The following is a 127,494-nucleotide window of genomic DNA, read 5'->3' as shown; positions in this document are numbered from 1 at the left end:
TCTCTCTGGGAGGGCCTCCCGGATCTTTCCGACATCGTAAGATGTTTCTTTGGCTGTTGTGAAGAATATCGGGTGGTCTGCAGCATGATGAATCAGCATAATCATGACATCGGTGTCCTCAGCCCTCACCTCAACAGGGGACTCTCTTGCCTCATCTAGAGCTGCCCGGACGATAGAGGTGTCCGCATCATCGGGGCATTGCTGCACACTGATCCCATTTCTACCGAATGTCTCAGCAAGTAGCAGAATGAGCTGGGCCTTGTTGCTCTTGTTGTCGAGGAACTTTTCTCTTGGAACGATGCTTTTGATGTCTGGGTGAATCAGAATGTCACAGCATGCGTTCTTTGTTCGTCTCAGGTGATCATGGTCCTTGGTGGAGCTGCCGTATCCGTCAAAGACCACAGTGATCAGGAGGCACTGGCTCCCCATGGACTTCACAAACCGGAGGTAGCTCTCGGCGATGTCCTTCCAGGTGTGGTTAGCCTACCACCTGACATTGTGCAGGAGCCACCCACCATCAATCACAAAGCTTGTGCAGGGGGGGGGGTTGTTCAACGGGTTCCACAAATGCCTTCAGGACCCTTGCTAGGGCAGCCTTGTCTGGCTTTCGCAACTTCTGGTTTTTGTCAAATAGAGATATTGCTGTTGGCGTCAACTCAAATCGCAGGGCTTGTTTGGTCTTGACTTCGCGCTCACTGATGATGATAAGGTGGTTGAAGAGCTTGAGCGAGTCAATAACCAGCTTGACTTTGGGTCCACTTCTGAAGGCCCGGTCACACCTTGACGTTTTAGCCAACGTATGCCGATTTTTGAATTTTTTTTTCTAAAACGCTGGCACACGTTGAATACGTTATGGGTAAGTTTTGATAATATTGAGAGCATGCTGTAAAACACTGCCATACGTCGTTGTACGTTGGCTTTAAACGTTGTACTTTTTGGTTGTCCTCAAATTTTTTCATGTTTGAAATTTCACGACGAATGCCGGCGTATGACTCACACGTTCTGTTACGCTGGCCACAAGTTGTATGCACGGTCTGCGATTGTTGACAGACGTCAACACATGCTACGTGTAAGTTAATCATAAGTTGAGACACGCCGAGGTAATGTTTAGCGTACCCGAAACTTATTTCTAACCTATGATTAACGTGTTGTTGGCACATTACGCGATCGTTGCCCACACGTCGACAGACGTTACTTTTAAGTTACTCATAGGCTGAAAGACGTCGGTATAATGGATCGTCCTTGCGTCAGCGTCCACGGCCACGGCCAGGACACTTATTTGCAGCATTCTTCAAACTTTTCTTCGGCATGACGAGGATGTTCACACTTCGATGTCTAGCTTGGCTATGATTCAAATTGTCCATCGGCAGCGTCTATTTAAAATAGTCGAGTTTGAGCGTTTTAACACGTTCAGAAGAAACGCTTCAAATTTCCAAACCCCAGCGTCAAAAAACAAAGGCGAGTGACAGCAATTTAAATCGTTCATTGTAAACAATGAAAATCGCTGAGTGGTACCGTTTAAAAGTCGTTGAGTGTAAAAAAAATCCAATTGTTGAGCGCAAGCGTCGACTTTCAATGGTGGAGATGCAGCCATTTAAATCGTTGAGTTTATCATTTAAATCGTTAAATCGTTAAATGCAAGGACGATCCATCATAACCCACACCCTCCCCCTCACACTCACCTACTACTGCCAACATGAACAAACTACTACTAATACTAATAACAAACTACTACTAATACTAATAAAAACTACTACTAATACTAATACTAATACTGATACTGATACTGTTACTGCTGACATGGACATCGACTCAAAAAGGACTCGAAAACACTGTTGGGTTTCCCTTTTATGAGCAGCATTTTTATATACCAATTCCCAAAACCGCTGGGAACACGTCTTTATATGGCAGTTGTAAGTTAGAAACACGTTCATTTATTTTTTTTGTCGACCGGAAGACGTCATTGGAATACGTCTACATACGTCGATGTGTGTTGGGACTACGTAAAGAATTGGTTCAAAGCACATCAAACATAAGTTAGAAATAAGTTTCGCGTAAAAAAGACATTACCGCGACGTGTTTCGACTTATGAGTAGCTTATAAGTAGCCTTTGTGGACGTGTGTAAGCGTCCGCATATCGTGTGTAAAACTTATCCCCATCGCATGCAGAACGTGTGTCATACGCCGAGTACGTCGTAAAATTTTGAACATGTTTAAAATTTCTTGACGTACTCTACTTACTACGACGTATGATAGCGTACTTTAGCGTTGTACTCACGTATACCAAACTTACTCATACCGTATTTGACGTGCCCCAACGTTTTAGACACATTTTTCTTAGGTCGGCATACGCTGGCAAGAACGCCAAGGTGTGACCGCGATGTTGACACTTCCATTTCTACGGCAGTTATGATTCGAATCGTTGTGCGTCAGCCTTTTAATAGGCTACGTCACGACATCGTCAGCGATGTGTGCAACGAGCTATGCCTAAGTTAGACTATCGTTGGGCATCGGTTGTGTAGGCCGACAACAGGTTCAGCATTCGTTGGTATAAGTTATCTATAACACAACGAAACGTTCTGTATCCGTTACCAATGCGTTATACATAAGACCAACTCGTTATGAATACGTCCGAATCTTTAAAAAAACATCAAAAGTTCAACGTAAGCCAGCGTTTTACATACATTTTAATACGTTGCCATCGCTGGCTAAAACGTCAAGGTGTGACCGGGCCTTGAGGCTCACTAACGATTTGACCTTGTGCTTAGTTTCCATTGCATCCAGAACAGTTTGTCCATCCATCTTGGCCTGTATGGCTCTGCCAACCTCTTCTGCCTGATCAGCGTTGACTGGCTCCCCTGAAGTGCTGCTGAACCCCATTGAGAAGGATACCAGGGTCTTCCTGTCCCGTGTTGCATCGAAGGGGTTGACCTCCTCCAACCATCCAACGATGGCGTTGACAGCATCATCGTCTTTCTTCATCTGGGCTCTTTTGACGTCTGTGTGGACAGGTACCCCACGTTTATTCATGCCTCCTTCCAGCTCCTGGTGAATGAACGAGAAGTGGTTTAGAGTCTGAAGCCAAGACTTATGAGCAGATTCGTTCCAGAAGCGTTCTCTGTTTAGACCGCCTGAGGATTTGGCCTCGCACATGAGTTTGGTTTCTAGTGTGATGTCGGTCAATGTGCCTGACCACTCATGGTCTGAGAACCTGACTGCATGGTTGCCGTACACGGTGAATTTGGTTAGAGTTTCCTGGAACACCGGACTGTCCTGTCGCTGTTGCATCAGCTGTACGTACAGCATTGCTCCCTTCGCGTACTGATGGTGGCCCGCTACTGCAAAGGTGTTGAGCATTGCAATGATGCAGCTGAGCTGACCTGTGTAATCCGGGATATGCTCACACCAAATGAACACCTTGATGAGGTCGATTCTGCCATGGTATTAGACCCAGAGTGCAGGTGTCCTCCTTCCCTCAGCCAAGATCTTCAACCTCTCCGCCATCCTCTCCTTGAACACAGTGACTATCCTCGGTGCGTACGTTGCACCTGTTAAAGATTAAAAGTTTGAAATTGATATTAATTATATAATATGAAAAAATATAAGTCCTCATCATATTAAAAGTCCTCATTTAGTCTCCTGATCAGCGCCGCATCTTCCACGCGCTCAGAATATGATAACATCCGTGGGTGGCCTATTCGGGTGACTTTTGACAGCTTCTGCATCTCAGTTCCGGGACCATCACAGATGAAACACCTCAAGCCATGGCCAGATGCAGTCATTGCATCCTCTTCCATACTGTCCTAAAAGACAAGAGAATTTGGCAAAATACTTCTCTCTTTGAAGACACAAACGTGTCATGTATTTTGGCACACAACAGACAGAATGAGTCCATACAGTGATGTCCATTATGGCCCTGTCACACCTTGACGTTTTAGCCAGCGTATCAAAATGTATGTAAAACGCTGGCGTACGCTGAACTATTGATGTTTTTTTCAGTTTTGGGCATATTCATAACAAGTTGGACGTATGCATAATGTATTAGTAACGTACACAGAACGTTTCGATAACTTATAGATAACTTATACCAACAAATGCTTAGCGTGTTGTCGGCATTCACAACCTATGCCCAACGATAGTCTAACTTCAGCGTGCTCTTAACGTATACAAAACTTACCCATAATGTATTCGAGGTGTGCCAGCGTTTTAGACAAATTTTTCATACGTCTGCATACGCTGGCTAAATCGTCAAGCTGTGACAGGGCCTTTAAATCGTTGAGCGGCAGCCTATTAATTATATTATATTATAACCGCACTAGAAATCGAAGTGTCAACATCACCGTCATAGAGAAGAAAAAAACCAAAAAAAAAACCATGGAGTCTGGAACACTAACGGGTTCCTCCTGTGAAGCCCATTTTTATATATCAATTCCCCTAAACGTTGCCAATACGCCATTATATGGTAGCTGTAAGTTAGAAACACGTTCAGTAAGTTCTGTGGTCGTCCAGAAGACAACAAATACGTCAATATGCGTTGGAGATGCGTTACTCATAGGTTCAAAGCATGTTACTCATAGGTTAGAAATAAGTTTCTGGTACGCTAAACATTACCTAGACGTGTTTCGACTTATGAATAACTAACAAGTAACGTGTGTCGACGTGTGTCAACGATTGCATAACGTGCCTACAAATTATGGCTAGCGTATGCAGAACGTGTGAGTCATACGCTGGCATACATCGAAAAATTTTGAGCATGCTTAAAATTTGTCGACGAGCTCGGCATACTACGACGTATGCCAGCGTGCTTCAGCGTGCTTCAGCGTGCTCTTAACGTATACAAAACTTACCCAAAACGTATTTGACATGTGCCAGCGTTTTAGACAAATTTTTCATACGTCAGCATAGCTGGCTAAATCGTCAAGGTGTGACAGGGCCTTTAACAACCACACTAATAGATCTGTGTAACAACAATAATGAGTCAATCTTACGTTAACTTATGTGTACTTTATAGAGTGAGTCCACTACAAGATGATCTTAAAACTAAATTTTAGTAGATCAACACAGACAAAGTGCTTACATTGGGCCATGTACTCGATCTTGCAGCCATGATAAAATCTCTTATGCTAGCTAGCAACACCTATTAGCATAGGTTGTTCAGATGTTCATTTTTAAGCAATAACCTAGAGATAAAACTGATGTAAGTTTAAATTCGCAGTCATCTAAACTTTAGACAGCAGAAAAAAATACTTAACATCCCAAAAAGTAACTTTCATACTGTACCTCAAAAAAACGATTTTGTTGAAACTTCTGCCAAGGTGAAATGCTCCCGCTCCATTTCCACAGGCAGAGAGAGAATCCTACTGAGCATGTGCAGAGTAAGTGTCATCACTCTAATGTTGCCGTGTTTTGTACAATGCTTTTTGAAGTGGGTTTCGCTCAAATTGAATGATTGCAATAACTTCAACACCCAAAAAACCCCACCGTAGACACCCTTTGAGATACATACAAATAAAAAATACCAATATTTTATGGCCATGGAGTGGTTTCAACTGAAAACTAATGGTTGGAATCGATTCAGCACCCCCAAAAACCCCCAGTTAGACATCCCACAAGGTAATACTGTATTGGCAAATTTTTATTTTTCAACTTTTTCACCCAGGCCCTCCGGGTACCCCAACTTTGATTGGCTCCCCAGAATTTTCCCCCTGTGGAATTGGGTTGGAATAAATTGAGAGGCGTTAGTAGACACCTATATGAACACATTGGTGAAGAAAGCTATTGGTAAGCAATTTTTTCACACATGGTTATAAAATTTTCTAAAATTCCCCAACTATGTATCTATACTATAGGAGAGATGTTTATCTGTCTGTTTGTGTGTCTTGTCTGTCTGTCTGTCTTTGTGTCACCATTATTCTCAGAAATGGCCAAACGGATCTTCGTCAAACTTTCAGATGTTCATCAGTGAGTGCCAGGAAGTGTTTTAGGCAAAATTAATTTTCCGAATATTTTGGAAGACAATGTTGGAATTTTTTGGATTTCTTGTTTTTTTTAATCTCTCTATACTGCATCAGCCTCTAGCTATGTGAAAGTTAATATTAAATGATCCCTGACCACATTCTTTAGAGAGTGGAGGGAAGTGTTTTAGACCTCCACCAAAAAAAAAATTGAAATCTTCAAAATGCCAACAGTATTAGAACAGAAACAGGGTTACACCCTGCGAGTTCACTATATTTGACCTTCCTACCTACCAAGATGGTTTTTTTTTTATAATAAAAATTTCAAATTGGGTAAATTTTTGTGATTCACCCTGTATAACCAACGGTGAATAACTAAATAAATTTGAATGTGCAAATCTTTTTCATGTTTATTTATTTATTTATTTTGCTCTGCCCCTGAAGGAAGGTGGATGGTGGTGAAGCCACATAGCGTCATGGAACCAAACGGCCAGGGGAAGTGGCCAAGGCTAAAAAGCATTAAAGGGTGAGACAAAGTTCGGAGTGAAATACAATGCAACTCATCCACAGAATAATACAGCAGTGAGACAGAATTGTTGTTTAATTTTTTTTATTTTTTTTAAAGACTGAGAGTGTTTAAAGAGAATAAGTGATGGGGTACATGGTCTCTCTGTGGCTCCTCTGCCTTCTGGTTACCTGTAGTAAAGGTGAGGTGCTTTGGTAAAAGCAATTGCTGGGATCACAAAGAGGGTCATCGGGCAATTGAGATGGGGGTATTGGTGGAAGGAAGATGTACGATGTGAAGACAGACTCACGAAAGCGTGTTTTATCATGTTCTGGAAAAAAAACAAAAAACCTGAAACATTTAAATTAATGGGAAACGGGAAATTCGTTCGGTCGTTTATTAAACAATGAAATGGTCAAAAAGTAATTATTTCATTTTGAAATGCTTATTATACACGATGATTGATCGCAGTTTATTTGTTTCTTGTAAAACATAACAATTGCTATGTTATTGTATAACAATTGCTGTTATTGTATAACAATTGCTATGTTATTGTGTAACAATTGCTATGTTATAGTGTAACAATTGCTATGTTATAGTATAACAATTGCTATGTTCTTGTATAACAATTGCTATGTTATAGTATAACAATTGCTATGTTCTTGTATAACAATTGCTATGTTATAGTATAACAATTGCTATGTTCTTGTATAACAATTGCTATGTTATAGTATAACAATTGTTATGTTATAGTATAACAATTGCGATGTTATTGTACAATTGCTATGTTATTGTACAACAATTGCTTTGTTATTGTAAAACAATTGCTATGTTATAGTATAACAATTGCTATGTTATTGTATAACAATTGTTATGTTATAGTATACCAATTGCTATGTTGCTGGATTATGAAGATTAAATTTAAAGTGCATCATTTGGGGGGGGGGGGGACAGGTTAAAGTCTATTATTTTTAAGAGTATAAACTTCATGGATGCCCCCAAAGGGTGTAATCTTGGATTTTTGTCAAGTGGAAAGGGTCTAATATCTGACTATACAAGATGTTCAGGGATAATGAATGGGAGATTAGTATTCTTCAATTCCTTCATACGTCCCGTTGAGCCATGTTAATGATATGCTGTCATTATTACTGCTAAGAGCAGCTTCACTGTATTAAAGGAAATCTTACAGGGATACTAAATTGGTGTCATTTAATCCTCTGACTTGTGGTTCAAAACCAAACTGAAATTCAAAACCTGTTGTTGGCTTAGTGGTTAGGTTGGTGGCTTGGGATCCCAGTGTCCTGAGTTCAAGCCCAGTTGGCTGCTGAATTAGCACCATGGGAGTTGACTCAGCCAATCATCCTTCTGAGGTTGGTGAAATGAGTACCAGTGTAGCGGCCAAAAAGGCTGCACACGAAGGCACAGGGTATTAACTGATTGATTAAATCTGGTATTGGTGTGGCATAGACATGATGGGCCGAATGGCGTCTTCCTGTGCCTTAATTCCTTGTAAATATAATGGAGCATATATATATATATATATATATATATATATATATATATATATATATATATATATATATATATATATATATATATATATATATATATATATATATATATATATATATATATATATATATATATATATATATATATATATATATATATATATATATACATATGCCTGGTGTTGGCGCAGTGGTTAGGGCAGCGGCTTGGGATCCAAAAGGTCCTGAGTTCAAGCCCCGTTGGGCCACTGAATTAATACACCAGGGGGTTGACTTAGCCTGCCATCCTTCCGAGGTCGGCGAAATGAGTACCAGTATACTGGGCCGGTGTATACCCCGGTGAGAATAGGTGTACCATATCCCTGTGTCGTAAGAGATGACCAGAGTTGCGTCAGGAAGGGCATCCGGCGTAAAACATGTGCCAAATCACTATGCGGATCATACGGATGATCCGCTGTGGCGACCCCTAACAGGAGCAGCCGAAAGAAGAAGAAGAAGAAGAAGAAGATATACATATATATATATATATATATATATATATATATATATATATATACATATACATATACATATACAGTATATGCATTAAATTTAACATATTTTGCATTTTATAGCAAAAAGATTTTTTACAGTAATGTCCAGCAAGGCCAAACATGATTTCAGTACATCCCAAAAATCATTTTCAGGTAGGTGTACAGTGTGTCCCAGAGAACATCACTTTGTGGAAAATTCTATTTTGTTGCTTTTTATAGCAGAAAAACGTCACAGTATGGTCAAACAAGGCCAAATGTGGTTACAGTGTATCCCAAATTTTTCCAAGTGTACAATGTGTTCCAGAGCAAAGTATCGCTTTGTGGAAATATCACCACTTTAAAATGCTCACCCAAGATGGGCTGAGGTGAGCACTCCTGCCCAGCCTGATGCTGGTGCAGTATTTTAAAATATTATATACATGCCTAAATACTTGGTGCTGCCCCCACCCCCCCCCCCAAAAAACCGAGTTGTTAGGGTGAGGGATATTCAATGAAATACTCCAATAATTAAATAACTGTTGTTGACAACAAATCACAATAACCTCAACAAACTATCTTCACAATACATATTGTTACGAATCTGGAAGCCTTGTGCACACAGACAGATAGCTGTCCCTGTAGCTTAGTTATTTCTTTGTGTTTCTAGTTAGGGCCCCCTACCTGTGTCTAATGCGAATTACATACATGCGCTGCAAAGTTATTTTGATACTTCGGATATGAATTACATCCATAAATCTTCTTCGACAACAACAGCATCACCTTCATCTCGCTCTGGCCCAGATCAACTACAACTACAACAACACCAGCATCATCCTCACCTTCACCTCGCTCTGGCCGACGCCATAGCACCCGTAGTGGGCAGAGTTCAAGCGGAGCCTCGCGGTGGCCCTTGACCAATCAGCATGCTGCGAGTGAGGTGGCCACCGCTCAGCCAATCAGACCCCGCCACGGTGAGAAAGGCGGTCCGCGTGACGTCACCACGTTCCCGGGCCAATCAACGGACTTGCCGCTCGTTTTGGCCATTGGGGAAGGCGAAGAACGATTCTGCGTGCCAAAACTAGCCAATGAGGAAAGACATGCACCACAACACCGAGGTTCGGCTGATGGAGGGGGGAGGATAAAAGGTCAGGCTCCGTTTTTCGCATGTGGTGGTTTTTCTTTTGAAAGGTGGTTTTTCTTTGGAAGGGGAGTTTCTTAGAGAGGAGTTTTCCTTTGCGAGAAGAGTTTCGTTTTTCAAACCTCGTCATCTTCTTTGGTTCGCCTGCAGCCAGTCTTCCTCATGCCAGTCGTCGCCCTGCCGGCCTCCGTTCGCCGGGAGCCCGGTCGTGTGGACGCCTGGCCTGCTCAACGTACCCGCTCGAGGCGGACAGGTCCGAGTGCAGGCTCTGGTCTTCAGCTCACCTTTCCCTCTGAGCTGGAGGCCTCAAAAAAGGCCGTGGCCACCGTTCCTTTTGGGTGTGTGTGTGTGTGTGTATTTGTGGGCCCGTCTGTAAGTAGAAATTGTTAAGTGCTTGCTCTTTGTACATTGCATGACTATATCCGGGTTAATTCTGCTCTGTCTCCCCTTTCCCTATTGTAAATAAATCCCCTGTTAAATGTATCAGCTTGTTTCTGTGTTTTCTTCATTGGTTTAACACTGTGTGTGTTGGGGAATTAAGAAGGCTGTTGCTGCCGTAGTTGTGTGCATTTGAACCGACGAGACCTCAGCAACCACCCGCTCGGGTTACGCACTGGTAGAGCACGGAAACGACTCGTCCTGTTCGAGTTCCGTTGAGGGTGTGAATACTTGGTAGTTCGCCAGGTGGGCCTCTAGGTATTTTTAAACTTGGCAAATAACCCTGTACCACGTGGTTGATTTATTGACTATTCACGGTCCTGTTAGGGACCCGTACCCTCGGAGTTGTCCGAGGGTGACGATCTCGACTCCCAGTGTTCGGTGGTGCCAACCCTACTGCTCCACCTAGCGGTCGTGCTCGCAGCCAATACCCGGCCCGCAACAATATTACTTGATCGCTGTGGGGGTAAAAAAAAAAAAAGAAGGCAAAGTATAAGGAAAAGTCTCGATCGAGGCCTCAAGGGCAATTATCTGGTTTTAATTTAAATGGGGTCATTTTTTTATTTTACTTTTTCCGTTTTTATCCCCCGCCGCGTGGCGAAAAGGGGATATTGTTATCCGTCCGTCTGCCTGGCTGGGCGTCAACATTTATAGCTGTGAGTGCGATAACTCATAAACTGTTCGCCATATCGATTTGAAATTTGGGTCACACATGTACCACCTGAAAAGGAAGAACCCTATTGATTTTGGGCGTGGCCGGATCCAAGATGGTCGACTGGGGCAGCCATCTTGAAAAAAATGTTTTTTGTAATAAATTGAAAACCGCTTATCTGATTTCAATTATTTTTCAATGGCGGGGGATTCCCCATCTCTGATGGAATATTTAACGAACTTGTGCGGACCCGTACGTGCGTGCCCGTAGGTGCATGCCCGTACGTGCAAAAAAACAAACAAACAAAACTTTCAAACCACGTGCCAGAAACAACAACCACACAGACCGTCCCTTCGCTCTCACGTGCCCGTACGTGCGGGCCCGTGCGTGCCCGTACGTGCGTGGCCGTACGTGCAAAAAAAAACTGGATTGGGGCATTGTTTCAATTATATTGGACCAACAGTATCATAAATGGCCATAACTTGGGAAACACTTGGGAAGCAGCTGAAACGGATGAAGAAGAACGATATCAAACTTTGAAAAGGCACATACTCACGTCCCCAGCGTCAATTGTGACATCATACAAAGAAAAAAAAAGAATTGTGATTGTGACGACACTCGTGACGTCATAGCGCCGTGTCCTGTCATTCCTTGATAAATAAATGGCCATAACTTGGGAAACACTTGAGAAACAGCTGAAACGGATGAAGAAGAATGATATCAAACTTTGAAAAGGCACACACTCAGGTCCCAGCGTCAATTGTGACATCATATCAAAAAAAAAAAATAGGAAGGATTGTGACGTCATTTGTGATGTCATAGAACCGTGTCCTGTCATTGGTTGACATAAATGGCCGTAACTTGGGAACCGCTTGTCCGATTCATATCAAACCTTGAAAAGGCACATCCTCAGGTCCCCAGCAATATTCCTGGCAAGTTTCAATTAGATCGGACCTGTGGTTGTCGAGAAACAGCGGTCGCAGACACACGTACAGACACACAGAGATTGCTGGAATTATAGATAGATAAACACACAAACAAACTTCTCACCTTCTGATAAGTTTATTATTATTTTTTGCCTTTAATGTGTCTTTCACTGGCTGGCTCGGTCTGACGTTTGACTGAAGGTGGAAGGAATTTGTAAGGCACATGCATTATGGGGGAACCCCACTTTCTGTCACTTCCAGTTAGTGATGGCCGCCGCCATTTTAGTGTGGTGAAATCAACACTTTAGCAAGGATGTGAGTGCCACTGCCAGCTGTGATACTCTTCGTAATTTTTGTTGAGTGTGATCTGCCCAAATGTCGTTCAATTATCTGGCTGGAATATCTTCCCAACGTTTACTTCGTTGCTAAAGTGTTGATTTCACCATGCTAAAATAGCAGTGGCCATCACTAACCGGAAGTGACAGGATGTTCTATGTCCCCAAAGATGGCCAATACTGTATGCAAACCCAGGAGCCTAGACATCTCATAGGGAAGTGTACATACCTCTTTGGTGTGTGTGTGTGTGTGTGTGTGTGTGTGTGTGTGTGTGTGTGTGTGTGTGTGTGTGTGTGTGTGTGTGTGTGTGTGTGTGTTTGTGTGTGTTTGTTTGATTGACTTGTTTGGCCTCTAAGCACTGGACATAGTGATTTGAAATTTTGTGGTTGTACTTGGGATGTGCCAGGGCAGGTTTTTGGTGTTTAATAAATGAAGTCATGGGAGTTTTGGAAGGGGTGGGGGTGGGGGGAGATGAGGCTAATTCTCCATTTAAATGTCTATTATGTAGCACCACTCTTGGCAGGAGTGTATTGCAAGTCCCAGCAATTGACAGTATTATAAAAATCATAGTACAGGATGCATCTGTATGAAAATGTTATCGATATATCTACTATAAATTACTAAAACTCTCATCTTGTATGTATGTATGTATATATTGTTGCGGGCCAGGGGTCGGGTGAGAAGACCACTAGGTGGGGGGATAATTCCGTGACGCAGCGGGTCGCTTAACCGACCGTGGACGCCAATAACTCAACCGCATGACCTCGGGTCCTCCCGTCTATGGGTTAATCGGGTTACCTAATTAATATGACCGTTTTTACAGCCATTTTTCCCTGCTGTGCAGGGGTTGGGCTTTTTCTTGAGGCAATGTTTTTTTATGGCCGGATGCCCTTCCTGACGCCAACCCTGGTCGCCTCTTACGACACACAGGGATATGGTACACCTATTCTAACCGGGGCATACACCGGGACCAGTACACTGGTACTCATTTCGACGACCTCGGAAGGATGACAGGCTGAGTCAACCCCCTGGTGTTAATTCAGCAGCTAACGGGGCTTGAACTCAGGACCTTTTGGATCCCAAGCCGCTGCCCGAACCACTGCGCCAACACCAGGCTTATATATATATATATATAGCAGACAGGCGCCAACACACACACACACACACACACACACACACACACACACACACACACACACACACACACACACACACACACACACACACACACACACACACACACACACACACACACACACACCCCGATGAAGAGAAAGTTTTGCAACCAGGAAGGGAGGGAGTTGAGGCTACGTTCTCTGTACCTTTGTGCTTGATAGTACGATGCACCACCAATACGTTTCGGGGGCGGGGGGGATGCTCCGTAGTGCGGTACCCGACAGTGGGCATGTCGTCTCTGACTTCAGCGCGTGTGTGGAGACCGTGTTTGGAAAGGAGGAGCTTGAGTGGAGAAAGGGCGGAGTCCAGGGTGCGAGGACGGAGTGGTAGGCGGGTGGGGTCGACGTCGTGTGGGCGGAGTCCAGACAGCAGGAGGCGGGTCGTGGCAGTGTCGATGAGGCGAGAGTGGGGAAAGAGAAAGGCGGAGGGACCGCAACAACTTTTATAGGGCCTGCCGCGTGGGGGGAGGGGCCATGCCAAATCGAAACGTCTCACCTGAATCGGGCACTCCGATTAGCCCCGACCCCTCACGTGGCCCGCCAACTTTGGCCAGAAACCGCCTTACTTCGTTTCTGGCAGGGCCATCCCAGACAGCGGGAACATTCCGCTCTGACCCCATGAGATTACATGAATCGCCCACACCGAAATTGGCACGTGAATCATCCTGCAAAAACCCCTGGGCCATGCCCTGGCGATCGGTCGAGGGTCCCAACTGCCCGCTCAGGCGTTCGACCAGCATCGATCAACGCGCTCGCTCCGCACGTGCCAAGGTGGCCCGCACTGTACATTCCCCGGCTCGATCACAGCTCCGCTGGCCATAGAGATGAGAAGACGTTCACCATCCGTGGAGAATCCGCTGCTGCCAGCGAGGGCCGAAGGTACATCGCCATGGATAAATCCATGCAGGTTTCACGAGCGGCGTACATGTCTGCCTTCGAGCACATTCCATACAGTACGCGCGGTTCAGCCATTACGCACATGGCCAGCGCTCGCGTTCACACGACTCCGCTCGCGTGTGCGCAGGGCGAACACCAATATGTGTCGGATATTGAGGTTGAAAAGGAACCAGCCGCTTCTACCCCGCACACTCGTATCCCGCCCAACATGGCGTGGAGTCGTCCTTATCGGTCTCCGTACGTGTTTTGTGCAGCGTGGGCGTCGTGCTGGCTGTGTTTCCTGTGTTGTGAAAAACACCATTCGTGCAGCCTCTGAAGAGGTATTCATTCGTATGCCTTTTTAATGCAACCGGCAATCTTCCCCAGACTATCGAAAGCCCGAGTCGATAATCCCGCACCGCCAAGCGCACCACATGACTTTCCGCACACGCCGGGTTTAGTGCTTGCCCGGGAACGAGGATCTCTGTGTAGCAGTTCCCTCACAGCGGCGCCGCATGTGCTGGCCTTCATGAGGCCCCACCTGACAACGAAGGCGCACGTGGCTGATTTACCTCAGGAATAATCAGACGAAAAGAAGAGTAGGGACGAAATGAAGAAGAAAAAGATTTCAGCAAACCCGAGCTCTTAGATCATCGCAACGCACTCCCTTGTTGTCCCGCTAAACAAAAGGAAAGGGACTATCTACACGTATAATAATGGAATAACTGTCTTGGGACCACTATGATGTTGGATGCATGCGGTTCCGAGAACCGCAACAATATGTTCCCGAAATACAGCCAAAACGGTACACGATAGCGCAAAAATTTTCAGGCCACCTTACTCACCATTCTCCTGCGGTGTGCAGTATCAAGTTTCATTAAAATCGGGCAACGAAAAAAATTATTAAAAAAATCAATTCCCGATTCAGTCAAGTGCTGTTGTTCGTCTTTCGGCTGCTCCTGTTAGGGGTCGCCACAGCGGATCATCTGTTATGATCCGCATACTGATTTGGCATAGGTTTTACACCAGATGCCCTTCCTCACACAATCCTGGATGCCTCTTACGACACAGGGATAAGGATTGGGTTTCGCCATGATTCCGGGCTGCCCTACACCCTCTCATAGCATGGCCCAGCGCAGAATCCCCGTCCTCAAGCGATCCTCCAACCAAGCCTCCGAGTAGCCGGATTACAGGCGCACGCCACTATGCCCGGTTCCGATTCAGTCAAGTATTCTTCGGAATTATTTGATCAATACAAACAACCTCAGCTGTATAGTTCGCTGGAGCTATCCTTTTTTTTCTTTCTTGAAATGATTTTTTCATCAACTGCTGTCACAACGAGAACCCAACGGGTTCACGGCTGGTCTAGTAGGATCTAAAAGTAGTTGGCCAATTTACATACATGCTCTGTATTTTTATGCACTTTTAAACCATTGGATGAAATAAGTGGAATAGTGTTGTTTGTTCTCTGGGTGCACATGGGAATGTTCAAGTAAGTTTGCATGGCCACCCTCAGGCAAAAATAGCATTCCTTTCCTTTCCTGCAGTAATTCTCTGCAGACTACTGTAGTAGGACCTGTTACCAACTGTAGTACATGAGATACTTACTACTCTCATATACTATAGTTCTCACCTGTAGCATTTTTGCCTGGGGTCCAACTTTAGATTTGTACTTTTATGTGAAAGTGTTTCTGCTCTGTTAATGTTTGTGGTGAATTATCACACCTGCTAATGCTCTGCTGCACCGCTGGACAGAATAACTTGAAAACTGGATATTATCGCTGTACTACTTCACTAAATAATAAATCAAACACCTGGAGGTTGTTTAACACAAAATAAAGTTTCTCCTCCCATTCCATAAATAAAGTTTTTTTTTCTGCTATGAGAAGCGGGTGTTTCTCGTTGGAAATAGTTATGGAAAGACATGCAGGATGGGTACTGTAATTGCAACTAAGAGACGTACATAACACATACACAATGCATTATTACAAGGAATATTTGTGTTCTGGTGTTCTACCTGAATGCAGGTCCAGGAGTGCTGCCATCTCGCAGCAGTTTCTTTGCAAGGGTTACACAGAACGGATGAGGATGCAACAGTAAAGATTGGGCGTAAACACCAACAGCAGGGTTGAAGAAAAAAATAGAGAGAGACTTAGACAAATGATAGGTGTGGAGAGGAATGAGAGGTTGTGGGGTGGGGGACTCATTGTATAGACTAGATGGATACAGAAGAAAATTCTCAGGAAAGAAAAACTGGAAATTTGGAAGGAGGTGGACTTGGTGGTGCTGTGGGGAAGGGGGTTGATGGGTTAGAAAAGATCATGGTTTGGGATGATCTGGGAAGGTGGTGAACAGCTGTCTTGAAGACGAGGATGGAAGAATGAAATTGAGAAGAATGTGGAAGTTGGTTCCACTGGTGTGGAAAAAGAGGAACGAATGAGTGGAGGTGAGCAGTGATCCTGGATGGTTTCACCAGTGATCCTGGATGGTGCTGCGGCATGGTTTCATCAGAAGAGGGTTGTTGATGGACCATGTGTGCCCTGCAGAAACTTGGGGTGGGGGGACAAAACGTGGCAACAACAAAGGGTGCAAGACCATAAAGGAGGTGGTAGAAGACAGAAACACCACCGACCTTTCTGCAATGGGAAAATGATACATCCAGGGACTCAGCTTCATAGTGGGACATTGCATTATTATTGAAGGCCTTGGTTTCCGTGCCATCAAGCTGAGCAACGTGTGAGGCAGGGGAGCCAGCTTGGAGGAGTGTGCAGTACCACACCATTTGTCGGCGGATAGGAGTTTAGGTGTGCCAAAGAGGACTTTGTATGATGCAGGATCCCCGGTTGCCCATTGGGCTTGATAGCCAATGTTGAAATGTGGTTTGCCCAAAAAATATAATGGCCAAGAGTGAGACCCAGGAGCTTGAGTGACTGAACTTCCTCAAGTGGATTGTTGCTAAGGAAGTCCATCGGAGGGTTTGCCATACTCCTTTTGGAGAGGGAGATTTGGAGTGTGAAATTTCTCAGGGTTGAAAGACGTATTCCAAGTGTGTGATCAGCTTGTGATTTTGTCAAGGTCTAAAGAGAGGGAAGAGGCTGCTGCCTGTCTAACGGCAGAGGGTGGTATCATGAGCAAATAGATAAAGGGAGTTTTCCATAGTCAGGGAGATCATTGGTAAAGATTAGGAAGAGAATTGGGCCCATAACACTGCCTCGTGGTACTTTAGCCTTGACAGGGAAAGGAGATTAAAAGATTCCGTTGAGAGCGACATGACACGACACGACACGCTGGCTATGAGAGTAGAGGAAGTCAGTAACCCACGAATGGAGTTGACCTTGGGATGCCATAGGCGGAGGGTTTAGAGAGCAAGGCGGGATGCCAGATTAAATTACTTTGGGGAGCACTGTGACTAAACTACAAATGATGAAAGAAACAAGTTCACCATTTTGTCAATATCACCATTAACCGAGTCTCAGCATTGTGACTCAATTTAATAAATCATTTGCTGACAATGCGCCAATTATCGGGTCGATCGGAATACCACCATGTTGGTTGTACATCATTTGTTGCTGTCTGTCAGGAAATTAAGATGCACTAAGTCTTGATTTACTCATCGGCCTGTCCTCACTCCACAGGTGGCTTCCCACAGCTTTGGATTTCACCTGAACAAATACTGGTTATCAAGGGAAATCCACTCACTGCTACCTGTGACATTTCCAATATTCAGGATAACACAGTGACGATTAACTGGCACTTTGATGGAAAGGTGGGTACTATTGATTGTTGTTTATATTGATTGTTGATTCCACCTATGCCTCAAATTTCCTGAAGGGTTTTAAACAATGAGGGCATTGATAGTGAACCTTATGGACGTGGTTCCAGGGAGTTATAAACGGCATGGCAGGTCATTCATTCTTCCTCCTAAGTCAAATTTTACACCTTTCTTACTTTCACAGTTACAATAGGATTTTAAATGAAATTTGCTGATTTCCATCAATGTTGTTCCTGTCCACCGTGACCAGCCGTCCCGTATTTTACAAGATCGGCTCGTTTTATAGTGAAGTGCCCTGTTATGTGTCCTGTTTCCTTCCTTCGTGGGTCACCATTTCTGTCGTACTCTCAGTATATTGCTTTATTTCAGCCTTGATTCCAATCACCATGATGAAGCTGACCTGTACATAGACATTGTGAGCTCAACTTTATCTAGAAGCCATTTAATGAGCCATATTTTAATCTTTAAGTACGTGCCCGTACATGCGTGGCCATACGTGCAAAAACAACTTTCAAACAACCACACAGGCCGTTCCTTCGCTCTCGCGTGGCCGTACGTGCAAACCAAAATTTTTTTTAAAAAACCTTTCGAACAACCACACACGCCGTTCCTTCACTCTCGTAAACGATGACTGGATTGGGGCATTGTATTTATCTATGAATGCGCATAAGAAATTGAGAAATTATTAGAATACAGGAAGTCATCACTATCCGGAAGTGGTGCGTGCTCATACGGAATGTTCACATGCATTCCACGAATTATCGCCTGCATTGAAGTAACAACTGCTGAGATACTTACACACACACACAGAGTTAATTAAAATCCAAATTAAAATCAAGTTTACCTCCCTGTCTTTGCTTGCCATGACATTCGCTGCCATTGACCATTGCCACTCCTACGCCACGGTAACTGAGGCGCCCTTTCCCCATCGGCCACGCCTACGCAGGAACGTGTTTTGTCATTGGTTTGGTAAATAACTGGCCGCAGTAACGTGTCTTGTCATTGGTTTGGTAAATAAATGGCCATAACCTGGGAAGCACTTGTCTGATTAATATCAAACCTTGAAAAGGCACATACGCAGGTCCCCAGCAATATAGCTGGCAAGTTTCATTTAGATCGGACCAGTGGTTGTCGAGAAACAGCGGTCACACACACACACACACACACACACACACACACACACACACACACACACACACACACACACACACACACACACACACACACACACACACACAACACACACAAACACACACCTGGAATTATAGATAGATACCTTCAGGGGCTTGGCCCCATGATCCCCAAAATGTGCCATTCCACTTAACCCCAGACAAAGGAGCTTGTGGTGGCCCCCTTGATCCCTGCCTGAATCTCCCTTTTTAACCCCCCCCCCCCCCCGCCGCGTGGCGGAAGGGGGGATATTGTTGTCACCCAGGTCGTCCGTCCGTCCGGCTAGCTAGGCGTGAGTGCGATAACTCATAAACTGTTTGCCATATCGATTTGAAATTTGGGTCACACATGTACCACCTGAAAAGGAAGAACTCCATTGATTTTGGGCGTGGCCGGATCCAAGATGGCCGACTGGGGTGGCCATCTTGAAAAAAATGTTTTTTGTAATAAATGGAAAAACACTTATCTGATTTCAATTATTTTTCAATGGCGGGGGATTACCCATCTCTGATGGTATATTTTAATGAGACCTAGTCACCCTGTTCATGTCACATCTCGACTCACATCTTAGGTGGGTCATTGTGCAGTCATAAAGCTGATAAAAACAGTCTTGGGACTTTTCGATTAAAGTTGACGATCAAATTATAAATTAGAAGGGCACTCGGTAGAGCGCATACCTCCTCCACGCAATGCCTGAGCCACGAGAACATATCAGGCCTAATACATTTTTGAGATATCACGTTATACAGTAACATATCGTTTTTGGCCCTATCTCTCAATGGGTGAAAATCACTTTAAAAATTAAATAACTCTCGTATCCAGATCCGGATTCTTCACCAAAATCGAATCGGTTCGTCCTTGTCTCACACCCAACCTGTTCGCAAAATTTAGTCAGAATCCGTTCACAACTTTTTGAGATATCCTGTTCACAGACAATCAAACAGACAGAGAGAGGTGAAAACATAACGATTACCTTCAGTGGTGGAGGGAACTAGAACGACACTCGGTAGAGCGCGTACCTCCTCCCGGCTAAACAGTTTATGTTTTGTATCCACTGATAGGCTGAATCTGCATCCGGATCTTAAACAAAATCTAATCGGCTTGTTCTTGTCACCTATTCAACTCATCTACCAAGTTTTGTCGTAACTCGTGCCGCATCCACATCTTTTTGAAATATTGTTCTATATATCCTTTTTGGCCCTATCTTTCAATGGTGAAGAATCACATAAAATAGCAAAATAAAAAAATTATTTTATCCGTATCCGAATCCGAATGTTCACCAAAATAAAATAAATTCGTCCTTGTCACACACCCAACCTTTCCCAAGTTTCGTCCGAATCCCTCAATAACGTTTTGAGATATCCTGCTCACAAATCGACAAACAGGGGCTGAAAACATAACGTCCGTCCAACTTCGGTGTCGGAGGTAACGAGTTGCCTTACAAAGAACTTCAATGCTGGAGAAGACTATTTAGTCGATCAGGCAAGGAATGGTTGCAAACCGATGATTGTTTGTCTGTGCTCTCTATCCTTTTAAAAATACTGAGCCTCAAGAAAGGAAGTAGCATGTGCCATTTTTAAACTCGTTTTTTTTTCACTCGGATGGGGTTTGAAGTTCCAAACAGACACAGACACCCCAAAACTCAGAACAGACACTCTAGGGTAGTGTTTCTCAGCCGGATTTACCAGGTGACCCACCTGTCCTCGTATTTAGTTGCCGTGACTCCCTGTTATCCCTAGAAAGGTTTAAAAAAAAAACACTTTACTGGGGAAAATACTGGGTTTATTCAAGTGGGGGGTTTTTGTTTTTTTTAACCCAGGTGGGGAAAACTTGGCTGGACCAATTAGTTCCAACCCTGTTTACAGGAGTAACAGAAAGACTGGAATCTGGACCATTGTTATTTCCTTCTTGCACACAACATGTCAATTCAGGGGCTCGTCTTACTCGGCGAACATCCATCGATCAGCCTGTTTCTGGCTTTAGTTTTGATCACTCATTAGTTTGAGAATCCAAGTTCACGTGGGTAAGTCGTTGGGAACTTCACTTGGACTTGTGCAACTTAGCGCAGACAGCTCACGACCCCCCCAGGAAACACGCTCGCGGCCCCCTTGGGGGGTCATGACCCACCATTTCAGAAACACTGCTCTGTTCTAAATTGACCTTTTTTGTTTTGTTTCGAATTTTCCTTTTTCTTTCTACAGCACAGTAGTCGGGTTTGAATGAGTCTTCGACACCGCATGCCACCATTGTCCCTGATCACGAGTATCACTATATCTGGAGTTTATTCAATTGTTTGTGCACGTAGTTATTTATGTTCCATGTAATACCTTTCTCGCGTCACCATTGTCTTTTCTGTATGTGACGTAACAGATCCTGAAAGAAAACGTGAAGACTTGGTCTGACTGGGAGGGAGATATCTTTGTGATGAAGAAAACACTGGACATACCTGAAACAAATGGATATCATTCTGGGATATATGTGTGCAAGACACAAGGGGCGGAACTTCCTCATGAACGCAAGGAAGAAAGACTGAATGTCACTGTGCTGGGTATGATGAAGAATCGTTCTTTCTTTAATTAGTTATTGAAACTATTCATTCTACCAATGTCTCTGACTTGCACATGAGGTTGTATATACAGTATATCACAAGCAGCACAAAAGTATTAAGAGCTGTTAGCGTGGCCTTCTGTGGATTAAAAGGACATTGCAATATGAGGGCAACTCACAGTATATGGGATTTGAACCCAGGATCTCAGCAGCTTGATGCAAGTCCTCAAATGGGAATGCCAAACTGTAATCCCAAAATGATGTTTTTACAGAATTTTCTGTGTGATCAGAGCAGAGAGTATGACCAATGTCAGTATGACCGAAACTAAACTCAGACTTACGATGAACCCAGGAATAAATATATATTCTGTAAGGTACTTGATTGAGTCTCTGAGAGTGGAGGCAAAATTTCTTATTTTCATGATTTAGTGACATAATTCAACAGCTTAGGAAGTCGAGCAATCGCAGTTTTTCTCTCTCCAGCACTTTACGGTTAGAAACCCACCACCATGTCTTCATCTCTACCCATGGTTGTTTTCCACTTACTTGCAAGCTTTCCTCTCTTTTATTTACTTTTTGTTAATCCCACTGCTTGTTTTTAGTCCACCTGGTCTCACGAACCCCATTCTCAAAATGATAACCTCATGCCCTCTGTCCTTTTGCTCTTTATGAGCCTCGACTTTGTATTCTAAAAATGCTGGAATAAATTATATTAAGGTGTCGCAGATGGAACCAAGTGCCATTGAGGAATGATTATCTTAGTTAAGTATGAGGAGCGCCTTGATAGGAAACTGTGGCAGAGCAGCCTTCACCAATTTAGGATCCTGATTTTCTCTGGAAGCCACCATTTAATTCTACTGAGGTCCAAGACTACTCGTGTTCTTAGGCCGAACTCAGATGACATTGATCCTCAGCTTCCCGTCCTCTTGACCAAGTATTGCCGTGTGTAGTTCCTCTGCCTCCAGGCCCGTATCCTTCTTCAACATGTTGACGGAGTTGAGAGCTGGTCTTCCGCTCCAAAGTGCGAGATTGGGAGCAGGTTTGGTTTTGCAGTGGCAGCAGTACCCAGCAATCCTGAGAGGTCTTCTTCTTCTAATCTTCTGAAGGGCTATAAATGGGATGAAAATCTTCAATGGAATCATCACATAATTTGACGAGCACTCATTGCAATGGGATTATGCTTATCAAGGAGAGTTGGAAGATAACCTTGTGTTGAACTTTAATTTGGAGAAATTCAAACTTTTGGAGATCATAGTCCACCAACCAAGAGATTTCCATTACTCAGCAAGTGTTTCCACTAACATTGGTCAAATTGTGATAGACCTTGAAGACTTCATTGATGAGGGTCCGCACTTCTCAGTCCCCGGAGAGCATCTACTTCAGGGAAGCTGCAAATTTTGCATTCATGAACCATCCAGTGTCTTTTCAGTTGCATACAGCTTTGGTTGAAGTTCACATCGAGTACTTTCATGCCCTTTGATGATCAAAATTACCAAAATACTGAACAAACAGGACTATGTAAGTGGTCCAGCAGAGATCTTGCCAGAATTCTATCGGGGATGAAAAGATTCGAGACTCAGAATTGCTCGAAGCAACACTAGAGGTTTCGTGGTGATTAAATTCAGACGTCTATGTCACTGACTGCTCGATATGATCCAGTAGACACTAACGTTTATGCTGGTCTTATCTGTCGATCCAGGCCAAGGTTGTGACAGAAAGGTGTGGAAGTTTGAAGGTGTTTAGCTACCGTGTATGGCCTTGTGTTGGCTTAACGGTTAAGGTAGCTGGGTTAAGATCTTTGGGTCTTGAGTTGGAGCCCCATATTTTACCAGTGAAATAACACCAAGTGGGTTGATTCAACCTGTCATCCTTCTGAGGTTGGAAAAATGAGTACCAGCTTATTTATAACAGGGGCAATGCATCAGCAGTGCTTCCAGAAATGATGTAACCAGCAACCACAGGCTGCGTACGAAACAACAAGTAGTGTATGAAACTTCTGTCTCATATACTGAGGAGGAAGTCCACATGGGATGGAGTTGGCAAAATGTACCAATGAACCAATGTTATAGCAAATACCTTTGGGGGGGGGCACCTCCACCCCCCCTTTCCGTGAGACCATGATTTTTTGAAATAGTGTGAACAAACTTTGGTACACACATGGTGATGCAGGTTGTGGTGAAGTTTCAATGAAATCGTTTGTGTAGTTTCAGAGAAGAAGTTGCAAGTGTTTAGGGACAGACGGACTGAGGACAGACGGACGGACGATGCGCCATCCCATAAAATCCCCTGAACTACGTTCCAGGTGAGTTAAAAATGAAACATTCTGCCTTCAATCACAGACAGATGAACTTCTAAATGGTAAACAAAACTATATTGTAACAAAGTCGGCTCCAAATTGCTCTCCTAGAAATTGCTTTGATGTATCTATCATCATCACAAGTAAGGTTGTACCTTGACATTAAAAAAAAATCACCATAACCCTTAGCTTTCCGTGGTAGATCTCAATGAATGTATATGTGTCTGCTTTACATCTGTCCCAATCCCCATCATGCGACATGCAGACCAAGGGTTCATCACATTAGCCTCGCCATTGAGTTCTACCATCAAGATGGTTCCATTTGGGAAAACTCTGCACCTCCTTGAAAGCTTCCGCGCCTTCCCACAACCTGAGAATGCCAAATGGTATCTTTGGAACAAGACCCTGTGCACAGTGTTACCAAAATGCTCAAAGCAAACAAATGGAGAGTTTAAGTAAGTTGGGTTATTATTTATCTATATAATTAGACAAAATATTTATTTGTGTTGAAACATTAATATTACAAGAGGCTGTTAAAGAGGTTGGGGGAACGTGTGAGCAGTGTTTCCATGTATTGATAGGAAGTTCCATTTTATTTTTTATCACAATCATCAGCTGTTATGTGTAGTCATTGATGAATTAACAACTTTATGCCTTCTATTGAACATCAAAAACATTGCTAATGTGATGTATTTTCTCCTTCGGCAAGTTCTGTACTAGTTTTCAGGCTGGAACTTCCACATAGTTACCCCGCCTGCGTCGCGCAAAGCGGGGGAAAGCGTTTGGTTGAATGTCAGTCAATGACCGAGGAATTATTTAATTTCAATGAAAAATTATTTATTTTAACCACAAATTGGCTTGTTGGCACTTACAAAAACCTTCAGTTTAGCAGTACTTCGTATGAAGTTGGCAAAATTGTGCGCCATCTTGCGGGGTTGTACGCACGCGCATAGTGGGTGAAAGCAATTGCTTCATCCTGTCTGTGTCTGTCAAAAAAAATTAAATAATCATTCCAAACGGGCAACTTCATGTTTTTAGTAACTTCATAAAGGACACAAACACAAGGCACGAATAACGAATTTAAAGTGTAAATAAGGAGGTGTAAAAGATGGCTTATCCTAAATGCTTCAACGGCCATAAACGTCTGATTCGATGTTTGTTTGTTTTTCAATATCCTTCAAAACCTTTCTTTCATTTCAATGGAATTATATACTTTGAATTTTATACCTGTGAGGTCTCACCGGCACCATGGCCAACTTAGAAATTCCTGCCCTAACTACTTAGTTGAACGTCAGACCTAGCCAAGCCGGTTCATGAAAGACTGGAGTCAAAATCTTCCTCCCGGCCAAATCCACAATAATGTGGGAATAATTGTGGCCATGAAAAAAAATCGAAGTACCCCACTGCTTCACGCTTTGGTGCTGAGACGAACAGAGAGCTACTTCCACCGGGTCAATGCTGTGCTCTCGTGCCGTGGGGAGGTCATGCGGCTGTGCCACTGATGCAGTGCTCCCTTCCCTGTAGTTAGAGCAGGAATTTGTGATTTGTTCAGGGTGCCGGCGATAGCTCGCCGACTCTTCACGAAGAACAGCGTTGGATCTTTAGCATCCACCAACCGATGCTGGCAGGTGGGACACCCAGTCTAATGCCCATCCAATGGACGCCACACACATTGATGCTGCACCGTGCCTGTGAAACACCGAGTTGATAGTTTATAGCTGCCTCGAGATTGAAACCCAGGCTAGAGGAGAGTTTACATCTGAGAGGAGCGTGCGCATACCTCTAATAGTCTAAGCTATCCTGACAGCCCGGGATGGCACATTTCTTCCCACGGTTTAAGCAATGCCATCCACGTCCCGTAAGCGATCGAATAGCGAAACCAAAAACCTTTATTGGAGGGTTATTTTTTTATTGTTTGTTTCCAAATAATAACAATCACTTTATACCAAAAGAACTTTCCCTCATTAGTCATGCAGTTCAAGTTCCACCAAACAGACTGAACGTGCAGCAATGTGACCATCACAGTTATTCATCAAATGTTCACCTGACCTACCAATACCTGTGAGTCATGGCTGGACATTGAGTTTAAGAACTTCCTGCATGGTCAACATTGGTTTCACGATTTGGGAGATCAAATAAACCAGTGATCCTGATTCTAATCTCTTTGGAAGTTTTTTTTTCTTTTTATTTCGTCTTAGCAGACTATGAGGTGTGACTGGATATTACGTGTTCATTTCTTCATGTGTTATAATCTCTCGATAATTGCAATTAGTCTTTTTTGTTGTTGTCATCTTGACAGCTGCACGTTGGCGCTGACGATCAAGCGAGCACAATCTGCGGATGCTGGAAAATACACTCTCGAAGCTTGGGGCCCAGATCAAGTGCCTGTCAAGAGTACATACTCTGTGTATATTATGGGTATGTTGTAGCATTGCCAGTGACATAAAATGAAAGTGTTCTTGTGAGAATAAAATACTGTTCAGCATACGAAAGAGATCAATTTAAAGACTATAAACAACAGAAGCATTATACCATCAAAAATATTGACCCAAATGATTGGAAAGTGTATGTATATATATATATATATATATATATATATATATATATATATATATATATATATATATATATATACTTGATCCTGTAAGTGACTAGGGTGTTTGAAGAAGCTGTAAATTAATTATCAAAGGAGTAAAAGAAGGGAATTAAACGGAAAATGGTAAGACTTATCTTGGAGGTTTCAGTTAGCTGATCAGTGTGGACTGTACACCATGATAGGTGAAGGCCTCAGGCTGTTGTTGCAGTTGTTGTACGTTGCAGATGGTGAAGGCCTCAGGCTGTTGGTGCACAGGCCTCATGGTCAGGCTGTTGAAGACTTCAGACCATTTGGCTCTCTCATCTTTGTTTAGGTTGTTGTGCATCGGGCCTTGATCAGGCTGTTGGTGATGCCCTGAAGCTACGTTGTAGATTTTTTGTTTGAATGTTTGCTTCTCAGTGTATAACAGACCGTAGTTATTCATGCTTTTTGTGATTGTTGCTTTTATGAAAACCCATGCGATCTTGAGCCGCCAGCTGTCGCTTGTCGTCACATTCTGACAAAATGTGTCCTTGTTCAAATTAGAATTTACTGTATTTCTACATTGGTACAACTTACATCACCTTGACATTATTTTGCACAGTGAGGCCAACAGTGAAAATCTTCAGGCAGAAGGGAAAGACCGTTTGTAGTGCCACAGGCTTTCCAGCTCCCAACATCACCTGGATATACTGCCAAGGATTAGTGCCAAAGTAAGGTTGACATTTAATTTAATTAGTGATATTGTTGAGGTTTTAAAATGGTTTTGCACATGATGTGCATACTTATTCTGATTCTGTGTGCAGATGCAATCAATCTACCGATGGCCAAGTGCTGGAGAGCGCGTCCTTCGAAGAAGACAATCGAAGACCCCCCAACAACCTGTAGGCTTATCCTTCCCTCTCCAATCCCCCCTTCGGATAAGCACCCATTGAGACAAATAAATGAAATGTGTACTGAGAAACTGTCTAGTTACAACCACTTTAAGCAACAACACAAATACATTATGACCATCTTCGGGGGTGTAATCGTTAAAGTGTCTGCTCTGAATCCAAGAGGTTGGTGGTTTGAACCCTGGCCAAGTCATACCAACTGAGTTGTATCAAAGACTCAATATGGTATGTGCATCTTCCTTTCTTGATATTCAGAAATTATTTTAAAAGGATAGAGAATGGACAAACAACCATCTGTTGGTAATATGGGCCAAATGGCCTCCTCCTGCATTAAAGTTCCTTTTAAGGGAATTCCTATTATTAATATGTTCATTCACTTCCTGAATCTTTCTCATTCACTCAAGTATTTTATTGTAATATTGAAGCTAAGCAATGAAAGTATAAAAAAAGATTTATGGTTCTGTACTACAATATTAATTATTTGTAGATTAGTGAGGTTCCTTTGAGTGACCAACCCCACTCCTCCCCCCATCCCATACTCCCAGTAGCAAGATGGGTATTGTAAAGCAAACCTTTTGCAGATTGCACTTTTAACCACCTGTCCGATCTGCAAACATTCTAGTAGGTTCCACATCCTCTGCCCCTATCTCGCATAACCCCCAACCACTCACCAACCACACCCATTTTCACAACTTGCTTCCAGATGTGTACTTGTAACATGTTCTTATCAACCAGCCAACAATAGGTAAACACAGGACAACTTTATATGCGCAAACAGTTTATATCCACAGAAGTACAAATTGCCTGAACAAGTAGCTTTGTTGGTACTTTACTCCCGGAAAGTATGTTTTATCAAAACGTTCAATGTCTTTTTCACACTGCACTTAGGTTTGCACCGGTTGAGGTGAAGACCAAGCTTTTGAACGAGTCCTTCGAAAATGTAACTTTGCAGTGTGCTGCGGAAAATCAGGAGGGAAGCAGTTATGACACATTTGAGCTGCTGCAAAGTGGTGAGGACAATTCGTTTAACCTGGAGACTCTCTGCCCACCTGAGGGTACACCAATTGTCTAATCGGAATTTGAATCCTGATGCAGCAGCAGCAGGGTGAACATAAACCGGATTCATTCGGTGCTGGACGAGTAAACCACTGACTCGGCAGGTCTGGCATATCAAAATTGGAGACCTTAAGATAAATGAGAGGGTAAAAGGAATTTTATTGGAAGTTCTTTAAACGAAATACACTTGGACCTCTTTCTGTGTTCCACCAGCAACCCACGTGGTGATGGCTCAAATTCAAGGAGAACGACAATATATAACAAGCACATGGAAATACCTGGCAATTGCAGCCATTGTTCTTGGCATCGTCTTGGTGATTGTCATCTTCTACAAGTGCAAGGTCAGGTGACAGCCAGATAATCATTCTCACCGATCACAAATTAGTCTTTCTCGTGAGGTCTGGAGGCAGAACCATTGGCCTTTTGTATGACCAAGCAATTTGGCCTAATGTGGCTGACGTGTGTTTAACTTTGTTGGGGTTTTATTTTCCGTTCGGCCTTTTTGTATCATTTCGACCTCAAAAGAGAAATACTTACTTGTCCAAGATTCAAGCTTAAAAAAACTCCTTTGAACACTGCCATCAAGTGGTTGTTATAATTTTTAGCGGCATCTCGCGTAGCGAACGTGGCTCTAAGAGAGCTCGGCGTTCTTCTTGTTCTTCTTCTTGTTCTTGCTCTTCTTGTTGTTCTTCTTCTGGTGAAGCCAAAACTTTTAGGACTCGGCTCTTTTATATACAGGATCTGGATCTCCTGAAATACTAAACACCTGTACACATCCTCACATTGAGGGTGCCTTTTGAGAGCGTCTATCATGAACTTATAAATATATTCGGACATTTGCTTTAAAGTTTCGAAAAGTTCACGTTACTATTAAAAGATTATTCCATTTAATGTATTGTAATTTCGTAAATACACTATTTCGTAAATACACTATGACGGGTCTCGTTATTGGCTTAATCAAGGCACGTGACGAAATATTGGAAGTTGTTGGTTTTTTTTTTTCTTCTTCTTCCTCTTCTTGTTCTTGTTCTTCTTCTGGTGAAGATAAAACCTTTAGGATTCGGCTCTTGGCTACATTTGTCCTTGTTATGGAGAGATTACCCCTGGCTGTAGGTAGACGTTGGAACTCAGCAACTCACTGCAAGACTTTAATCGCAATAGTAAAATGCACCTTCATAAAGGGGATGGCTTCCGTAAAAAGCTCGATATTGTACGAAACGCAGTGAGAAATATTCATGCGTAATGCCTCTGCCTCCACGCATGTTTGGAAAACCTTAAGCAAATCGATTTTCCTGCTAAAGATTGCATTATATCACACAGGTTAGGTCACCAGATCAAGATCGGGTTATTTTGACTAAAGTGAAGCATCAAGAGGTTGTCGTTTGCTAAGATTAATAAATACTAGTGCGTGGCCGTACTTGCAAAAAAGATAAAAATGAATGATTAAGACGGATGAAGAACTATATCAAATCTTGAAAAGGCACATACTCAGGTCCCCAGCATCAATTGTGACGTCATGTCAAACGAAGAAGAAGAACTGTGACGTCATAGCACCGTGTTCTGTCATTGGTTTGGTAAATAAATGGCCATAACTTGGGAAACAGCTGAAACAGACGAAGAAGAACAATATCAAACCTTGAAAAGGCACATACTCCGGTCCCCAGCGTCAATTGTGACGTCGTATCAAACGAAGAAGAATAATTGTGATGTCATAGCACCGTGTCCTGGCATTGGTTTGGTAAATAAATGGCCATAACTTGGGAAGCACTTGTCCAATTAATATCAAACATTGAAAAGGCACATACTCGGGTCCACAGCAATATACCTGGCAAGTTTCAATTAGATCGGACCGGTGGTTGTCGAGAAACAGCGGTCACACACACACACACACACACACACACACACACACACACACACACACACACACACACACACACACACACACACACACACACACACAAACACACACACACACTGCTTGTATTATAGACTAGTGCATGCCCGTAGATGCGTGGCCGTACGTGCAAACCCTCCCCCCCCCTGCAAAAAAACTCAGACCGCGTGCCAGAAACAACAATCACACAAGCTGTTCCTTCGCTTTCACGTGCCCGTACGTGCGTGGCTGTACGTGCAAAAAAAAAAAAATATATATATATATACTTTAAAACTGCTTGCCAGAAACAACCACACAGGCCGTTCCTTCACTCTCACGTGGCCGTACGTGCGTGGCCGTACATACAAAAAAAACCTAAAAAAAAAAACTTTCAAACCGCGTCCCAGAAACAACAACCACACAGGCCGTTCCTTCGCTCTCGCGTGCTCATATGTGCGTGGCCGTACATGCAAAAAAAAAAAACCTTTCAAATAACTACACAGGCCATTCCTTCGCTCTCATAAACGACGACTGTATTGGGGCATTGTGTTTATCCATAAATGCGGATAAGAAATCGAGAAATTATTAGAATACAGCAAGTCATCACTATCCAAAAGTAGTGCGTGCCCGTACAGAATGTTCACATCATTCCACGAATTATCGCTTGCATTGAAGTAACAACTGCTGTGATACTTACACACAGAGTTAATTAAAATCAAGTTTACCTCCCTGTCTTTGCTTGCCATGACATTCGCTGCCATTTACCATTGGCACTCCCACCCCACAGTAACTAAGGCACCGATCGATCCCCATCGTAACCAGCACGGCACGTGATGTCATTGTCGGCCGGCCGTGCACCGGCCTACGTAGCCACGCCCACGCAGCAACGTGTCCTGTGATTGGTAACTAAATGGCGCATCGGCCACGCCTATGCAGCACGTGTCCTGTCATTGGTTAGTAAATAAATGGCCATAACTTGGGAATCACTTGTCCGATTAATATCAAATCTTGAAAAGGCACATACTCAGGTCCCCAGCAATATATCTGGCAAGTTTCAATTAGATCGGACCAGTGGTTGTCGGGAAACAGTGGTCACAGACACACACACACACACAAACACAGACACACAGACACACACACAGAGACACACACACACACAGACACACACACAGAGACACAGACACACACACACACAGACACACACACACACACACACAAACACAGACACACACACACACACACACATTGCTGGAATTATAGATAGATGAAATGAGGTCAATGAGATGACAAATGAAGGGGTTGAATGTAGACTGCAGAGCAATGAGTAAGGAAACCCGTCGTTGTGAATCGTTTTTACCACCAAAATGAGATGTATTTCCTTGGCAAGCATGTTGAGTGGAGCTGAATTCCTTAACACTTCCAAAGGCCACAGCGTTTTGACAATTGGAAACATAAAAGAAGTTGTGCACTTTTTTTGCTAAATTATTTTTGGAACACTTTTTCTTCAATAAATAAATAATAATAAAAATCATCTCCATGTACATTGTACACACCTTTATCTCGTTAGCACCTCTTTATAAACAACATCGCTGAGGAAATGGCGCTTCTTTGTTTCCTCGTCCAGGGCAAGAATACGGAGGCTTTTAATGGCCAATTATTCAATTAGCGCCAACGTATTTTGCCTTTTCGCAAGGAAAAACACGAAGAGAAGAGAAGAGAAAAAACCCCGTAATGGCGAACTCGGCTGAGTTTCTCTTCCCCATCCACCACGGCTACGCAGCAACGCTTCCTGTCATTGGTTGATAAAAAATGGCCGCAGCAACGGTTCCTGTCATTGGTTGGTAAATAAATGGCCACAACCTGGGAAGCACTTGTCCGATTAATATAAAACCTTGAAAAGGCACATCCTCAGGTCCCCAGCAATATACCTGGCAAGTTTCAATTAGATCGCACCAGCGGTTGTCGAGAAACAGCGGTCACACACACACACACACACACACACATTGCTGGAATTATCGATAGATGCAAAAGCAAAGATATACTGGATGTAGTTGTGTGGGAAATGGGGGGGGGGGTGCATAGCTAGACTGGTAAGCATAGTATCGTCCGTGTGTTTTGAGTAGGTTAGATTGGCCTGTAATAGGGACCTGTCATAATAAATTGTTTGTTACATGTGATGCTGAGGAGGCAGCATATGTAATTTGTGGACATTCATTTTGTATGTGTAAACACCTCTGGTTTGTAGACGAGGCTAGGTGAGGAGTTCCAAATACAGGGGCACTCGTGTCACATATGTGAAGGGTGATTGTGATCTCTCTCACCATTGTGTGCCAGGCATGGTGGTGTAGTGGGCTACGGATCCCAAAAGAAAAGAATGTACATTGAATTTTATTGGGGCCGCCCCGTGGGCTGGACAGCCCAGAGGAGAACTCCGCCCAACAGGAGGTGAAGACAAAAGAGAACAGGGGGTCCTTGTGTGGAAGAGGACGTGAACATGTCTACGGAGAAGCTTGAGAAGCAGAGATTTATTGTGGTTCTCTCTACATGAGTTGGGGATTGACACAAGCGTCGACCTCCCTGTGTTGTATGAAAGGAGAGAAGGTTAACACCCCTTGATTTTGAGGAAGAAGACCAGGAGGCCTCATCAGGAAAAGGACAAAGAGGACCACGAGGTCTGTTTAAGGGCGTACTCATCGTGAACGCTCCTCGTGGATGGGTCACTTGATCATGCTCTGGTTTTGGTTTTCTTCATCTTTGCGGCTACCCGTCGCTGGCCCTGCTTGTTACTGGGTCTCGTCTTCCACCTTGTTTTCAAAACGGGCTGCATTGTGTTGAATTGTGTCTCTTCTGCGTATCGCAGGCAAAGGGAAGTCCCACCTGCATTATTAACATGTTGTAAAAAGTGTGTTCTGTCGCACCTCGAGTGGGTTAGGTTTTGTGCTTTTATTTCTCATCCATTGTATTTAAGTTTACATGTCCCCATTCTCCTCTGTGTGTCTTTTGACTCGCTTGATTTGTTCCGTTTATGATGGCGTATTGTCAACCCTCTTCCCTGTGCTGTTCAAGACAAAATAATTTCTTTAAAAGGTAAGAAAATGTGTTTAGAGCTATATTGTGTGTGTGTGTGTGTGTGTATGTGTGTGTGTGTGTGTGTGTGTGTGTGTGTGTGTGTGTGTGTGTGTGTGTGTGTGTGTGTGTGGCGTGCGCGCACACGCCATCAATTTCGGCTCGTTTGAATGACTTGGGGAATGGTAAAGTTGTACAATTATTGAATGCAGTGCCATAAAAGACCGTTTGAAGCATCTCCCGGGATGAAAGGTCTTGGCTCAGAGGAATCCTGTGCTAACAGGTACTCGGGCGTGATATCTGGTGATTTTACGGGTGAGAGATGTTCTTATGCTATGGTGGTAGTAGTACAGCAGTGTGTGCATGCCCACAGCACAAACAAAATCCCACCTCATGGGAAACCCTGGACTCCCCATCCTTGTCCCCCCATGCCAAATTAATCCCAGGACTCTCTTCCCAAACTGAGAGCCCATAAATCACAGTGGACCATCTGTGGAAGGTTATGCAAGCCTATCTGGGCCTTTCCCAATCACGCCATAACTTTTCACAGATGCTCCAGTGGGCTGTACTTGTACCCAGTCCATGCGGATTGACCCATGTCCATAGACCAGCCCGGCATGGCAGGTCTCTTTGTGCTGGCTGTCCCAGAGGTCTCAACCCCCTCCCTGGTCCGGCGACTCCACTGGCCTGAAACACTCACTCGACCGGCGCCCTGATGGACAAGAGATGCCACACTCCAACAGACTCCCCGTGGGGCCCACGTCGTACCACACCCGTGATCAGACCCCATGTCCAAATCCTGCCAGTGCATCTCCCCAACTGCCTGGTACAACCCAATTTCACAGGGGGGCAATCTTCCCGAGGCCCACTCCATTTAGGCCATGTGGAGGTGGGTCGGTTTGTTCAGTTTCGATGTGCAGATCACCAATCTAAACGAAATTCACCCTGTACATTCATGAGAACACACCATTGAAATTCCTACTTGTTTCCAAATGCACAAGTTGACACACCGACAGTTATTACCATTTGAAATTACCGCCGTGAAGTGGGCGTGGCGTGCTTGTAATCGCGGAGGAAATGACCAGGAAACAACAAATCAAGATGGCGGCGCCCATGGTTGTCTGGTGATTTCGAGTGATTTTTGGTCTTTCAACAACCAAATATGCGGTTTCACACTTGGGCGGGGAGGAAGATGAGAAAGTGACGCAATTCACGGATAAAAGCTGGCGTCAGGTATGCGAGTGTGCGAAGGCTTGGTGCGACGCCACAGATAGTGAAACTATCAACAAATGCCGTTTGCTGGCTGATCAAATTATGAAACTGCTGCCAATGACTGATCCTCCTGCAGATGCCGGCCGTCACCGGTTCTGCTATGCGTCGTTTTTTTAACGAGGATCATATAAAACGTGTTGAAGCCAGGAAAAGGAAATCAGAAGCCAGCACTACTGCAGTTTCTGCTCGAGCCAGTGAGGTGGTGGGCAGACTCGAAGAAAAGGGGCACTCATACCACAACATACGTAGAAAATCCCTCAGAACCTCTGCAGAAAGGGTGGCTGGCAAATTAGCTGGTGTACTGCCAAGAATTTGTGTGATATGCCAGAAAAAAGACAAATTCATCCGTGTCAAAGGAAAATCTCAACGTGATCAGTTGTCCCTGGCAGAAACACTGGATGGAGGAAAGCTGAGGGAAACTGCTGAGCAGAGGAGAGATGAACGTGATGTGAGAATAATGACAACTATAAAGGATAAAGACTGTGTGGCGCTGGCAGTTTGTTATCACCGTAAATGTTATTACGAGTATGTGAATGACACATACCACAGACAGAGTGAAAGTAAACTCCAAACTCAGAAAGTGAACTCAGAAAATGACTCAACATTTGACATTTTCTGTGATAAAGTAATCCAGGTAAGACTCATTGATGGAAAGCAATCTATACATATGAAGAAGTTGTGTGAGATGTTCAATGACCGACTCAGAGTATGCGAAGGTCAGGATAAGGCCAACTACCAGGCGACAAGACTGAAGAAAAGACTGCAGGAACGGTACGCAGACATGATTTTCTATCGTCCACCAAAAATGTCTGAGAGCGAAGTGGTGTACATGAAGGACATTGATATTGGTTCCATTGCTCAGGCTGCTGTTGTAGACAGTAGCTCTACAACAGAAACAGAGTCAACTACAGAAGATGAAGCCAGCCAGGGTCCACAGCAGGATGACTCAGACCTCAATTTACATGTTCTATACTCGGGAGCACTCATGGTGAGGGATGACCTGAACAAACACTAAAGTGTGGACATTACATGGCCCTACTTGGAAATGGTGGAGCTAGCACTAGAGCTTATACGGGCAACTCGTACTTCGAACTGACCTAAACTATGCAAGGTAACTTACCCGTTTACTGGCTGGAAATGGCCGGGCTAGAGCACTCCCACCCAGACACCTATCAAGCGTTCATGGATGGGAAATGGACTGCAAGCTCTTCTGCAGCCAGTCGCTGGGAGAACAGAAGTTGCCGCCTCCAAGCGACGCTCTGATGCTGCATTGCAAAAGAGTGAACTATCAGTCTGCGATCCACCACCGCGCGACTGAGAGGTTTATGGAAGCCCCTTCTCCTACATTTCACGGATGGGTGGAACGCAACGGAGCACTGATTGTTCACTGGCTGAACAAACCACCAGCGCCGAAAGAACTGTTAGAGGCGACGAAATGTAATTGCAAGAAGACGAAATGCGAGACCAACCAGTGTTCTTGCCGGTCAAAAGGACTGTCCTGCGCAGAGCTGTGGGTGTCAAAACTGCGCCAACGATGAACAGACCCATGCAGAAATGGAACTTATGGATGATGAAAGCAGAACTGACGATGATTCCGACGACGAACTGTGAATGCGGGTGTCACACTGCTTTTGCTGTGGTAATCTACTACACAGTAGTATTCAGATTGGTTAGCATGTAATAGTGGACTTGAGTTTTGTAATAACAGCAGTCAAGTGCCTAGTTGAGCAACCGCTTCAGAGCAAGAAATACTGGAGTTCTAAGACAGTAATCTTCTTGTGGCGGTTCTACTATTCATCAGGCTGAGTCACGCAGTCTCTTTGTCTGATTTAATCCGTAATAGCCAATGTAACTGTCTTTAATAGTCAATGTAACTACCTTTAATAGCCAGTGTGGCTGCCTTTTAAGCAAAAAGTTCCCTTGGTCAACTCGAAGGCCTGTCTGGTCGGTCCAGACGTTTTCGGCCGGTAAAAATATGTAACTGCTTCGGTTTATGACCTGTAATTATAAACATCTTTAATAACAGTGAATAGGGCTCTGTATAAACATATTGTATCATTTTAAGACCTCACAAGAGTTTTCTTTGACGTACATATCAGTCTAACCTTGATTCTTCATTTCTGTGTCAAAATCGTGCTTTAATGTTCGGTGTATCTTTAATTGCCAAAAATGACCAATTGTGTCACATCCTCGACGTGGAAACAAGTGGATTTGGACTCAGCGTCTAAAATTCTTTAAGTATGCCAAATTTCATCCAGATTGGTGATCTGCACAACGAAAATCATTTTCTGAAGGTAATAGCGAGTACCTCCACATGGTCTAATTAACTCCCCCTGGGCAGAATACTGCAGCCCAGGGACCAACTCCCCCCAACAATTTCCCATTTAAATTTAAAATTCTCAGCCCTGCATTTCCAAATATGGCTGCACGCGATGGCCTCATTGTTATTGTCGGGCCTTTCTGCCCCTCCCTGCAGCCACTGCTGGCCTTGAGCATCCCACTCTCCCAACCTTCATTGTCATGAGCCGCCAGTTGCTCATGACTCACAGCTCCTACTTCACATGAACAAGCGTGTTGAAAAACCAAATCGGGTTCCAACTGATGCTTTAATTGGCCTTTCTTTTCCTAAGTGCCTGACCGCTCAGCTTTTTCCTTCTCCCCCACCCTGTGGCTGCTAACACAAGCCCGTGCGCAGAGATTTGATAACTCCGGGCGCTGAGTCAACCTACACAGGGTCCATCTCGAACACCCCGGGAACCGGCACGACCTCTGCCGACACCAGCTTGCACACCTTGGTGGACATAGTCTCACTCACCAGCTCAGGTTCGGCTGCCTGCACGTACACCAGAGCCGGTGCCGCGTTGCACCCTGTCAGTATCCAGCGCATCAGAAATGTCCTTGCAGGGTCTAACTGCGCACCCATGAGTGCCATACCACAAACCAAGGAGGTTGCTTCATACACCACGGGGCTTATCCTACCCCCTCGAAAACCTCGATCTTTCTCGTCTCATGGACATTCTCTTCCTGAAGTAGAGTAACATTCACACCAGCACGATATTCTTCCAGGCCATCACACAAGAAACATGTCCCCGCAGAATTTTCCTTTCTCCCCCTCAACCAACCTGCCATTCAACTTTTAATCTGTGCTCCTAGCTGCACCACTAAAATGTTGTTACAGCCACGGGTTTCGGGTCTACTCCGAGGGGATATCCTCGGTTTGCTCAGACTTAGGGGGCCTGAGGCTGCTGGGCACGTATAACTTTGTTTTGATGTTTAAAGCCTCTACAGCTTTAAACATCAATGTTTTTGATGGTTCACTCAAGTCCCAATGACCCTATCCTGATTGGTTGACCCAGCTTGTCTATAATATAGCCGATGGAATATCACTGGCTGGTGAATGTGCTTCTTGCCAGACTTAAATGCTAATTGTTTCTTCATGTTCTTTGACACCCGTAGAAGCCTCGCTATGAGACCCAATGGAAGATAGTGGAGCGTGGAGGACCCGATGGAAATGACTACATATACATGGACGCAACACAACTCCCATACGATAAACACCGGTGGGAGCTGGACCGCTCTTTTATTCATCTCGGTGAGGCCTGGAGCATCGATATCCAAGAAGGATCTTCAACTTTGCAGGATCATTATCAGCATTAATAACAATAATAATCATGATGTTATTGGAATCATTATTTATATAATTTGGCCTAATGGGGCTAAGTCATTCATTGTATAGTTGCTTGCAGCAGGTTGTACAGTATGACGACGAATAATGACTTTTGTTCCCTGGGATATGTTTCAGGCAAGACACTGGGTTCTGGAGCGTTTGGCAAAGTACTCCAGGCCAAAGTGGAAGGATTGGATTCTCCCGGAGTCACCACACCCGTCGCAGTCAAGATGCTGAAACGTGAGAACCGAGCTTGTGACAATGTTCACAACATACTTTGGATCGCAATCTTAAAGGAAATGTGAAAATTTAAGAGCAGCCTATTTTTGTCACACTTATAGACTTCGGCCAAATGCTAGCGTATTACAGGTAACCATTGAGCAAGTTGAAAATTAAAGCTGTGCTGTATTTGTCTTAGAGCTTCCTCAAGAGTGAACCTGCTTTCAACACAAGGAAAGTAAAATTTCAAAGAATTGGATATAATAGCACAAGGTTATTTGAGAAATGCATGATCATTTGCATATAATAACAATCATGTGATAACTTTTTATGCCTCCGCTGACGAAGTCACCGGAGGCATTTTGTCTTTGCGTAGTCTATCCGTGTGTTTGTGATAGGTTTTTGTAACCGCAATAACTTAAGAACAGCTCAAGGGATCCAAGTCAAACTTGTATAATGATTTAAAGACAGACAGAGTAGATTATTGGGGTCAAAGGGCAAAGATTAGAGGTCCCTGTTAGGTAATAAATTCTGTTACTGCGCTAACTTGTGAACCAGTGATGGCATTTTGACAAAACTTGGCATGTATAAGTATATATTATGATACAAAGATGAACTGATTTGATTTTGGCATCAAAAGGTCAAAGGTTCAATGGCATGTCAGGAAGAATTGTGATACTTGAGAATAGCTGAAGGGATTTAAATCAAACTTGGTACAAGTATGTATAACGATGTAAAGATAAACTGATTCGATTTTTGAATCGAGAGATCAAAGGTAAAGTATCCTTATTTAAAATAAATTAATTCACTTTTGACGATACACCTCCCATAGCCGCACGCTTCTCCCGTAACCACGTGATCTGTTTACACCCCCTGCGTTTACCGATCCAAATTCACCATTCACCTCACAATTTTTTCTGCAACCCCTCCATTACCTAATCTGATGAAAACTCTCAAATAATAATAACAATAATAATAAAAACGATCTCTTATAATGCTTCATCTTCCTCTTTCACACGTGTGGTACTCTTTACTGTATCATAATGCACTACTCTTCTACTATTTTAACAGACTGCTCTCAATTCGACCTTTCCTTCATTCCTTGCCTAAAAAATCCAACTGTTACAGCGTTTCTTCTCTCCATTCTCTTAATTCGCCTTTATTGCATCTCTGACCTCAAAAAATTTAAGATCCTAGTTTGCTATGAATGTTCACTTTCCATCAACCATTCTTTTTTTTTTCCAACTTCAGTGCCAACTCACCCCCTCACCCCTCACTCTCAAAGCAACCATCACACTCTCTCCAAACTTCACTCTCACGTTTCTCAAAAACTCCCTCCTCACCTTTCTCCCTCAACTCTCCCCACTCACCCTTCTCAAAGTTGCCCCCCGCCTCACATCCACAAAGCTGCCTTCTGTCCGCTCTCTTGCCCCCCCTCTCCCCCAGCACCACAGAGCCTTTTATTCTCCTCTTACGGCCCACTCCCTTAGCTATTCTGCAATCCCCCACACTTTCAACAACTCTTCTTACCTCCCCCCCCTCCTCCCTTGTCATAGCCTCCCTCTCCACTCCCATCCCCTGCACCCCAAAGTCTCCTCCCCTCCCTCTTCATGAACAGTGTGGACCTCAAATATCTGGGCCATTCGCTCAAACCTTACAGATCTTTCCATACAGGTTGCCACTGACAAACCAGACGTAATCTGCTGAACAGAAACTTTCCTCCCTCAAGACGTCTCTGACTCCCAAGTATCTCTCCCCGGTTCCTCCCTCCTCCGGTTTGACAGACCTGAGTCTCATCCTGGTGGAGGAGTTGCTCTCTTCATCAAAGACTCTATTCCTCACTCTCCATGCACTGCCGTCACTCCCCAACACCCCCAGGAATACCTCTAGCTGCGGCTTCCCCTCCACTCCCACCTCATGTTTATATGTGTACTGTACCGTCCACCGAACAGTGATGACTCCATTTACACCTCATTATCTGAAAACATGGACCAACTTCCCTCTTCTCATCCAAACTCTCTCTTCCTCATATGTGGTGACTTAATTGTCATCATGCCAGTTGGCTCGGTGTGGGTACCTCTCTCACCTGTCATGGCACTTCAGCAAAAGACTTCTGTAACTCATTGGGACTGACTCAATCGGTCAACTTCCCGACCCGGATCTCAACCAATGGTACTCCATCTCTTGTGGATCTGATTTTGACAAATTCCCCTGAATATATCTGCTGCTCTTCCTACGCTCCAATCGGTTCTTCTGACCATGTGCTTGTCAAAGTGGACATCTCTGGCTGTTATCAGAGAACCACCTCAGCGCCGTCGAGTCTGGCATTTCACTCAAGCCGACTGGCAGGGTCTCCAAGCAGCCATCAAACTTCTAGACTGGTCTCACATCGCTACTTTCTCCAGCATCAACTCATCCTGGGAATTCTTTCAAAGAAACTTGCTCTCCCTCATGCACAGATTTATTCCCTCTCATCTTCAGTTGCCGTACCCTTCCTCCCGCCCATGGTTCGCTGAAGCTTGTGGCGAGGCAGTTGTCCTGAAACAACTTGCCTTTGCCTCATGGAAAGCAAACACAACTGAGGGTAATCTCAGTTCCTTCCATAAAGCTCGGAACAAGTGTGTATCTACCCTCAGGAGAGCCAGAAAACAACATCTTTCTAAGCTCAAGTCTGAACTCTCAAACCTCTCTCCCTCCTCCAAATCCTGGTGGCATCTACTCAAATCTGTTTCTGGTGTATGTTCCCCCTCCATCCCTCCCTTACATCAAATGGCCGCACTGCTGATACCGCACGTGAAAAAGCTGAATGCCTCAACTCGGTGTTTGCATCGAAATCTTGTGTCCAAAACCCATCACTTTCTCTACCCACCTTACCCAGTCGTACTCAACTGTCCCTGGACTCTGTGTCCTTTCTCCTGACACGGTGGAGAGCTTGCTGACAAACCTCGACTCGGATTCTGCAACCGGTCCAGACGGCATCAGCCCGCGTGTCCTAAAAACCTGCTCCTCTGCTCTTGCTCACCCTCTCTGTTCTATGCACCCTCTCATTTGCTCAAGGTCATCTGCCAATCTGCTTGGAAATCAGCAAATGTAACTGCCCTGCATAAAAAGGTGCAAAAACAGATCCCTGCAACTACAGACCAATCAGCCTTCTCCCAATCATCAGCAAGGTTATGGAATCCATCATCACTTCAGACATTAAATCCTTCCCCTTCTCCAATGGCCTGATTTCTGATCATCAATCTTTTTTTCAGACCAGGTCACTCTACGCTAGATATGCTGCTTCTGCTTTCCCAACAATGGATGGAGGTACTCAATGCCAGACATGAAATCAGAGCCATATCCCTGGACATATCACGTGCTTTTGACATGGTCTGGCACCCTGCCCTGCTCACCAAACTCTCTTCTCATGGTATCCAAGGCCATCTCCACTCATGGCTCGCACTTCCTCTCCTATCGCAGCCAACGTGTGGCCATAAATGGAGTTCTTTCATCCCCTCTTCCTGTCCAGGCTGGAGTTCCTCAAGGTAGCGTTCTGGGCCCTGTTCTTTTTCTGGTTTTCATCAACAATCTCTCCGACTCTCAGGAAAATCCTCTTTATCTCTTTGCTGATGACTCCACCCTCTGCTGTACCATCGGTCATCCCTCAGACCGGCAAGCAGCAGCTTCTTCGCTCACTGCATATCGGGATAAAATAAAAAACTGGTCCAACACGTGGAACATATCTTTCAAGTCGGACAAATCTCACACTTTCACTCTGTCTTTCCGAAAGGACCGTTTGGAAAAAACCCCCATCCACTTTCTCACCAGTCCTCTGGAAGAAGTCCTTTCATTCAAGCATCTGGGTCTCACTATCTGCAATGATCTTTCCTGGAAAAGCCACATTTCCAACCTCTACTCCAAAGCCAGTCGCCAACTGGAAATCCTCCGTCGTGCAAAGTCCTTCCTTGACCCATCTGAGCTCTTGACCACTTACAAAGCTTTTGTCCGCAGCCTGATGGAGTAATGCTCTCCCCTCTTGGCTGGTGCTCCTGCCTCCCACCTTTCTCAGCTTCATGCTGTGGAAACCAAGGCATTTCGGATCATTGGCATCTCCCGCAATGAGGCTGAGTCTTTGGGCCTCTAACCGCAGGCGTGTCGGTGGTCTTTCTGTCTTCTACCGTCTCCTCTCCGGTCTCGCTCCCCCTGCTGTGTCTGCGATTTGTCCCCACCATATTTATTCAGTGCGCTCAAGGTCCGCCGACAACCCCCTTCTGGTAAAACTATCAAAATCACGAATCACTGCTTACCTTCACTCTTCCATTCCTCTTTTTTCCCACCTTTGGAATAAACTCCCTCACTCTGTTCAATCCCATCCTTCCCTCCAGGCCTTCAAAACAGTTGTTCACCACCACCTCTTATCGTCCCCCATCCAAATCCTCGATCTTTTCTACCCCCGTTAATCCACCCCAAACCCACCTCCTTTAAATTCCCTGCTTTCCTTCCTGAAAGTCCCTGTAATGTCCATCTTGTACACCCCTTGTTCCCGTCCCATCCCTCTCCCTTCCACAGGTCTCCTCATGTGTCTATTCCCCACTGTTTTCTGATTCCCTCTACCATCCCTCCTGTCTCATGTTATACATTCTGTGTGTTAGCTCTCATACGAGCCTCGACAAGGTATACAAAAAAAAGTGAAAATGTTACCGAGGTATGGATTTGAACTGAACTAAGTAACATGTACCATGATACATATGTACAGATTAGATATTGAGGTCAAATGGTCTTGAGGTTTTAGTTCAAAATTAGTGTCAGCAAAGACTCAAATGTGGGCGGAAGCATAATTATCGGTCGACGTCATGCTATCAAATTATGCTGATATCAAATTATCAAACATGCTAATTATGTTTTAATGAATTTGTGGAGGGCTTGTTTTGATGGGCATGTGGAGTTGATTACACAGATAAGAGAAAGTACGACACACAAGGATACACGAGGAAGTTTGATGCAGGAGGCCATTTGGCCCATCAAGGCTGTGCTAAAAGGCCAAATGATGAAGTAGTGGAGATCAGAAAGGCTGTATCTGGTTAATTAACAGGAAGTGGATGAATCCATGCAATCTTTTATTGGCTATAATGTCATAGGGCAGGAAGTTTAAAAGCAGATGTGAGGCAATAAAGAACAAAGTGGTTGCCAACCTGTCTATGCTGGGGAGATGGCAGATATTGGATCCTCAGGTTCTTCATGGTAAGTCTCATCTATGTCGAGGGTAATACTAGTCGTACTTGTATGCATATAATTAAAGTTAATGTAGTGAGATATCTGACGTGTTTGTGTGTGTGTGTGTGTGTGTGTGTGTGTGTGTGTGTGTGTGTGTGTGTGTGTGTGTGTGTGTGTGTGTGTGTGTGTGTGTGTGTGTGTGTGTGTGTGTGTGTGTGTGTGTGTGTGTGTGTGTGTGTGTGTGTGTGTGTGTGTGTGTGTGTGTGTGTGTGTGTGTGTGTTTCTGCAGCTTCTGCAAAATCCGAGGAAAAGAATGCTCTGCTCTCTGAGCTAAAAATTCTGAGTCACCTGGGAAGCCACCTGAACATTGTTAACTTACTTGGAGCCTGCACTGAACATGGTTCGTAGCTCTCACACTAACTTCACTTCCTTTACAGCCCTTCTTTTTCAACCTTACTCTTTTTATCTCTCTCTCCTCCTCATCCTCCTCCTCCTTCCTTTTGATAAACGAAACTGCCTCGTGTTGCGAAGTTCCCTATTCAAAAAGAAAGCACCTGAGCCTCAGGTCCGACGTTTCCCACACCATGCAGTCAGTCTCAGTTGAAGGCCACTTGGTGGTCAAAACGTCAGAGCTCGCCGTAGCCTCTCGGCAGCATAGTTTGTGTTAGTTTAATTTATTAACGCTTTCTTTTTCTATTCTCCTGTAAGTAAATGCTCGTTTGTTTTTTTTGTTTTTAAATCTTCATTTAACAATTCCCCAAATGCTGTTCAAAGTCCTTTTACCAACTTGCATGTCTGTTGGAGGAAGAACATCGGTAGGAATGTCAAAACTTGTATGAACAAGTTTTTCTTGCCTTGTCCAAATTGCAAAACGATCACATCAAATCCTTCGGCAAGTCCTCATGGTTCAGATACAAGGCTGTAGTCAACAGACTTCAATTTTATCATTACATCACTGCATGACATTCATCAGCCAATTTCCCCGTGTATGCAAAGTGAATAGCGGGTTTAAGCGCGTGGTTTCACTTTTGTCTGTCCGTCCGTCTCTCCACAAATGGGAGTTTATGATCTCGGAGCAACTTGATTTAAATTAAATTATATTTTGAACTTGAATTGAAAAACTAACCTGCGGTTTAACCGTGCATCATCTCTGAATTCGTCCCAATTGCACGTGCTCACGGATGAGTGAGATAATTTTTTTGTCCGGCAGTCAAACAAAATATATAAATCATTCCAGAGAGGAAATGTACTGTTTTTTTAAGGACGTCATAAAGGACACAAACAACAGGCACGAAGAACTAATGTTAGATCAGGTGGTGTAATAACCACTGCATCAATGGTGCTAAACTTCCTGACTTTGTTTTTTATACAACCTTTAAAATCATTCTTTTATTTCTTTTGAATTATATATACCTGAACACTTAACTGCATGGTGTAAGATATTCTCTGAACTGTCTAGTTTATACAGTGCTATCTACACATTGCATCTCTGCTAGTGTGTGTGTGTGTGTGTGTGTGTGTGTGTGTGTGTGTGTGTGTGTGTGTGTGTGTGTGTGTGTGTGTGTGTGTGTGTGTGTGTGTGTGTGTGTCCGTCCTCCATAACTCCAAAACCATGGAAACTAGCAGCCTGAAATCTTTGCATGCATACTAAGGGAACTCCAAGCAAGTGCACGAGTGAAAATTTGGTGTTTGGGTTAATTAAAACACCCCTTTTGAAGATAATTAACGGCCTTATTTAATTATATCGTTCATCGGGTGTATCCTCGGCCACCTCGCTCTGTATATGGGGTCCTAAGGCATTTCCTGGGTAACTTCGCTGGGGTGTGAAGCCGCCATGTTTTTTGGCCTGCTCAACCATGCCTTGACTTGGAGCAGGCCGCAACGATTTCTTCTTGATAAAGTTATTTTTTTCACTCCCCTCACTCATATTATCGATGCATACGAAATGATGCATGCATCGCAATGCTTATAAACGCTTGGAGATGCTGGCTTTATTTAATTGACTTTATTTCATTTCCGCACATGTCAACCTCGAGAATCTCTTAAATGAAGCCAAATTACAAGATTTAAACTCCTGAATTTAACTTAGGAGCAGTTCCAACTGCTAAAATAAAATGTTCATTTGTCCAAATCAGACGTATTTGATCTCATATCTACGAATCGCTGAATACATTTAAATGCTTATAAACACTTGAAGATGCCAGCGTTCGTGGCTTTATTTAATTTCCGCACATGCCATAACCTCAAGCATCTCTTAAGCTAAGCCGAATTACAAAGTTTCAGCTCCAGAATTTAACTTAGCAGCAGTTCCGACTGCTAAAAAAGGTGTTCATTTGTCCAATTCGGACATTTTTAGGGCATCTCCGGGTGGTGTTTAATACGACGGATCATTGCTTACCAAGCCAGCTGTTCCTTATCAACTGTCTTGTTTGAGTGCTTCCTTCAGTCATTTGGCAGGCGCTCTACAATATTCGCAGTCACTGAATACTATATATCGATTGACTTGAACAGAGGTCAGGGGCCACTCGCCTACATTGGCCACATGTTGTTCTGCGGTGCAACAGGCAGTGGCTGGCTCGCTGAAAATGTGAAATTTTATTTTACATGAAGTTTACCCTTTTATATAAATATATATATATATATATATATATATATATATATATATATATATATATATGTATATATATACCAAGTCGAAAACACCAGGGGGTTGACTCAGCCTGCCATCCTTCCGAGGTCAGCGAAATGAGTACCAGTTGTACTGGGCCCGGTGTATGCCCCGGTTAGAATAGGTGTACCATATCCCTGTGTGTCGTAAGAGGCGACCAGGGTTGCGTCAGGAAGGGCATCCGGCCTAAAAACCTATGCCAAATCATTATGCGGACAACAAAACGAATTTCCATACCGGATCGGTCGAGGCCCGGGTTACCAACGACCACCACCGGTACCGGTGGTCAGCAGGGTACCAGTGGAAATTGTGCTACTGCTGGGCGAAGGAGGAGAAGGAGACGGGGAAGGCGAGTCCGGAGGCAGTGGGAGAGGGGGAAGGGTAGAAGTGTGGAGGTGAGAGTTGGAACTCTGAATGTTGGGACGATGACTGGCAAAGGGTGAGAGTTGGCTGATATGATGGAGAGAAGAAAGGTGGATATACTGTGTGTACAAGAGACCAAGTGGATGGGGAGTAAGGCTAGGAGCATTGGAGGTGGTTTCAAACTGTTCTACCATTGTGTGGATGGGAGGAGAAATGGTGTCGGGGTAATCCTGAAGGAAGATTATGTCAAGAGGGTATTGGAGGTGAGGAGAGTGTCTGACCGAGTGATGAGTGTGAAGTTGGAAATTGAAGGGGTGATGATGAATGTCATCAGTGCATATGCCCCACATATGGGGTGTGAGATGGAATATAAAGAAGATTTCTGGAGTGAGTTCGATGAAGTGGTGGAGAGTGTATCCAAGGATGAAAGAGTGGTGATTGGAGCAGATTTCAATGGACATGTTGGGGAAGGGAATAAAGAGGATGAGGAGGTGATGGGGAGGTACGGTCTCAACAAGAGAAATGTGGAAGGGCAAATGGTGGTAGAGTTTGCAAAAAGAATGGAAATGGCAGTGGTAAATACGTATTTCAAGAAGAAGGAGGAACACAGGGTGACATACAAGAGTGGAGGAAAGTGCACACAGGTGGATGACATCTTAAGCAGGAGATGTAACCTGAAAGAGATTAGTGACTGTAAGGTGGTGGCAGGGGAGAGTGTAGCTCGACAGCATCGATTGGTGGTCTGTAGGATGACTTTAGAGGTGAGGTTGAGGAAGAGAGTGAGGGCTGAACCAAGGTCCAGATGGTGGAAGCTGAAGGAGGAAGACTGTCGTGTGAAATTTAGGGAGGAGGTGAGACAGGCGTTGGATGGTGGTAAAGATGGGTGGGATGATTGGGCAACGACAGCAGAAGTTGTGGGGGAGATAGCTCGGAAGGTACTTGGTGTGACATCTGGACAGAGGAAGGAAGATAAGGAGACTTGGTGGTGGAATGAGGAAGTACAGGAAAGTATAAGGAAGAAGGGGTTGGCGAAAAAGAAGTGGGATAGTCAGAGAGATGAAGAAAGTAGGCAGGAGTACAAGGAGTGGCGGCGAAAGGCAAAAAGAGAGGTGGCAAAGGCCAAGGAAAAGGCATATGACGAGCTGTATGAGAAGTTGGATACAAAAGAAGGGGAAAAGGATTTATACCGATTGGCAAGACAGAGGGACCGAGCTGGGAAGGATGTGCTGCAGGTTAGAGTGATAAAGGACGCAAATGGGAATGTGCTGATGAGCGAGGAGAGTGTGTTGAGAAGGTGGATGGAGTACTTCGAGGAGCTGATGAATGAAGAAAATGAGAGAGAGAAGGTTGGAAGAGGTGGAGATAGTGAATCTGGAAGTGGGGTGGATCAGTAAGGATGAAGTGAGGATTGCTATGAAGAATATGAAAAGTAGAAAAGCGGTTGGCCCAGATGGTATACCAGTGGAGGCATGGAAGTGCTTCGGAGAGATGGCAGTGGGGTTGTTAACCAGATTGTTTAATAAAGTCTTGGAAAGTGAGAGGATGCCGGAGGAGTGGAGATTAAGTGTACTGGTTCCGATTTTCAAGAATAATGGTGATGTGCAGAGCTGTGGAAATTACAGAGGGATAAAGTTGTTAAGCCACACCATGAAGTTGTGGGAAAGAGTAGTGGAAGCTCGGTTGAGAGGAGAGGTGACGATCTGTGAGCAGCAATATGGGTTTATGCCAGGAAAGAGCACCACTGATGCAATGTTTGCTTTGAGAATGTTGATGGAGAAGTATAGGGAAGGCCAGAAGGAGTTACATTGTGTGTTTGTGGATTTAGAGAAAGCTTATGATAGGGTGCCAAGAGAGGAGTTGTGGCATTGTATGAGGAAGTCAGGAGTGGTGGAGAAGTATGTGAGGATCGTGCAGGATATGTATGAGGACAGTGTGACAGCGGTGAGGTGTGCGGTAGGAATGACGGACCGGTTTAAGGTAAAAGTGGGATTGCACCAAGGATCGACTCTGAGCCCTTTCCTGTTTGCAATGGTGATGGACAGGTTGACGGACGAGATCAGACTGGAGTCTCCATGGACTATGATGTTCGCGGATGACATCATGATCTGTAGGGAGAGTAGGGAGCAGGCTGAGGCGAGCCTCGAGCGGTGGAGGTACGCACTGGAGAGAAGGGGAATGATAGTCAGTCGGAGTAAGACGGAGTACATGTGCGTAAATGAGAGGGAGTGTGGTGGTATGGTGCGGTTGCAAGGAGTTGAGGTGGTGAAGGTGGTTGGGTTTAAATACTTGGGATCAACTGTCCAAAGTAACGGAGAGTGTGGGAGAGAAGTGAAAAAGAGGGTGCAGGCAGGATGGAGTGGGTGGAGAAGAGTTGCAGGAGTGATTTGAGACAGAAGGGTAGCTGCAAGAGTGAAGGGGAAAGTATATAAGACGGTAGTGAGACCAGCTATGTTGTATGGTTTGGAGGCGGTGGCGCTAACAAAAAGACAGGAAGCAGAGCTGGAGGTGGCAGAGTTAAAGATGCTGTGATTCTCGTTGGGAGTGACGAGGATGGACAGGATAAGAAATGAGTATATTAGAGGGACAGCGCAGGTAGGACGGTTTGGAGACAAAGTGAGAGAGGTGAGATTGAGATGGTTTGGACAATGTGCACAGGAGGGAAGCGGAGTATATCGGGAGAAGGATGTTGAAGATGGAGCCGCCAGGCAGGAGGAGAAGAGGAAGGCCAAAGAAGAGGTTCATGGATACGGTGAGGGCGGACATGCGGGTGGTTGGAGTGTCAATGGAAGATGTGGAGGATAGAGCGAAATGGAGACGGTTGATCCGCTGTGGCGACCCCTAACGGGAGCAAGCCCAAAGAGGAAGAAGAAGATGAAGTTTACCCTTTTTGTACGATCATCCATTATATGATCCATCACATTGGCATACATAGATACAAATAAAAATTAAACATTTCCTTTTTAAAGTTTTTTCAACCGTTTGGTGGAGTGCTTGGTGAAGCCACTTGGCACGTGTTCTTCAAGCTTCAATGGCAATATTGCAGTTCGATACTGGAAGTAAGTTGGAAGGCAAAATAAATTATGTGATCACAATGAGTAAAAAAATGTTTTCAGTTGTTATGAAGTAATGAGTCACCACGTCATGGCAGGAAAGCCGAGAGGTGTGCAAGCTGGCTCTAAGCCGTCCAGCCTGGGTTTGAATCCTGATCCAGCTATAAACAGTCATCCTGGTGTTTCACAGGCAGGGTGATTAATCAATGTGTGTGCCGTTAAACTGGACGTCACATTTGATGGAATCCCCCCTCTCCTCCCATCCCTTTCCCACACCCCCCCTTTCCCAACTCTCGACCCTCTCCCTCTGTCTCTCCCCCACCCCTAGCTCTTTCCCACCCCTCTCGCTCTCTATCCCTCCCCTCTCTCTGTCTCTGAACGTATCTGGATGGTGGTTTTGGCCAGATGGTGATTATCTCTGCACGTATCCAAACGGTTATCCCTGTATATATATATATATATATATATATATATATATATATATATATATATATATATATATATATATATATATATATATATATATATATATATATATATATATATATATATATATATATGGACAGTGGTTCTTTCTGGATGAACCCTCCCATCACGATGCCTTCATTTGCCCTCCCTTTATGCTGCCTTCCCTTCACTCACCCCTCCTCACTCCTCCAACCCTCCTTGCTCCCCCTCCTTCCTCACTCCCCCACCACTCCTTGCTCCCTCCTCTTTCCTCACTCTCACCACTCCTCGCTCCCTCACTCCTCCACCCCTCTTTTTTCCCCCCTTGGTATACCTGTCGTCCATATGGTGCTTTTCTCTGGATGTGTCCGGATAGTGATTATGTCCAGACAGACCCTCCCCTTACACTGCCTTCGCTTGCCCTCCTCTCATGCTGCCTTCCCTTGACGTATCTAGACTGTGGTTATGCACGGATGGTGGTTATCTCCACACGTACCCGGATGGTGATTATCTCCACATGAAACCCGGACAGTGGTTATCTCTGCACGTATCCTGATGGTGGTTATCTCCGCAAGTATCCGGATGGTGGTTATCTCCGCACGTATCCGGATGGTGGTTATCTCCGCACGTATCCGGACTGTGGTTATCTCCTCATATATCTGGATGGTAGTTATCTTTGCACTTACCTGGATGGTGGTTATCTCCGCACGTATCCAGATGGTGGTTATCTCCGCATGTATCCGGATGGTGGTTATCTCCGCATGTATCCGGACAGTGGTTATCTCCTCATATATAAAGACGGTAGTTATCTTTGCACTTACCTGGACGGTGGTTATCTCCGTACTGTCGAGTAAATTAAGCAATCTGCTTAATATTGTTGCGGATTTCGCGCCCGCCGGCGTGCCGACGGCCACGTAACTCGAATCGCAGCACGTCGCCCACCGGACGGACAATCCAGTCGTGACCCTCTCGGACTAACGCCGGGAACCAGTCACGGGTGGACCTTTCGGTCTCACCGCGATCGAGCCAATCAGCCCCCGCGTGGGATAGGGTTGCTCGCCAAATTCGACCTACCTAAGTACCCACGCGGAGGGTAGACCGGGCGATCGCACCTCGCCGCAGGTCGACTTCGGACACGGGCCACTTAAGCGACCCGTTCCGTACTATCAGAATAACCGAGCGGTGTTATCATCGACCTCGACGGTTCGATTAATTATCGGGCGTATTCAGCCCACTACCAACCCTTTACGTGAAGCAAGATGAGGATTCAATGAAGGAATGACGAAGCGAAGCGGGAAACAGTTCAACACAAAGCACATTTATTCGCGACGAACGGAAAGCACACATATTCAATTCCACCAAAAGCACACAAAAAAAAGAAAACACAATTCCATTTACACAAAAAGCAAATATAAAAGCGAAGACAATGCAGAGCTAATACCGACTACCGAGCACACGGCAACACTTATACAATTCTACTTCACAGACGGTGCCGACAACACATACCCAAAACCAAGGAAAAGAATATCCTCAAGGATGAGGCGGGCCTGAGGCCGAGACCGGGTCGCTCCTACCCGTCTGGTGATGAGACGCGGAGCGGCGATGGCGCCTCACTCCGCGGGCCTCGCGGACAGTGCCTGGCAGGGGGTGGGAAAGGGGGCCCCCTTGGTCGCACTATCTCAGCGCGGGGGGAAACAGGAGGGGGTTGCTGATGCTCGGGGTATAGAGGATCTTTATTATCCCTGGTGTGCGTCTCCACCTCGGCCAGGTCGCGCTGCCGGCCTCCCTCGGGCGTGCAGCTCCCGGCACCGACGCGAGCACCCCCTCGTCTGCCTTCGCCGCTGCCGCCTCTCCGCCTCTGGACTCTCCACCCTGGACTCTTCTTTGGGCTCTCCTCGTTCGACTCTCTTCAGCTTCTCCAGCTACTGCAGGCTTCGGGCTCCAGACTTCCACACTCGCCCCCTCCGTTCCGACTCCTTCTCCCTCTCGACTCTCCTGACTGACGAACACCGTCCTTTTATCCCCCCGTAGCTTTGCCTTTGACCCCCTCCCTTTGACCTTTCACCTCGCTCCCCATTGGCCCGAGAAAAAGTGGGCGTGAAGGCTTTTTGATCCACAAATTTGCATATATCGATCGTTCTGGAGGCGGGGCCAAATCGCCCCTCGCTCACCGATTGGACGGCAAAAAGTGGGCGTGTGTCGTTTTTGATCCGTTTTTGAAGCACAAAATCCGTGATTTTGTACACGCTGTTCGACGCGCGCTCTGCATGAGTCCAACACCGGTACCCACAGCGGGGCAAGAACGGTGGCGATGCTACGGTTGCGAGGTGTGACGGGAAGGTCGTGGCGGTTGTGGTGAAGCGGCGTTGTGGTTGGTGGTTGATGTTGTGGTTGTGGTGGTAATCATGGCGGTTGGTCCAAAATAAAGATAGTAAAAGAAAAACGGCTATCCTGAAGAGTCGCAGCTCGCATAAATGACATGTATTCCCACTAGACAACGGGTTTGGGCCTAACTACACATATACTTGCCGAGATACCTCACCTAAGGGACCTGAATGGTGGTTTGCGAATCTGGTAACCACAACACTACCCCCTTCCCTTTTTACAGACTCGTCCCGAGTCGTCAAATTTTCGTGTGCCATCATGTGTAGTTTTCCCCTAGTACATTTTACCTACGGATCCCTGAGTGCGACATTCATGGTATTCGTGTCCCCAAAATAAATAACCTGAGGGCTGCGTAACTACCTAAACAAACTCACTCACACGGACGACTTAAATAAAATTGCCGGCGCTAGGACAGACATGCCGGGGGCGCACTCATATTTACAATACATCTTAACCTTAACTTACAAATTTTACACTAAACCATGGCCCAGGATCAATGAACTCTGCAAAAGAAAAGCAGTTAGCAGGGAGCCAGGCTGCCCGCATGCAGTCTCTGGCTCAAAACAATGCAGGTGACAGGGAACGTGGCTGGCTGCTCACACGCAGTCCAAGGCCTTCCCTTTTGAACTGAACGCAGTGAACCACAACGGTGCATGGGCTGCACAAACGCAGTCTCCGTGCCAGCTCAAGTGGCACACGCAATGAGCACAACGAATGGATGGATGAACACAAACACGGTGCACGGGCCGCCACTGCAGGCCCGTGTTGTAGCTGCCAACAGGGCAGTTCTCGCAGCTTGCAAACTGTTGCCTTGCGGATCCTGGCGCACATGGAAATGAACAGGGGGGGGGGGGCAAAGCAAAAATTGAACGGGGCTGGTGAACGTGGGCAGTGGGCATGGCATGGCAAAGGTGGCAGGCAAACACAGCCCGCAGAAGAAGGCCGCTGCAGGCAAACACAGCCCGCAGATGAACTGGCCGGCACAGGCCTTGAAGTACCACAGCTGCAGATGAACTGGCCGGTACAGGCCTTGCAGCACAACAACAGCTGCCGATGAAGTTAGCCAGCCTCTGCCTTGCAGCAAAACACGGCCAGCCGATGAAGTTGGCCAGCCTTTGCCGTTCAGTGGAGGTTGGTGGAGGGAGTGCGGTGGTGCTGGCCACTTGGAAGGCGGGCTCGGACCTACCTACCTGTCTCCCTCCCAACCTATCGCCTTTGCCTGTTACTGTACATACCCACTCCCTTAATTTGTCAAACCCCAATTTAGCCCCCTTAGTTTTTTGTTGTTTTTATTTTTACTTCCCCTCTATAACTCGTCCCCTAACCCCCTTTATCGTCTTTGTTCGGCTAACCTATCCTGTCACCTAGCCTACTCCCAACCCCTACGTTCCCTTCCCGGAGGGGACTAAGGGAGAGCTAACGTCCTGTGCCGAGGCCCAACGAAGCCTCAGAATGGCCTCCCCAGAGTTCGGCGATCTAACCCAAAGTGGGTCCAGCGGCCCACAACGACAGCGAGGGGATGGATGGTGCGGAGGGGTACATCTCCTAATCTACCCTAACCATTTAACTGTTAAACTACCCCGGGGCTTTCAACAAGCGCCTCTCGCTTAAACTATTGGTTCTAACAACCCAGATTCCCGTCGCCTGTGTTGGTGTCCTCACAATTCCGGGCCTCGCCCCCCAATTTTCTCTCCGTGCCCTCACACGGTCTCCTGGCTGGGACACGTGGCTCCCTTTGGCAGGCACGACCCTCTGCCGATTCTCCCGCTATGGCACCCCCGGGCACTACACTGCCTCCGAGCCTACCAGCTCCCTAACACCGGGGAGTGCCCCCCATGGCACCTCCCCTGAAACGCACACGTGGCAGGCCGGCCTCCCGGGCCCCTTTCCGAGGGTCACCCGTGCCCACAACACTGCCCACGCGGCTAATGGCGCCCCGGGCCCCCGCACCAAGCAGGCGCACCCGTGCCCACTACTCTATCCCGGCCCCCCATGGGCCCATGGCCTACCGCGGCCGACTAGCCTGGTGCCCGGGGTACCCACTCAGCGATACTCACCTTTCGCAGCCACGCTCCCAAGCCCGTCAACAGGGCTCCTGCACCCCTCCAAATGGGTCTCGAGCCTACATTCCCACCAACGGCAAAACGACCTCCATTTTGTAAATTTGACTAACCCCCTAACTCACTTTACTCTGACCCCGGGGTCCCTTGGGCGGGAGTCACTCCTCCCCCCAATCACTCATCGCACCATGCATTCCCCATTCACTCCACACACACAGACCCGCTGGCCTCACTCACTCAACATGTACACGTACTCTCCTCACAACCCACAACTCTTCAACACACACACCGCTGAACTCTGCCATCCTTCTATCTGCATCCCCTAACTAACTCGTGCTCCCACGTCGTCCCTTAAACTACAGCACGTTCCTTTTAACACTACGTAGCTAAACTACGTCCCCTCTACACACTCACAAGTCTGTCACGGTCTCCAAATCAATCATTTTATTTCCCAACCTAAATCTGGCTACAATCCCTCGACCTAATCCATTCCACGGACTCCATGAGGACTTACCCCTGCCCCATGAAGTCGGTCGAGCTAAGCTAACCCTTCCCCCTAACTAGTTTCCATCCTGTGCCCAGGCCAAGGAGGTCTTCCACCCCTTGCCCAGGAATCCTGTGTACCCGAAAGTGAGGCTTGTTCCTTTTTTTTTTTTTCTTTACATGCGCAGCGCCAGCGCGGCAACTCAGAGCTCGCGCACTTTGCACCTGCCCGTGACGTCATGCAGCTGCACGTGTTCCTCGTCCCTCCTTGGACGCTACCATCCGGCAGAGATACCCCTCCTGCCGGATTCCAACCACACGTGCAGCCATGACGTCACCGTGCGCAAAAAAAAAACACAAGCCCCACGTCTCGAGGGGTTTCCCACGCGAACACATGTGCTTTGCCCGTTGGAGCTTAACACACACGATCGCGTGGAGAACCCGTCCGGTCCAAATCCATTTACCTGCCTAAACTTTGTCCGTCCGCGGGATCGGCAAATCCACCGCGTGCGTTTCCGGACCGGGACTTCACTCTCGCAAGCGAGCACGTGGTGGTCTCGTGCGTTGCACAGCACGGACCGCGTGCTCACTGCTGGGTGAACCCGGCACGGTCTCCGAAATAGCTACAGCCGCTACTCGGCTTTCTTTCTTTACATGTCGCCGTCGTCGCCATTCCACACACGCATACCTGCGTGTTACGACGCACACAGTCCACACCATTAAACTCACACCGGGAGACGCGGCTGCGTGCTCCCGCATGCCAACCGACATCTCCCTCATATACCGCTCTCTCACACACACGGTCTCCCTTGCACACAGCGACCTTGCGCACGGCCGTTCACTCACGCGTGCGGGGGCACTCACCCGCGGTGCCTCACTCGCACTCCGTGCCTCATCCACGCACGCGGGGGCACTCACCCGCGGTGCCTCATCCACACACCGTGCCTCACTCATACACGCGGGGGCACTCAACCGCTGTGCCTCATCCACACTCCGTGCCTCACTCACACACGCGGGGGCACTCACCCGCGGTACCTCACTCATACACACGGCGACACTCAAACACGCGGTCTCTTCCACACACGGTGCCTCACCCACACACGCGGGGGCACTAACCTGTGGTGCCTCATCCATACTCCGTGCCTCACTCACACACGGTGCCTCACCCACACACGCGGGGCTGGGAAGCACGTACTCCGGCACCATCGCCACCACACCACTCACACACGGGGTCGCTTCCACACACGGGGACGCACTCACACCTTGCACCACACACACAGGGACAACCACACTGGGGATTTGTGTCCCCACAAGGGTCTCCGGGGCCTCTACACCCCCCAAGCTCTCCGTGCACCCGTCCACAGCACTCGTCCCCTCAACCTCGCAAAACACGACCGAACTCACCTGGTCGTGACTCGCCTCAAGGGGGCATACTCCCTCCCCTTGTTCCTGGAGGAGGTCATCCAGCTGCTCGCACTGGGTCACCACACGCTCCGCGAGCTCACCCCCATTGTCCTCCACTACCTCCGTGTGTGTGTGGGCGTCACTTACCCCGTCTTCATCGTGTTTATTGGTCTCTGCTTCTTTCTGGCGTCTTTCCCTTATCTTTATGTAGGTCAACCTTGCTTTCTCTTTAAGTCGCTCCCGTCCTTCCCTGTTTTTCACTCCTTGCTCTTTCACGATCTCCGCGTACCTCATCCTTGCTCTCCGTATTAATTGTTCTTTTCTCTCCCTCGCAATTACTTTCACCTCGTCTCTTGTCTCCCGAATTACTTTTTCCTTACCCGCCTCCACCGCGGGCCTGTCAGCCGTTGCACCCCCTTCCAGCTCGTTTGTTCCGACACGTGGAGTCGCCATTTTAAGTTCCCTGCTCACGGCCTGTTATGACTCTTCACTCGGCCGAGTAATGACAGAGTCGAATGAGGGTTTTCGAATGATACGATTTATTTCAGAAGATGGCACTACGCATGCGGAATGCAGCCCAAAGGCCCTTCAGTCAGGTGCCCCCGGACCACATTGAGATTCTTACTTCAAAACAGTTGTATATATAATCACACAAAAGCAAAACTGGGTGTGGACTACAAGTGTGTGCTAAGGGATAAAGAAATAAAGAAATAAATGCGGCAGTGGGCTTCTTTCCCCCCTCCCTAGGGGCCCTCAGGGAAGTTGGATCAGTCAATCCTCAGATTCGCAACCCAACAGTTCATCTTGCAAACTAATAACTTTCTAAGACTCCTACACCCCTACACTGGCACCTGCTGATAGCAAAGGCGAAACTCTGGTGATGACTAAGAACAGGAATGTGTGGGATATCAGCATACACAGTTTTCCCAAGGACATGCTGTTGTGCAGCTGCAGAGCCATAAAGAGTTATCAAAGACATAGTGAAAACAGCATGATACATTTAAAGCAACATTTTAAAGCAAGGTTTGAATAATACACAATTACAAGCAAGGTTAGAATCCCGACAGCTGATTAACACACAGCTAATGGTCCAAAATATGACCACCTAGCATATCATCATAACAGTTTCCCTCCTTGGTCATATTTTGACCATACCCAGCCACACCTGATACTCACCAACCGAGTGGACCCCTATTTGGTTCCTGTAGCAGCTACCCCTAGGCCCCCGTGCCTGCCAAACGGGATTTGCAAATGCCGTGGATAGCCATCAACATTCCCCAAATGAGAAGTCCCCAACTGCCGGTGGTTCAGGTTAGCTTCTGTTGCCTTTTGTCTTGCCCACTGCCACAAGTCTCCCATTAAGTTGTCATATACAAATTTGATGTTAAGTCCACACAATATTAAAGGCACTACAAGTCTATACAATATTAACAGCAACATTATTATTTAGGCAATTATACTCAACACTAATTACAACAATAATATTTACAATATGCAAATGTAATAATGGGTGAGCAGCACTGTGAGCGCTCAAGGCATGGTGTAAGCTCCTTTCTCAACTTGCGCTAGAAGACAAAAGAGTCTCATGAGATGCATATTTACATATAAGGGTCATACAAGTATTTTCCATACATGCCTTCACTATCTGGTATTGTCCATTTTCCACGATTATGCATATGCTAGTCAAAACACTGCCACATCTATCATAAACCTCCATCAGCATTTTACTTGTAGATTTCCTTTCTTTCTTGTTACAACTTCCTGTATCTTCGTGTGTAGTGAGATGTATGAGTCCATGTTTGGCTTACCTTTTCACTTGAAAGTTCGTTGAGTAATCAGTAATACCTGGAAGAGTCTTCCCCAGGGCGCCCCTCCGCCAGAACACCTTGTTGGCTCCTCAGCTGGTGGGGGTCGGGTCTGGTTGTGGCCCCATACAGAGGTCATCGGGGTCTTCCTCCATGAGTTCGCTGTTAATTATTATGATGGCCTGGGTGAGGGGTGAGGCTTCACAGCATTTCTTTAGACAAATGGAAATGAGACGTTTGATCAGAAATACTCCAAAAATGATTCCCATGATGATTAGGATTGCTGCCCCTACCAGGCACAGTAACCAGTCTCCCCAGTCATGAAATATAGATCTCCACCCTGCGTAACCCTCCTTGCGTTCCACTCGATCGCTCGTGAGAGCTTCAAGCCTTATAGGTGAAATGTGTTCTTCTCTGGGAGGTTACTGTATTTTCACAAGATTTCACAACTATACTCCAAAAGGGTTCTTTAGGGGCCCATGGAACTTGGGTAATTAGAGATGCGTGTTGACCCCATATGAATCCTATTTGTGCAAAGTGCCCCCGCTGGGTTTTGTCTTGCGTTTTGTTCTGCCAAGCCACTTCTGTCTTTTCTGCATTTTCTGACGTCCCCCCCTCCCAACAGGTTTTATCATAGCATAAGACCATCGAATCGATTTTATTTCCTCGTTTCATTCTATCAAATCATAAGTTTCCTCGGCTTGGACGCAAGACAGTTCTATGAGCTGCTGTGGCTGGATGGTTGTCAGCCCTCTGGAAATGAGTGGTGCGGTCTTGCCAGGTTCCTTTGAAAATATCTTTACCTTATCTAGTTCTTGGTTGTATGTTTTCCCCAACCTTCCGTATTCACCTGCTTCCATTCTTTCTCCAGCCGCTCCCCTCCTATGTCGCTGTGGGGTTGGTACTGGTTCATTTCCGTGTCCCCCTTTGCCACGGAGGTGTATACGGTTTCTTTGGCTTGAGTGTGTTAGTGTGTTGCCTAGTGATAGGTCCCCCCCACAAAGGAGTAGTGTCAGTACCAGGAGTTGCATGTTGTGTCGTCAAAGGTTCTGTCACTGTCTCCATTACTACAAGGTTTACAGCATGCCACTGCACTGAACACTGCAGTCAACTGCAACATAATGACAAGTATTTGTGTAAAAGATTATTTTTAAATGATACCTCCGTACGAGGCTCCCACCATGACTAGAGCTTGCAGGACTGGAAGTTGCTCTGGGTGCGTGGTGAGTGGATGTGAAGGCCAGAGACCTTACTGTACACTACTGTGGATTTTGATCAGGCAAGCATACCTTCCATCCATCTCCTTGTCTGACGGCCAGTAAAGTGTTCTGGTGTTCGTTGCTCCATCTTGTGGTTCAGGGGCGCATCTCAATCTGTTCACCATTCTTCCTAACTCCCCTGCACTATGTCCGTTACTAACTGCCATTGAGATGTGCGGTGTTAGTCCTTCTCTGTGCTTCATTAGTTCACGCTCTCTGGCGGCTTGTTTCACCTCCACCGCCGCTCCTTCCTTCCCGATCCATCGGTTGGTTTTCATCAGAGAGCGTTTGACGGTGTAATCTCTATGTGCTTTGGCCACGTATTCATAATCCTGCCCTGTTTCATCGTAGTAGACAGTGAGTGCAGTGCAAAGCCAATTCCATTCCTTCCAGATCGATGTCGTTGCTCAGCAACCATTCCTCTACATCCCTTTAATTCCGCTTATGCTTCCCAAATCCAATGAATTTATCCTGACAGATAGAGGCTCATATAAAGACCACAGACATGCTTTTCTGTCCGCTTCCAGACAAACATCTCGACCCTGACAGGCAGAGAATCGAAACGCTCCCTCGTCAAGGCCCACGATGGCTGCGTGTTCAAACAGCACGAGCACCGCCCGTAATTTTTCCCCAAAAACACCGCTATCCTCATCAGTGCGTAGCCTACCAAACGTCTTTGTTCTTGGATGTCTGACATGTAAACAAGGACAAATGTGTCCAAGAGCCACGTCCTAAAGGTTTTGTCTTCACCAGAAGAAGAAGAAGAAGAAGAAGAAGAAGAAGAAGAAGAAGAAGAAGAAGAACAACAACAACGCGGAGCTCTCTTAGAGCCGGCGTTCACTACGCGAGACGCGGCGAAAAGATAAACCCACTTTAAATAAAATCCATTCCTTGTTCAAAGCATTTAAATCGCCCTTTCCATCTGTTGTAGTAATCAACAATAAACCTTTTCGATCGGCTTTATTCTCACAAAACCCATACGCATATCTACAACAACATAAATATACATAGGGTAAGAATAACAAAATACAATAACTTGTACACATAATACTGAAGGCAAACTCCATACTCTAATCCCAATTACATTCCTCAGAGTACACCATTCCTAATACAGTATACTACATACCATTACTGTTCCAGCACGACCCTCCACGGAGCACGCGGCATACGAGTCATCACCAGCCACCGACCCCCATACACAGTGCTGCCACATCCGCCCAATCTCCGTTGCCGCTAATCACAGTACGGCACTTCATTACCACAACACCATCCATCCTAAATCCCTCGGTCCTGCGCCTCTTCCGCGTCTCTTTTATTTTTTATTTTTTCTCTTTTCCTCTTCCGGTCACGAAGCCCAATCAACAACAACAACAACAACAACAACAACAACAACAACAACAACAACCGGAACAAACATATATATATATATATATATATATATATATATATATATATATATATATATATATATATATATATATATATATATATATATATATATATATATATTACAGCCTTGTTTCAAAGCATTGTCGCTTCCATGTTCCGATAGCGCGTGCACTCGCCTCGAAACACAAAATCGAGCGATCCTTTGAAACGTCAATGTCCTTATTAATTAATTTTACCACAAAGCTATCTCTTTAAAATCTAGTTTGTCCACCATATTCAAAATCAGCCGCCTCGAGAAATTCTTGTACATTGCTCCGACAAGCAGGCACATTCACAGCAGGGTGTTAATTGCACTTTCAAGTTTGACAAAGCGCGCTGGGCCCATGCGTGATTACGTCATCACGCACTCACATGAGCAATACGTCTTATCAGCGCGTTGGTTTTTACGATCAAACTCACGGAACAAATATTTGACGACATCTCAAATACGTTCGTTTTAAATCGGAATTTTTACAGAATCCTAAGAAGGGCGTCCCCATCTTGTAAAATGTGCTAATCCATTTCGTAAACCCTCACGATAAGCTGTCCTTCGACGGGACGATTTCGTGCTTTCGGCGCGCCTGTTAAATCCTATGGCACGTCACGTGACTCGCAAAACCCCATAAAATATCAGTTTTTTTTCCCAGATTTACGAAAATCAAGTATAAAACATGCTTAATGACCCCAACAATGAAACCATAATTTAAACTGACGTTAAAACGAACCCGTAACGTCGATCAGCCTTACGAAACATGCAAAGTGGAAACAGAACTGAATTTCAATTTGAAATCAAAATGATGCTCCGTGCAGACCATCCATTTATCACGTACAGTGTTCAAAGCCAAAACAGCATGCAGAGTTTATCGGACCATGAGAAAACCCGAACGTTGGTCCATTTGACATCCCATTTGACAAACTGTCTGCTGAAGTGGTTTTAATTATTCAATTCCCCATCCAGTTCACACACACACACACACACACACACACACACACACACACACACACACACACACACACACACACACACACACACACACACACTCTCTCAATGACATTTGCCCATCACTGAATTAACAACACGTGCAGAATCGGTCATCATCGTCCTTCCTCCGGATTTGGTGTGCGCAATTCACCTCGTCCAAAGTCTTCACATTGACGATGACGACCCATCATTATCTCCATACAAACATACAAGTTGTTCCACACATACAAGTTCCAGGTTGGAACACTCAACTTACGTCTAACACAAAACTCAACCTTCCCCACCACATTGTATTCACAAATACATCCAAACAGGTAACTCTACAAACAGCCCTTCTCCTGGCTCATTAACCTTGTGTTCTTTTCCCGTTGGTTCAAGATTCCCTCTGAATCGAATCGCTTACGTCCTGTCTCACTTTGTGACTCCGTTAGCCACGCTGCAAACGCTCTCCAGTGTTTTCCACTTTCACCGATAACTTTAAGTGTTGTTCCTTTGGGTAACTCTATGTTCTTTGCAGAGTTATTCCCCATCTTTTGTTCTTATCTTACCAACCGCCTAATAGCTGTAAATCGTTTCTCCTTTTACACCGGGACCGAGATCCCTTTCGACCCGCCGCCTAATAGCCTCACACCCAATGAAGGCCTCTAACCTTCCCTCTCTTGGTACAGGATTCCAACCTGTTTCCTCCTTATTTCACACGGATACCTTTATCCTCGACCCTTACCGGTTCTAACATACGGCCTGCCAGCCCTCTTTGTGCCCTTCAAACAAACCGCATTCGAATCACCTCATATGTTTTTACCGTTACAGTTCTTGATCCGAGCAGATCCTGGAGCTGCGTCCAGCGGGGCACTGCCCACCAAGTGTACAGTTTTCACCTAACTAGGGCTCCCTGTCTTAGGTGCCCTATACGTGCAATTTCCACGTACCTTTAGCTGAACCCTTGTGATCGCTGTACACCAAGTGGAGTCCCGCCGTCCACACCGCCAGCATCAGTCGCATCCCATCCTCGTCGCCAATTGTTATGACTCTTCACTCGGCCGAGTAATGACAGAGTCGAATGAGGGTTTTCGAATGATACGATTTATTTCAGAAGATGGCACTACGCATGCGGAATGCAGCCCAAAGGCCCTTCAGTCAGGTGCCCCCGGACCACATTGAGATTCTTACTTCAAAACAGTTGTATATATAATCACACAAAAGCAAAACTGGGTGTGGACTACAAGTGTGTGCTAAGGGATAAAGAAATAAAGAAATAAATGCGGCAGTGGGCTTCTTTCCCCCCTCCCTAGGGGCCCTCAGGGAAGTTGGATCAGTCAATCCTCAGATTCGCAACCCAACAGTTCATCTTGCAAACTAATAACTTTCTAAGACTCCTACACCCCTACACTGGCACCTGCTGATAGCAAAGGCGAAACTCTGGTGATGACTAAGAACAGGAATGTGTGGGATATCAGCATACACAGTTTTCCCAAGGACATGCTGTTGTGCAGCTGCAGAGCCATAAAGAGTTATCAAAGACATAGTGAAAACAGCATGATACATTTAAAGCAACATTTTAAAGCAAGGTTTGAATAATACACAATTACAAGCAAGGTTAGAATCCCGACAGCTGATTAACACACAGCTAATGGTCCAAAATATGACCACCTAGCATATCATCATAACACGGCCTTCATGCCCGCCTGCAGGCATCGGCCCATGTTCTGCGTCTCACCCCGTAGCTTTCTCGTTTCTTCCTTCATGTTTGTTTCCATTTTAGTTTTCATGCGTTTTATTTCGTTTGTGAATGTATCCATCTTTTCGTTTATTTGTTTGTTCATGTCTTTCATTTCGTTTTTCATTTCATTTGTCATTGCCGCATTCATTTGTGCCAGCATGGTGAATAGCTGGGCCATGTCGGATGCACTCAAGTGAGCCGTTTCGGCAGGGGTTGGGGAAGGGTCTTGGTGGAGAGGGGGGGGGAGGTGTCATACACCGCGGCAGCTGCCGCACCCACCTCGGGCCCTGGGTTCAGTTGGGCGAGTCCGTGTTCCTGCACAATCAACATTTCCTGCTCGGGGATTCCATCCTGGACCATGGATCCTACACATTCTACATCCATTTCTAATACCCCCGGCTCCCGCTCGCCTTGAGACGCCATCTTGCTTCTCGTGAAGGGTTAATTTGCTCGCTCGTAATTTGGAGGGAATCGGGGGTCGCTTCTCTCACCCCTGGACCGATTCCCGTGAATTTAGCCGGAGACAGGAGAGCCCGTTTTCCTGTTCTCCGATACCAGTGCCGAGAGGAGGGCGATGAATTTGTATCGCACGACCTGACACCAGTGTTGCGGATTTCGCGCCCGCCGGCGTGCCGACGGCCACGTAACTCGAATCGCAGCACGTCGCCCACCGGACGGACAATCCAGTCGTGACCCTCTCGGACTAACGCCGGGAACCAGTCACGGGTGGACCTTTCGGTCTCACCGCGATCGAGCCAATCAGCCCCCGCGTGGGATAGGGTTGCTCGCCAAATTCGACCTACCTAAGTACCCACGCGGAGGGTAGACCGGGCGATCGCACCTCGCCGCAGGTCGACTTCGGACACGGGCCACTTAAGCGACCCGTTCCGTACTATCAGAATAACCGAGCGGTGTTATCGTCGACCTCGACGGTTCGATTAATTATCGGGCGTATTCAGCCCACTACCAACCCTTTACGTGAAGCAAGATGAGGATTCAATGAAGGAATGACGAAGCGAAGCGGGAAACAGTTCAACACAAAGCACATTTATTCGCGACGAACGGAAAGCACACATATTCAATTCCACCAAAAGCACACAAAAAAAAGAAAACACAATTCCATTTACACAAAAAGCAAATATAAAAGCGAAGACAATGCAGAGCTAATACCGACTACCGAGCACACGGCAACACTTATACAATTCTACTTCACAGACGGCGCCGACAACACATACCCAAAACCAAGGAAAAGAATATCCTCAAGGATGAGGCGGGCCTGAGGCCGAGACCGGGTCGCGCCTACCCGTCTGGTGATGAGACGCGGAGCGGCGATGGCGCCTCACTCCGCGGGCCTCGCGGACAGTGCCTGGCAGGGGGGTGGGAAAGGGGGCCCCCTTGGTCGCACTATCTCAGCGCGGGGGGAAACAGGAGGGGGTTGCTGATGCTCGGGGTATAGAGGATCTTTATTATCCCTGGTGTGCGTCTCCACCTCGGCCAGGTCGCGCTGCCGGCCTCCCTCGGGCGTGCAGCTCCCGGCACCGACGCGAGCACCCCCTCGTCTGCCTTCGCCGCTGCCGCCTCTCCGCCTCTGGACTCTCCACCCTGGACTCTTCTTTGGGCTCTCCTCGTTCGACTCTCTTCAGCTTCTCCAGCTACTGCAGGCTTCGGGCTCCAGACTTCCACACTCGCCCCCTCCGTTCCGACTCCTTCTCCCTCTCGACTCTCCTGACTGACGAACACCGTCCTTTTATCCCCCCGTAGCTTTGCCTTTGACCCCCTCCCTTTGACCTTTCACCTCGCTCCCCATTGGCCCGAGAAAAAGTGGGCGTGAAGGCTTTTTGATCCACAAATTTGCATATATCGATCGTTCTGGAGGCGGGGCCAAATCGCCCCTCGCTCACCGATTGGACGGCAAAAAGTGGGCGTGTGTCGTTTTTGATCCGTTTTTGAAGCACAAAATCCGTGATTTTGTACACGCTGTTCGACGCGCGCTCTGCATGAGTCCAACACCGGTACCCACAGCGGGGCAAGAACGGTGGCGATGCTAAGGTTGCGAGGTGTGACGGGAAGGTCGTGGCGGTTGTGGTGAAGCGGCGTTGTGGTTGGTGGTTGATGTTGTGGTTGTGGTGGTAATCATGGCGGTTGGTCCAAAATAAAGATAGTAAAAGAAAAACGGCTATCCTGAAGAGTCGCAGCTCGCATAAATGACATGTATTCCCACTAGACAACGGGTTTGGGCCTAACTACACATATACTTGCCGAGATACCTCACCTAAGGGACCTGAATGGTGGTTTGCGAATCTGGTAACCACAACAATATACTTGAAGATAAAATAAATGAAGATTAATTATTCAACAGAATCGACAGTGATAGGACCAGGGGCCATATCCTGAGATTAAAGAAGAGGAGAGTTAAGACGGGAGTAAGGCAGGGGACTTTTATCTCAAAGAGTAGTTCATGCATGGAATGGCCTCCCTGGAAAGGTAGATAAGTGGCAACAGAAAAAAAAAAAACAGAAAAAGAACTGGCAACAGAAAAAGTAGATAAGTTTAAATTAGAATTAGATAGGTACCTGGAAGTTATGGAGATAGAGGAGTATGGAGATGTTGATAAGACTTTTCGGTAGCTTGAGCATTGATGGATGATTGTGTGCATGTGTACAGAGCGCTGTTGGTGTGAGTCTTGTCAATGGGTGTTGTGTGGTTGATGTGTGTTTTTTGCCCAAGACCGTCTATGCCCTTGCTCTCCCTCTCCTGGAAGGAAATAAACAAAAAAATCATTTTTTGTTTTTCTTGTTTTGATCAAGTGTTGATAAATTGGTGTGGTGTTGATGTGGCGCAGGCATGATGGGCCAAATGGCCTCCGCCTGCATATAATTTCCTTGTGTGTAATATTTATCCTCAAATGAAGTACGAGATCTGCCTAAAAGTGACTTGAAAGTTGGTTTTTCTCACTCAACTCCCCACCCCTCCGCACCTCCCAGATCCCATACTCATAGTAACCGAGTACTGTCGCTACGGAGATCTACATCACTATCTGCACAAGCACAGACAACACCTGACCAGTGTTTCTGATGCCACCTACAAGAACGTCAGTGGACAGAGAAATGGGTGAGAATTATTAGATTTAATTATTTTAATCACGATATGTGTGTGTATACAGTACTGTGCAAAGTCTTCGGCCACCTTGGAAATAAACATTTATATTGTCATATTGGCATATTTTCATAAATATAAGGTGTTCTAATGATCACATTTTTTTTAAAGAATTAATTGTATTTTACAATATTAAATCATGAAATTTCAATATTTGCTGTGACCTAATTTTTCTTGTAAAACAGCAGATATCTGTTGGAATAATGCTTTCGTGCAATTTCTGGAGAAATTCCAATTGGGGGTTTTATGCTTTCTGCAATGTTTCCCATAATTAGTCATTTGATTTAGATTAGTTTTTTTTCGCTTTTTCCCCTGTTCAATTGATGATGGACAGCTTCTATGATGTTATGGTGAGACCTTTGAGGGCAGACATTCTAATAGTTGTCACGTTCCTGACTGCTTTTCTTTGTAAATATGTTTTAATGATATTTGAAATGTGTTTGGGTCCGTCCTCGTGCTGGAAAACAAAGTTGTCACTAAATATTCTCCTTCCTGATGGGATGCAACATTGGTGGATTAGAATCTGATTGTACTTGTCTGCATTCATTGTTCTGACAATTCCCACCAAATCACCAACACCAACAGCAGAAATACATCCCCAAACCTGAACAGAGCCTCGAACATGTTTCACGGGAGGCGGCAATTTTTTGCGAAGCGATAGCTCACCTACTTTTTGCGAAGGACAACATGGGATCTTTCTCATCTACCAACTAATGCCGGCAGATGGGACACCCAGTTTAATGTCAATCCGAGGGACGGCACACACATTGATGAATCGTGCAACTGCCTGCGAGATGCCAGGATGACAGTTTTTAGCTGGGTGCTACATGACTTAGAGGTGAGTGTGCGTAACTCTAGGCCATCCTGCTTGACATATATATATATATATATATATATATATATATATATATATATATATATATATATATATATATATATATATATATATATATATATATATATATATATATACACTGTATTTCCAACCTGTCTTTCAAAGCCAGTCACCGACTGGGCATCCGTCGTGCAAGTTCCTTCCTCAGCCCACCTGAGCTCCTGACCACATACAAAGCTTTCGTCCACAAACTGATGGAGTACTGCTCTCCCCTCTGGACTGGTTCTCCTGCCTCTCACCTTTCTCAGCTTCACGCTGTGGAAACCAAGGCGTTTAAGATCATTGGTATCTCCCACGATGAGGCTGAGTCATTGGGCCTCTCACTCTCTCACCGCAGGCAGGTTGGTGGTCTTTCTCTCTTCGACCGTCTCCTCTCCAGCCTCACCCCCCCTCCCCACTTCTCTATGCGATATGTCCCCCCAATATTTCCGCAGGGCACTCAAGGTCCGCCAGCAACCTCCTTCTGGTAAAACTACCAAAATCAAGAATCACTGCTCACCTTCATTCTTTCATTCCTGTTTTTTCCCGCCTTTGGAACAAACTCCCACACACTCTTCAATCCCACTCTTCCCTCCAGACCTTCAAAACAGCTGTTCACCACCATCTCTTATCTTCCCCCATCCAAAACCATGATCTTTTCTACCCCCGTTAATCCACCCCAAGCCTTCTTCAAATTCCCTGCTTTCCCTCCTGAAATTCCCTGTAGTGTCCATATTTTTTACTCCGTGTACCCTGTCCCATCCCTCTCCCTTCCACAGGTCTCCTCATGTGTCTATTCCCCACTGTTTTCTGATTCCCTCTACCATCCCTCCTGTCTCCTGCTGCCCTTGTTATACATTCTGTGTTAGCTCTTATACGAGCCTTGACATTGTATATATGAAATAAAAATAATAAAAAAGTGTGTGGAAACTGATAAAACTTATCTTCTTTTCCACAAGGCAATTGATGAGGATGCATGTCGTGATGTTCTTTTTTTTTTAATGTTGACTACCGTACTGCCCACAGAGGGAACACCATCCTTGTGAATACGGACATGTACGTGCGTGGAACAGACTTGAAGAAGCAGTTGCTTTCAGGTAGTGTTTTTGCAGGTATAACATCAGTATTCCGATTTTAACCAAAAATATTCAGCTTCTTTGTGGGGGTTGTTTTTGCCTCGTGACTGTACCGTATACCGCGCCAGGCTGTGTCGAAGAGGATTACGAAGCTGAAGGGCCACTCAAAATGGACGATCTCTGGACCTTTGGTCAGCAAGTGGCTGATGGAATGGCTTTCTTGGCAGCAAAAAATGTAACTTCCTTTCACTCACTTTTTTTTAAACAAGACAAGCAATGAACCCATCACTTCGCTGACTGTAGTTGAACGACATAACTTGCATAAGTTACAGGACATTAAGGCAGTTTATTGACAATTGATATTTTTGATTATTTTCTTCCTTGAACATTTTGACGTAATGTCAATTTATTAATTTTTTCCAAGTTGCAAAATGCAATTCTCATCGAGTCATGAATAATACACCACCATACTGGCCTAGCCTAGCACTAGATGTAATGCCATCTATCTATAATTCCAGCAATCTCGTGTGTGTGTGTGTGTGTGTGTGTGTGTGTGTGTGTGTGTGTGTGTGTGTGTGTGTGTGTGTGTGTGTGTGTGTGTGTCTGTGACCACTGTTTCTCGGCAACCACTGGTCCGATCTAATTTAAATTTGCCAGGTATATTGCTGGGGACCTGAGTATGTGCCTTTTCAAGGTTTGATATTAATCGGACAAGTGGTTCCCAAGTTATGGCCATTTATTTACCAAACCAATGACAGGACACGTTGCTGCGTAGGCGTGGGCGATGGGGAAAGGGCGCCATTTAGTTACCAATGACAGGACACATTGCTTGGCGTTTTGCACCCACAGTATATATCTTCTATCTATCTATAATTCCGGCAATCTCTGTTTGTTTGCCTTTCAAAAGGTTTGAAATTAATCGGACAAGTGGTTCCCAAGTTATGGCCAAGTTAGACACGTTCCCCATTACGGGTTACAACGTATGGACTTCTGGATAGTGATGACTTACTGTATTCTAATAATTTCTCGATTTCTTATGCGCATTTATAGAAAAACACAATCCCCCAATCCAGTCGTCATTTACAAGAGCGAAGGAACGGGATGTGTGGTTGTTTGAAAGTTTTTATTTTTTTTTGCATGTACGGCCACGCACGTATGGGCGCGCGAGAGCGAAGGAACGGCCTGTGTGGTTGTTGTTTCTGGCACGCAGTTTGAAAGTTTATATATATATATATATATTTTTTTTTGCACGTACGGCCACGCACGTACGGCCATGCACGTACGTGCACACGAGAGCGAAGGAACGGCCTGTGTGGTTGTTTCTGGCACGCGGTTTGAAAGTTTTTTTTTTTTTTTTTTTGCACGTACGGCCACGCACGTACAGGCACACACTAGTCTTACTAAATCCATCATCCTGACGGCTAGCGTCTGTCATTTATCCCGTCACCTATGGATGTCAGATAGTCAGGTAGAGTTACATATATCGTTTATGAATGTTCAACTGTCATCAGCAAAGTGACGGGAATGATGTGCACGTCTGTACAGGCCTAACCTAGTGCTAGACGTAACGCCGTAATGACATAACTAGTGAGTGAAAACAGCATGATAGACAGAGTGACGGACCAACGTAGAAATGCGGCTACTTTTATATATAGTATAGTAGAGTGAAACACGAAGACCAAGAAAGAACCCGAAGAAGTAAAGAGCAAAGATGGAGTCATCAGGAGGAACCTGGATAGGATTCGGGTTTCAGCCACTACTCCACAATCCTGAAACCCATCCAGGCAAACGCATACAGAAAATTTTCTGCAAGATTTCACTTCTCTTGAGAGAGATAGATAATGAAAAAGAGGAATATGGAGATGAAAGAGAAGAAAAAGCAAGAATTAGAATGAATAAAGAGAATTATAAACAATAAAATATAATTTAGAAAGAAGTGTGAAAGGAACAAAGATTTTGGGAAGAACCAGGATAGATAGATTTCAGCAGTTACTCCCCAGGCTAGAGTATGCTTGCCAATGCTAATAACAATGTTACTGCTATATTATTTTGAATATAATAATATAAATGTTAATATGGTTTTTAGTTCGTTGGGAATTTGTCGCTTTGAATCCATAATTATATTACAAAAGCAGTTATTATTGATTTATTTTCGATGATGTCTGCCATTAGACCACGACACAAAGTATTTTGATCCACCAATCTCAAGCCCTCCTAATTTTCTCATACAGTGAATGTATTATTTGTCAAACTTCCCCATTAATCTTTGGGCCTATGTGATCAAAATGATGTAATACTCTGCACTTTGCAACTGCATGCTGACGCTCAACTCACTCGGCCTTAGTGCATAAAGCTTTCCTTCTTGCCCTACCACTGCAGTAAATGCTTTTCAACATTTTGCACAAGAGGCAACTGTCAGCACTTGTGCTCCAACTCTTGTCGACAGCCTTACATGCCTCCTCCCTCACATATATTATGTACTATAGATGTGTTCCACTGAGAAACGATCACAACTAAACTCTTGTTCACATGACCCAAGCATGAGCAAAAGCCGATGTGTTCAACTCAAATGTCCTCTTCATGAGACTTTCCATGTGATGTCTTACTCAGTGTATTCATCGAGATCTTGCTGCACGGAACGTCCTGGTGGCCAGTCGTAAGGCACTCAAAATTGGAGATTTTGGCCTTGCTCGGGATGTTGAAAAAGACACCAACTATGTGGTTACCGGCTCGGTAAGGTCTCACCTGACAGCCTCCATGCCACTTCAGGTCTTTCATTCCAACACTATGTTCTGTTTGAGCACCCAGCATGTCTGACTATGACTGTGACTAATTTTATGTGATCATGTGAAAACACGAAATTCATCTTCCCAATTATTTTATGCAATAAATGTGCAATAAACAAATAAACAATAAGAAAAAGAGCAATCAGAGGTTGCAGACCCTCGCCAGGACTTGTTTTGTGTGGTGTTTGTGTAGTGTATTTTGTGTGGTGTTTCTGTATTGGTGTATTTCGAAATTAATAATAGACATAACTGGAACTGCCACTTTATCACTGCTGGCAGTGATGACCGGGTACCAATATGTCCTGTTTTGATGCAACCCCGCTTTGATCGGACAACTGACCCTCACCCATGACGTTTCTTATTATTAAGAATGCGATTCAAATAAATTCAGTTCAAATCAAATGGAAGACCAAATGTAGGTAAAGTCCTGCATTGAAGTCATGAGAAAGAACCCGAACAAGCAAAAAGCAAAGATCAAGTCATCAGGAGGAACCTGGATAGGATTTGGGTTTCAAATGCTCCTCCTCCACTCTCAAACCCATCCAGGTGCTGCCAAGTTAGCCTGATTCAAAAATAATCCAGATTTTAAAAAAATTAAATAATTATGGCTGCCAAACTATGCATCTGATCAGGTTGAAATTTAAAACATATTCCCCATCACTATGAGGTCGTAACTGTGAAGTTTCATGGCAATCGATGAAGCGATTCAAGATAAATAATTTCAAAAAGATTTTTGTTCAAACCAACACGGCTGCCAGACCATGTGACCTACCAATTGTTCGTGAATACCCTAGCATCCCCAAAGAACGTGTGTGAAGTTTCCGCTCAATCTGTCCAGCCGTTCTGGAGAAGAAGATTTTTTTAATAGGTTCTAGGGTAAATCCAATATGGTTACCAAACCATGTGACCTGTGATGTAATAAGTGTGAACATTTTGTTCCTCATCAATAGGCAGTCAAACATGTAAAGTTTTTCCTCAATCTGTTCAGCCGTTTCAGAGAACAAGATTTTTGAAGGTTTTTTTGAGGTCATCTCTTCGAGCATGACCTAATAATATTGGTGTTGAGAGGAGAGGTCACGATCCGTCCGTCCGTTCACAATGAAGTTGAGGCGGGAGATCTGATCATTAGTGATCCTGATAGAGGTCGATGAGACGTACACGAGGGTATGACTTTCAAGGTCACGAGGCCTTTGAAGTTGCGAAAATGATGATTTTCAAATTCTATCTCCTCCGCCATTTCTCAAGCGATCTTGAATTTGATTGTGGCATATAAATCTATGGGACAATATCTAAATTTTGTCAGGCCAGATTTTCGATATTCGCTTTCGTTTTCGCGTCACGTGACTTCAAAGTTTGCAAAAACTGCCCTAACTTCAGGAGGCTATATATTTTCTCGCAGATATGACCGTCACTCCCGCACGGGGGTAATTTTTTAAAATATAAAAACAATATGGCTGCTGAACCATGTGACCGATAAAGTCTTAAGTTTTTTTTTTTTAATCTGTGGACCAATTTATCCCAAGATGACCCTCAAAAATTTTCATGCTGATCGGATGTGGTGTTCTATGTATGCAATTATGACATAACGAAGGCACCTGTGACATAAAAAAAAATCACACTTACTCCCCATGAGGAGTACTTGCCATCTACAAAGTTTAAATTTTTACATCACCTGGAACATAGTTACAGGGAGCTTATGGGATGGTGCGTCATCAGTCCTTCTGAGCATCTATCCGTCCATCCACAAATACTTGCAACTTGTCTGAAACTGCACATACAATTTCGCTGAAACTTTACCATAACGTTCATCACCGTGTATAAACCAAAGTTTGTTCATAACATTAAAAAAAAAATTTGGGTTTAAGGGGTTCTGCGTGGGGGTTTTCCCCCAATATATATATATATATACATATATATATATATATATATATATATATATCTTCTTTCGGCTGCTCCCTTTCGGGGTCGCCATAGCGGATCATCCGTATGATCCGCATAGTGATTTGGCACATGTTTTACGCCGGATGCCCTTCCTGACGCAACCCTGGTCGCCTCTTACGAAACAGGGATCTGGTACACCTATTTTAACCGGGGTATACACCAGCCCAGTACACTGGTACTCATTTCGCTGACCTCGAAAGGATGACAGGCTGAGTCAACCCCCTGGTGTATTAATTCAGTGGCCCAACGGGGCTTGAACTCAGGACCTTTTGGATCCCAAGCCGCTGCCCCAACCACTGCGCCAACACCAGGCTCATATATATATATATATATATATATATATATATATATATATATATATATATATATATATATATATATATATATATATATATATATATATATATATATATATATATATATATATATATATATATATATATATATATATATATATATTTGCTTTCTTTTCTGAAACGCACACAATTTCGATGAAACTTGACCACAACCTTTATCACCCGTGATGTACCAAAGTTTCTTCACCGGCATAAAAAAAAAATCCGTAGGCATTTACTTTCTCCTCCATTACATATTTTGTGGGTTATCCATGCCTCCCAGTGGTTCCCTAGTTATCTTTTCCAGGTGAGCACCCAGGGGCATTGCCCCTATTCTCAAATGGTGCAGTTTCAGAGATCGAGGTCCACAGTTTTTATCCCCCGCCGCGTGGCGGAAGGGGGATATTGTTGTCATCTGGGTCGTCCGTCCGGCTGTCCGGGCGTCAACATTTATAGCTGTGAGTGCGATAACTCATAAACTGTTCGCCATATCGATTTGAAATTTGAGTCACACATGTACCACCTGAAAAGGAAGAACCCTATTGATTTTGGGCGTGGCCGGATCCAAGATGGCCGACTGGGGCGGCCATCTTGAAAAAAATGTTTTTTGTAATAAATGGAAAAACGCTTATCTGATTTCAATTATTTTCAATGGTGGGGGATTCCCCATCTCTCATGGTATATTTCCTTTTTCCTAACGTGGCTACCACACCACATGACCTATGACGTCATAATTATCATTAAAACATTCTACATGACTAGTCGCTCCTTTGGTGAAAATTTTGTCTCGATCTGACGAGTGGTTCAGAGAAAAACACGAAAGTTCTGTGCGGACAAACAAACAGACAAGCATATGAAAAATCACTCGTAGAGTGACACTTGGAGAAAAGGAACGACACTCAGTAGAGAACATACTTCGACCAGACTGAATAGTTTACATTTTGTATCCCACTGATCGATCGGATCTGATTCCGGACCTTAACCAAAATCAAATCAATTAGTCCTTGTCACACACCCAAAATGTCCAATAAGCTTCATCCAAATCCATCCACACCTTTTTGAAATATCGTGCGATATTATTTTTTAGCCCCTTCTCTCAATGGTGAAGAATTAGTTAAAAATTTCACAATTCTCGCGTCTAGATCTGGATTCGGATCTTCACAAAAATTGAATCAATTCTTCCCGGTGGCATTCCCAACCTGTACACCGAATCCATCCACAACTTTTTTGAGATATCATGCTATATATATATATATATATATATATATATATATATATATATATATATATATATATATATATATATATATATATATATATATATATATATATATATATTCTGGTCGTATCCTGAACACAGACAAACAAACAGACAAGCCGGTAGGCGCACATGGGTAGTCGACTACCTAATATAACCTGACGCGATGGGCCCGTTCGATGGGGAATGGCCTGAGGATTAAGCACAAGAAAATTCATGATTCTCGCTTTAAGGGTTAATGCTGCAGATTGTTTTTTCGTTAAAATACCCCCACATTTAGAGGTTTTTCGGCCGTTGATAGGCAACGGAGGGGTCCATAGCAATGATTCTTTCTCACACATAAATAGGACATACCATGAACCTACCATACCAGTTTCATGTATATCTGACTCATAGTCTCTGAGATATAACGAACTTCGTTTTTGGGTGGTCGATCTCGTCGAAAAAAAAAAATTCCAAAAATGTTTTTTTTTTTTTTGAGATTTGTTCTACCCTTATGATCAGTATTTAAAATGACGATTTCAGTTAATACAATGGCGATTTCGATGAAACTTGGTTGGTCGGTTCATACCATGACCGAGTTGTGTGCAAATGAGAACCGTTGCTATGGACGCCACCGTTGCCTAGCAACGCAACTTTGAAATATTTGAAAAATCATAAAAAAATTATTTTTTCGAAAATCAAAAATCTGGCCACGTGCGACTGTGGGCAGTACATTCAGCCATATTGTCAAAAAATTCCAGCCGGATCCTATGAAAACTGTCGGAGAAGATAGACTTTCAATGAACCCTGGTCGAAAACAAAAAAAAACAAAGTTCGTTATATCTCAGAGACTATGAGTCAGATATGCATGAAACTGCTATGGTAGGTTCATGGTATGTCCTAGTTATGTGTGATAAAGAACCGTTGCTATGGACCCCTCCATTGCCTAGCAACGGCCGAAAAACCTCTAAATGTGGGGGTATTTTAACGAAAAAACAATCTGCAGCATTAACCCTTGAAGCTAGAATCATGAATTTTCTTGGGCATAATCCTCAGGTCATTCCCCATCGAACGGGCCCATTGCGTCAGGTTCTATTGGGTAGTCGACTACCCATGTCCGCCTACTGGCTTGTTTTATTGTTTTCGACCAGGGTTCATTCAAAGTCTATCTTCTCCGACAGTTTTCATAGGATTTGGCTGGAAATTTTTGACAATATGGCTGAATGTACTGCCCACAGTCGCTCGTGGCCCGATTTTTGATTTTGGAAAAAATAATTTTTTTATGATTTTTCAAAAATTTCAATGTCCTGTTGCTAGGCAACGGTGGTGTCCATAGCAACAGTTCTCATTTGCACACAACTAGGTCATGGTATGAACCTACCCACCAAGTTTCATCAAAATGGCCATTGTATTAAGGGAGCACTGGACCGAACAGAGAGACAGACAAACATATCGACGGAAAAACTGATAATAAGGGTAGAACGAATTTCAAAATTAAAAAATAAAAATAAAAAAACACATTTTTTCGACTGGATCGACTACCCAACAGAAACATATCGACGGAGAAACTGATAAGGGTAGAACAAATTTCAAAAAATTTAAAAAAAAAAATCTTTTTTCCCACTGGATCGACTACCCAACAGACAAACATATCGATGGAAAAACTAATAAGGGGAGAACAAATTTCAAAAAATTTAAAAATAATTTTTTTTTGTTTGACTGGATCGACTACCCAACAGACCGACACCACGACCAACAAATAAGGATAGATCAATAGCTCAAAAAAAAAATTTATCGAAAATTTTTTTTTCGACTGGATCGACTACCCAACAAACATGTCGACGGAAATACTGATAATAAGGGTAGATCAAAAAAATTTTTTTTTTTTCGACTGGATCGACTACCCAACAGAAAGGGGGTGAAAACAGAACCTCCTTCACCCTCAGTGGTGGAGGTAATAATAACTTGAAATTTCCTATCTATAGCATTCTTACATAAAACCAAAATATTTCATATCCTTGCCAATCACCTTACTAGCTGTCCTCATTATTATAACTAATTTCCTCCTTCTATCTAGAGATAATCCATTGTACCATAAAATATGACCAAATATTGACAGATTGTATTTCATCCGAACACAATAAAACCGCAATATTATGATCAACATCAAAACACTTCCAAACCCTGAAAAAATCCATGCGTTGATTACATTAAGAACTTACTTTCCCTGTAGGCCGATTACTCTTCTAGTTTAATTTATTATCGATAAAACTTCCTAAATATTTATATTCCAAACCATCCTCAACAATTTCATTCAAAATTGACCAGGTTTGATAATTCTCCCCAGTCTTCCTAAAATCAATAACAATTCCTTTTGTTTTCTGTACATTAAGGATAAGGTGATTTCCCAGGCACCAACTAACAAAGCAATGATCATTGTCTCTCTATCTTTTGTCATCATAACAAAAAAAAATCAGTCCAGAAACACAAATATCATCTGCCTAGTTCCCTTAATCATGTTAAAAAAAAACAAAAATCTAATTTAATTTCCCAATGAGCTTAACGAGCAACATTTTTCTGGGTATATGTGTGTGCGTCACCCACCAGGTACGGCTCCCTGTGAAATGGATGGCTCCAGAGAGCATCTTTGATGGAGTGTACACTCCCCAGAGTGATGTGTGGTCTTACGGAGTGCTTCTCTGGGAGATATTCTCACTGGGTGAGGCACACTTCCTTGAAGAAGCAAACATCATTTCTGTGGTTTGACAGCTTCCCAGCTGTGCCATACTATATTGCGAGGCTGTGCGGGTGAAAGTTTAACGAGTATATTTATACTACCTCCCCAATACTTCGCTCTATTTGCTGTGGTTCTCATTTCTTCAGGTGAAACCCCGTATCCAGACCGGCCAGTGGACACGGGGTTCTACAAGGAGATACGAAATGGATACCGCATGGCTCCTCCAGATTTGTGCCCACAAATCATGTAAGGGACAGAATCATTTCGTCTCTATATATTATTCTTGACTTCCTTAATAATCTTGCATATGTTGTTTTTCTTTCTATGATCTAAATAATCCTACAGTCTCTTTATCCTGGATGTCCTTGTATTTTTTGCGACAAATTTTCATTGATGTAATCACCTGCCAACTCTGTCAACATCACCTGCATAGAGCCATGCTTATAAAAACCTTGATATGTTTCCCATAGGCATGCGATGATGCTTGCCTGCTGGGAAGAGCCACAGAAGAGACCCTCCTTCGTAAATATCTCTGAGTTCTTAAGAACCAGCAAGGGACACATTCCTTAGATTTGGGTAACGTCTGTTGAAATTTTTTTTTTTTTTTCAGAATTCAAGGGACAATTATTATTTCATCATCAGAGATCACTTGCTATCAATCGATTGTGTTATCACGATATAATCCTTGATTCTGTGTATTATAAGGATAGTTGTAAACGGCAACAGTTTGCTTGAACTAAACTCTATATTTTTCTAATCCACTGTTCTTTGAAACACCAAATGGCAATGACAACAATGACTAGGATTCTTGAAAGTCCGACCCAGAAAGCCGCAAGCCACACAACTGTCCGCCATCCTTGCCGGTTCGGAGTAGGGCAACCCACTCCCTTTATGACATCTATCCATCCATTGGGCACAATCCTGGACGGGTCGCCACTCCGACACAGGATACCAGCATGCTGGCACTCATTTTGCCGACCTCGGAAGGATGACAGGCAGAGTCAACCCCACCACCCTGACCATTAAGCCAACACCAGGCATTTTATGACATCATCATGTAAATTTGAACACCTACGTAGTTGCCATGCTTCTAAAAACTCTCCACGTTTACACACAAGCATTAAAAAAAAACAATTTATACCTTTACTTCACCTTTTCATAATCTTCAAGCTTCGTTCTAATTTCATGTCAAGAAGCCTTTTTTGTTTTTTAGCACTGATCCAAAATGCCATGCTTTTGTTGCACAAGTAAGTTGGTGATATTGATGAAGTTTAACTTTTAATCACTTAATAAAGGCATTTTCTGACAATACGGTATATATTATGATCCGTGTAAACTGCATTCCGTGCTCGCTGAAGTTGCTATCTATTAAAGTAATAGACAACCGAGTCTGTTTATCACTGATTGATTTCTCTTTGGGATGTTCAACTAACCAGGCAGAATGTGGTTCTTGGAGCCATTTTGGTGTGGTACTTATGTTTGTGTATCCTTTAACCATACATCCAGCACAATATTACAATTATCATGAGCTGCAATACAACACCCTGCCATCCCCCCCCCCACCCCTCCCTTTGAGGATTACTTCGCCTGAAATTCAGATAGGCAATTCAACCTTCCCCACTACAGCAATGTTGCTTGAAATTCCAGAGGGTGGTGACACATTGCTGTTTTATGGATTTGATGCTCGCAAAGAGTTTCTCCAATGTACAATTCGCCGGCGAAGGTGATGTGCAGTCAAGCACCCGATGCTGGAGTGATCCTTGTTCTCGATCATGACCTGTTGATTTGAATTATAATATACTTTAGGTTGGGATGAAAAGCAAACTGGTGTTCTGAGTCGTAAGGGACTTTTAATACCTGCACTTCAAATCCCGCACCTGTACCACCTCACCTTGTCATCTCCTTATATTAAAGAGCTAACTCTTAGTCCAGGACCCATGACGAAAGAACAGCTATGGTATTGTAACCCACGTCAGTAAGGATGAAGAACTCTTTCTCTCTATCGAGTGCAGCCTGTGGCTGCTGGTTGCATCATTGGTTGGGATGCGGCTGTGCCGCTGATGCAGTGTCCCCCTTACCAGTACACTGGTACTCATTTTGCTGACCTTGGAAGGATGACAAGCTGAGTCAACCTCCTGGTGTATTTTATATCAGCAGCCAACAGGGCTTGAACTCAGGCCCCTAGGATCCCAAGCCACCACCCTAACCACTAAGCCAACACCAGGCTTGGATGAAGAACTAAACACTCGACTGAACAGCCATTCACATCCATTGAATTTATTTTCTTCATAAAAGTGTTTTATAATCTTCAAAGAAAGTAAAATGAATGGGATTCAAACTTTCAGCACTTTCAACTTTCTTGCAAGTCTTTAACCAATCGATGTAATTTTTAAAAGTTCTCCCCAAAGTGTTTCATAATCCTTAAATAGCATGCACAAGTCGGTTCAAAAGGAATACTTGCGATGGTCTTTCATCTCTTTTCACACTTCTTTTTTTAGCTCGCCTGTTCGAAGAACAGAGACCGATAGCGATACCCCCAGCGTGAGCGTGAAAATGTTAAAGTTTTTGGTGCAAGTTATTTTTTCCTTTCTAATGTCTTTATCTACCACACTATTTTTTATACGCCCGATATATATATATATATATATATATATATATATATATATATATATATATATATATATATATATATATATATATATATATATATATATATATATCAGGGCGAGCCTGGTGTTGGCGCAGTGGTTAGGGCAGCGGCTTGGGATCCAAAAAATTTTTTTATGTGCTATATATGTATATATATATATATATATATATATATATATATATATATATATATATATATATATATATATATATATATATATATATATATATGCCGGATGCCCTTCCTGACACAACCCTGATCGCCTCTTACGACACAGAGATAATGATTGGGTTTCGCCATGATTCCGGGCTGCCCTACACCCTCTCATATCGTGGCCCAGCGCAGAGCTCCCGTCCTCAAGCGATCCTCCAACCCAAGCCTCCGAGTAGCCAGATTACAGGTGCACACCACTACCCCCGGTTATATATATATATATATATATATATATATATATATATATATATATATATATATATATATATATATATATATATATATATATATATATATATATATATATATATATATATATATATATATATATATATATATATATATATATATATATATATATATATATATATATATATATATATATATATATATATATATATATATATATATATATATATATATACACGAATTCGCGCCCGCCGGCGTGCGAGCGGCCACGTAACTCGAATCGCGGCACGTCGCCCACCGGACGGACAATTCCGTCGTGACCCTCTCGGACTAACGCCGGGAACTAGTCACGGGTGGGCCATTCAGCCTCACCACGATCGTGCCAATCGGCCCCCCGCATGGGATAGGGTTGTTCGCCAAATTCGACCTACCTAAGTACCCACACGGAGGGTAGACCGAGCGATCGCACCTCGCCGCAGGTCGACTTCGGACACGGGCCACTTTAAGCGACCCGTTCCGTACTATCGGGATAACCGAGCGGTGTTATCGTCAACCTCGACGGTTCCGATTAATTATCGGGCGTATTTAGCCCACTACCAACCCTTTACGTGAAGTAAGATGGAGATTCAATTAAAGAAAAGATGAAGCGAAACGGGAAAAACAGTTCAACATAAGGCACATTTATTCCGTGGCAAACGGAAGCACACATATACAATTACAACAATTATGCACAAAAAGCAAATGTAAAAGAAACACAACAATTATGCACCAAAAGCAAATGCAACAAAAGAAACACAATGCAGATCTACTACCGACTACGCAGGCACACGGCAACACTTACACAGTTTTACTTTACAGACGGCGCCGACAACACATATACTCAAAAGCAAAAGAAAAAGGGGCCACCCTCTACGACAAGGGGGCAGAGGGGACTGGGGCCGAGACCGCGTGGAGCCTACCCGTCTTGTGATGAGCCGCAAAATGGCGGCGGTGCACCGACTCCGCGCCCCTCCGCGGGCCTCGCCGGCACTGCTTGGAATGGGGTGGGAACGGGCCCCCTTTTCGCACTATCTCAGCGCGGGGGGAAACAGGGGGGGTTGTTGATGCTCTGGGGAAAGAGGATAGCTGGCTTGCTTGGGTCCCGCGACGAGCGACTCCACTGCGCCTCGACCACGCTCCCGGCTTCCCCTCTCTGCAGCTCCCCGACAGACTCCGAACCCCGACAGACCGACTCTCCTCCAGACCCGTCTTGACTGCTGCCGCTGCCACGCTTCGCCGCCACCACACCTCTCCAACTCGCCCGAGCCCGAAACAGAAACTCACTGAATTCGCCCCGCGCTCGGCGCTTTATAGTGGTGTAGGAGATCCCATATGCAAATTTCCGGATCAGGATGGGCTCAGGGGCGGAGCCACGCTCGCCCATTGGACGGAGGAAAAGTGGGCATGAACCTCCCCTGATCCTCGAATTTGCATATATCGATTCTACTCTGACGCGCCTGGAGGCGGGGCCAAATCGCCCCGCGCCAAATGATTGGAGGGATCGGAAGTGGGCGTGTATCATTTCGGATCCGACTTTTCCTCGGAAAGGCCGCTTTTTGCACCCGCGGCTCAGCGCGCGTCCCGCACGAGGCCAGGACAGCCTGATGCTCGGCGTTCACAAGCGGCGCGGGAATGGCCGCAAAAGGAGAGGCGAAGGTGGTGGAGGATCTAAAGTGGTGGTCCCTGGCCACCGTGACGCTTGGAATGGTGGTGATGCGATGTTTGCGAGAGCGAGTTGTGAAGGTAAAGGTCGTGGCTGTTGGCGTTGTTGTTGTTGTGAAGCGGCGTTGCGGTTGGTGGTTGTTGTGTGATGGCGGTTGAGACGTGGTTGGTTCAAAATAAAGATAGAACAGAAAAACGGCTATCTTAAAGGGTCGCAGCCCGAATGAATGACATTTATTCCCTCTAAACAACGGGTTTGGGGCTAACTACACATGTACTTACAGAGATATCTAACCTACGGGACCTGAATGGTGGTTTGCGAATTTCCACAACCGTAACAATATATATATATATATATATATATATATATATATATATATATATATATATATATATATATATATATATATATATATATATATATATATATATATATATATATATCAGGGTGTATAATGTGATACCTGTCGTCTGTTCGTCCGTTCCTGTCTGCACTCAAACTCCCAGTTTTCAACTTTCACGTTTCATATTTGGTACATAGGTACAGACTGTGGAGATGGTGTGTCCTGAAATACGTTCATCATCTAAAGTGGATGCTGTTTTCCATCCGTTCCTGTCTGCACTCTAACTCCCAAAGTTTTCAACTGTCACGTTTCATATCTGGTACATAGGTACAGACTGTGGAGATGGTCTGTCGCGACATACGTTCATCATCTAAAGTGGTTGCCATGGCAACCATTATGCTGTTTTCCATGTCGTCGCACAATTCTGTATATACCTTCTTATTCGGGCGTATATTCTGCTCACTTGCTCTCTTATTACTGATTACAACATACAAATACATATATTGCTTTAAAATTATTTGGATTAGACTTCACTGTCATGCTTTATAAAAAAGATTAATTATTAGACGAGTCTTTTAAAAAGGATAAATGTATAAACAGGCAAGCCTTGAGTGGCTTTGACACCAACTCTGGTTCTTTTTTAGAGCTTAAAGTTCTGTAATGTGATGATCTCGCTGGAACATTTCAACGTTGGCCTCCAAAGCCATCCGCCGACTGAGCATCATTCGTCATTCAAAATCCTTCCTTAGCACACCTGAACTCTTATTCAGCTACAAGGCCTTCATCCGCAGCTTGATGGAGTACTGCTCTCGCCTTTGGAGTTGATGCTCCTGCCTCACATATTGCTCAGCTTGACGCTGTGGAAACCACGACCTTTGAGATCATTGGAATCTCCCGTACTGAAGCTGAGTCTATAGGCCTATCACTTCGTCATCACAGACAGGTCAGTAGTCTCTCTGTCTTCTACCACTTCTGATATTACACCGTCTACTCATTTTGTACTTTGTACCCCCCCGCCCCCCCCCCCCAGGTTTCTGTGGGGCTCACGTGGTCTACAATCAATCCTTTTCTGGTAAAATTACCTAAATCCTGAATCACTGCTCACTACCACTTATTTGTTCCTCTTTTTTTTCCCACCAGTGGAATCAACATCCACATCCTCTTCAACCTCCTTTCCTTGAGGTTTTCAACACTGTCGCCAATCCAAAACCGTGATCTTTTCTACCCTCATTAACCCCTCCTCATTTTCCAGTTTTTCCTCCTCGGAGTTTCCTTCTCTATGTATGCGTCTTGTTTTTGTCTGTGACGTCCTGATCCGTTCAGTGTGCTCGCTCTTCCAAGAGCCTCGGCTATGTGTGGGAAAAAAAGAAGAGGATGCTTTCGATCAATTGCACAATATAACATTCCCCACTAGAGGGCGACGATGCTTTCAATCTTTCTTGCAAGTCAACATTGGCTTCAGACCATGTGCGATGTTGCCATGAAAAATCATCGCAGTGCAATATTCCCCATCATCTAAAATATTTGAGTAATTGCACAACAGGATGAACTGAACGGTGTCATTAGGCTGCATGTGTCGTGCCATGTGGACCTCACGTGTCGTGCCATGTGGACCTCACGTGTCATGTGGACCTCACGTGTCGTCCAGGTTGAAATTTTGATCGGTTTTGGAAGTGTGATTCCCTTTTCAGTTTTACCATCTCGTAGCATTATTTCAGTGCACAAAACATGGTGGGATTTTGGGGGTTTTTTTTAAATCCTGCCTCTTGACCGGGTTTCCACTTGTCTCACAACTGATCACTTGACCTGTTCTTCATTGAATGGAATTCCCAAACAAGGTCGGAATGACACCCCGATGCAACACCACAATCGTTTTACGGATTGCCATCACGACATCTTTTGACATTTTTCAGTCTCAATCCCACAACTAATAGAATACACAATTACACTGTCGGATCTGCAGGATTAAGGGGTGAAAAGCAAGACCAGCAGGTCTATTCCCCCCCCCCCCCATATGCATGCACTGCTCATGGGTGCCCTGGTCACTTCACACACAACATGCCAACATTTGATCAATTACATTTGATCAATTTGATCGATTACGTAACCAAGTAAACCATTTAGGTCCACGACTAGGATTTAGCAGGAAAACAGGATCTAACACATGATGACACGTGGAACTGGGTTCCTGTCATGGTACTACTACTGTTTAAACCAGTGTTCAGTAACTCTGGATGAATCATGAGGATGGATCAGGGTTAAGTGTGTCTTTAGCATTCGACCGAACATCATTTCTGCGGTTGTACAGGCGTGTCCTATATGTAAACTAGAAGGGTACTTGGCAGAGCACATACCTCCACCCTGTAATGCCTGATCCACGAGAACATATCTGGCCCTATACATTTTTGAGATGTGGTGCTGTATATCATTTTTGGCCCTCTCTCTCTCTCTCAATGGTCAAGAATCGCTTAAAAAATTATCAGATCTGGATCCGGATTCGGAGCTTCACCAAAACTAAATCAATTCTTCCTTGTCACACACCCAACCTGTCCAACTAAGTTTCGTCTGAATCCTTCCACAACTTTATGAGATATCGTGCGATATATCATTTTTGGCTCCATCTCAATGGTGAAGAATCACTTTTTAAAATTCTAGTCATCGCATCCGGATCATCCAGATCTGTCCACAACTTTTTGAGATATCTTGTACACAAACAGACAAACAAACAAGAAGACATCGTGCAGAGCAGGATACTTACAAAATCCATAAAACGAATTTGACCTCAAAAATAATTGACCGGTTGAATTCAGTGACCTGAAATCTAAATCCTCTTCAAACTTCAGGTGAATCGGATGAAAATTGACAATTTTAGAAATTCGGCCTATGTTGACCTTTTGGTCAATGATGACCTCAAAAATAATTGGCTGGTTTAATTCAGTGACCTGAAATATAAATCCTCTTCAAATTTGAAGTGAATCGGATGAAAATTGAGGATTTTAGAAATCTCACTTAAGTTGTTGATCCTTGGCCTATGTTGACCTTTTGACCTAAAAAACAATAGACTTCTTACTCATGACAAATTCTACCATTATGTGGTGAAGTTTTGTGAATATCTGTTTCAAATATTGTGACCTGTAAGCAACAAACTCGACTGACCAACATACTTGGAAAAAATCTTCGATTTTCCAAGGAACAACCAGACAGAGAAGGTGTGAAAACAAACATAACCTCCTTCACCTTCGATGGTGGAGTTAATAACACGCGCGTGCCAACATGGTCTCCAGAGAAGAGCCGTCATTCAGCATTTTGAGAACACTCCTGACTGCGATGGTGCTTGATGCCATTCTTGTTTCAAGAAACCCTAAAACACAGCAACCGTTTCACCTCGACAAATGCCGTACTGCACTGGAGTGACCACTACCATTCTCAAGACCTTTACCTAATAGCTTGTGGAGAGGTTCAAGAGCAGTGCTCAGATTCGGAAGAAAGTTGCAGTAATTGTTCGACAATCTGAGGAACACTTTAAGCTCCGTAGCGTCCGCATGAGTAAGAGCGTCCTTGACTTGCTAGGCCTCAGTGCTAGACTTGCTCGGCCTGATGCCATCGGCACTGACAATACGACTGAGGGATTCCACATTCTGGTGCCATAAATCTACACCTATCATGTTTCACCTTAACACCGGCTTCGACGTGACGTTTGATTACGTTGAAATATGACAGTGGCCGGTTTGATGGCGAACGGGCGGCGATTCAACACAAACAACCCCTTGTGAGTGTTCACAACATGTATACTTCTTGGAGTCCTCATGTGTGGTTTATCGAGGATAAAGATCCACATGAGCTACCGAGGAAAGAGTGGATCAGCAGTCTCCATCAGTCCCCCCCTTGGTAATATGTCCAAGATGTGCTCCATCCATTCCCTCACTCCTCTCCCTTCTCTTCCCAAACTCCCTTACCGTCCTCTCCTATCATCGTGACCATTCTCGATCGAATGTCCTACATGCTCCAGGATGTTGCAGAGGGAGCACACTTAACCTTTGCTGTCTAATCGAGGTTCGATTCCTGACCTGAATGTAAACTGTCAAGTTAGTGTTTCTTAGAGAGGGGATTGCATCAAAAAAATGCTACCATCACTTGGATGGGAATTAACCCGGTTATCCCATCTTGGGGCATCACTTGATGGATGTTAAAGATCCCATGTTGTCTTCAGTGAAACGCAGGTGAGTTGTCGCCAGCACGCTGAATAAGCGACAAAAAGATGTTCTTTTGTACCTGCAAAAATCGTGAACGCACCAATCACAGGTCCGCGAATGTAGAAGTAGGTCACATTTGACGCGCTGTGAATATGTGGGGCCCGTGAATACGAACACCGGTCTGTGAATGTCGAATCCACGAAAGTCGGCGATTCATGGTAGATTCGATAGCCATCTATCAGGGACATGTCAAGAGTAAGTCGTCTTGTAAAATGTGATGTTGAGGAAGCAGCGTATGTAATTTATCGACGGCATAGTCAGGGTAATCTGTTATGTGGAAAGACCGGATGAGGACTTGTTTTTGTTTGCGGGCGGGGCCATTTGAGGTCTTCCGGTCACAAAAAGTCACACGGTAAAATGCTACGTGCTTTAAAATGACCATCACGATCTGTCGGGCAGGGCTGTGCCAGACATGGTGGTGTAGTGTGCTGTGGAACACTGGAAATGGGGAAAGACCTCTGCTTAAGGCCACCCCACCCTGTAGGTGGGTCCACTTGGAGGATGTTACCTCCCGCAAGAGCGGACCGAATTGCAAAGCCTACGGCAAGGCAGTCCCGGAGAGCTCCTGGCATGCAGAGAGGACTAGTCCAGGGAAGAAGCTCCTTGAAAGAGAACATCGAAGAAGAAGCTCTCGACAAAAGCACAGAGAGGCACAGGAGCTTGGTCTCGCACGCACATGCCGAGTTGGGGTGCAACCTTGGGACATAGGGGATATGTATATATATATATATATATATATATATATATATATATATATATATATATATATATATATATATATATATATATATATATATATATATATATATTGTTACGGAAATGGCCCTTACAGGAATACTAAATATAGAATTAGCTCAGTTCCCCCATTAAATTCATGTATAGATAGGTTGTGTGGTATAAGGGACGATATGTGTGTGTGCAGATCTAACCATGCAGATTGTGTGTGCAGATATGTGGTCACAGATCTAACCTGACCTGTGTCAGGTCAGGTTACATCTGTGACCTGCTACAGGTACCATGTAAACCTGTACTAACCTGTTCCATGGTCGGGTTGTCGGCGACTAAACTGTCTCCCCCACCAGGTTTTCTGGTGAGGAGGGTGTTTGGATATGGACACCCAGCAGGATTAAAAACAAATCTGTCAAAGGGCGGAGGAGCTCCTTGTGAGCCAATGGCAATCCATATCTAGTGCCCAACTGTGTCTGCGGACGTCCTCCTGCAGTTGGGTTACTTCTTATTAGGAGGTTGGTGGCAGGATTTGCACTCTGGCCACCGTAAAACCCTTCATTCCGCAAAACACAAAAACTCAAAAAAATCTGAAAACCCATTCCGTGGGAGTACCTCCTGTGCAGCTTCCCTTCGCAGGGGAGCTCACCGGATGACGGGATTGGGGCAAAGCCTTCGGGACCCACAATCCTTGATGATAGGAGGGAAACCACGGGGTAACATCCCTGGGTCAGATTGCAGGAGAGTGTGTCGGAGTGGTGCTGAGGTGTCGTCCACCAGACGGCGGTCTCCTTGGGTTAACCTGAGGCGGTCCCTTCGGGTGGGTGCCTGGAATGTCCTATCCCTAAGAGAGGATGATCACCTGTCTCTGTTATCATCTGAGCTCAAGCGTTTGGACATCGGGATTGCAGCTCTCTCTGAGGTTCGGAGACCGGATTGCGGCGAGATAATGGTGGGTGGTTACACCTACTATTGGTCTGGTCGCTCTGATGGTTACCATACCCAAGGAGTTGCTATAGCTGTCTCCAATAAGCTGACCCCAATGATAATTGAGGTAACACCGGTCAACGAGCGTATTATGAGATAAAGGATTCGTCACTCCTTCGGTGTCATTTCCCTGGTCTCTGTTTATGCTCCGACTGTGGCGAGTGATCTCACCGTGAAGGATGCATTCTACGCCACACTCGAGTCTGTGGTTGTTCAGTGCCCCAGACGAGATACACTTCTAGTCTTGGGGGATTTCAATGCATCGTCTGGAACTGATAGGGATGGTTATGAGGTGTGTGTTGGTCCCCATGGTTCAGGAACTATGAACCAGAATAGCACTAGGTTCCTTGACTTTGCAAGAAGTCATGGACTGAGGGTGGCTGGTTCATGGTTTCAGCACCCACAAGCTCATCGCCGGACTTGGTATTCCAACGCTGGCGGTGTGGCAAAGGAGATTGACCATGTCCTCATTGACGGTCGCTGGAGGATGATCCAGAACTGCAGAGTCGACCGGAGTGCTCAGTTCCTCAATACTGACCACAGGCTTGTTGTAGCAACTCTAAAGCTGCACCTTAAATCCTGGAGAATGGTACCATCCCAGCCTAGGCTGGATGTTGGCAAGCTCAGGGATGAGAGGGTAGCTGAGGAGTTTGCAAACAGGCTGAGTGGACACTTGGGGCGGTCAGGGTGCTTTGGGGGGTCCTGAAGAGTTGTAGAGCGCCTTCAAGACCACCATCCTTGATGTTGCCGGTGGATGCCTTGGAACTCACCGCAGGGCAAAGAAGAATTTTGTCTCTCAAGGGACACTGGATACCATTGACCAGAATCGCAGGGCCAGGCTGAATGGCAGAGCTGAGCTGTTCAGGGAGCTGAGGCGTAAAACTGTACGTGCACTGAGGATGGACAAGGAGGCCGATGTGCGAGGAATCTGTGAGGGGGTAAAACATCACCTGTGGACAGGTGATTCTCGTCCTGCTGACAAGGGAATTCGCGCATTGCGTTCATCCAAGCCCATCCCTCGGAGCACTGCAGTTAGAGCAGAGAGTGGTAGGCTCTTGACAGAGGAGTCTGAAGTGAAGGCCCGCTGGGCCGGTTACTTTGAGCGGTTGTACCAGGCTGATCCCCCAGCTGTCGAGTTGGACGTCAAGGGTGTTACAATCCCTGTTGCTGACCCTCGAATCAACTGTGGTCCACCTTCGCTTGTGGAAACTCAGGCTGTGGTGAACCAGTTGAAACTGGGTAAAGCTCCAGGGATCTGTGGCATCCATGCCGAACTTCTCAAGGCTGGTGGAAATGCTGCACTCGTGTCATTGCATGCAGTTTTGTGCTCTGCCTGGAACACAGGCATCATCCCAACTGACTGGAAGAGGGGCCTTGTTGTCCCTCTCTGGAAAGGGAAGGGTGATCGCCAAGACTGCGACAACTACCGAGGGGTGACGCTGCTCTCAGTGCCGGGCAAGGTCTTTGCTCGGATAATTCTTGATAGGGTTCGCCACCATCTGCTTGAGCACCAGCGTCCAGAGCAGTCAGGCTTCACACCAAAGAGGTCAACGATTGACCGTATCCTTGCTCTTCGTGTCCTCACCGAACGCAGACGAGAGTTTCGGCAGGGGCTGCTTGCAGCCTATGTTGATCTCTGTAAAGCGTTCGATTTGGTGAATCGGGATGCCCTCTGGAGGATTCTTGGTCTTCGTGGGGTGCCACCAAAACTGATGGATCTGATGTCTGAACTCTACTCTGGTACTGAGAGTGCTGTGAAGTGTGGTGATCCCATCTCTGACTTATTTCCAGTTGTTACTGGAGTTCGTCAGGGGTGTGTACCGGCCCCCACACTTTTCAGCACTTGTATGGACTGGATTTTAGGGAGGATGTCGGAGAGATCAAGCTGTGGTGCATCGTTTGGGAATGTCAAGATCTCGGACCTTGATTTTGCAGATGATGCAGTCATCTTTGCGGAGACTTTAGACATCCTCTTGGGGGCCCTCGAGGTGCTGAATGAGGAGTCGGAGCCGCTGGGATTACGGGTTTCTTGGGTCAAAACTAAGATCCAGGCTTTCGGTGACATCTTGGATGCTGTTGTCCTGTCTGTGTCTGTTTGTGGTGAGGATGTTGAGGTCGTGGAGAGATTCACTTACCTTGGCAGTGATATTCATGTCTCCGCAGGTTGTGAGCCGGAGGTCAATAGACGTCTGGGTCGGGCCTGGGGAGTCATGGATTCACTGAATCATGGGGTGTGGCGCTGCCGGTACCTGTGTGGGAGGACGAAAGTCCGAGTCTTTAGGTCCTTGGTACTTCCAGTCTTGCTCTATGGGTGCGAGACTTGGACTGTAACCAAGGATCTGAGACAGAGACTTAATTCCTATGGTACCAGGTCTCTTCGGAGAATCCTTGGCTATCGCTGGTCAGATTTTGTGTCCAACGAGCGGTTGCTGAGAGAGACTCGGATGAGATTTGTTACCTGCATAGTCCGTGAGTGTCAGTTGCGGCTGTATGGACATGTGGCTCGTTTTCCTGACGCTGATCCTGCTCACCAGTCTCGTGAGTGGAGGAGGCCAATGGGCCGACCACATGACTCGTGGTTGCAGCAGGTTGACCATCATCTCAAGGAGATGGGGATGGGCCTGGCATCTGCCTGGGGGATGGCCAGACGGAGGCCCCTGGAGTACCGGCGGAAAGTGGACGCAGCGACGCGCTGTTCTGGCACATGCTCCCATACCTGACCTGACCTGTGTGTGTCGGGAGGTGTAACAGGCTGTTTTCGTGTTCATGCTCTGGTGGTGAAACGAGCGAAACGAGAGATCGCTATTATTCCTTCCTCATTCCGGAATAGGCCCCTCGCAGTGGGCTGAGAGGAGTGGCCTCGAGCGAGGGGTGTGGCCTGAACAGGAAGTGACGTGAAGGGGAGGAGCCTTTGGTCAGGGAGTCGCCGATACCGACGTGTGTCGAAGGAGCTCGCGTGTCGAGGGGAGAGAGAAAAGAAAAAGGCAGTGGTGAATCGACCGGCAGAGAAAGTGGAACCCTCACATCGATTCACCTCACGACTCGAAGGAGAAAAGAAAAGGGGACGAAAGGAGTGCTGTGTGTGAGGAACGGTCGGGCTTCGAGGCGGGAAGGCCGGAGAGGATACGCCGGAGCGTCTGACGGTCCTCGCTCTCCTCACGGCTCGACACGTTGTGATCCGCCTGCGGAACTCGGACCTCGACTGGGACCTTGTATGGAGAACAGGCCAGGCCGGGATTCGTGTGCTGAACCCTGGAGAGAGATCGGCGATCTCGCATCGTCGACATGGCGCGGAGCCGGAGCGCGCTGAGGAGAACCGCGCACGCGGTGACTTGGGTGGGACCTGGAGTGCTGCGCCGCCATTTCTTGCTGCGCGGCACGTTCGAGCGGGAGTTCGAACCCGTGGAGACCCGCTGGTTTTTACGAGCGACCTTCGTGCTTTTGGGACACGGTCCTCTCGTCCACGAGCCATCACCAATTACTCTGTCTTGTCCTGCATGCATGTTTGTCTGCACGTGTTGTATTAGGCATATTTCGTAGTAATCCCCTGGAAACCTTTTAGCCGTGGTTCCCTCGTTAAGAACGGGTTGATTGTTAATAAAACCACTGTCGTGTTATTGCTTGTGTTGTGATTCCTGATGTTCCCCAATAAATCTGGTTAATTCTGATGAAGTTGCCGCTATGGATTAATTTTTGTCGCGTCGAGGAACGATCCGTTCGATTGGCAAACAAGACCAAAATGGTTACAGACTGGTAGACTCCGCTCGGTCACTGACAAAGCCAGTCTGTAACTCGGGGTTCTATCTCCCCAACTGGTAAGGTACAGCAGTACGTTGGTATCGCGATTGAAGACGCGTGACCCGAGGCCTGTGCCCAGCCGGGCCTGCGTTATAGACTCCCGGAGACTGTGGTGGCGAGGGTGGCACCAGGGACCGGCTCAGATTCCCGCCACCCCGGATCCGCAACAATATATATATATATATATATATATATATATATATATATATATATATATATATATATATATATATATATATATATATATATACATACCCCTGGGTGTTGTCGATTAGGTGAGAGCTGATTGGCTATGCCCTCCATTCACAGGTGAGAGATGTGGGTGGCTCTTTCTTTATTTACCTATTGACTGTTTTTGACGTTTGCACGTGGTACATGCTTGAGAGCCTCATTGGTATGCATTGCCTACGCTATCACTGATGATTCACCAATAAGTGATGAAACCGGTCCAATCGCTGAGGGGAGTGTATAGTATTGGGATTCTCGTGTGCGCATGATGTGTGAACGTCTTTATACTAACTCGATTGGTCACCTCTCTTTAATGAGTTTCCATACTAAAGTAATGCCGATCTGCGTGGCTTTGTGAGATTGTGAAGATGGGTTTGAGCGGTAAACTTGATTTCCTGGAAAAGCTGTTTATACTCGTCGTGTTCATTAAGGTTCATATCATACCTTGCACACACACGCGTGGGTCATCAGTTAAACCCAACTTGTACTCTCACTTACAACACCTGATAACAGCATTTTTGTGTTCGTTTAGAAGCCAATTGGGATGAGCAGTTCACGGAGAAGGAAAAATGTTTTGTGGTGTATTTGGGGGGGAAAAAATGTTTTTTTAAATCTCGAGTGTGCAACGAGCCATTCATTCATTCCCTCTGCCACCAAATCTGGATGGAGGTTGTGTTGTCACCCATGTCTTTGTTACTTGCAAAAAAAAATTCTAAAATTCGCAGGTTTCTTGGTTGTTCTGGTATGTCAGTCTGTTGGGTAGTCGCTAGACAACTCTTATTCTCAGGTTTTCCGTCTGTCTGTATGTAATGGACAGCTTTGGAGGCCAGACGAGTCGACCGATTTTGATGAAACTTGACCGGTAGGTTCATACCAGGATCGAGTTGTATGCTTTTGAGCACCGTTGCTATGGGTGCCACCGTTGCCTAGCAATGGGACTTTGAAATTTTAGAAAAAATCAAAAATATTTTTATATTGTTTTTTTTTTGAAAATCAAAAATCGACTTCCGTGATTTTATGCGTACTATAATCAACTTCTTTGTCAAAAAATTTCAGCCCGATCCGTCAAAAACTGTATGATATGACTAGTATGCAATTATATAGCGACCACCCATGTCGCCTACCGGCTTGTTTGTCTGTTTGTTTGTCTGTCTGTTTGTTTGTTTGTCAATCACCTGCAGGTCACATTTTTCTCCGATCTTCAGGAAACTTCCACCAACTGGTAGAGTTTGTCATAAGCAAGTAGCCTATTCATTTTGAGGTCAAGCTGGAGGTAGTGGCAAGCTAGAAGGCTATTGTTTTTTTTAAAGTCAATAGGTCAAATGGTCAAAGGTCAAGTTCACAAATTGTCAATTTTCAAACGATTCACTTGATATGTATGTATACACTATACGGTGTATAAAACAAATACACGGGTGGATGGTGAACCCTCGTTGAAGTGAAGTCTTGCTTGACCCCTGTCAGTATTCTATGTCTATTAATTGCCTACTCTTTGACCTGAGTTTGGCCGTAAGTGTAAATTACTTATTGGACCATGACATCGTCTTTTAATTACCTCTGTTGATTATTGACTAAATGGAACATACCTTTGAGACATGTACGGTAGATCTTCAGAGCCCTTCCACCTTTTAGACGCCTTCGACCCTTAAGACCTTGAAGACCCATAAGACCATTTATAACCCTAAGACACCAAATGATTCTTAGACCCGAAGACCATTAAGACCCCTTAGGACCCAAAGACACGAGATACCCCATGAGAACACTCATTACCCTAAATCTTATAGTCATGATCAAAAGACCCCCCATTAGTAAACCCCCTCTGTACCAAACCAAGAGGGTGCAAAATATAATTAATTAATTAATTTTCTCTTTATTGTGTTTTTCAGGTTCAGGTTCTGCTCATCTTGGCTAGTGGGCGAGGGAAAAGTTCCACGTGGTTTAGAAAAAGTCCCACGTGGCAAAGAGAGAACGGTGTCCATGCCAACAATGTCACACCATTATAAACAAATGAGATATTTGTGTGAGTTTTTTATTGCCCAACTTCAGGAATTTTTCAAGATATCGGATTGAAACTTGTACCACTTATTTGTACGCACGTGCAGTGTATGTGCATGAAATGTGGTCAAAATTAGTCGAAGGTCAAGGTCATTGCCATCCGAAAAATGAAAAAAAAACCACCAATTAGGTGGCAATTAGAAATAACCAAATTGTGGCAATAACCAAAATAACCAAAAAAAAGGTGGCAATAACCAAATTTGTTACACACAACATTACATAATGTAAAACACTTGATAGGTCAAATTTTCCAAATCACCAAATTTCTGTTTCCATGGCAACAATTGTTTATTTGGATTTTGCAAGTGTCATGATACGCACAACATCTTTCTTTTTTGGCTTTTTGTGAGACGGATATCTCAAAAAGCTATCGACTGATTTGGTTGAAATTTGAAACACAGCTTGGTTGTGTGACGCGGACAAATTGATGATATTTTGGTGAAGATCCAGATCCGGATAATAGAAATTTACAAATTATCTTCTGTTCTTGCGTATGGCAGCTTGGCTGCAATGTAGCTATCATTTCTTGGAGCACAGCTCTGCCACTGATGCTGTGCCCCTCTACCACTGGCACTCATTTCACCAAACTCAGAAGGATGACAGGCTCAGTCAACCCCACCTGGTGTTAATTCAGCAGCCAACAAGGCTCAAACTCAGGACCCTAGGATCCCCAGGCAGCCACCACACCAGGCTAAATTTCACAAGTGATTCTTCATCATAGAGTAATAAGGCCAAAAACTATATATTGCACGATTTCTCAAAAATTTGCAGGTGGATTTGGAAGAAACTTGGTGGACAGGTTGGGTGCGAGACAAGGATGAATTGATTCGATTTTGGTTAATATCCGGATGCAGATCTGGCCTATCGGTGGGATACAAAATTATTATTCTCGATTATTTGTCGATTAATTATTCATTTTTCGATGAATTGCTTGATTTTCAAAGAGTTACAGATTCGGATGAAACGGTGGTGGTTTAGGTATGCGATGAGCCAATTGATTAAGAAATTAATTATTTTACGATTATTATTTATTTATTTTAATTACTGAACTCATCAATCAATGAATTATTGTACACCGCTCCCGCGCCAGGAGCCGAAGGCTCCCTGGCAATGTCACGCTCTGGAGGATTTGTTATTTATTTATTTATTTGGCATGGGGGCAGTGGACTTTGTGCCTCTACTTGTTTGTTTGTTAGTTTTGTTTGTTTGTTGTACATCGCTCCTTTCCAATTCTATATCTGGGTGATGCATGATGTCATCGCCTATCGCCGAAGAAAGGGAGTACTGCACTCATGTTTTCCTTGTTTCTTGTTTGTTTGGGTGATATCTCAGCCACCCTTTGATCTTGGAAGCTGAAATTTGGGGAGAAAAGTGAAGATGTGCTTTGGCAATAACTGTATTTTTTTTATTTTTTGATGAATCATTTAATTGATTAATTACTTAATTATTATCGATTTATTAATTCTTTATTTATTTTCTTTCTCATCCTGGCAATATCTCAGGTATGTTTTGAGCTCGGAAGCTGATATTTGGACACTGCAGTGAACAAGTGATTTGGCTACAAAGGGTTTTTTAAAATTTATTTATAAATCGATTAATGATTCATTTTTTGATGAATTACTTGATTTTCAAATAGTTACAGACTTGGATGAAACAGTTGTGGTTTAGGTATGTTTTTAGCCAATCGATGAAGAAATAAATTTTTTACGATTATTATTTATTTATTTTCATTACTGACTTCATCAATTAATTCATCAATTATTATTGTACACTGCTCCCTCCCAATTTCCTTTCCATGTGCTGTACGGTGGCATCGCCAGGCGCCGAAGGCTCCCCGGCAATGTCGTGCGCTGGAGGATTTGTTATTTATTTATTTGGCATGGGGCAGTGAACTTTGAATGTCCCTCTACTTATTTTATTTTATGGTTACAATACAATTTTAAATTAAACTTGATGATTGCCATCAATGTTGTTCATGTCCACCATGACCAGCCATCCTGTATTGTACAAGATTGTCCCTGTTTATAGCGAAGTGCCCCTTCTCCTGTTTCGTTCCTTCTCGAGTTGCCATTTGTCCTATACTCTCAGGATATTGCCTTATTGGTCCCCTATCCATTTCACCAAGGAGGCTATAGGTTTGCTCTCTGTCCCTCCGTTCCAACTGTTTTTTTTCCACATGGCCTTTAACATATCCGACTGAAACTTGGTACATGGCTTTACGCTGATAAGTTACTGAACGAGTTTGAGTTTCAAAGCATTTCGTCAATAGTTTAGTCGTGCCCTATTTGGACTTTTAAAATAGCACATTGCTAGGAGACGTGTTTAAAAGCAATTATTGCTCTTGTTTTGGTCGTGATGCAAATTACCATGATGGAGCTGACCCGCACATACAGGATACACATTGTGGTCTTTGCATAATCTAAATTCTAGAGCCATCTCAGGTACATTTAAATCTTTAAACCTCATACCTTGAGGGGGCTTGCCCTCCTGATCCCCATAAGGTGCTCTTCCACTTCACCCCACAAGAAAGCTTATAGCAGCCCCCCTGCCTGAGCCTCCTTTTTTTAAAAATAAAAGTTGGCCACTGATCTGGACCTTAACCAAAATCTAATCGGCTTTTTCTTGTCACCTAACGTTCTAACCAACTCCTCCACCTAGTTTTATCATAACTCATTCACAACTTTTAAAAGTATCACTCAATATATCTATTTTGTCCCATTCTCTCAAAGGTGATCTCAGAATCACTTGATAACTTCTCGTAGTGAGATTCAGATTCGGATCTTCACCAATTCACCAAAATTGAATCAATTCCTTCTTGTCACACATCCAACCTGTCCACCAAGTTTGGTGGACATTTGAAATATCGTGCTCATAGACAAACAGACAAACAGGGGTGAAAACATAAAGCTCATTCAACCTCATGTGTCAGAGGTAATGAGTTGGTTCCCTTCCAAGGAACTTCAATGCAGGATAAATACTGAGCATCAAGCAAGGAATCAGCGTGTACCATTTTTGAACTCTCTTGGTTTGACTTGGCTGGGGATTGAACTGCCAACCTCCCAGACTAAGAGAAAAACCTTTCGGGACTACTGGCGATTGGCCTTTTTTCTTTTGTTTTGAGGATGTCATTCTGGGATTTATGTGTGCAAGACACAAGGGAAAGAACATCCTCATGAACGCAAGGAAGAAAGACTGAATGTCACTGTGCTCGGTATGATGAGGAATTGTTCTTTCTTTAATTATTTATTCATTTATTTATTCGACCAGTGTCTCAGACTTGTGCATGAGATTATACATATATTACAAGCAGGATAACAATATTGTAATGGTCCTCAGCTCAGATAACTCTGAAAGGCCCATGCATCTATAAATAGACCAGGAACACCTTCTACAACACTCACCTCTGGCAGGATCTTCGTGCCCCATTACTGGTTTACCTTATCTGTGAAATGATTGCAGTAGATGGGGGATTGTGCCAACAGCTGTGTGATGTAAACCAAGTTTGAATGTAAAATGTATATTCATGTTTTGCTTCATGCATATTTACGCTCCGCCGATGTGTGGTGTCATGCCCGCTGCGAGCGGGCGAGAGCGACTGTTCCCCGGCCTGGCGGAACGTGTGTTGTTTTGCGGAAAAGGCACGATTTTTACCGTCGCGTTTGGAGTGTTTTAAAATGAAGAAAAAAGTGATTTAAACCTCTGCAAGTGTTGGTTAAACTGCCTGGAGCATTCTTATTCAAGAATCGGGACACGTTGGCCGTTCCTGGATTGGCCACACAACGGATGTCAATTGTCCGAGGAAACCAAGGTTAAGTGCCGTACACTATCGCCGATCAGGTACCAATCAATCACTTGGGCTAATTACTCCCAGGAGCTCGATATTGTGACCAATCAGCAGGATATACAAATGTTACAGGCATTTATACATTTTCCAAAATTACCACAAAGGGACAAACCCACTCTCGGAACCTCAATCAAGCACTTAGCACCGTAACTGATTTGGCACCAACCATTCACCCAAAGAACTGAGACATGGGAGAGGGGTTAGAAGAATGCGTGGTGAGAAAGAAATAGTGGGGGTCTTTTGCGTGCCCCAACACACCTTGCAACAACCTGGCTGAATTTCTGACACCCAATGATCTGGCTTGATGATCGATATATGGCTCTCCTCACACTCCCTCCTGGATTTCTCCTTCCACTGCATTCGTGCTCCCATTATCCTGGGGTGCCCAATGGTAAATGGCTCTGTGTGATGGCTTATTCAGTTTTTGCAGCAACAGCTGCCGGCGAAAGCGAGGTGAGGTGGACAGCTCCAACATGGGCGGGTTCCGAGATGGGCAACCGGGCTGATGCAAAGGTGTGCAGAGCTTGGTGCAGAGATGTGTTTTGATGAGGTGAAGAGAAAGAAAGGTGCAAAAAGAAATGAAGAGTTTGGAAAGAGCGAGCGTAGCGAAGCAAACAAACAGGAAAGGGCAAGGAAAGAAGAAAGAGAAAAGAAAAGATGATGGTAATTTGAATGGGCTCGGGGGTGAGGGAGGAGGGTTAAATGTATGGGTCTTGTGAAGTGATGAGAAAAGAGCATAGTTAAAAGTAAGCGGTTCGAGACAAGTTCGACTCCTTCCAACTCTCGAGCCCCTGTGTCTGCATGCGTCTCCGAGTTCAAGTCCCAAGTGCTCATTCCTCCTCTGCGTTCTCTGTTTTGTTGCTTCCTCTCCTCCAATCCCCCCACCTCATGGCTCTGGGATCTTCATTGGCGGAGAGCCCAAGAGGGCACACTGACCCTCACTGCTGGTAACTGAGTTCGGACGATTCGGCCAAATATTTGTGGACAGATTGTGTGTGTGTGTCTGTGACAAGGACCAAATGGTTCAATTTTGGTGAACATCTGGACATGATATATATTGTTACGGCTGTGGAAATTCGCAGAACACCATAAAGGTTCCTAAGATCAGTTATCCCGGTAAGCGAGTGTTCAGATAGGTTTCCCCACCGTTGTTTAGAGGGAATTATTTGTATTAACCGGGCTGTGACCCTTTGAGATAGGTTTTTCTTTTTCTATCGTTATTTTGGACCAACCATACCTCAACAACCAAATTACCACAAACAACATCGCTCCCCTTAACCACAACGCCAACCACGCCACCATCACCGCAACCACGATCGCCTCTACTGCCCACCACAACCAAATCGCCACCATTAACATCGTTCCCAAACGACCACAACCAAACCACCACCACCTTCGCCCCTTTACCTCCACAACCGTCAACAACTCCACACCACAAACATCGCCTCACCTTCGTTCCCGAAACGACGCCATCTTTGCGCCAGCAGCGGCGGGATCCGATCAAACGGCATCGCTGCAGGGAGATGCAAGGGTTCTCTCGCCGTGCAGCGCAAGTCTGGTGATTTCTACCACGTCCGCTCTGTGTGGAAGCTTCTCCTCGAAAAATGGATCACAGGAGAGAAAGGGGCGGGGCCTGTGGAGGTCAAAGGCTCGATGATTCCTACCACGTCCGTTTTCCGCGCAGGGTCAAGGGTCAGAGAGCAAAGGCCAAATCTCGTCTCACCAGCCCTATAAAAGGCCGTGCAGAGCACCGGTTCAGGCAGTCTGGAGGGGTCGGAGAGCCGAGTGGAGCCTGAAGTCTGGAGAGAGTCAGTCGGGGAAAGCTAAGGAGCTGCGTGGAGACCACAGCCGGGGAGAGCTTGCCAGCGTCAAGGCAATCCGAGGTGATCGGACCTCGGCGCAGTTCGCGCATCGCTGAGGAACGGACGTGTTCTTAGAGCATTCGACTCTTATAGAGCATCAACTCTTATGGAGCATCAACTCTGACAGAGCACTAAAAGACCCGTTCGTTCCTCTCAACCACGTTGCCTGCTGGGGCCCTGATCACCTCGCCTTGGCAAGGCCGCAATCAGGCGCAGCTGTCCTAGTGGCCGTGGGAAACAGACGTCACGACCTGCCCATCGTCGCAAGGCCGCAATCAGGCGCTGCTGTCCTGGTGGCCGTGGGGAGCAGACATTGCGACCTGCCCATCGTCTCACCACGAGGGTGCGGGTAAGCCGCATCGGTCTCGCGAGCCCATTCGGTCAACCAAGGCTCACGCACTATAAAGGTCCACGGACCCTGTCTGCCACTCTTGTCTATGACAGTGGCCCTTTCCTTCCTTTTGAGTGAATCTTGTGGCGCCGTGTCCTGACAAGTAAAAACTGTTAAGTGCCTGTGAAATAATAACAATATTCGGTCGTAGTGCTTTTACTTGCTTGTGTCCGTCCCGTGATTGCTTTTGTAACTTTACATACGTGCATGACTGTTTTACTGCATACGTGTTTCATTGCTTGCCTGCATACGTGTCGTATAAATAAATGTGCTTTGTTGAAATGTACCCCGTTCGTTGCGTCTTTCCCTTATTGAAAATGCCATCTTGCATCGCGGAATAAATAGTTGGGTTTTAAATACCCGTTAAATAGAATCGGATCCGGCAAGGTCGGCGATAATACCCGCTCGGTTATCGCTGCAGAACGGAACGAACCGCTTCAGCGGTTCGTGTCCCAAGCCGACCTGCCTCAAGGTACGGTCGCCCGGTCGACTGCCCGCGCAGGTACTTAGGTATATCGAGTTCGGCGAGTGACTCTATCTTGCGCGGGTAGACAATTGGCTCGGCCGTGGTGAGGTTGAAGACCCACCCGTGACAGCGTTAGCTCCGGAAAGTCACGACTGAATTGTCCGTCCAGTGGGCGACGCGGTTGCGATTAGAGGTACGCGGCCTACTGCATGCCGCCGGGCGCGAATTCGCGACAATATATATATATATATATATATATATATATATATATATATATATATATATATATATATATATATATATATATATATATATATATATATATATATATATTTGTTTGTGTGTTTGTGCCTTTTCAAGGTTTTATATTAATCGGACAAGTGGTTCCCAAGTTATGGCCATTTATTTACCAACCAATGACAGGACACGTTGTTGCGTGGGCGTGGCCGATGGGGGAAGGGAACCTCAGCCGCGTTCCCCATTACGGGTTACAACGTACGGACTTCCGGATAATGATGACTTCGTGTATTCTAATAATTTCTCAATTACTTATGCGCATTTATTGATAAACAAAATGCCCTAAGTTATGATCGTTTTCATATTAGACGGTGCATAAATTTGGGTAACATCAGAGTTAGCTGGTATGCTTCGAAGCAGGAAGTAAATTATGTTTTGTACACTTTTTTTTCCTCCTCTTTCCTCTTCTCTTTGTGTTTTTCCTCGCGATGACATTGTGAAAAGGCAAAATACGTTTGCGCTAATTAAATAATTGGCCATTAAAACTAAATTGCGAATAATCGTAACTGCGATATGCGAACTTCCGGACAGTGAGGACTTAACTTCCGGATAGTGACGATTACTGTATTCTTTCTTTCTCGATTTCTGTACCTTCTCGATTTTCTTAAACACAATGCCCCAATCCAGTCGTCGTTTACGACAGCGAAGGAACGAAGCTGCACGTCATGCACGCGCAATGGAATCCAACGAAGTACGAGCTGCTCGCTTGACACGCTACGCAACGCGCATGACAAGGCGTCGTGCAGCTCAAACGGATGAAGAACGAACTGCTCGCTTGGCAGACAACACTGGAAGCGAGGCAAGGCGTCGTGCAGAAGAAACGGATGAAGAACGAACTGCTCGCTTGTAGACAACACTGGACGCGAGGCACTGCGTCGCGCAGAAGAAATGGATGAAGAACGAGCTGCTCACTTGACACGCGATGCTACGCGCGTGACAAGGTGTCATGCAGCTGAAACGGATGAAGAACGAACTGCTCACTTGGCAGACAACATAGAATGTGAAGCAAGGCGTCGTGCAGCTGAAACGGATGAAGAACGAACTGCTCGCTTGGGAGACAACATTGAACGTGAGGCAAGGCGTCGTGCAGAAGAAACGTATGAAGAACGAGCTGCTCGCTTGGCAGACAACACTGAACGCGAGGCAAGGCGTCGTGCAGAAGAAATCCCTCACCGGCGAGTAAGGGATGCCCTGCGCCATCAGGACGTACACCGTGCAAGACTAGAGCAGGCTCACCGTGAGAATCGCAACCTTGCTCGATACGATGATACAGATTTCTTCCGAGAGGAACTTCATGTTGAGTACAGGCACGCGTTAAGCAGGACTTCATTATTTCAATGCACTAAATGCTCACATTGTGATGCTTTTGTGTGGACCGAGGAGAGAAGAGGATTTTGCTGCAACCACGGCAAGGTCAACCTTAAGCATGATCCTACGAATCCAAAACCCGGTTCAATCCCATCACATCCTCCAGATGCTATTAAAAACCTTTTCCTTAACCAGGACTTTGTGAAGCACGTGAAACAGTCCAACAACACGCTGGCAATGGCAAGTATCGGTGTCCGAGAGATAGGTATACCTGGCTTCAATCCTGGAGTGCGCATACAAGGTAAGGTTTACCATTACATTGGTGCTCCTCTTGCCGATCTGGGTTGCACCCCACGCTTTGCTCAGATCTACTTTCACGATCCAGCCCATGAGCTGGAGTTTCGTCGTGCCCACACCTCGAACAGTAGCCTGAATGAGCATTTTTTGCTAAGAGCACAACAGGCCATTCATGAGTGCAACCCATACGTCCAGCAATTCAAATCAGCCATGGAGTATGCGGTTCATAATGATAGCGCAAATGAACTGAAAATTGTATTAACAGGTCGCACGTGGCGCCGAGACCTTCATCATGGTACCGTCAACCTTCCCTCACCAGACATCGATGTGGCTGTCATTGCTCCAGGGGCAATGACAACCGAGCAGTTTGGAAGGCTGGCAGTCGATGTTCACCTCAGAGGAGGAGGTTTACAGACAATAGATGCCATGCATCCAGCGTATGACCCTCTATCATACATACTTCTGCTACCCTGCGGCTCCCAGGGGTACCACACTGAGTTAGCAGGGATAACACCAACATCTTTCTACCGCTCATACTTAGTGGTGGAAAGTTGACACAGCAGTACGTATGCGACATGATGGCAAAAATTGAGTCGCACCGTCTCAATTGGATTCGCTGCAACCAGAAGTCAATTAAGGCAGAAAAGTATAAGATCATCGTTGATGCGTTGAACAGTGACGCTGAGGTGCAACCTGGACGCCTCACCATTCTGCCTCCGTCAATTTATGGGTCACCACGTTTGTATGCCAAAGAGTTTCAGGATGCAATGGCTTTGGTCCAAGTCAAGCGAAAACCTGACTTTTTCCTAACATTCACCTGCAACCCAAAGTGGCCAGAAATTAAACAATCACTTTTTGAGGGTCAGTCAGCCAATGAAAGACCTGATATCATCGCCCGGGTGTTTCATATGAAGGTGGAAGCACTCAAAGCAGACCTCAAGAATGACATCTTGGGGCATGTGGACGCTTATGTGATGGTGAAAGATGCGCAAAAGCGTCACTTTCCCCATATACACATGCTCCTGACCGTGGTACCTCGCGACAAGCCCAGAACACCAGCAGATGTCGATCGCGTGGTCTCTGCTGAGATTCCTGACAAACGCACAAATCCGGAACTACACCGTAACGTGACATCACACATGATTCACGGCCCATGTGGGGAATGGAACATCTCGAGCCCTTGCATGACAGACCGGAAGTGCGCAAAGGACTATCCCAAAGTCCTACGAGAAACGACAAGCTTCTCTGATGACTCCTATCCCCTGTACAGAAGATGGGCAGAGCAGCACCTGGTGATCCCATCATGAAGACAATACGAGGCGGTGCTAACGTATTGGTTAACAATGCATGGGTTGTGCCTTACAACCCATATATTGTCCTCAGGTACGATGCTCACATAAACCTTGAGATCGTATGTGCTGTCACCAGTGTGAAGTACCTGTGAATATACCTTGAAAAGGGCCCCGACCAGTGCCTGGTCAGACTAGAGCCACATGAGAGGATGCGCGAGGCATTACGACATGATGAAGTGACACAATATGAACTAGGGCGTTGCATCACCGCATCTGAGGGATACTGGCGCAAATACGATTTCCCCATTCAAAGCAAGTACCCACCAGTCGAGATGCTGGCACTCCATCTACAGGATGAGCAGGTGATCACGTTCAATGACGAAGGTGCCGTACAGAATGTGGCGGAGTCAGGACCCCCTGCAACAATGCTCACCCCCTTTTTCGAAGCCATGAATCTCCATCCACACATGCGTCATGTTCTATATCCAGATGTGTTCCAACACTTCACCTACTTTAGGAAAAGGTTTCAATTGCGGAAGAGAAGGCTGAGTTTCCAGGATAACCGTAAGGCTGATACCGTTGGGCGGCTCCCCATTATTTCCGTCAACTCACATAATGCCGAGTTGTACTATCTACGCATGCTACTGTACCGCGTGCCTGGCCCCACATGCTTTCAGGATCTCCGTCGTGTTGGTGGTAGGGTCATGGAGACCTATCTGGCAGCCTGCATTGCGTATGGCATCGTTGACAATGACCAGGAGGTGGATTCTGTTATCGAAGAGGCTGCAAATATTGCATTTGGCCCTGCAGTCCGCGAAGTATTTGCCAACATGCTCATATTCGTCCTCAGAGGCAACCACGTGCAGTTCTGGGAAAGGCTCAAGTATGTGCTGTACGAGGTCTTCATGCGTGCAGCAGGTGTGAATGAGCCAAATGGACGCATTGTGAGTGAAGTGCTGCTGGAGCTGAGGGACAAAATTGAGAGGCACGGCTTTTCGCTCAGTAAGACCTTTGGCCTTCCTGAGCCTGAACCAGTTCATATCCAGTCTCGCATTCCCCGCATCATCGAGCATGAAACAGGGCACAATATAGGAGAACTTGAGGCTCACATCGCTCAAACAGAGTGCCTTCTTCATGACGAGCAGTGCGTTGTTGGCGATAAAGTGATGACGAGTGTGGAGCATGGACATGGCTGGATGATTGCAGTTGATGCAAGTGGTGGGACTGGGAAAACATTCACATTGTCTCATATACTCAACAAAGTGCGAGCAAAGGGCAAAGTGGATCTTGCGACTGCTGCAAGTGGTATTGCAGCGACTCTGCTGCCTAAAGGGGTCACCTTCCATTGTAGGACCAAGTGTCCTCTCATTCTCACTGATGAGTCCACTTGCAACATCAGTGAAAATGACACCACTGCAGCACTCGTACGAATGACGAATATAATGGTGGTGGATGAGGTTTCAATGATGGATCGTCGCGCATTGGAGGCAGCAGATCGAACATTCCAGTGGCTTCGGGGCTCAGAGGAACCATTTGGCGGCATCACAATGGTTTTCAGTGGTGACTGGAGGCAGATCCTTCCCGTTGTGCCACACGGTAGCCGTATTGACATAGTTGGAAGGTGTTTCAAGAGCTCATACCTGTGGAGAAAAGTGCAGACACTTCGTCTCACAGTAAACATGAGGATCATGTCGGGTGCTGGAGAACAACAGGATGAATCTGATTTTGCAAAATTCCTGCTGGATCTGGGTGAAGGAAAGATTCCTGTCAACCCAGAAGAGGGTGAATTTGTTATTGAGCTCAGGGAACCGCTCATTCTTCCAGGTGAAAAACTTCAGGATATTGTCACTTGGGTGTACGAGGACTTGCACAACAACATCACCAACCGCAAGTGGCTATGCGAGCGTGTTATACTATGTCCGACCAATTCCGAAGTCGAACAGGTAAATGACTACATGACAACCATATTCCCAGGGGAGGAGCATGTTTGCTGTAGCGTCGATAAAGCGGAATCTGAGGGTGATCATTTGTATCCGCCTGAGTTCCTGAACACCCTCTGTCCATCTGGTATGCCTCCACATCGGATCACTCTCAAGGTGGGTATGGTGATCATGCTGCTATGAAACTTCGACCAGCAGAGCGGGCACTGCAATGGCTCAAGGTACATCATCCATCAGATCCTTCCAAATTTGTTGGTTGCAAAATCTGTGATGGGTGTCAATTCTGGACGCACATTGCTCATTCCACGCATAACCTTGAGTCCATCTGACAACATCTTCCCGTTCACTCTGCGGCGTCGGCAGTTTCCGGAACGACCATGCTTTGCCATGACTGTGAATAAATCCCAAGGGCAGTCGCTACACCGGGTTGGGGTCTTCTGCACAAGAGGCTTCTTCAGCCATGGTCACTTCTACGTGGCGGCCAGTGGGGTTGGCAGATCCAGCAGCCTCCGCATTCTTGCCATGGACGAGGAAACAAAGAAGAAGCGCCGTTTCCTCAGCAATGTTGTTTATGAAGAGGTGCTAACGACATAAAGGTGTGTACATGTAGACAGTTTTTATTATTATTTATTTATTGAAGAAAAAATGCTCCAAAAATAATTTATCAAAACGTTGGCAGATCCAGCAGCCTCCGCATTCTTGCCCTGGACGAGGAAACAAAGAAGAAGCACCGTTTCCTCAGCAATGTTGTTTATGAAGAGGTGCTAACGACATAAAGGTGTGTACATGTAGACAATTTTTATTATTATTTATTTATTGAAGAAAAATTGTTCCAAAAATAATTTATCAAAAAAGTGCACAACTTTTTTTTTGTTTCCAATTGTCAAAATGCTGTGGCCTTTGGAAGTGTTAAGAAATTCAGCTCTACTCAACATGCTTCCCAACGAAATACATCTCATTTTGGTGGTATGCTTTGCAAACTATATATTTTTTTAAACTATTTTAAAACTAAAACAATTTGAACATGGAATACCTAATGACACTGTACTTTCAGGTCTCCTACAAATCCTACCCTGTCGCGTCACCGTGGCGTAGGAGTGGCAATGGTCAATGGCAGTGAATGTCATGGCTACCAAAGACAGGGAGGTAAACTTGATTTTAATTTGCATTTTAAGTAAGTCTGTGTGTGTAAATATCACTGCAGTTGTTACTTCAATGCAAGCGATAATTTGTGGATTGCATGTGAATATTCCAGACGGGCACGCACTACTTCCGGATCGTGATGACTAAGTGTATTCTAATAATTTCTCGATTTCTTATGCGCATTTATAGATAAACACAATGCCCCAATCCAGTCGTCGTTTACGAGAGTGAAGGAACGGCCTGTGTGGTTGTTGTTTCTGGCATGCAGTTTGAAAGTTTTTTTTTTCATGTGCGGCCACGCACGTACTGGCACGTGAGAGCGAAGGAACGGCCTGTGTAGTTGTTTCTGGCACGCGGTTTGAAAGTTTTTTGTTTTGTTTTGTTTGCACGTATGGGCATGCACTAGTCTATCAAATTCCAGCAATTTCTATGTGTGTCTGTCTGTCTGCGACCGCCGTTTCTCGCCAACCACCGGTCCGATCTGATTGAAACTTGCCAGGAATATTGCTGGGGACATGAGGATGTGCCTTTTCAAGGTTTGATATGAATCGGACAAGCGTTTCCCAAGTTACGGCCATTTATCTGTCAACCAATGACCAGACGCGGTGCTATGATTTCACGAATGACGTCACAATGTTTGTTTATTTATTTATTTATTGCACGATTGATGTCACAATTCTTCTTCTTCTTCGTTTGGTATGACGTCACAATCGACGCTGGGGACCTGAGTATGTGCCTTTTCAAGGTTTGATGTCATTTTTCAGCTGTTTCGCACGTGTTTCCCAAGGTTTGAAAGCTGTTTTTTTCCCAAGGTTTGAATTAATTGTTCAAATTATTAATTAATCCCAAGGTTTGAATTTCCCAAGGGAAACAGCTGTTTCCTAACTGTTTGAAAGCTGTTTTTTTCCCAAGGTTTGAATTAATTGTTGTGCTTGGTAGACATTTGTGAATACATTTGCAGAGGGGAGAGAGAGGGGGGTGAGAGAGGGGGGTGAGAGAGAGGGGCGTCACAATTCAAGAGGGGGGCGAGAGAGGGGGACGGGAGAAGGGGCGTGAGAGTGGGGGCGAGAGAGAGGGCCGAGACTACGTGGGAGAGAGGGGGGCGTCACAATTCTTCTTCTTATTCGTTTGATATGACGTCACAATTGATGCTGGGGACCTGAGTATGTTTCCCAGGTGTTTCCCAAGTTATGGCCATTTATGATACGGTTGGTCCCATCTAATTGAAACAATGCCCCAATCCATTCGTCGTTTACGAGAGCGAAGGAACGAAGCTGCACATACTGGCACGCACCTACGGGCCCGCACCTATGGGCCCGCACCTATGGGCCCGCACTAGTCTATCTATAATTCCAGCAATCTGTGTGTGTGTGTGTGTCTGTCTGTCTGTCTGTCTGTCTGTCACCGCTGTTTCTCGACAACCACTGGTCCGATCTAATTGAAACTTGCCACGTATATTGCTGGGGCCCTGAGGATGTGCCTTTTCAAGGTTTGATATTAATCGGACAAGTGCTTCCCACGTTATGGCCATTTATTTACCAAACCAATGAAAGGACACGTTGCTGTGTAGGCATGGCTGATGGGGAAGAGAACCTTAGCCGCGTTCCCCATTACGGATTACAATGTATGGACTTCCGGATAGTGATGACTTACTGTATTCTAATAATTTCTCGATTTCTTATCCGCGTTTATAGATAAACACAATTCCCCAATCCAGTCGTCGTTTACGAGAGCGAAGGAACGGCCTGTGTGGTTGTTTGAAAGTTTTTTTTTTTGGGGGGGGGGGGTTGCACGTATGGCCACACACGTACGGGCACGCGAGAGCGAAGAAACAGCCTGTATGGTTGTTTCTGGCTCGTGGTTTGAAAGTTTTTATTTTTATTTTTTGTTTGCACGTACAGCCACACATGTACGGGCACACGAGAGTGAAGGAACGGCCTGTGTGGTTGTTGTCTCTGGCACGCGGTTTGAAAGTTTTTTATTTTTTTTATTTATTTTTTTTTTTTTTGCATGTACGGCCACGCACGTACGGGCACGCACGTGCGGGCATGCACTAGTATTTGGAATTTGTGCAGGCCAAGTCATCTTTGTGACTGCACCATCAGCCTTTTTTACATTCCAGATAGTTTTTCATCACAATGGCTGACTGTGGGGTCATTGTAATGTTGGAAGATTAATGTTCCTCATGGAATGGCATGATCTAATAGAAACTACCTGTATTTGTCAGGAATCAGTATGCCTTTGATTTTCTGCAAATCTCCAACACCCATGCAACACCCATGCAACACCCTTGCAACACCCTTGCAACACCCTTGCAACACGCAACCCCAGACTTGTATTGATCCACCCGTCATGTTTCACCGTAGCTGTTGTACATGTCTGCTGCTCCCCTGTCTGCCTTCAAACAACCTGCCATTGCATGGGACATCCGTTGTAAGTGTCAATAAAACCAGCTTTATGTGGTGTTCATGTTAATGAATCGATGGTGTGTTTACAAGAGCAGGCCTTTGGAGAGTACTGTGATAAATTACAAATAATGAAAGAAACAATTTCACCATTTTTGTTCATTAAATAAACAACCAATTAAATGTACTGTGTATGTCCTGTGACCAATAACTTTGTCTCAGCATTGTGACTTGCTTTCATAACCACTCACTGCTAGGTCGATCAGGAAATGGACATTTTTGTCAAAGACGAACTGGTTGCATAATTTGTTGCTGTCTGGGAGGCTATTTGATTTACTCATCAGCCTGTTCTCACTCCACAGGCAGCTTCCCACAGATTTGGATTTCCCCGGAACAAGTGGCAGTTATCAAGGGAGATCCAATCACTGCTACTTGTGGTCTTTCCAACGATAACAACTTTTTGTCTGCTCACTGGTACTTTGATGGAAAGGTGGGTATACGTGTTTCTGTTGAGTGTTGATTCAACGTCTGTGCTTCAAATTTCCTGAAGGGTTTCAAACAATAAAGGCATATATCGTGAAATTTATGGACGTGGTTCCAGGGAGATATATACGGCATGGCAGGTCATTCATTCTTCCTCCTCAGTCAAATTTTACACCTTTCTTACTTTCACGGTTACAATAGAATTTTCAATGAAATTTGCTGATTGCCATCAATGTTGTTCATGTCCACCGCTCGTTCATGTCCACCGCTCGAATGTTGTTCATGATCCACAAGATCGGCTCGTTTTATCGTGAAGTGCCCTTTGTCCCGTTTCATTCCTTCGTTGGTTGCCATTTGTGCCGTACTCTCAGTATATTGCCTTATTTCGGCCTTGATGCCAATCACCATGATGGAGCTGACCTATACATTCACATTGTGACCTTTACATGCTCAATAGCCATCTCGGGCATATTTAAATCTCATGACTTCAGGGGGCTTGGCCACCTGATCCCCGCAAAGTGCCCTTCTACTTCAGCCCGCAAGGGAGCTCATGGCAGCCCCTTGACTCCTGACTGAGTCTTCCTTTGCAATGAGAGCTGGTCTCCTTGTTCACGCCACCCTCAACTCACATCTTAGGTGGGTCATTGTGCAGTCAAAAAGGTCATAAAACATGCACTCACTACACATCATCCTGCTCATAGAAAAGAGCCATAGAAACAGTGGTAAAAGCATAACCTCTGTCCACCTTCGGTGTCAAAGGTAATGAGTGCCCTTGCAAAGAACTTCAATGCGAGAGGAGGACATTAGGTCCATCAAACCCGCTCAATGGTTGCGAACATATGGTTGTTTGGCAAATTATACGGAATCTCATCCCAATTGAACATGCGCAGAGCGGAGTAAGGTAAAGTATTTAGTCCGTTTACCAGTCTGGCAGTCAAACAAAATTGAAAATCATTCCAAACAGTAAAGTCTTGTTTTTTTTTATGCTTCGTAAAGAACAAAAATAACGAATTTAATGTGTTAAACAAGGTTGTGTGAAAGACGGTGCATCAACGGCGGTAGGTAGACTTCGAAAAGAAAGTTCGTTTTTGTTTTTTCTTTTCTTTATGGTTTTGTTTCATTTTAATCCATTAAAAGTTTGATTTATTTCAATCAAATTATACACTCGGACAAAGTAGAACACAATTCGCCTTCTTGCCACTTTCCAAAGCTTTCCGTTTAGCAGTACTTGGACAAAATATTACGCCATCTTGACCAATCAAATTTTTTGCTCGCTCTCTCAGCATTGCGGAATATCAAGATTCAGACAAAATTGCGGCTCATAGGAAATATCCTGTTGTTCATACTCAGAAACGCAACAAGAAAGAGTTTAAAAGACACTTCCCACGTCCTTTTTTCTCAAGACTGTGAGAGGTGTCAAATAATTTTCAATTCCTTCTGCACATTTGAGTCATTTTTAAAAAAAAACACAAAACGTAAACAAATACAAACTAGAGGGGGAGCACTCGGGAGAGTGTAAAACCTCCGCCGCCAATACTGCTGGGTCACTCAAGTGAACCTTGTATCTTATTCATTAAATATGTCAACAGTGCTGACAGTTATAGTTCTTTTCTCCAACATTTTTTTTTTGGGGGGGGGGGTTGGAAATCACTTAAAACATGTAGAAATGCAAAAAAAAAAAAAAGAAATCGAAATTTTGTTGAAAAAGAAAAGTTGCAAAAAAATTTTTTTTCTCTAACAATTTTTTTTTTTGGGGGGGGTGGAAATCACTGAAAACGTGTAGAAATGCAAAAAAAAAATTTCCTCTAACTTTTTGGGGGGGTTGGAAATCACTTGAAACATGCAGAAATGCAAAAAAAAAACAATTTTCTCTAACAATTTTTTTTTGTGGGGGGGGTTGGGGGTTGGAAATCACTTAAAACATGTAGAAATACAAAAAAAATTTCCTCTAACAAATTTTGGGGGGGGGGACCAAGTCCAAAATCTAATGGCGTGATCCTTGGACCATACCTAACCCCCCCACTAAGTTTCGTCGAAATCCGTCGGAGTTTTTACGTAATACTGTTCACAAACAAACAAACAAACAGAAAGGGGTTGAAAACAGTAACCTCCGATCTTCGATGGCGGAGGTTAACAAACACAAACATATCGATATAGAGAATTCTCGAGGAAGTTGAGCAACATAGTCTTCCTCCGATTTCTGCAGTACAGAGAAACTTTCAATTCTTACATAGTATTCAGTGAGACGATGTCTGTTCAGCCTCCAGACATGCTGACGCTGCTGCAGCTGACGGTTTGGGGTTTGGGGTTCAGGGGGAAAATTACTCAGCTTTGTGGCAGCAGCCATCTGGAGGTCAGATTAATTTTTAAGGGTTAATTAATATTTATGACCTGAAGGTTGTAGGAATTGTGGTCATTATCTTCACACACATTCCATTTACGCTACACTCTTGCTTTCAGCCAGATTTCAGGCACCAATATATAATTATTTATACATAAGAATCCCTTAATAAGCTAAATTAAATAATAGGTGATTATATTATACTGAATAAAGATTAAAGATTATTTGGAAGGCCAATCTGTTTTGGGGAACGGGTATTTTTACGAAGCAGATTGATCATCTTCCAATACAAACAAGAGATGTAAGGTCATTTAAAATGCAAATATATTATTAAAATAGATACATGTTCAGGCACATAGATGTAATAATCATGTTGTATTTGAGTATATTTCCAGTAAAGGGATATAACAATACATTGTGCAATGTGCTTAAACATTTACTTTTTTTTTTCAATTAATCAATCAAGTTTAATTGGCAACATGTTTTCTTTTTTATCACCCTCCAACCCATTATGCTAATTTTGGAGAAATTTGCATCGACAGGGGTAAGGTGTTCTATGAACTCTCTAGTTTGTTTTGTTTCGAGTTTCCATTTTTCTTTCTACAGCACAGTAGTCGGGTTTGAATGAGTCCTCGACACCGCATGCCACCATTGTCCCTGATCGCGAGTATCGCTATATCTGGAGTTTGAGTAAATGTCTGTGCACGTAGTTATTTATGTTCCATGTAATACCTTTCTCGCGTCACCATTGTCTTTTCTGTATGTGACGTAACAGATCCTGAAAGAAAACGTGAAGACTTGGTCTGACTGGGAGGGAGATATTTTTGTGATGAAGAAAATGCTGGACATACCTGAAACAAATGGATATCATTCTGGGATATATGTGTGCAAGACACAAGGGGTGGAACGTCCTCATGAACGCAAGGAAGAAAGACTGAATGTCACTGTGCTGGGTATGATGAAGAATCGTTCTTTCTTTAATCATTACTTGCAAAATCGAAGATTCACAAGTATATTGGTTGATCTGGTCTGTTATTCCATCTTTTTATTTGTCTCTCTGTATATCAATCGCCTGCAAGTGGCAATTTTTCTGCCACCTTCACGAAAATTAACCATCTCGTGGAGGTAATGACAAGTTCGAAGTCTATTGTTACGCCGTACACACAAAGTGCAAAGTGCGGTGATGCGGTTGGTTCCTTTTGTCTGTCTGTCAGTCCAGAAACGTCATTTTATGATAAAGGAACAACATAATTTCAATTGAATGTTTTATTTCGAACACAAATCGGAACATTAATAGGAAAACGAACCTGTCGTTTAGCAGTACTTTGTCTTCAAATTTGTCCTGATTGTGCATGTGCGGGGGAAGAGTGAGATAATTTTAAAGCGGCATCACCACTTCGATATTTAGTGTGTCCATCCATTCATCCATCAAGAAAGTATTTTAAGCATTGCAGACAATAAATTGACACAAAGGGGAGCTCTAAGCTGCCTAGCATCACGAGAAGGAAATACCAAACTGCACCTGTCTGTCTGGCAGTCAAACAAAATTAAAAACAAGTCGAGGTACAATTCAAAGTGCACCTTCCCCATGCCAAATAATTAAATAACAAATACTCCAACGTGCGACATTGCCGGGGCGTCGGCCGCCCTCTGCGGCCCTTTGAGACCAAATTGGAGGAGCGGTGTACAACAATTGATTGATTAATTAAAAAAGAATAATCGTAAAATAATTAATTTCCTAATTAATTGGCTAATAGCATACCTAAACCACCACTGTCTCATCCAAATCTGTAACTTTTGGAAAATTATGTAATTATTACTCGAAAAATGAATATTTAATTGATTAATCAATAAACTGAAAATAGACTTTATAGCAAAGCACATCTTCACTTTCGTCCCAAAATTTCAGCTTCCTAACTCAAACGACGGTTGAGATATCGCCCGGACAAACAAGAAAACAAACAAACAAGCCGGTAGGCGACATGAGTGGTTGCTACATAATTGCATATTAGTCATACAGTTTTTGACGGATCGGGCTGAAAATTTTTGACAAAGAGGCTGATTATAGTGCGCATAAAAGCATGGAAGCTGATTTTTGATTTTCGAAAAAGTAATTTTTGGGGATTTTTCAAATATTTCAGTCCCGTTGCTAGGCAACGGTGGTGTCCATAGCAACGGTGCTCAAAAGCATACAACTCGATCCTGGTATGAACCTACCTGTCAAATGTCATCAAAATCTGTTGACTCCTCTGGCCTCCAGCGCTGTCCATTACATCGGTAGGCGACATGGGTGGTCGCAACATAATTGTATACTAGTCATAGTTTTTGATGGATCGGGCTGAAAATTTTTGACAGAGGTTGATTATAGTACGCATAAAAGCCTGGAAGCCGATTTTTGATTTTCGGAAAAAAAATTTTTTTGGGATTTTTCAAAAATTTCAAAGTCCCATTGCTAGGCAACGGTGGTGTCCATAGCAACGGTGCTCAAAAGCGTACAACTAGATCGTGGTATGAACCTACCAGTCAAGTTTCATCAAAATCGGTTGACTCCTCTGGCTTCCAGAGCTTTCCATTACATACAGACATACAAACAAACATAGACAGATGGAAAAAGTGAAAATAAGGGTACTCCAGCAACCACCCAACAGATGGAAAACCTGAGAATAAGGGTAGTCTAGCGACCACCCCAACAAACAAACGGAGTAAAAACTGTGGACTCCCTTCCTTCAGTGGCCGGCGATGAGGTCATGCATCACCTGAATATGGAATAGGGAAGGAGCAGAGTACATTCATTACAAACAGGAAACTTAATGTTTTTAGGGATGTGATAAAGGACACAAGCAACAGGCAGAAATAACAAATGAAACGTGCTAAACAAGGTGGTGTAAAAGACGCTGCATCAACGGTGATAAACTTCCGAAATTTTATTTTTCTCTACAACCTTTAAAATGTTTATTTTATTTCAATGGAATTATATATTGAACACTGTAAAAGACAAATCACCATCTTGGAACTTTCAAAAACCTTGTTTAGCTCGCAGTACTTGGACAAAATATTATGGTATTTTAGGTCATCACGACCAATAAAATTTGCTACTCGTAGATCCCATCCATCTCCTTGTTACTTAAGACTGTGCAGGGTCAGGTATTCTATGAAGTCTAGTTTTTGTGGTCCGTGGGTCACCAAGACAAAGGTCAACGTCACATAAATCGTCACTTTTCATCCGATTAATTTATTGGTATATGCTGTATTTTTCGGCCTTTAAGTCGATGTGGAGTAAAAGTCGAATTGGCTAATTTTCCCATTTTGTTTTCCTTCATTCATCGATAAGTCCATTTGGAGCAAAAGACAAAGCAAAATCAACTACGGTAGTTCATAAACTGTTAATCAGAGCAACATACCCTTCGCTTTACGTCAGTCCTGGACACATTTCATGTATTGATTGGCTAATATTGCATGCGTTAGCGAGCGGATGAACGTTTAATTGCTCATTTTTAAGTACTCTTTCCTTCTCAACACCAGATTTGTCTTTATGCAAATACTCATATTTCCCCTGTGCTCTGATCGTGCACCTAAGTCCGAAGTGATGACTTCCCCGATCCGGATTTGCCGTGCGGCCCGTTTGATAGGTCGATCGGAGATTTGTCTATTCCAACTTCGCCGCGCGACTCACCCGAAAGCCCATTTAGGGCGAGAGGAGCGCCGTTTCGATTTGAGGGTTATCTCGGTATAAATTGGGCCAAAGGAAAAAAACATAACAATTGATGACGTATTTGCTCACGTGGTTCGGCAGCCATATTGTTTGAAAAAAAAAAAAAACCTTCAAAAATCTTCCTTGATACGGCTGAACAGATCAAGGGGAAACTTTACAGTTATGACCGTCTATCCGGTTCACAAAGCATTCACACGTCATAGGTCACATGGTTTGGCAGCCACATTGGATTTACCCGAAAACCTATTAATAAAAAAATCTTCTCCAGAACGGCTGGACAGAGAGGGGAAACTTCACATCAATGTTCCACAAGCTTTGGGGATACCAGGGTTTTCACAAATAATTAATGTCGCATGGTCTGGCAGCCATATTGGATTGAGTGAAAATCTTAAAAAATTATTTCTCTTGAACCGCTTCATCAATCGACGTGAAACTTCACAATTATGATCTGGTAATGACGTGGAATATATGATTTTAAATTTCAACCTTATCAGACACTTTTTTTTTTTTGTATACCTTGGTCGAGGCTCGTATGAGAGCAAACACACAACTCACAGCAAGGAGGCATGAGACAAGAGGGGCGGGAGTGGAAGGGACAAAACAGTGGGGAACAGACACATTTGGTGAACTGTGGAAGGGAGAGGGATGGGGATGGGATGGGGAACATGGCGAAGAGAAGATGGACATTTCAGGGACTTTCAGGAAGGAAAGCAGGAGAAATGAAGGAAGTGGGCTTGGGTGGATTATCGGGGGTAGAAAAGATCGAGGATTTGGATGGGGGAAGATAAGAGGTGGTGGTGAACAGCTGTTTTGAAAGCCTGGAGGGAAGAATGGGAAAGAATAGAGTGGGGAAGTTTATTCCAAAGGCGGGAAAAAGAGGAATGAAAGAGTGAAGATGAGCAGTGATTCGTGATTTTGGTAGTTTTACCAGAAGGGGGTTGTTGGCGGACCTTGAGCGCCCTGTGGAAATGTGGTGGGGAACAAATCGCAGAGAGAGCAGGGGGGCAAGGCTGGAGAGGAGTCGGTAGAAGACAGAAAGACCACCGACCAACCTGCGGTGATTGAGTGAGAGGCCCAAAGACTCAGCTTCATTGCGGGAGATGCCGATGATCTTAAATGCCCTGGTTTCGACAGCGTGAAGCCGAGAAAGGTGGGAGGCAGGAGCACCAGCCCAGAGGGGAGAGCAGTACTCCATCAGGCTACGGACAAAAGCTTTGTAAGTGGTCAGGAGCTCAAGAGGGCCGAGGAAGGACTTTGCACGACGGAGGATTCCCAGTCGGCGACTGGCTTTTGAGGCGAGGTTGGAAATGTGACTTTCCCAGGAAAGGTCATGGCAGATAGTGAGACCTAGAAGCTTGAAAGAAAAGACTTCTTCCAGAGGATTGTTGAGAAAGTGGATGGGGGGGGGTTGTAAACGGTCCTTTCGAAGAGACATAGTGAGAGTGTGAGATTTGTCTGGATTGAAAGACATGTTCCACGTGTTGGACCAGTTTGTGATTTTATCCAGATCTGCAGTGAGCGAAGAAGCTGCTGCTTGCCGGTCTGAGGGATGACAGATGGTACGGCAGAGGGTGGAGTCGTCGGCAAAGAGAAATAGAGGATTTTCCAGAGAGTCCGAGAGATAAGTCCGATAACAGCTATATAGCCTATATGACGTTATATTGTTCCTGGAATGTTCCAGAGGAAGTTTTGCACTTTTGTCACCCAAGGCAGCGGTTGGGGGTCAAAGGTCAAGGGGGGTCACACAAATTCTCATTTATATCGGAAAGCGTTGTGGACAAAATTGACGTCGGCAAAGGTCATAATCCTTGACCTTGAAAGTTCAAATTTTCAAAGTTGTGGGAATCAAACCGGGTTTTCGTCCTTCGACGAACTAACTCCAATAAGCTATAGCACGTATCCTGTTTCCTTATTTTAATGTCCACAACATTGTTTTGTGACCTTTAAAGGTTATGCAAAAGGTCAAATTTTGAAAGTTGTTGAACGAAACCGGGTTTTCGACATTTTGCAGCTAATAACCTGTCACTCGTACCACATCATGTTGATCATTTTTATAACTTGGTCAAACATTATCACATTGTCTCATCCTTGACTTCTGAAACAATCTACATCGTCAAATACCCCTCGTGGACCATCGTCGTCTTCAGACTTGTTCATTTTATTACTTATACCGGTATACATGTTTATAATAACTATGTTTGAAGGCTTTGCTAGTTTGATTTTTTTTTTATATATTTTTTAATACTGTATTACTCGTTTACAAAGCATATTTTAAAAATGTCAACTTTTATTATTTTCATTATATTTTTCTGGTAGAAATTAATATTACTACGGATGGTCAAACTATTTTCTCGGATCATAAACAAATAATAATATGGCACAAATATGGTACCGGTCCCTGGTCCCACATCAGATAGTTTGAGAAGCACTGATATACAGGACATTAACCTGCCCTGATGACCAATTTCGCTAAGGGTTTCTGCATGGGCAATTTTGGGGCAGATTACATCACTTCAAAAGGCCTGCATTAACCAACACATATGTATGATGGTCGAACAAAAGTTTTAACTTTGGCAACCCAATTAACCATTTACTGGTGTTGAGAGAAAACAGTTTTCTTGTGATAACGTTTTATTGAAGGGGAAAATAAAATAAAATAAAACAATCAACCGACAGTAATTTCGGAATCGACTTACTCCACATCTCTGAATTATATCAAAAAAAAATGGTTATTCTTAAACTTGAGCAATTCACATCATTAGCTAAACCTTTCGAGTGGATATGCTACGGCATTGCATCTAGGATGTATCCTTTACAAGGTATCTCCCTGTATGAATACCTTGAGTCTAAAGCTGACTGGAGATTCTCCCCAAACCAAGCTAAATGTGCAAAAGCAAAGGAACCAATTTTTGAACACAGCAAATGGGCCTTGCGATTATTATATTACAGGAAAGTGCATGTATCCTTCAACACTGCCGTATTCCTGGAGGACTGCTTCGTGTATTCCAGACTTGTATATCTTTTAGTGTACAGTAGGCACAAACAATTGTGTTTTCCATCAATTGAAAAGGAAAAAGCAAAAATTAAAATAAAATTAAAGACTCAAGTAAAGTCGAAAGAAGCAAAGCCACCCCTGTTTCCATGGGCCTGCACAATGAAACTTCAACAAATCGCCAACATTGCAGAGAAAAATGTGAGGTTGTTCGAAGGGATTTTCAAACTCAAATTGACTGGCTCTGCAACAATTAAGAACGCAAACCCTTTGTAATTCAAAATATACAATTAAACGATTGAAATGGCAACTCATAAAACGGAACATTCAGAGTACAAGACGCTCTTCATCGCTCCTCAGCATCAGGGATCACAGCGTTGTCTGCTGTAGTGTTGTCATCGGCATCAGCATGATCTGGTGCCTGGAAATAGGAAGGCAACAGCACAAACCTGCAGGTTACTGACAGTACCAATATATGGGGAGGGGGAAACAAAACAAACTAGAACGGGCACTCGTAGAGCGCATACCTTCGCCGCAGCCTCGAGTTAACTTTGTATTAAGTTGTCCACAACGCATCTCAATACAAATATGCATTTCGTGACCCCCCCATGACCTTTGACCCACAACCGCTACCGAGGGTGACAATAGTACTATACCTTGTCATTTCAGAAGATGGGGAATTGAACACTGAACAATTTGGAGTTAACTTGATGTAAATCGGAAACATATTAACCGTTTTCATCATGAAAAAACGATGTTGACCTTTTTGTGACCTTGACCTTTGATCCGATCGCTCCCAAAATCTAATGGATTTGTCCTTTCATGATGCCAAACAAATCCAAAACAATTAAAGCCTCTCTGCGTTTTTTTATTTTTTTTTGCGTTAAGTTGTCCACAACGCTTTCCGATATAAATGAGAATTTGTGTGACCCCCCTTGACCTTTGACCCCCAAACCGCTGCCTTGGGTGACAAAAGTACTATACCATGTGTCATATTAGAGGATGGGGAATTTCATTTTGAACATTTTGGAGTTAATTTGCTGTAAATCAAAACAAAATTGACAATTTAATCGCGAAAAAACGATTTTAACCTTTTTGTGACCTTGACCTTAACCTTTGATCCGATCGCTCCCAAAATCTAATCGATTTGTCCTCTCGTGATGCCAAACACATCCACAAAATTTCATGACAATCTGCGAAGTGGTTTTTGTGTAATGTTGTCTACAACACTTCCCAATCAAAAACTCCATTTTGATGACTCCCTTGACCTTTGACTTCCACAGACTAACTAGGGTTGCAAACACTATACCATATGCTATATCAGTGGATCGGGATTTGAATACTGAACATTTTGGACTTAATTTGATGTAAATCGGAACAAAATTGACACTTTAATCGCAAAAAATCGATTTTGACCTTTTTGTGACCTTGACCTTGACCTTTGATCCGATCGCTCCCAAAAGCTTCGCCTGGCGTCCTTGAGTAACTGCACATCATCTCTGAAAATTTCATGCAAATCAGTCCAGCAGTTTTTGCGCAATGTTGTCCGCACACATATTTACCAATAAATAAATACACAGGGGTCAATACAATACCTTCGTCAAACGAAGTTTGCGAAGGTAACGAGAATGAATGAATCAGAGCAAACATGTTCAGGTTAAGTTCTTAAGTTGGTGTCTTGAGAACGTGACTTGACGAAAGAAAAGACAAAACAATACAATGTGACAGTTCTATCCGTGGATAGATCCATTTTCATTCCTCCAAGCAAGAAACCGAGCATTGCTAAAGCACGCATTCATTAATTACCTCTGCCACCTCCACAGAGGTTATATTTTCACCACTGTCTGCCCGTCTGTGAACAGGATGTCGCAAAAAGTTGCGGACAGCTTCAGACTAAATTTGGTGTACAGGTTGGGTGTGTGACAAGGAAGAAGTGATTCAATTTTGGTGAAAAACCTGGATTTGGATCCGAGAATGTTTTAATTTTTCAAGTGATTCTTCACAATTGAGAGATGGGGTCAAAAACGATATATAGCGTGACGTCTCAAAATGTCGTGGACGGATCCGGACGAAACTTGGTGGATGAGTTCGGTAGGTGACAAGAACGAGCCGATTAGATTTTGGAGGTTGGGATAAAAATCCGACCTATCAGTGGGATGCACAGAATCTAAACTGTTCAGCCTGGTGGAGGTATGTGCTACACCGAGTGCCATTCTAATTTTGCATGCAGCCAATGGCTGCTGGTTGCATCATTTCTGGGAGTGTAGCTGTGCCACTGATGCAGTGCCCTCTGTAGGAATTTTGCAATTTGGTCAGGGTGCCAGCGATAGCTCGCCTACTCTTCATGAAGGACACCATGGGACCTTTAACGTCAACCAACGAATAATGAATGCGAATGCTGGCGGACGGGACACCCTGTCCAATGGCCATCCGTGTGACGACACCACACACATTGATAAATCGCCCTGCTTGTGAAACACCGGGATGACAGGTTATAGCTGGGTCAACATTCAAACTCAAGCCAAATGGTTCAGAGGCGAGTGTGGCCAAAGAAAGTAGTCATGGTATGAAATGTGTGGGGCAGTTTGCCATTACCTTCATAATGTACACTATACTTTTCTGGCCAATAACAGTTTCGACAAATCGTCCGGCACACCTTCAGCAAACCCCAATGTTGGTGGAGTACCTCTTCAGATGGATTGATGGTATCACTCTCCCCGTAGATGATGTCCTCAGGTTCTGGTGCTGGAGGGCAAAAGTCTTCTTCAGGATACATCCGTTGAAATAACACTTTAGCCTGCATAAAGAAGAGGCAGTGAAGAGTTCAAGTTTAAACGTAGTACAATTCCCTCATTCCAGAATGAACTGCACGCAAAACTTTCATCAGCATAGCGCGCGCGCTCACACACACACACACACACACACACACACACACACACACACACACACACACACACACACACACACACACACACACACACACACACACACACACACACACACACCTTCTCCACTGCAGCCCCGAAGTCCAGCTTGGAATCAGGTCTCCGGCAAAGGAGCAGGTTTAATGGAAGGTCTTGATAAGCGTCCACGTCTCCCATCGAGCCGCTCATGGAGAAGTATGTTGCCATGATCACATGAGGTCGAGATGGTTCGGACTCTGCGGGATACATATTTTATATATGCACATACATACATACCGTATTGAAGGATTCCAAGTTTGTCAATTGTTTTGAAGAAAGCTGGGTGAATGATATCCAATCCACCCAAAGAGCAGCGGCAACAGTAACAATGTCAGTGAAATAACTGATCAAAAACATACAATAAAGAAACCTCGCATGGAAATATAGTTTGCCATTAATGCATCTTACACACGTCACAGTTGAGGTGTAATACTTTTTTACCTGGCTCATTTTCAAAGTGGAAAAGTGGAGAGATGATTGGAGCCAGATCGTCCCAAGGAGATCCGGAGCTTGGACAAGTAACGTGGACCAGATCTGACAGAAGAAAAGCAGACCAATGAGAAATTATAAGCTTCAAAATCATGATGCATCAAATTTTGTTTACGACTCGCGGTGTCAGAGGTATTAGCAAATTGGTACCCGTGCTAATTTGTACCTGTGGAAATTTGTGGAGTTACAGCACTTCAGAGTAGACCACATTTCTAGTCAGGTAAGGATTGTTTGTTGAGGGGCGATGTTTTGTTGCGATTGGTCGGCATAGATCCGCAGACCTGCTGGGTCCCCTACTCTACTGACTGCCACGTGCAGTTGGCAATCAGCTACTTTTTTGTTCATATCCTTTTCACACCCGTGTTGCAAGTAGAGCGACCTGCTTTGTGATGCTTCAAAAAGGCGGCGTATAATATAATCAGAAATACTGATTGACAGGGCAATTTATTACTGGTATGAATACAAGAGTTGGTGTCAAAGCCACCCAATGCTCACCTGTTTATACATTTATCGTTTTTAAAAGACTCGTCTAATAATTAATATTTTTTTTATAAAGCATTGCAGTGAAGTCTGATCCAAATAATTTTAAAGCAATATATGTATTTGTATATTGTCATCAGTAACAAAAGCGCAAGTGAGCACAATATACGCCCGAACAAGAAGGTATATACAGAATTGTGCTACTACATGGAAAACAGCATCCTGGTTGCCATGGCAACCACTTTAGATGATGAACGTATGTCACGACAGACCATCTCCACAGTCTGTACCAGTGTACCAAATATGAAACGTGAAAGTTGAAAACTTTGGGAGTTAGAGTGCAGACAGGAATGGACGGACGACCTGTATCACATAATACGCCCCAATATACATCTTCTTCTTCTTTCGGCTGTTCCCGTGAGGGGTTGCCACAGCGGATCATCTGTATGATCCGCATAGTGATTTGGCACATGTTTTACGCCGGATGCCCTTCCTGATGCAACCCTGGTCGCCTCTTACAACACAGGGATATAGTACACCTATTTTAACCGGAGTATACACCGGCCCAGTACACTGGTACTCATTTCGCCGACCTCGGAAGGATGACAAGCTGAGTCAACCCCCTGGTGTATTAATTCAGTGGCTCAACGGGGCTTGAACTCAGGACCTTTTGGATCCCAAGCCGCTGCCCTAACCACTGCGCCAACACCAGGCTCCGGTTGACTTCCGGTTCCGGTTTTGGAGCAGCGAGAGGTCTCCTTCGGGGCTCCCTGCTGACGTCTCGCCCCGATATATATATATATATATATATATATATATATATATATATATATATATATATATATATATATATATATATATATATATATATATATATCGGGCATATAAAAAAGTGTGGTAGATAAAAACATTAGAAAGGAAAAAATAACTTGCACGAAAAACTTTAACATTTTCAGGCTGACACTCACGCCGGGGGTATCGCTATAGCTCTCTGTTCTTCGAACAGGCGAGCTAAAAATGGAATATTGAATATAGCAAGTGTTTTCTGAATGTAATCGATATGAGAAAGGGGATTGAATGAGACTCACCATTATTATGTGAATAAGAAGATGAAGGAGGAAGAGATTTTGTTTTAATGTAAATTAACCGCACAGCATACCGCTGCATGTGTGTATGTGTGTGCTATGGTGCACACATACCTGCATGCTGCGCTGCTGATTGTCTATTGTTGGATGGACACACACAGTCATGCACACCGAGACAGCTCCTTTTATATTAAAGAAGATGGCAGAATCTCTCTCTCTCTCACACATGTACCGTACTAGTCACAGAGCATCGGGGTCATCGAAGCAGCTTCTTGAGCAAGGGTTACACTGGGAGGTTTGCCATTGCCTTCCCAGCAGTAGTTTGGGCAGGAATTTGGAATTTGTTCATGATGCCGCTGATAACTCGCCTATTCTTCGCGAAGGGCACCGTGGGATTTTTAACATCGACAAACTAATGTCGGCAGACGGGATGCCAGTTTATTGTCCATCCGAGGGACAACACACATTGATGAATCACCCTGCCTGTGAAACACCAGGATGACAGTTTATAGCTGGGTCAGGATTCAAGCCCAGGCCAGGCAGCTGAGAGGCGACTGCATGGCAGAATCTATCGAGCTTCAAAAACAAAATGGGGGTGAATAATGCCAAACCACAATCGAACGACCAGCTGTGCAGTCCGGGTACTCCTCTCGGTAGAGTACAGATATTAAAATGTGCAATTGTATTTTCTCAAAGTTAAACTTCAGCTGATGCTACTTTACTCAAAGCAACATGGCATGGGTGGACGGAGAATCACCTACACGTGTTTGGCGCACAGGTCATAGTGGAAGGAGAGAGTTCAAGAACGTTGATGGTCGTTCCATCTGGTCCTTTTCCTGGCATGCACAACACTGAAGCCTGCAGCGAGAGCAAAGTGGAATGAAAAAAAAATAAAATAGACCAACTCCACCAAAACCCACCTGTTCAATCCATCTCGCACTCAGATTAGGATGTCATGTTCTCGTCCGCTTAACTTTCTTTCGAAATCATCAAACTATTTGTCACATTAAAAAAAGCAAACAATAAAAAACACACCGAAACCCTTAACCTGTGAAACCAGATGTGAAAGAATACCATTGATAAAGGCCTGCAGGACACACACACACACACACACACCTCATTGGAGTCCGACGGAAACAGTGACTTGTCCGTAATGAGCACAGCCCTGGAAATGTCTCTGTTGGAGCAAAAAAAAAAACAAACACAGATCATTGCAATGTTGCAGAGAATGTGCACCCAATTCTTTGTTTACACAAATGTAAAGGAAGGCTTTGAAAGCTCAGACTTGCTGTGCGGATACAGTGGAATCGGATCAGAATCCACTACGACACTCACCGGGCACGAATCCCCATGCAGTACCCCTGTGGTATGTAGCTTTCCTCCACCACGAGCCAGTCACAGGCAATGCGGTGGCCTTTGTAATCAATTACTGCAGTACAACTGTGCGGACCAACAAAGTAGGGTGGGAAGAGCAGACACACCATGAGATATATATATATATATATATATATATATATATATATATATATATATATATATATATATATATATATATATATATATATATATATATATATATATATATATATATATCCAGGATGATAAATAATTTCAACACACCTCAGGGAAACGGACAGGTAAGTGGTACTCAATGAAAGTGAATAATCTTCTCATAATTGCGAATCAATTCTTGCCTTTCTCCGTTTAGACAAGACTTTGCAGATGCGCTATTCCCACCGCGTTCCCAACTTTAGGGCGTTCTTTAGGCTTTAGGGCGCTATTCCCAACTTTAGGGCGTTCCTGCGGCGGCCATATAATTTAAGGCAGACGCAAGATGCCCGTAAGGCGACTGCAGGGGGACCCTAAGGCGAACGTGCGGCCAGACGGACGGTAACGAGTGGGTTCTTTTTTTTTTTTTTTAACCAGTTCTTTTGTTTCGGCTTGTCGAATTGCTACAGCGAACGTAGAAATGAAAAAAGTTATAACTCCGCACTATAATTCCACGGCGACCCCTACGGCCTGTAAAATATAGCCATACGGCATAGGGCCAACCTGAGGCCACCTCAGAAACTCTGCGGCCGCCGCACGTTTCTGTCAATTCAGAGGGCGTACGGCCACCATATCCTCGCCGTAGAGTAAATGTGACTTAGGTCTAACCAGGACGAATTTCAAGAAACCGGCCCGAACAAATTTAGATATTGTTCCATATTATCAGAATCCGAATGAATTTCGAAGATCGGATCATAAACAGCGGAGGAGATAGATTTTGAAAATGGACGATTTTGCAACTTTGGAGTGACCTTGATGTTGACCTTGACCTTCAATCGGGTCAAAGGTAATACCGTCGTGCATCCCTCATACATCTACCCACATACCAAATATCAAGAAAATCGGAAGAAAAAAATGGACATACGTACATACGGACATCGAGACTGGTTTTATGAGGTCATCTCTAATGAGATGACCTAAAAAATCATGCTTATTTCCCATGGGGAGTAGTTCACATGTGCCAAGTTTAAATTTTTTTGATCGAACAGCTTCAGAGATAGAGGTCAAAAGTTTTTCCTTTTTTCCCCCCCCAACATGGCTGCCACACCATATGACCAACGATGTCATAATCATCATTAAGACATTCTACATGATGAGTCGCACTTATGGTGAAACTTGTGTCAATCGGACAAGCAGTCGCAAAGAAAACAGAAAATTAGCATGGACAGAGACAGACGGACGGATAAC

General features: G+C 44.6%; 2 protein-coding genes, 1 long non-coding RNA gene, 1 other non-coding gene and 1 pseudogene across 8 annotated transcripts in view; 3 read left to right on the top strand and 2 right to left on the bottom strand.

Annotated features, from left to right (window-relative positions):
• The window catches only part of LOC147011093 (uncharacterized), a 3,996-nt pseudogene extending 639 nt beyond the window's left edge, over window positions 1-3,357 (bottom strand).
• A 3,121-nt stretch (window positions 3,358-6,478) lies between these two features.
• Window positions 6,479-79,212, top strand: LOC147011091 (mast/stem cell growth factor receptor Kit-like). Of its 3 annotated transcripts, none has more exons than XM_085858647.1 (19): window positions 6,479-6,661; window positions 17,659-17,789; window positions 21,336-21,513; window positions 24,074-24,263; window positions 26,108-26,226; window positions 26,988-27,096; window positions 27,190-27,267; window positions 28,165-28,286; window positions 28,546-28,673; window positions 38,000-38,135; window positions 38,346-38,450; window positions 43,915-44,025; window positions 66,664-66,790; window positions 68,736-68,821; window positions 68,914-69,020; window positions 71,396-71,518; window positions 77,695-77,806; window positions 77,971-78,070; window positions 78,295-79,212. In XM_085858647.1, exons 1-19 carry the CDS (start codon window positions 6,607-6,609, stop codon window positions 78,392-78,394), a joined length of 2,217 nt encoding a protein of 738 aa, XP_085714773.1. In that variant the 5' UTR covers window positions 6,479-6,606; the 3' UTR covers window positions 78,395-79,212. The 3 variants fall into 3 exon arrangements, with proteins under 3 accessions (XP_085714773.1, XP_085714775.1, XP_085714774.1); XM_085858649.1 differs by having other exon boundaries at window positions 6,480-6,661; window positions 68,736-68,806; XM_085858648.1 differs by lacking the exon at window positions 6,479-6,661 and adding an exon at window positions 13,620-14,026.
• LOC147011092 (U6atac minor spliceosomal RNA) lies at window positions 32,785-32,885 on the top strand. The gene has a single exon (XR_015052619.1). It is a non-coding gene; the product is annotated as a U6atac minor spliceosomal RNA (small nuclear RNA).
• A 28,563-nt stretch (window positions 79,213-107,775) lies between the features above and the next one.
• On the top strand, window positions 107,776-114,250 carry LOC147011090 (uncharacterized). Its single transcript, XR_015052259.1, has 3 exons — window positions 107,776-107,811; window positions 110,576-110,703; window positions 113,813-114,250. It is a non-coding gene; the product is annotated as an uncharacterized LOC147011090 (long non-coding RNA).
• A 5,112-nt stretch (window positions 114,251-119,362) lies between these two features.
• Window positions 119,363-127,494, bottom strand: part of LOC147011089 (rab proteins geranylgeranyltransferase component A 2-like) — a 39,055-nt gene continuing 30,923 nt past the window's right edge. The window contains exons 11-18 of one of the 3 annotated variants that reach the window (XR_015052576.1): window positions 126,094-126,198; window positions 125,875-125,935; window positions 125,520-125,616; window positions 123,146-123,238; window positions 122,747-122,901; window positions 122,428-122,538; window positions 121,158-121,240; window positions 119,363-120,162 (exon numbers count right to left, since the gene is read on the bottom strand). Coding sequence is in view for 2 of the 3 variants with exons in the window: in XM_085860520.1 (XP_085716646.1) it covers window positions 120,088-120,162; window positions 122,398-122,538; window positions 122,747-122,901; window positions 123,146-123,238; window positions 125,520-125,616; window positions 125,875-125,935; window positions 126,094-126,198 (727 nt within the window). In the remaining variant the exon portion in view is untranslated. Of the gene's footprint in view, window positions 120,163-121,157; window positions 121,241-122,397; window positions 122,539-122,746; window positions 122,902-123,145; window positions 123,239-125,519; window positions 125,617-125,874; window positions 125,936-126,093; window positions 126,199-127,494 lie in introns of all 3 variants that reach the window. The other 2 variants (XM_085860520.1, XM_085860521.1) reach the window with 2 other exon arrangements.

Source organism: Eptatretus burgeri, chromosome 16 (assembly GCF_056783735.1).
Source record: "Eptatretus burgeri isolate ZD-2024b chromosome 16, Ebu_testis_v1, whole genome shotgun sequence".
In the NCBI taxonomy this organism is placed as follows: domain Eukaryota; kingdom Metazoa; phylum Chordata; class Myxini; order Myxiniformes; family Myxinidae; genus Eptatretus; species Eptatretus burgeri.
This window is presented reverse-complemented; position numbering and strand designations above follow the sequence as displayed.

Bases quoted from the DNA above. Each gene is read 5' to 3' on its own strand.
- LOC147011091 (XM_085858647.1), top strand. From the start codon at position 6,607: ATGGGGTACATGGTCTCTCTGTGGCTCCTCTGCCTTCTGGTTACCTGT. The intron at 17,790-21,335 runs GTGGGTACTATT...GTGACGTAACAG, and splicing joins ACTGGCACTTTGATGGAAAG to ATCCTGAAAGAAAACGTGAA. The intron at 44,026-66,663 runs GTTCGTAGCTCT...CGCACCTCCCAG, and splicing joins TGGAGCCTGCACTGAACATG to ATCCCATACTCATAGTAACC.